Source organism: Poecilia mexicana, unplaced genomic scaffold, assembly GCF_051168715.1.
Source record: "Poecilia mexicana isolate PSO_F unplaced genomic scaffold, ASM5116871v1 scaffold_20, whole genome shotgun sequence".
In the NCBI taxonomy this organism is placed as follows: domain Eukaryota; kingdom Metazoa; phylum Chordata; class Actinopteri; order Cyprinodontiformes; family Poeciliidae; genus Poecilia; species Poecilia mexicana.
Window position 1 is genome coordinate 25265234 of NW_028263389.1, and position 121896 is coordinate 25387129.

Here is a 121896-nt window from a genome sequence, read left to right on the forward strand (position 1 = left end):
TCATGGTTCCTTTTTCCACATAATGTAACCAGTAGTGTTTATGATTAAAAAAATAATAATTATGTGATCGGAATCGGCAGGAAAAAACCTGATCGACACATCTCTAATAATCACACATAAACTACATTTAAACTTCATATGAAGCACTATGGTGAGGTCATTCTGAAGTGAATATTTGAAGTATACCATGAGCACACCTCAATATAAGCCACCAACTTTGAAAAGAAAAAAGTGTACACATATATTCCACACTTGTCTAGAAGTCACAGGTGTCCATGTTGTTAGAGGAGATATTTACAACTTTTAATGAAAGATGTGCTGATAATAGGAGCAAATTATATTGTCAAAAAATGACAGTAAAAGTCTGGCTTTTGTCAATTAGCCACACACATGACATTCATTTTAAATTGCATTCTTTATTTGTTGGGTTCTTTGAGTAGTTTTCTTGTTTTGTCGAGTCCATCTGGTTATGTTGAGTGTCTTTATATATAATTTAGATTTTTATTTGAGCTGATGTATTTGTTTTGGGCAGTTATTTGGTATATCTTAGTGAATTATTTTGTAATCTCATTTTTTTTCCTTTAGTTTTATTTTAATGGAGGTTTGTAACCTCCATTAAAAGTTTTTTCTTTTGTAGTTGCTGGTTTTGTTGCAGTCTTCCTCTTCTGTGGGCCGTGATTCTTGAGTTTGGGTTTCGCACTGCATGTCTGATGCCTTAAAAGTTTTTTTTTCCCTTTTTCCTGTGTTTCTGACCATTACCACCGACCCTTTTACCGGTAACCTCAGCTACTGTGTTTTTTTTTATTTTTATTTCTTTGTTCCATTTCTGTTTTTTTCTTTTTAGATTAGAATTTTTAAGCTTTTTTAATCTAGAATTTATTAAATTGCTTTGTAAATCCTGTCTCAGACATCATAAATATTGTTTTATATGCAAACATATGTGCCTTATTAAGGAGTAGTATTCTCTGGGTGAAATTCCCAGGGGGGTGTTACGAGCCACTCATTTTTGGGGTCCAAAAACTTAAGTAGCGTAATATTTATGAGCCCCTCTTAGTGCTGCCACATTTGTTTTAATGGTTTTAGTTAAACAACTACAGGAAGCACAGCTACATAGTCAATCAATCAATCAATCAATCAATCAATCAATCAATCAAATTTTATTTGTATAGCACATTTCAGCAGCAAGGCATTTCAAAGTGCTTTACATCATGAACACAAAAACACAAAGTCATGCAACATAGAATCAACAATCAAAACATAACATTAAGTGCCATCATTAAATTCTTAATTGATTATGTTTCAAATACAACTCTAAACAGGTGGGTTTTAGTCGAGATTTAAAGGAAGTCAGTGTTTCAGCTGTTTTACAGTTTTCTGGAAGTTTGTTCCAGATTTGTGGTGCATAGAAGCTGAATGCTGCTTCTCCTCGTTTGGTTCTGGTTCTGGGGATGCAGAGCAGAACCAGAACCTGAGGGGTCTGGAAGGTTGATATAACAACAGTAAATCTTTAATGTATTGTGGTGCTAAACCGTTCAGTGATTTATAAACCAACAACATTAGTGATGGGTAGATGAAGCGTCATGAAGCGTTTCAACCCAAAGCAAAACTGTATTGATATTGTGTCACTGAATACTGACACCTGCTGGACATTAAAAATCCCTACAGGCAACGTAGGGATGCAACGTTGATGACCTTGTCTATACAATAAAATTTAAGTCTTTGTATTTTATTGTATATTAAATATTGTATTATGTCATATCTTCAGTTAAATTTAAAATATATTTGATATTCTTAGATACAGTCAATAAATAATGTGAACATGTACCATAAAGTGAAAATTTAAGTGAACGTGTTTGGAATGAGGATGCTTGTGTATTGTTGATTTATTATTATTATTATTATTATTATTTTTATTTATTTATTTATTTATTTTAAATTTTCAATCAAAAAATCGTTTTTCCAACATTTTGAAATTTAGTCTGTTATGCTTTTTGACACTTCTCCTGCTGTAGAAAAAAGTGAAATAAACAATACATTTATATGAAATAATTTATAAAAAGCAACTGAGTAATTTGTAGAATGGCTGTCCGAGTTTATCCTAGGTTTATCTGAAACTTCAATCTCATGCCTGGCCTCATAATGCCTCAACATTGAGGAGGTGGATTTATTTAAGACAGTTCTGTCAAACATATGTGACTCTTAACCTGCAGAACATAATATGAAAGTAAACTAAGAGTCAGTTTCAGCTGGATTTGGATTCAGATAGATCAAGTAGAAACTGAAAAAAAACCCCTGATGAAGCAACAAAATGAAAACAAATACTTTATTTTCCGATGTCAGATCAAAATGGTCCCCACACTGTGAACACCTTTCGTTTGCCTTGAAGCTGCTCCATAGTTGACGCTATACCGTAAAAGATCAAGAATTCATTTGGCAAATGCATCCAGCTGACAGATTCGCTTCCTTATAAACACAGTTTGGTGCATTAATGTCATTTTGAAACAGTTCCTGTATCGGTCACGTGACTTGCTGAAAGCAATACGCTTAGCCAAATTCAGGGTCTGCATCCTTCGAACGACGGATTTGTAGGCCGATTACGTCATAGCGTTGCGACAAGGCCTGTCCGAATTCAAAGACTCCTTCAAATGCATCCTTCTTTTCCTCAGATTTGAAGGATGGGTCCGGTGTATCCTTCACGGCCCACGATATTCCATAATTCATTGCGGGCTCCAACTGGGCGTTCAGGCAGAGTGTCAATGGCGGTGAATAGCATCAAATTATTTAGCTTTATACCACTTTAAATGACACAACGTGATTTGGTACAACGTTTTTAGACGAGAATGTAAGTGTGTAAATCTCAAATATCTGCTCGGTTCATCAATACATCATCTAATTGCAATATTGCTCTGACATTTTCGGACCTGTCTGCTACGCTGCGTTAACAGCCAGCTCCCCTCCAGCTGTCAGCTGGCCAGGCGCTCCAGGTTCGGTATACCGAGACAAAACGCCTAACTCCTGGAACATTGTTAAAAAACTCCCGCTAGCTTTCCCCAATGAGTGGGAGTTAAACACCGATATTATTCAGACAGGTCTGGTTTAAAAATGTTTGTTTTATAAAGTATTTCAAAGCAGAGCACATCGGTTTGATTGATTAATTAAAGTTCAGCCTTCAAACATAATAGGCTTACTTAACCGTAATGTCCTATCTGCGATGTGGAGAGTATTATATTTGCAAATGAATAATTTGTATTCCTTGTAGAAAAGCGCAGTACACATTTGAACATTTTAGAATCAAACTAAGAGATTTCCTTTTTACTATGGAACATCCTTTACTATAAAAGGTGAAGAATAATATAGAAATCAGTAATACAAGACTGAAAAACAAACTTCGGCTGCATTGTTTTTTTGTTTTTTTCTTCTCCCCTCTCTGCTTCATGCTGTCATAGTTGCTTGGCAACATGAGTTACACTGAGGTGGGGGCGGGGACAGTTGGTGAAGCTAGACCTGTCCGAATCCACAGATATTTTTCTTCCGGTCTTAGTTAATTCCCGGCCTTCGAAGGACCCGTCCTACGCAGACCAGTCCTTCGAAGGATGCAGACCCTGAATTCGGACACAGCCTATGTCTCTCAACTGGCCTGGGAACGCCTTGGGGCTCCCCCGGAGGAGCTGGAAGAAGTGGCTGGGGAGAGGGAAGTCTGGGCCTCCCTTCTGAAGCTGCTGCCCCCCCGACCTGACCCCGGATAAGCGGAAGAAAATGGATGGATGGATGTTTTCAAAGCCTTGGGGGAAAACACCTGATGAGAGCGATGAGTTTACTATTTGGATCATATCATTAATGACAGGCAGGACTTTCTTAAAGAAATGTGTGGGTAGAACATCCAGACAGAAGGAACTGGAGCTTAATTGACTTATAATTTCTTCTAGGGTTTTATAATTAAGTAGCTGAAACTGAGTCATTTTTCCTGTATTTGTTTTATTTGGGCACAGCATTGGTACTGCTTTTAGAGTGGATGTGCAGATTAATCCTCTGATTTTTTTAAATTTTCTTTGAAAAGAAGCTGGAAAACTTGTTGCAGGCATTAGATTGGAGTTCAGGTGGTGACGTCATAGGAGGGTTGGTGAGCCTGTCAGCTGTTGCAAATAAAGCTCGAGCTTTAATGTTTTTTGTTTATGACGTCTGCAAAGAGTCTCCCTTGCATATTTTAGTGTTGAGTGATAGTTAGGTAATTTTTCTTTATAGATTTCATTAGAGATGTGCCGATCAGGTTTTTTCCTCCCGATACCGATACCGATTACCCATGAGGGCTGATCACCGATACCGATCACCGATACCGATCACATAATTTTTTTTATCATAAACACTACTGGTTACATTATGTGGAAAAAGGAACCATGAATTCACCTTAATTTAGACAAAAACTTGTTTTTAATAACTTTTTTCAAGAAGAAAACTAAACAAAACAGGCATTGTGCAAATTGTACTGCTATAGGTGATACTATCTTTAACAGACTGATAACATATGAAGGCTCTGAAGAGGCTAAATAATGCAAAGAGCCTAAATAAAACCTCTCAACATTGCCAAAAAATTCAAGTATAAAACTTAACATTCAAAGGCAAAAACAGGTTCCATTACAATAAACAATCCAGAGTTACTGAATGAAAACTTCCTGATAGCATGGCGGCTAGCTGATTACTGCTAGCTCTGATTGGCTGTTTCTGACTGAGTGGAGTAATTATGCAGATCAGGGAGGAGATCGATTATTTTTTTAGAGATTATCTGTCTCATGTTAGGACAGCGAAAGTTTTAATACGTATGTAAAATGTATTTTTTTTAAGTTAGATGCTGCAGCTTTAAGCAGGTTCGGTGTGAGAGTCACTACCAGGTGGAGCAGAAGCGAAGCTCCGTCTGTCAAATATTACTACCTGTAGCGTAGCAGCGGTTCAACAGCGAGAGCAGAACCAGCGTCTGACATCGCAGCTCGAAGACTTAAATAATTTTGCGGGTTATTTGTTTAGCTTTCTGACCGTCATGCTAATCCAGGTGAGTGTTTGTAGCTGTGCGCTGCTTTACCTGCTATCTGATCCTCCGTATGTCTTTTTTACTGCAGTGAGCCTCGATGTAGCCAAACTCCGTCAAGTATGTCATTGTTTTTATGTCGTATTAGCTTCGTTGTGTTGATGCATTTTGACCTGCTTCAATTTTCCGCCGCAACACGCAAACTTCCCCATTAACTCAGTGCGTTATAGTTATACATTGCTTAGGATTTGTTGCTGCGCGTTTGCGCAGTGTGAAGGAAAGAGGAGACCAGCTGCACAGGCAGGCTGGAAATGAGATGATCGGTATCGGCAACAAGAGCCAATGATCGCCGATCACCGATCATGCACTTTTTCACGAAAATCGGCCCGATTATGATCGGTGACCGATCGATCGGCACACCTCTAGATTTCATATTAAACATGAAGTTGAGTTTGATGCCATCTCCGTTCTGCCCAACGGCAGTTATGTAGCAGATTGAACTGTTTGTGCATTTCTCCATGGAGATTTCTTCCTACCAGACACAACCTGCACTTTAATGGGGGCAATGTAATCAATGATATCTGAAACTTTAGACTGAAAATCATCTACCAACTCATCTACATCACTACAGCTTAAGGACAAGGAAGAGTAGATTTGATGAAATGTTTCTGCTGTGTTTTCTGTGAAAGAAAGTTTTGTGACAGTAGCTGTTTGTCCAAGTGGGTTAACGGATAAAGAACTTTCAAAGATAACAGGAAGTGATCCGACAGGCGACATCAGTTACAGAAACATTGGAAATATTCACACCCTCACTGATAACCAGGTCCAGTGTGTGTCCATGAGTGTGTGTTGCTTGTTTGACATGTTGTGTTAAACCAAAACTCTCTAATATATTAAAGAGCTTTTTTGCCCCTCTGACTTGGCGGTTGTCAACATGAATGTTGAGTTTTCAAACCTTTACAATTATTAAACAATCGTAATCAATGCATATGAGAGATAGAAGCTCATTCAAGTCAGTAAAGAAATTTTCCACATATGTTGGAGTTTTGTATAAAGTTAGGGTCAAAGTTCGTTTGTGACCTTTAACCTCAATTCCCAGATACTCAAAAGAGGTGAAATGACCGAAAGAAGTTTTACTACAATTTATGATATTCTTAAATATTGAAGCCACGCCTCCTCCTTTTTTATGTTTTCTATTCTCACTTAAAAAATTGTAGTTAGGAGGCGCTGATGCAATTAGTACGATTGGTTCATTATTGTCATTCAACCATGTTTCTGTCAGAAACACAACATCAATATTATGCTCAGTGATGAAATCATTAATTAATAGAGCTTTAGCACAGAGAGATCTGGTATTTAAAAGAGCCAGTTTAAGTGACTTGGAGGCTGAAAGTTCTTCAGTCTGAGGTTTGAATTAAAGACTGCTGTATTTTGTATTTCTGTTTTTTGTAACTTTTCTTGTAGTGATCTGGACAGGTAATGTCCTGTTTTGCAGTGCCGGGGGGCCAGACACATTCTGGAGGAAGACAGGTGTAAAGATAATATCTGGACCCCGGTCTCAGACCTCAGAAACGCAGAGTGCTGGATCCTCTGGGAGGTCAGAGGCAGGTGGCTTAAATGAAGTGAGGTCTGCTACATGAACACTAAGGAGAGACGTGCCAAGGAGAATCTGTTGATCCATTCCATCTGTAAATTTGAGAAACTCTGGTCCAGAAGACATTTCTTCATAGGTATCTTGTGCATGCAGTGAATGAGTGGAGGAGGGGGGAAACCAGTCACTCTGTCCCCAGTCGATGTTTTATCAGCTTGTTTTGGAATAGTTTGCTCCTGATACACGGAGGGTTCCATCCTAGTCAGCAGTGTTGTGTTCAAGACCACCTAACCCGAGACCAAGACAAGACCAAGACTTTTAGGGTCCGAGACCAAGTCAAGACCAAGACCGAGGGAAGTCGAGACCGAGTCAAGACCAAGACCAGCGCCCCACGCTACATGATACTATAAAATGTGAAATATGATCAAAATTACTTCTCAAATTGATCTGAAAGATCCATATTCACATAAAAACACCTAGATATTAAATACTTAATAAAATTAATCAATATTAATTTTGCTTCCATCTCTGTGTTACAATCCGCGGTGGTCTCGTGCCATCCTTAAAAAGATAACGCCCTGGGTGTTTGTCCATGTTGCTCATGTCAGAAACCACCACTGTCTGCACCATTAAACATAGCAATTGAGGCAATGCCCTGACGGTAAATAACGCTCAACTATGAACACTGACCAACAAGCAAGAAGTAACCAATCACAAGACGCTCACCGTGACTGTTCTCACCCTCTCTCCCGCTACATGAAGCCAGGTAGTCTGACACCATGGCAGACTACCATTACAGCTGCCACTTTGACCGAAAACAATCAAAGAGCAATGTGCATGCTCTGTGTGCTCTTTCGTTCTTGTTTTATTTATTTGTTAATTAAAAAATATCAATGTACATAATTAAATAAAATAATGATAGCTGCTGCAGTGTACGCAGGGGATTACAATAACAAAGAAGAGTGTTCTGTCAGGTCAGCATATGCTGTCAGATCGTCATACGCTTAGCACAAACCCACGGCTATATCTGTCAGACACGTCTTTACTATATAATTTGATTTAATTAGCAACATAGAATCATGACGTAGATCATTATACACTTTATTAACAGTTGTATGGCATCTTGACTTAGCGGTTAAGTAGGTTAATGAGTTTTACACGGGCGTGTGTTGTAGCTGACTCCAGCTGCAGCCAGACCCTGCTTTAAATACAATTTGAAAAAACAATGCATGTATATCTACATAGTTATCATGGAAAACAATTTAATTACTTATTTTCATCATAACTTGTTGTGTATGGTGAACTGACAACTCCTCTGACTGTCTGACTTCTTAATGCGCAGGCATGGTACTCACTGCATGTATGCTATTCTGACAGCGTATGGTAATCTAATGGGCTCTTTGCACCTACGGCGTTGACATCACATCTCCAGGAGCTAATGCGGCTCACTTGTTTCCGCTTTGAGTTACCATGACTGGTAGAAAAGACTAAGTCGTATTTCAGATGCAAAAAACGCAATACTATGAACGTTGTTGTCTTCCTAATATAATGAGCTTTTAAGTTTTCATTAATTTCCAAGCAATCCTGAATTAAGAAGATGGTGGCTTGTAAATATTTGTCACTACCAGTTAAAGCTAACGCTGCACAACACAAAGTTTGCAGCCTTCACTTCACTCACCAGGGATACGGATGATAAATAAAGGAGCCTCCCTGAGTTATTTCCATGGAATCACTTCTATATTCAGCCTGAAAAAGCGAGTATATGGGAACGAGAGAGCAGACCAGAGCCAGACAGCCAAGCAACTGATCTGCCTGTACATACTGCTGTAAACACCGTCCTGAGCTCTTCACAAGAAACATGCAAAGGTAATAAAACGAAATAACACGGAGACATGAAGCAACACGGTCATATTTTTCTAAAAGCAGCAACTTTGAACTTGAACAGCTAAACCAGATCTCTGACACCAGAGCTGCGCTACTGTTAAGCTATGAGGCTTGTTGTGCTTCGTTGTGCTTCGGAAGTAAAAAGCCCGAACCGTAACCGAACCCCTTTAGTCTGACACTAACGACAATAAACACACAATATACTTGAAAATTAGGTAAAAACATTGTCCGTTAGAATGTTTAGATACTTAAATAGCACATTTTTACAAGAACAATGTCCGAGAATATTGCCTACTAGCATAAGCTAAGGTTAATGTTAGCCACAAAGTTTAAGTAAAACTCACCTTCGTATCACTAAATGTATAACGAGGCATACATCTTAAAACCTTTCTCCAGCTTACTTGTTGGGGCTTCGGGTCGATGTACAAACCTTGGCCAAGCCCTGAAAGCACCTATTGTAAAAGGCCATTTTCAATAGATCGGAAACAATCGAGCCGCTTTTCCCCAAACGCGGAAGCTGAGGTGCAAAGAGTCCATAGAACGACTCTCAGTGACACTCCAGTCCTATCTAATAACTAAAGAGACGAGCAGATGAATCGTACTGTTCCTGAATGTCACATCACTATATTGCAGACTTTTGGACACAGCGTTGTCCCATATATGCGACAAGTCAGTCAACACCTCCGCACAATAATTCAGCACAGTGAGTGACAACTTTTTTCATCACAAATGCTTATGTGTCTCTGTACAGCTAGCTTTGCTAACATCACGTCAACGGAGCTTACCTTTCTTTGAGCTACTTTTCTAAGTGACGAAAAAAGTAAGACGTTGTCCCCACCGTCTGTGAAAGCGAAGCGATGTTGAGTTAGCTGTGGCCATCGGATTTCTTATTATTTATGAAGTGCTATTACATTACTGACGATTAAACATCTTATGCCGCTGAGAGAAAACCACTGCGCCTGTCTCAGAGCGCCGTGTGCTAGTGAAAGGTGGGGAGGGGGAGGGGAGAGAAACAGAAACACGTATTTGGCAAGTCACGTTATTGCTTGGATTTTAATTGGTGCGTTTTGCATCCACTGAAAACAAAGATGTTAACAAATAAACTAGATAGTGTGCTGTATGTTTAGTGATATTTTAACAGTTGCGGTCTCGACTGGTCTTGAAATAAAATGCCGAGTCCTCAGCGTCCAAGACCGAGACGAGACCGAGACCATCAATAAATGGTCTCGAGACCGGTATCGAGACCAAGACCGATCTCGAGTACTACAACACTGCTAGTCAGACATCCTTGAGCCTGTTCTTCTGAAGCGATGATCACATTGTTGTCCTTGTTGATAAAATGTAAAATGTTTGCAGTGAGCAGTTTTATCCCATGTTTGTTAAGATTGTGTCCGCCTCTTCCAAGAGGTGAAAGCGCTGCCAGTAGATCCAGAGGTTATCGATGAAGGTCACTGAGCTGGTAGAGCTTTAATCAGCCATTTATCATGAGCAGCCTGGAGTGTTTTTCGTCTCCACATTGAGGTGATGGAATCGGACCACTGAGAAATAACTTCATTTTTAATTTTCCCATAGTGTTCAGAAGAATATTAAAGTCCTTTTTCAGAATCTCCGATTTTTGCTTTGCCAGATCGTTGGCTCCAACATGCACAACTAAAGTCTCAATATTTGGCTGATCAGTGGTTAGAGAGAGTAAATCAGATACAGTGTCACCAGGAAAAGAAATCACTCTCATTTTCTTGGGATTGCAAACGTGGCTGATTCCATTTACTGCCTCATCTTCACCAATAAGCACTTTTGGCATACCTTTCATTTTCCTGGTGGTTGCTTTGTCCTTTGGAGCTTTGGGGGTGGATGTGTTGGTCTAGCCTCATTGCTGATGTTTGAAGGTGAAGTTTCAGGTGAGGCTGATGATGTGCAGAAAATCTGTTTTTCAGTGGGATTCCCATTTGAGTCAGAATGTTTTGAGGCTTGGGCTGATGGCTTTGTCCTTGGTAGCGGGGTCAGTGGAGCCGTTTTGGTTCCAGCTGCTTGTTTATTTTTCTTTAGCAGAGCAGGTGTTGAAGTTGAAGGTGGGTTTCGGCTCAGAGCCGGCCACGCTGATTCGTCCAGGTGAGGGGTTCTCCCTGTTAGTCGTCTCATGGGATCCGCAGTGTGAGACTTTTGTTTCAGCTTGGCACCCTGAGTATTCCAGGGTGAGCTGCTTGGTGCGGGACGTACAACCTCTCTGTTGATTTGAAGAAGAGTTGTTTCATTTTCCACAGGTAGCGTTGATCTCAAAGTTCAGCTCCAGCCATTGAATCTTCATTTCTATAGACTGAAGTCGTTGTATAATACACGTTGTATAATTCTCACTTTCACTTCTGTCTTGAGGCAAATTTTCTCTTGACCTTGTTTTGTCCTCTTCATTAGACACCAGTCCATCTGGTTGGTAAAAAGCCATGTATTAGCCACACTGCAGTGTTCAAAAGTAACAGCTTGTAGTATGGAAATGATGGTTTACTAAAATGTGCACATGTGATGTGTTTGATGGCTGGGGTTGACCTTGTTGTAAGGTGTGATGCTGACTTCTAGGGGTTGTGATTGGTTCCTCTTCTTCTACTTCTTTTTAACAACGGTTGGCAAATAAGACAAGGGAATTTTCATAACAAATACATATTTATTTTATGAACGTCACCCTTCCCCACAATAAAGCTCATATCCAATTTACACTGTCTTAAAAATAGAATATGAACCGAAATCTTTTACTTCTCAACTCTTTCTGAGATAATATATATATATATATAGATCTAGACCAAATATACCAGTAAAGTTTTATCAAATAAAAAATATACCAATTATTGAATCTAGACTAGATTAAAAGTGTCATCAATTAATTTAATTTAGGAAATATGCTAAATTAAATTAATTGCCTCAGAGGATCAACATGTTTGACATCTTCAATATTGTGATTTGTCACAGCTTTTCACATGGTAGTTATTTTCTATTTCATACCAATTATTAATGTGTCATTGTGATTGCATGCTTGTATAAACTTTTTATGGGGTGAAACGATTGTAAGTGGGGAAGTAAAACATGCGAAAACCAATCAGCACAGGAGCAGAGCCTGCTGTTGATACAACTGTGTATTTTATTTAGTATATTTCTCCTTTCTCTCAGTCTTTCTACCATCTTTCCAGCTTAACCCTCCCACAGTCCTGGGCATGGGGCGTCAATGTGAACCCTTCGTATGCTGCTCTGGAGGGTTCAACCCCATCGCTTCCTTGTTGTCCTACAGTGATATGTTCCTCACTCTCCCTAAGCGTCCAGAAGGCTCTGCAGAAGGTCCTCCTCTCTATTCCTAACATTTTGTCATGTTGGTTTTCCTAAGGTCTAAAATGTTCGGTGTATAGTCTTAGCCTGGGCCGACTTGGCTTCAAAGCCGAGCGGTTTTGCATTAGCACTTCCAGCCCAGCGCTCTGGAGCCCAGAGAGCTGTGGTTCCAATTGGGCCGGCCAGAGGTTTGGAGTCCGCTGTTGATTGGTCCATTGGGTTTGGGGACAGGACAGAGATAAGTTGTCTTCCAGATCCTCTCTGTCAGAGGAGCATTTATTTAGCGTTTAGTGTTGTGACTTTTTTACACTTATGTTGTTCAGTATATTTGCATGATAAGTGACTGATTACAATTATATGTTAAGCATAATTTACATGATGATTATTATTATTATATTGAATATGATTGTATACAATTACAAAGGCGAAGTGAAATATATTTCAGTGTAAGACATGATTTATTTGAATAGAGGAAGTCTTTTATTTTGAAGAATGCTTAAGGATCTGTTACTGTTTAGTCACTATCTTGCTTTGTTGATTTTATTGCTTGGTCACGAGCAGTTGTTGCTGTTGTTCTGTTTTTATCGGCTGAAGCCCTTTTTTTCCTCTTCAATAAATACTGAACAAAAGGGTTCAGTAAAGGAAATACGAGCCTCCGTCTTGTTTGAGAAGAAGCTTTACTCCGCTACATTTTGGTGAAACCACCACAGCTGGCTCTTAATAAGGCTCCGAGCATGGTAACCCCGCGTAAGAAGGTCGGCAGGGTTCATTTTGCCAGCACAGTGGGACCAGAGTTCTGGATTTGTGAGCCCTTGTATTTCTGCCACTCTGTTGCTCACAAATGGTTTCCATCGACGTGATGAGCTGCGGATCCAGTGAAGCGTGATCATAGAGTCCGTCCACATGTTGAGCTGGTTTTTCTCCATGTTCAGTGGCTTAAGGAGGCTGTATCCTAATCTTGCTCCAATAAGTGCACCCATGAGCTCCAAGCGAGGTAATGTCATTTTCTTTAATGGTGCTACTCGTGACTTGGAGGCCACAAAACTGGTAATAGTCTCTTCTAGGTTGTTTTGTCCTTGAAGATATGCCACGGCACCGTAAGCCTTTTCACTTGCATCACAGTAGACATGCAACTTTACAGTGTGTGACTCTTTGTTAATCTCAGTGTGGTACCACCTGGGAATAGACACCAGGTGTAACAGTGGTAACTCCAGACACCATTGCTCCCACTTCTCTTCTAAGTCAGTAGGTAATGGTTCATCCCAACTCAGTCCCTTTTCCCACATCTCTTGGAACAGGCACTTTACTCGGACTGTAAAAGGAGTAAGAAATCCAATAGGGTCGAATATACGGGCTGATGTTCTTAGTACACTTCTTTTTGTATTTTCTCTGTCTTTCAAAATGTCCATTAACCCCTTTTGATCAAACACAAAATCATCGTGTTCCGGTCTCCAAACCAGTCCAAGTACTTTAAGCACATTTCCACTGGACTCTGTATCACCAGTGAGCTCTACTCCATTTTCTTTCCACATGGCTTTCAGATCAGGTGAGTTGGTAACCCATTTGCAGAGGTTCATGCTTGCCTGAGAGAGAATGTGCTTTGCTGCAGTTGTCATGTGAAGAGCATCCTGCACAGTAGGTGAGCTTGAAATAAAGTCATCTACATACATAGAGTCTCTGAGAGCCTGTACTGCCTTTGGCTGTTTTCTTTCAAATTGTTTGAGATGTTTTCTGATAGTGGCAGCAAGCAAGAATGGGCTGGGAGTTACTCCAAAAACAACTCTTTTCATCCTTAAGACACGCACCTCATTTTTCCAGTCCTTAGCTAAAGGTCTGTGCATCCACAAGAACCTGACAGCATCTCTGTCCTTTTCTGCTAGTGAGATTTGAAGAAAGGCCTTAGTTATATCAGCAGTAAATGCTATCTTGTGCAATCTGAACTTTATGAGCACATCTAGCAGGTTTGGGTTCAGGTTAGGTCCAGTGTACAGACAATCGTTGAGGGATGGACTGTTTGTCTCATGTGAGGATGCATCAAATACCACTCTAAGTTTGGTAGTGGCCTTTTCTTCTCTTATTACAGCATGATGAGGCATGTAATATTTCACAGTCTGTTGATTCATTTCTGGTGTAAGAGACACATTAACTCAAGTTAGAGAACAATATTGGATTTTGAGAGGCAGACAGCTTGTAAGAAACATTGTTTCAAAATGTTACATCTGCAAAAAACTAAAGGTTAAGGCAGCACAACAGATTACTGCTCCCTTACCTCGAGACAGAGTAACAGAATCACCTCCCTTTGAAGTTACTGGTGTAGATTTTGCTGGACCCTTATATGTTAAAACTAAGGACGGGTCTGTAAAATCATACATAGCACTGTTTACATGTGCAGTGACAAGAGCAGTACACTTAGAGTTGGTCTCAGATCAGACTACAGAGAATTTCTTATTGGCCTTAAAGAGATTCATTGCAAGACGAGGTCTTTGTAGGGTCATTTACTCTGACAATGCTAGAACATTCAAAAGGGCTGACAAGGATTTAAAGGAGTTATGGCAAAACATCTTAGGATCGACACTCACAGAGTTTTTCACTGACAAGGGAATCACGTGGAAGTTTATCGCTGAGCGAGCAGCTTGGTGGGGGGGATTCTGGGAAAGGCTTGTGAGATCTGTAAAAACATGCTTAAGAAAGGTACTGGGGAAAGCATCTTTGAGCTTTGAGGAGCTCACAACTGTTCTTACTGAAGTTGAGGCAGTGTTGAACTCCAAGCCTCTGTCCTATGTAACTAGTGATGCATTAGAACCCCAGCCACTTACCCCATCTCATTTCTTAGTTGGTAAACGCTTAACTTCCTTGCCACCAAAGATTATTCCATCACCTCACCTAAATCAGGTTCTCACTGCAAATCGCGAACAGCTAGGTAGAAGGTGGAAATACCAACAGAAACTTTTGATAGGCTTTTGCAAACGCTGGCGCAGAGATTATTTGATGGACTTAAAATCAGCCCACAGGGTGAACAGTCCTACTCCAACACTACTTAAAGTAGGAGATGTAGTTCTTTTGGGGGAGGACAATACACCCAGACAGACATGGAAAATGGGTAGAATTGTAGAGGTCTTCCCAGGCAGGGATGGTCTCATACGTTCATGCAATGTTCGTACTTCGACTGGTGGCTTGTTACGCAGGCCTATTCAGTTACTGTACCCTTTAGAAGTATCTTAAATGAAAGGTAAATCCTACACAGATGAACAGTTGTTCATCGGGTGGGAGGATGTTGTGACTTTTTTACACTTATGTTGTTCAGTATATTTGCATGATAAGTGACTGATTACATTTAGACTTTCTCATGTCTGTCATTTTAACATGCAGCGTCAAAAAAATTCAGTCATAATTTATTTTTATCTGTACGTTTTTTTTTTAATGACAATAATGACATGTTCAGTAGCATTTTATTTTCTTTTGGTTAAAATAATATTCAACAGAGAATCCATTTTGTGCCATTACACACCAAGCAGATAAATCTATGTAGTTGTTCCCACAGTGAAAACAAAAACATAGACTGACTGTGGTCCCACTAACTCCATATAAACAATACAATTTAATGATTGCACATAATTTGTGAGCTATTCCTTTGCGGTAGCGTCAATGTACTGTATAGTCTCACATGTCTCACTGGTCTGCATCGGTTGTATAATCAAATATCTCAGGGTTTTAAAGTTGATCTGGAAGATGAGTCTGAACTATGTGGTTCTTCAGCCAAAGATTTTAATGGTAAATGTAAATAACATTTCTCCAGTTGAATCGATCAGAAATCGGCAAGACTGAATGAGAAAATTTCCGCATCTTACTTTTCAATCCTGCAAGCTGCAGCAGCAGTTCAGCAGCACCAAACACGAGTCCAGCTCAGACAGGTGAGGTTTTTTTAAAGGTAATTTTTTTTCACAGCTTCCTTGCTGACAAGCGAATGTTGAAGGAGCACCTGGTTGCACAGGTGCATCTCAATGAACTAGAATAGCAGCGAAAAGCTAATTTATTTCAGCAGATGAATTCAGAATATTATTATTTTAATTTTAAAGATTAGGACAACCAAGAACTAAACTGTGTCTTGGTCTTTGGGGAGATGGCCTCAGTAGCTTCACCAGGAATTTGATTGACGTGATGGTCAAACATCGAGGCAACACTCTGGTCAATGCAAAGCAACCAGGGCTGCAGTACAATAAGGCGGGCCAGGCCTTCTGTGAACTGGTTCCTGCCTAAGAAAACTTATCTTTGAGGAGATTTTTTAAAATAAATTTAATTTTCTATAAAAGTGAATTTTTCAAAAATCAATTTTGTGGTATTATGCTGCTGCAAGTAAAGATGCATTTATTCTTCAGCTTTATTTTAACGTCAATACAGAACAATACATGGACTATGCTTTGGGAGACAGAGATTAGGCAAGAGGGTCAAAATGAGGAAATGAACTGATATAACACGAGGAGAACATGAAAAACGGATAGCAGCAGCACCAGCCACCTGACTCTGTTCCGGCTCAGCTTCCTCTTTGTTTCCTCATACTCACATATAAATCACAGACATGGCTGTGAGATTTTTTTCATGCATGATAGAGCCAAATTATTATGGCTAAACACACAAGAGTATGGGATGATTAAAGTGTCCAGGGCTTCTATGAGAAGATGGAGACATGATTTATCACCACAAACAGCAGCACAGTGAAATGGAGAAGGACTAAATGTTTGGTATTGTGCCTGGTGGCCCTGCAATGAAAACAATGTGACTACTGCTGCACTTTTTACGACATGTCATTCTACAGTTTAAACAATCTTCATGCTTTATTGTTTTTTCTAGTAACAGACGAGTCAAAAAGAAAAAGCATCCTCTGAGGAAAATGTATTTACTTTTTCATTTCAAGCTCTGCCAGAGTTATGAAAGGGGTGAAAAACATTCCTTCCTTACCTTTTCTTCAAATGCATGTCTTTAATCATAGATACTCACAGAAATTAAGTAATGATGTAAGCAAAAAGTTTGTGGGAATTCAGATTGCAAGGTTATTGTTATGGTCATAGACATAATATAAGGATAGACCCTCATGGACCGCTCTGTCTATTGTCACTGACGAGATTCAGGGCGGCCATCTTGGAGCGGTCCACCACTCCACTCAGCGTTACGTTTAGCAGCACAATGAAATATCAGCGCATTTAATCGATCATAACACACTTTATTGTTACTGTAAACCATATTCAAACATCTATCAAAGCAACATTTATAAACAATTGTATTTTTAAAGTATTTTTTAATTGTACTGATACATAGTTCAGCATATTTAAATATGCTTAGTGGCTATAACAATAGAATAGGACTAGAATATTCTGATACTGATGTATGAAGAGCATATTACAAAGCCCACAGCTGTTCATAATTTATTTAATAAATTATTTAGTAATATCAATACATATTTATATAACTATACAAACACAAATAAATAATGATTAATACAGAATAATATACAGCCTAATATATATTATCTGTCAGCTGTTTTCCAGCTTCAGTGATTCAGTAGCTGAGATTGAGTCCAAAATCCGATGTGAGATTCATCCGTGCTGCAGTGAATCCGTCTCTCTTTATAGATTTCTCCCTCTTCTTCCTCACATTGTGTCTTTAGGAAACCTTCAAAACAAAAAAGGAAGATTTAGGATGTATCTTACTTTGGACAGAGTGAAAGAATAGAAATAATAGTCTTTACCACCTGTGTAAACTTTGCTGATGAATGTTATAACACATAATATAAGTTTTATAATATATGTTACACCAGTGGTTTCCAATCTATTTCTGGGCCCCTCGTATGGCTTACAAATAGCTGTCTGGTTGAACGATGTGTGTGAGCGAAGGGGGTGGATTCTTAGAGACTCCCTGATATACTCAGCCCCGGCTCCAGACGAACAAGGGGGGAGAAATTAGAGCTGGACATAGACGACAACACCAGTAGCCTACAAGCTACTTGTTAAGCTTAAGGTGCTGTATTGATATTAGCTAACTAGTCATCTTTTAGCTAACTTTACCTGCATCCAACAGCTTTACTCAACAGTCTTATTTTGGGGGAAAAACTGTGAAAAGTTCTTTGCTATTTGCTGGTTTGCTGCCGTGATTCTAACACACCTGTAGCTCCGCCCAGCAGCAGCAGGTCTCCTTCACAGGTGTAATCCCAGCGCGAGCGTCGTAGCGCTCATGTTGCGTTTAAAGGCGGCTCGGAAAAACAGGTTACGATATGTTAACAACGGATTAAACAGTTTTAACTGCTGAAAAAAGTGACAGAGGACACAAATATGGGAAGTGTGGAAGCCTCTACTGTATCAAATTGACAGGAATAAAAGAGAGTTGGCCATTCTAAGGTAAAAACCCAGCGCATACAGTGTTCATGGTTTGTTTTTTTTTTTGTTTTTTTCATCCAGACGGCTTCCCGCGCCCCCCCTGCAATGGCACGGCGCCGCCCGTATGGGACGCGCCCCACAGTTTGGGAACCTCTGCGTTACACTGTCACATTTCTAATATACAGGTGCTGGTCATAAAATTAGAATATTGTGATAAAGTTCATTATTTTCCATAATGTCATGATAAAAATTAAATTGTCATATATTTTAGATTCATTGCACACCAACTGAAATATTTCAGGTCTTTTATTGTTTTAATTTTGATGATTTTGGCAAACAGCTCATGAAAACCCAAAATCCCTGTCTCAAAAAATTAGAATATTATGAAAAGGTTCTCTGAACGAGCAATAAAAATAATCATCTGAATCAACAAAGTAACTCTAAACACCTGAAAAAGATTCCTGAGGCCTTTAAAAACTCCCAGCCTGGTTCATTACTCAAAACCGCAATCATGGGTCAGACTGCTGACCTGACTGCTGTCCAGAAGGCCATCACTGACATCCTCAAGCAAGAGGGTGAGAAACAGAAAGAAATTTCTGAACGAATCGGCTGTTTGCAGAGTGTTATATCAAGGCACCTCAGTGGGAAGTCAGTAGGAAGGAAAAAGTGTGGCAGAAAACGCTGCACAACGAGAAGAGGTGACCGGACCCTGAGGAAGATTGTGGAGAAGGGCCGATTCCTAACCCTAACCCAAATGATGAAATATTGCTCTGTTTTTTGTTTGTTTGTTTCATTCTATTTTAAGTGTTGCCATGAGAAACACTGACTATCCTGCCCCCTGTGGTAAATTTGATCTAGAACCAGCCTCCAAACCTAACTCATTTGTATAAATATTTTAGTAATACTCTTTACAGTACCAGAATTTTCACATAACTTTTATACTTTTGGAGCCATGTTTGAGGACACATTCTGATTATTAAATCAGGTGTTATGATCAGTTACTCAGTACTTGAGCAGTTTACCAGATACTTTGTACACTTGCTTAATTAAACATATTTAAAGTATACTACTCTGATTGGAGTGTAATTTTTGGAGTACTCTATGTATAAATGATTGCTCTATGGATCACATTTTAAAAACAAAAAACACCTCCATAAAATATTGTCTATCGCTGCAGCGGCCGTCCCACCCTGTGAGAGTAGGACGACGTGTCATGGTGGGCGTCCCTTATTTTAATTTCTGAAAGGTGGCAACCCTACACTAGTTACAAGCAATGAGCTGATGAATGGGTGAAAAAGAAGCCAGATTAAAAGACCAACTTTTGAGGTTACCTCAGATGGCAAGTTAAATCTAAGTTTAAAATGTAATTGTCAAATGGTCGTAGTCTTAGGAGCCTATTGTCACCATGGATTGGTCCAATGAGATTTCAGTTAATCTGGCAACAGAGTCAGATAAGACAAGGAGGACATCCAATCAGCCTCCTTCCTGTGCCCACTGATTAAGGGTTGCTGCCTCATTAATCCTCAACAATTGCTTTGGCTCACGGTAATTAGCTGATCTATTTTAATCAAAACAGGATGTTGTTATTGTTTGGAAGGAGTGCTGCTGTTGACGATGGGAGAAATTATAGGTCTTTCATGTGAGACCTGTCTTGGATGCTGTGATTGAGATATTGGCGCCGCCTGAGTGAACCAGATGGAGATGACCATTACCACAAAGAGCAGGCCTACTGGCTTCTGTAGTAATACTTTTGTAAACTTAGGCAATTAGGTCTGAATAGTACTGCTTAGTCTCTCACATACCCTAATGCAAGTCTAAAGTCCCCACACACAGCACTGGAGGCTTTTCAGACTTTAATTTTCATATTGTAGGTTCATTCAATGAATTCACTTGGAAAGCTTTCAGTCTGACTAAGATCCAACAGAGGACAACACCAACTGAAGGCTGACATAAATCATATGGTATGGTATATGTGTGTGTGTGTGTGTGTGTGCGTGCATATAGGGCGTTGTGTTCCCTGAAAAAAAATCTTGCAGTTTAAACTTTTCACAGTTGGAGTGATACATTTTCCTCCCTTCTAAAGTCACCTTTATCTTCCTCTTAAAATTGCATTTAAACAGCACACTGGAAAAACTGAAGAAATTTTCTCTCAATATGCAAAACTGTGTTCACAAGGCCCTTTATGGCTGTCCTGTGATGTATTTTTGAGATATGCAAATATGACATTTCTTCTCTGTGATTGCACTTCAAGCCCAGCTCTCTCTCCTGCTCTTTTTTCTCTCCGTCATCATGAGGTGAGGCATCACCTGCTCAGTTGTGAAAACATTACAGCAGATTGCAGCATCTGTTTGGAGCAGCTGAAGAGAATTTTACTGTCACTGTCCCTTATTTTATTTGGCGAGGCTCCTCATTTCCCATTTTAAAAAAATTTTTACTCCTCACAAAAACATCCAGATTTGTGAGGTGCTCCATAAAATTGCACAATTTGAGTCTGGTGTATGTGAGGTTTTCCTCTTCTCTTCCACACTCTACTGAATACAACCCTGCAGACCTTACAGACCTACAGAGTGCACCGGAATGATCAGCTCATCTACTCCTAATCAAGAGAAGCTTAACAGGAAATCATTGTTGTAAGAATATCAAAAGTGTCACTTTTATTTAAACCATTGAATATTTGCTGGCACCAATAGACAAAATCATGATGATGTACTTATGGTGAGCAAATGCGAGCCACCATTTTTTGCATACAAAACAACTTGCTAGCGTCAATGCGTTTTAGGGACAGTAATGATAATGAGGTATAAAACAGCAGAATGCCAGTCAGTCATTGGATTTCAACTCCTGACCACAAACAACGTGATTCTTGGATCAGAAATATCCAGAGTTTGTCCTGCAGATCCATATGAATGGATTTGCAGTGCAGACTTTCTGAGTCGTGCTTCATCTGTGATATGCACACCATTATACTGGAGTTACTTTATAATGTGTCTCTGATTTTTAAGATTAAAATAGTTACTAATTATATATTGTTGGCTGTTTATATATTAAAACAAAGTTTAGGTTAATTATTTGAATATCAGTGTCTACTTTACCTTTTTAATTTAATTTAATTTATTAAAGTGACACACTTAGCAGAGATTTAACATTACTTGTGTCTGCTTTATCACATTTAATTTATTGTTGAATGTCTGTAAATAATATGTTGTCCTGCTAACTTACTGGTTATTCCCTTAACCTTCACCCCCCAAAAAGACATTGTAGAAATGGGACATGGACGTTTTGCTGCTTGTTAAGGGGTTTTGCAAAAGGTCAACAACAAACCTTGACAGGAAAATGAATGTCATTCATTTTGAAATGAGACACTTTTCAGAAGTAACCTTTTTGTGTGAAATCAATCTTGAACATACACAACATTTTTTACTAAACCACTTAACTCTGGTTTTCAGTAAATACTGACACAATCATATTGGAAGCACTTTGCAGGGTGACAGCTGGGTTCCTGGCATGATGCTGAGGGTCTTACATCAAAACGCTGCTCTGCCGTAAAGAGGACTTGGTCCGATCAGAATTACCTTCAGCTAAGTCGTGCGCCTGTTGAGAGGTTGACTGCAGGTATACCTGACAGGAGTGTTCATGAGCTCTGTCTGTGGTTGAACAGGATTGTCATCTTTGATTTTGCTGAGCAGTGGTGGGTACAGATCATTCTCTGAGTCCTTGTCTTATGAGGTTCTATCTGAGTCACTGTCAGGTTTTGCCCCAGCAGGGGGGCAGAAGTGTGTTAACTAACAATTGAACTATTACTTGGACTATTACATTAAATTACACACCATTATTGTTCTGATCATTATTATTAGATTAATTTGTGTTAGATGGAGAGTGTGATGCTTTTTGACTTGAAAGAACTTCTTGTTTTTTTTTACCAACTTATTTACTCCTGCTCTTCTCTGTAGAACAAGTTTTTCTGCTTCTTTTTGATAAATGATACTGTAATAATTTTAATAATATTAAACAATCATCAAATTTACATTCTATTATACAGAAATGACAACAACAATTAAAAAAAATATTACAATTAATGCATTACTCATTGTCCTTTTTTTCTGGCCAGTCCTACCATTATATGTAGACATGCACATTCTTACATAAACAGAAAAATCAATAAAAAAAATTATAAAATTCTCTCGACTGTAAATTGCTAACATAGCCTGCAGTTAAATAAATATGACTAAAACACTTTACTTGAACTATATATTATAATCAGACTTGACAAAATATACCTAATATTAGACTTACTTGCTATGCAGGTGCCGTGTTGACCCTGTCCACCATCACTCAGAGGGTCAGTGATTCTCTGGCTTGGCTTTAATAAAGCACACAGTGCTGGCAATCCTCATATTCTGCTACAATAAACCTTTCATATGTCCACATGCAAAATAACTCAAACCTTTAATAGACTTGTAGGCTTCCAGTAACTCTTTATCGAAGGGGAGAGGTGTTTGTTCTCTTCTCTGTACAGCTGGTCAAAATATGAGTCCATCATACACAAGCTCATTGTTGTACCGCTGCAAGTTCTCAGGTTTGAAGTGCTAACACATATAGAGAATATACACTCATATATACCGCATGTATGTTGTTTGCTGGTTGGCAACAGGAAGTTCTTTTGCCAACCAGCAAAGGACCAATGTAAACAAGAACACTGAACTTGTCTGTAGACTAAAATGTTTTCTCTACAAAATTTTGCAAGATTAGAGCAAAGAGAGTGAGCAAACTCTGGAAAAGCTAAAATAGTTTCTAAAGGATTCTGTGATGCTCAGCCTGTAGTTTTTCTATGGGATTAAGAACCCCAGAGAGTCCAGTGAATCATTTATGCTTTTATATACTTGTATAGCACTTTACTAAGTACAGAGAACCCCAAAATATATCACACCATATTCAGTCATTCACCCAGTCACACCCACATACATTCACGCACTGATGGTGGTGAGCTTTATTGTATAGAAGTCGCAGCTGCCCTGGGCAGTCTGGCAGAAGGGAGGCTGCCACTCACCGGGGCCACCGGGGCCTCTGAGCCAAACCACACAGTGTCAGACAAACACATGACAGGCTTCATAAAGACCTTTTAGAAGATGAGCAGCAGGGTCTCTCTGGATTAGGGTTTTCCTTTAAAATCTCTGTATAATAATGAGGGGTCTATGTGTTTTTCCCTCATGTCTATTATTACATCAGCTAGCCCCAGCTAACAAGTAAATGTTTATTGTTCAGGACTGAGTGTTGAACTTGAACATTCACTAGTTTAAAAAGAAGTTTTTGCTGTGACTTTATCTGATCAGTTTTTCCACTTTTGGTTGCAGCTTTATGGTGTGTTCACCTGGCGAGCATACAAGTCCTATAAATAGATTTTCATATTCTTTTGGTGTGACCTCACATTTCTCCACACTGCATAACCTTTTCAGCAGTTTTAATTTTGTGCATATTTCTCTTCCAAGTATGACTGGAGCATGCTCCCTTGTTATTTCAAAGTCAATCTTGTGTTTTTGACCCTTGTACTGTCATGCGAGTGATTTTTTGTCCACTGGCTCCATCTTGTGGCCTCAATAAGCCACTAACTTGCAGTGTGAGGTTTTAAGCTTTTTGTCAACTTCCAGTCTGCAATGCTTTGACAGAGATAACGTTACAGTCCGCGCCTGTGTCTATTGGAAACGTAGCTTTCTTCTTATTCATTACTTGTTCTTCAGACCATCACTCATTGTTACTTCTTGCTTTTCGAGCTGCACCAACTTCCTTTACATTCATAGTTCCAATAAACATGACTTCATCACTGTTTTACTTTGTTCAGCCACGTGTGTTTCTTTTTGCTGCATCTTTACAAAAATTATTTTTCTTTTTCACACTTGCTACATGATTGACCACTTTCAGCTCATGCTTATATCCACATCCATCACAGTCAATTTTCTTCTCACTGGACAATTTTGTGGATTTCCCCAAATGTTCCCTCCGACTATTTTAACAAATCAGGAATCGAGCATGACCTACAAATAGCGTAGTCTTCAAATGTTTTATGAAAGTACTCATTAAAAGACACATTTTTGCTGGAGTTTATATTTATGGCCAGAATCCAATCTGAAATTCAAACTTGTTCAGACCAAAATGATTTGTTTCATGGTCTGTTTGATGTGTGGTGGGATCTGGATGCTCAGTTGAATTTGTGGAATATTAATTTAACAGAATAAAAATTAAATGCAACTATGTCAAAATAATTTAAAAACTAATGGGTAAAAATAGAATACGACAAAATTTCTTTGATGGACAACAAAAGTATAATGGAAAAAGATTTCTGCACCAGACTCTGATGTATGGAAAAGTCCAAGGGGTATGAATGGTGTTGAATTTTTGCATTTTCCTATTTAAAAGCTCAGAAGTGAAGCTGGTGAGGCAGCAGGAAGCTGAGCCTCACCTTGGATTGCGCCACTCGATGAGAGCATGCTCCTCCTGTCTGTACTGTTGGGGACATAATTTTGATTATATTAAGTTCAGCAACAGTTAACCTCAGTGCATGTGAGATATTAGAGCATGAATATTTTGAGTAGATTTTAATTTAGGTAGATTAGGATAATGATTCAATTTAAATAACTGATTTTCTTAACTTACAAAAATCACAAACAGGGTTTGGAAAAAGGGCTTTCAGTAGAGAATTGCAGTGTAAATACTATTGTTGTACAATATAAAAAACATTAGGTAATTGAAAATGCGATCGTTAAAATAGCCACCTGGATTAAAATCTCCGTGCAAAACTTTCCCAAACTGGAAGCAGCCTGGACAGGAAAATGTGTCCAGATCCTGACATTCGTCTCTGCCAGGTTGAGCTTCTTCCAGTAAGGCTGATGTGTTACTTCCACTCACCTCTGCTTAACATGTAAATCTTGATTAACACAATGGCTTTGATCAAGTGCAGAATCTGATATGGTTAAGGTCATTACAGATTAAATATCCTGGAAGATGGGGTTTTCTTTTCAGCACTTGAAAAACTGGTTCCACCGAGCTAATCTGCTTATGTCAAAATTCAATCAGAGCCAATACTTTTGTAAATGAATAAAAAGGCCCCTGAAAGTAGCTGGCTCTTTCCTGTTGTTAAAAACATGGTGTCTACATCTACATGTCTTCATCACATTTACACAGAAGTTCTCACCTAAAACAAGCTGAACAGGTCAAGACAGCAGACAAACAGCCTGACTAACAAACCGACAGGCTGGCGACAGTACCATCAAGTTTGATTATCAGACTTGGTCCAGATGCCCTTCACTGCTGCCCTGTTTTCTTAAAGAAAATCCAGCAGCTGATCCCATTTATGAGCCGTCTGTGTGAGGATCCTGGCTGGAGAACACTGAAGCTGATCAATACCCTGCAGAGGAGGCAAACGGAGCCCCTCTCACAGCTTAACAGCAGAGAATTAAAACAGCAGCAGAAAGGTGTTTTTGGGTTAAAGGACCAGTATCATGTATTTTCCAGGCACAGTGTTGTTTTATAGCAAAAACCTTCAGTTATTAAAAAACTGAAGGTTTTACATCAAATACGAGTTAAAAGAAATTTAACTTTGTAATTTAACATCTTGAAATTGGGCCTCTGTCTCTTTAAAACACTCCTTGTACATGGATGTTCTGAAACAGACAGCAGATCAGAACCAGCTTTATTGATTTGACTGAACCAGTACAACAGACGATCAGTACAGAAACAGAGCACAGTGTCAACGAGTAAGAAAACTAAACAGTTCCTCACATCTAAACCAATCAAAGAAGATAAATAAAACTGAATGGTGAAGAACTAAGAGGATTTGAAACTGTTCCATATAATTTCACTTCATCACTCAGGATGTTCTGTAGGACATCAGGTTTTAGATATGATCATTTCCCCAGTCCTGTGCTTTAATCCTGACCTGCGGGACAAACACTCAACTAAGATTGGATGAACACACAGAGAGTTAATTTCATCAACTCCAGACTCCAGAAAGTCAGTGAGCAAACAGTCTTGTACATTACATCTGAAAATAATTAGTAATCTTACTTTTTCTCACTACATCATGTTCTTTTCAGGGCTCACAATTCTCTAGAAACATCCCTCAACAGTCCTTGCATGTTAAAATGTGACTAACATCCATGTGAATCTTAGGAGGTCCAACGCCACCAGGCCACCTTCATGCGATCCCACACAGCATCTAAAGAGTCAAAGGCAGGGCGCACATCTAGGATGGAGAATTGATAGTTTTCACGGTTCATTTCTCCATCATAGTAGTCGATGACGTAGCGGACCTCCTTCCCACAGCGGTCAATGATCCAGTCATGGCGGTCAAAAGGCAGTTCATAGCTATGAGAACACATTCAGTTAAAATCATGTAAATGCAGCAGACTGAAACATTTAGGATCAGAAGAATGAATTAAGGGGGATTATTAGCCATTATGGCATCATTTATCAAGATAGGTTTTCATCAAACGGTCATAAATAAGTTGTCATAAAATAAGCTACAGACACCCACTGATAATGTACTGAATGTAGGCAAACCTAAAAAAACAAACAAAAAAGAAGCTGAATCAGAGCAACGTAGCGCTTACCCCATCCAGTGGCGGACGCGGGCTCTGGGAGAGAACTCTTTGGCTTTCCCACCAAACCTCTTAAGTGTGGGCCCACATGGACACTCACTGTGAAAACACAAGACCAGAAACAAACCGCTCATCGTTTGAATCTCAAGATACAATTCAAACTCAATAATACTTTATTGATCCCAATGGGAAATTAAGTGAAACTCCTCCATCCATCCATCCATTTTCTTGCGCTTATCCGGGGTCGGGTCGCAGGGACTTCAGAAGGGAGGCCCAGACTTCCATCTCCCCAGCCACTTGTTCCAGTTCCTCCAAGGGGAATCCTAAGGCGTTCCCAGGCCAGCCGAGAGACATGGTCCCTTCAGCGTGTCCTGGGTCTTCCCCGGGGCCTCCTCCCGGTGGGACGTGCCTGGAACACCTCACCGGGGAGGCGTCCAGGAGGCATCCTGACCAGATGCTTGAGCCACCTCAACTGGCTCCTCTCAACGTGGAGGAGCAGCGGCTTTACTCTGAGTCCCTCCCGGATGACCGAGCTTCTCACCCTATCTCTAAGGGAGAGCCCAGCCACCCTGCGGAGGAAACCCATTTTGGCTGCTTATATCCGTGATCTCGTTCTTTCAGTAATGAAAGAACGAGATCTTTCTCGTTTTTTTTATATAGAACCTGAATTTTTTTTATAGAACCTGAATCTATCGAACCTGACTATAGATTCAGAGGTTCGACTTTAGATGAGGGTGGGAACGTAGATCGACCGGTAAATCAAGAGATTCGCTTCTTGGCTCAGCTCTCTCTTCACCACGATGGACCGGTCCAGCGCCCGTTTCACGGCAGACGCTGCTCCAATCCGCTTGTTGATCTGCTCCCTTCTTCCCTCATTCGTGGACAAGATTCCCAGATATTTAAACTCCTCCACTTGAGGCAGGGCGACCCCCCCGAACCCCCTCCGACCCGGAGAAGGCACTCTTCCCTTTTCCGGCTCAAGACCATGGCCTTGGATTTGGAGGCACTGATCCTCATCCCGGCCGCTTAACACTCGGCCGCGAACCGCTCCAGTGAGAGCTGCAGATCACGACCTGATGAAGCCAACAGGACCACATCATCTGCAAAAAACAGAGATGCGATCCTAAGGCCACCAAAACGGATCCCCTCAACACCTCGGCTGCACCTAGAAATTCCATCCATGAAAGTAATGAACAGAATCAGTGACAAAGGGCAGCCTTGGTGGAGTCCAACTCTCACAGGAAACGAGCCCGACTTACTGCCGGCAATGCAGACCAGGCTCTGACACTAGTCATACAGGGACCTGACAGCCCCCATCAAAGGGCCCTGTACCCCATACTCCCGGAGAAGCCCCCACAAGGCCCCCTAAGGGACACGGTCAAACGCCTTCTGCAAGTCCACAAAACACATGTAGACCAGTTAGGCAAACTCCCATGCACCCTCCAGGACCCTGCTGAGAGTGTAGAGCTGGTCCAGTGTTCCACGACCAGGACGAAAACCACACTGCTCTTCTTGAATCCGAGGTTCGACTATCCGACAGACCCTCCTCTCCTGGACCCCTGAATAGACCCTACCAGGGAGGCTTAAGAGTGTGAGCCCTCTGTAATTGGAGCACAACCCTGCAACATCCAGAGCCTTAAGGAACTTCAGGCGGATCTCATCCACCCCCGGGGCCCTGTCCTTGAGGAGTTTCTGAATCACCTCGGCAACCTCGTCCCCAGAGATTGGAGAGCCTGACCCAGAGTACCCAGGCTCAGCTTCCTCAATGGAAGGCATGTTGGTGGGATTGAGGAGGTCTTCGAAGTATTCCGCCCACCGGCCCACAACGTCCCGAGTTGAGGTCAGCAGCACCACCATCCCCACAATAAACAGTGTTGGTGCTGCACTGCTTCCCCCTTCTGAGACGCCGGATGGTGGACCAGAATCGTCTCGAAGCCGTGCGGAAGTCTTTCTCCATGGCCTCTCCAAACTCCTCCCACCTGGGCCGCATACCGCTTCGCTTGCCAATACCCATCAGTTGCTTCAGGGGTCCCACAGGCCAAAAAGGCCCGATAAGACTCCTCCTTCAGCTTGACACCATCCCTCACCAAAGATGTCCACCAGCGGGTTCGAGGGTTGCCGCCGTGACAGGCACCGGCAACCTTGTGGCCGCTGCTCCGATAAGCCGCCTTGACAATGGAGGCACGGAACATGGTCCACTCAGACTCAATGTCTCCCACTTCCCCCGGAACGTGTTCGAAGTTCTGCCGGAGATGGGAGTTAAAGCTCCATCTCACAGTGGACTCCGCCAGACATTCCCAGCAGACCCCCACTACATGTTTGGGTCTGCCAGGTCTGACCAGCTTCCTCCCCCCCCACCGGAGCCAACTCACCACCAGGTAGTGGTCAGTGGACAGCTCCGCCCCTCTCTTCACCCAAGTGTCCAGGACATACAGCCACAGACCCGATAAAACGACAACAAAATCGATCATCGAACTGTGGCCTAGGGTGTCCTGGTGCCAAGTGCACATATGGAGACCCTTATGCCTGAACATGGTGTTTGTGATGGACAATCTGTGACGAGCACAGAAGTCCAACAACAGAACAGCACTCGAGTTCAGATCGGGGGAGCCTTTCCTCCCAACCACGCCCCTCCAGGTCTCACTGTCATTGCCCATGTGAGCATTGAAGTCCCCCAGTAGAAGAAGGGAGTCCCCAGGAGGGGCACTCTCCAGTACCCCCTCTAAGGACTCCAAGAAGGGTGGGTAATCTGAACTGTTGTTCGGCCCATAAGCACAGACAACAGTCAGAACCTGTCCCCGCACCCATAGGTAGAGGGAGGCTACCCTCTCGTTCACCGGGGTAAACCCCAACGTACAGGCGCCAAGATGGGGGGCAACAAGTATGCCCACTCCTGCCCTCTCACAGTGGGCAACTCCAGAGTGGAATTATGTCCAGCCCCTCTCAAGGAGACTGGTTCCAGAACCAGAGCCATGCGTTGAGGTGAGACCGACTATTTCTAGGCAGAACCTCTCAGCCGTACACACGGATTTAGTATCCGGGCGAGGGAACACTAAATCCAATGTTGCTTCTCATCATAGGGGTCTTCAGGCTGCACTTAGTCTGGTTACTCACCCAGGACCTGTCTGCCTTGGGTGACCCTACCAGGGGCATAAAGCATAGCTCCTAGGATTATTGGGACGCTCAAACCCCTCCACCACGATAAGGTGGCAGCCCAAGGAGAGGCCCAAGCCTCATTAATTCAAAATTCTTAGAGTTATTGTAGATGGTAATTGCTGCTGGTAGGAAAGATTTCCTGTAGCAGTCTGTATTACAGCAAATTTACGGAAGCCTCTGACTAAAGACACTGTTTTTTAAGATGACCTCATGAAGAGGTTGAGTAGGGTTGTCCATCATTTTCTTGATTTTATTTAAAATCATCCCTTGGATCTTCATCTCCGGAGGTTCAACAGTCATCCCAAAAACACAACCAGAACAGAACCAGCCATCTACTTCAGAACTCTTCGGTACCGAATGACCGTCACTTACTGTGCATGCAGGGCTTCCCACTTAAGGATCTCCTGCCAGGCCTGCTCATTGTTCTGATTGTGGATTTTAATAATATTGGTCATGTCCTGGGGAGCGAGGTCATCATCCCGCCAGCGCCATCTACAAGGTAATATCAAATCAAAAGTCCGAAGTCATTAGGTTACCACCTACAACACAAACATTAAAACAAAAGACAGCAGCAGAAAATGAAATGCATTTTAATAAAAGTTAGTTGAAAAGTGAGAAAATAAGTGCTTATTCTAGAAAGCAAAAAAATTCATGCATGGTTTTTACCCAGGATTGAAAACCCAAATCCCAGAAATTGTGGAAGTTCTGCAATTGTAAATAAAAAAAAAATCCAAGAGATTTTTAAAGCAAAATCTGTTGTGTTAAATCTGAGAAGTCATACGTGTATTCATCATTAAATGAGAATTAAATGATCTCATTTAATGATGAATACACATATGACAATGTTGATGCATGTTACACGTCCCACCATGTGGAATCTCCTCCCTTTTTCAAAACAGTTTGAAGACAGCTGGACATTGGCTTTCCATTCTTGCTTTAAGTAGGCATCCAGCAACTTCATTTGAGGAAGTCATTACATTTCACTTTTAATGATGTTCTTGTTAGGAGGATATCCAAAGTAAAAGGAAATGAATGGACAAGCCAGGAACAAAAAAGTAGAGACTTGTGTTTAAAGGGAACTCTAAATTCTGGTTGAGAGAGGAGCAAAAAAGAAACTAATATCAAAAATTCTGAAACCTCCATGTTTCACACTGAACATCTTTTGTACCAACTAAGGCCCTGATCTACAAAGATTCCAAATAAGGACTGGTAAATTGTGCAAAGAAAAAAAAGTGCACAAAAATATGCACATGACTAATCAGTTGCGCAGTCAATCTTTGTAGAGGAGCAGCAATGGTACAGACTGGCCTATTTAAAGGAGGAGTTCGTGTGAACCACTAGCTCTCTACACGGAAAATGTTGGAGAGGAGAGCGGCCAGAAAAATGATTAGAAAAACATTATGCTGGTTTCATTAAAAATAGATGTTCCTCATACAATATACAGATATTGTTGAACTTTATGTGCAGTATTTAACACATAAACAAGATTCAGCCATTGTAACTTAAGATGCTGAAAAAGCGTTTGATAAAGTGAATTTGTCATTATTCAATATTAAAAATATTTAGATTTGGAGATTATTTTATTAACTGGATTAAGTTATTCTACACATCACCAAGAGCAACTGTTACTACCAACAATGCAACTTCAAAGGACTTCATCTTACAGAGGTACAGGACAGAGATGTCCACCCTCTCCATCCTCGTTTTCCATTTTTCTAACCCCTTGCAGCAGCAACTCGTCAAAACTCTTATAAAATGTATTCCAATTAATTCAACAGAAGATAACTTTTGTTTATATGCTGACAATGTCCTGTTACTACTACAGGATCCATATTCTTAATGACAATCAGAAGAATTTTCAAAATCTGCAGTTCTCCTTTTAAATCATTTAAAATGGGAGACAATCCAAACCATGCCCATCCCTCTGAGCTCAAGTCACATTACATATCCTGAGATTAAATAACCTCCTAGGTTGTCGGAACTGTTTAATCTTAATTTCATACCTCTTCAACAATCAATAAATGGAAATTCATTAATATTACCAATATATACACCACTTTGGAACAATCTCACAATAAATAAAAACTCCTTTTTTTTTAGCTTATGGGTCTCTAAAGGCATTACACATTTTGAACACATATTTTCATAATTAAACAATATAAACTTGATGATACTCAATTAGAATATCTTCACATAAAATCTCTTATACAAAGTAAATATGACCTGGAACAACTCATTATAGAACCTAATTCACAAATTACTGGACTACTTAAAATTGCATCTAGAAACAAAATTCAGTCGAGATGCAGAATGTTAAACAGGATTGATTCAACAATATTCATACCTACTTTAAAATGGCAAATGGATCTGAATATAAACCCAGATGATGACTTCTGAATTAAAATTTGCAATAATATCGCATATGACAAAAACCTCTAATCTTCAGCTCATTCAATATAAAGTACTTCACTGAATCCACTACACAACTCAGAGAATGCATAAAATGATTTTGGCTCAGTTTGAATTGTGCAGAAATTGTTCACAAAATCTCCCTGACACATATTTTCATCCTTTATGGAATTGCTTGAACAATCTTGGACACAAGTAACTCCATCTCTCTCCAGTAGGTTTGGCTGTCTCAGCCCATTATCACTATGTCTTTGTTTATTAGGAGACGTCACCAACATGGCTGCACAGTGGCCACAGTTGGTAGAGCTGTTGCCTTGCAGTAAGAAGGTCCTCGGTTCGAGGAGTTTGCATGTTCTCCCTGTGCATGGTGGGTTCTCTCCAGGTACTCTGGTTTCCTCCCACAGTCCAAAAACATGACTGTCAGGTTAATTGGTCTCTAAATTCTCCCTAGGTGTGAGTGTGTGTGTGTGTGTGTGTGTGTGCGCATGGTTGTTTGTCTCTGTGTTGCCTTTTGACAGACTGGCGACCTGTCCAGGGTGACCCCGCCTCTCACCTGGAACGTTAGCTGGAGGCACCAGCACCTCCCAACCCCACAAGGGACAAGGGTGTTAGAAAATGGATGGATGGATCACCCACATTATTTATGATGTTCCAAATACAAAACAACTACTTATAGCTTTAACCATTGCTAAGAAGACCGTTCTTATGAAATTGAAAAACAAGAAACGCCATCAGTCTTATACACTGGAAAAAATTACTCAATGAACACATTTTAATGGAAAAATAACATTTGTGTAATAGATTTTATAAGATCCTCACTTATACCATAACATAATGTTTTATGATTATTGTTTTTGCCCTTCTCTTCTTTTTTCTCCATTATCCTTCTCTTCCCATCCATGTAGTTCCTGTATGCAATATGACAAACTGCACTTAGTAGAAATAATTTTATTACCTCTATTAATTGATCCATCATATGCCTATTTTTATTTGCCTTTCATAATTTGTCTTATTATTATTGTCATTATTACTTGTTCTTTTTTCAATTGCTCCACATACTGATGTCATTCATATCACCATCATTGCTCATACACTCTCACGTGCACACTGTTAATATTCTTTTTAATCTTTATTTTTCTGTGTTTTTTATTAATGTAATAACATGCATTTTGTACTTTGGTGTAAAATAAATTTCTATAAAAAATAAAATAAAAAGTCATGCTGGGCATTACAACGTTGTATACTAATTTAAGTGAATTGTATTATTATTGGAACACTAGGTTTAGTCATGGTGTTTCTTGTTTTGTGATTATTTTATTAATAAACCTTTTCTGGGCTCCTGCAGAGCATCAAACTGCGAGGGTCCAGTGATGGTGCGTTGTCATTATTCTGTAGTCCTGCAGCTCAAAATCAGCAATGCAAGAAGAGATTTCTAGAACATTTTTGACAAGCTATGACATATGTCATTTACTGTAAATATACCCCCGACTCGCCGTAGTGACCACTGTGCTCCAGTTTACACCTACTTTTCAGGAGTGTCAAATATAAATGCAACAGGTCCAGCAAACTGGTTCAGGTTTACTACATTGTATTCAGGGAGGCAAGTCATTACATTTGCATGTCCTCTTCCCATGATTTATTACTTTCTGATGATCAGCAAATGTTTTCCATATTCATGAAGGCAGAGACGTTTTTGCGCCTGTGATTTTCATTTTGATATGCAATCCTTTTTGTATATTGTTTTAGATCAGGTTTGGACATGAAATCCAAGTTTTTAGTTGTTTTTATACACAAACTTTTAATAGATCAGGCCTGTAATGTTTTTCAGAAAATCATCTGACCAGAGCATCATCTTCAACATTTGCTGTGTCTCCCACAAGATTTCGATACCTTTATTTGAGCAATAGTTTATTTTCAGCAACAGTTTTCTGCTTAGTGCTCTTCTATTGAGGCCAGATTTGTGTAGTTCATAACTAAAAGGTGAAACTGATGATGTCAGATGAAGGAATAATTATCTTTGTATGCCGCCTGCAGTATATGAAATCAATGTTTGATCTTGAGAGAAAATGTCACTAAACGACTGCTCCCTGGGTCACATTTACTTCTGGCTCTGCAGCTACTTACACACAATCACGTCTGGTTTAACCATCCACTCTGCAAAAAAGCAGAGTAAAATCCTAATACAAAATAATATACTCATATTATTGATCATAGCCAGCTAATTAACTCCATTCCTAGATGAGTCTTTAGCAAAGTCAACTAAGAGCATCTGTAGATTTAAAACTATCTAGAAAACAGGTGTAGAGACCTGAATAAAAAGTGTCATGTACAGCTGGGACTAACCCCTTCCGCAGCATGGCGTTCCAGAACATCTGCTCTGATGGGTAGACCCAGTTCTTTTCTGCACCATGACGTGGAATGTTTGACTCCTCTCTGGAGACGGACAGATTAAAGGGCTGATCTGGAGCTGGCGTTTGGTTTGGAGGAGGCATCTGCACAGAGATGAAAAAGTTAAACCACTTCATAACTTCTTTACAGTCAAAACTCGATGGCCAACTGAAACACATTAAAACAGATTACTTGCAGAATAACCATAATCTGGATCTGAATAGTAACGTAATCAGAGACAGTTTAGAAGTTTACAATAATCAAAGCTGCAAGCAGCATCAAGCACCTGCTGGAGATCTGCTCTGCTCTGTGTTGTGACCAGAGATCGTTAGTGGGCCTGCCACACATTCCCCACATGTAGGCACTAGAAGGCAAGTCTTGAAAATTAAGCTTAGTCATGTTAAATTCAGCTCTGGTGTGAAGTCGCAACAATTTGGCTGAAATGACTTTCCTGATGGAAGTTACAGTTACAGTTTGATGGTTGACAAATTTATGCAATTTTGGTGCAATATTGAAATCACTCAAAAGGGATTTAGAGGCACCATCTGAAAATGGTGAGATTCTGAAACTCACCACACATGTAGGGTTGAACAAACATTGGACAGTTCACAGTGGGATTCAACATGATCATGCTCATATACAGCTTCAAATTTATGAGTGAGTAAAAGAAGATCCGATGTTTGTTTCAAAATGGCCAGCTTCCTCTGGGTTCTGGACTGTGTGTCCTACAGGCTTCATTGTAGGTCTTAAGTTACATTTATTATCATATTCAACAAAATTAAAATAGGCTGGTGAGGCTTCTTTGTCAGATTAAAATCATCTTTTAAAATAATCTTTAAGTGGGTATTGAACAGTTTTCATTGTGCTTATGCTTCTGTATTAAAAATATTTTATTGGCCTGATGTAATATTCTAATCTCAGCTGTCGGTTTTTATTTGCTGCAAGTCGAAAATCAAACAGAAATAAATGTTTGAAAACATCAGTCATGTTATTAATCTATAAAATGTGTTTGACTTAATTTACTAAAATAAATGGCCTTTTCAACAGTATTCCATCAATCCATTTTCTAACACCATTGTCCCTTAGTGGGGTTGGGAGCTGCTGGTGCCTCTCCAGCTAACATTCCGTGCGAGAGGCGGGGTCACCCTGGACAGGTCACCCTGGACAGGTCACCCTGGACAGGTCACCAGTCTGTCGCAGGGCAACAGAGAGACAGACAGGACACACAGCATGCACACACACATCTAAGGACAATTTAGAGAAACCAATTAACCTGACAGTCATGTTTTTGGATTGTGGGAGGAAGCCGGAGTACCTGGAGAGAACCCACCATGCACAGGGAGAACATGGAAACTCCATGCAGAAAGACCCCAGGTAGGGAATCGAATCGGAATCAGCCAGGACCTTCTTGCTGCAAGGCAATAGCTCTGCCAACTGCACCACTGTGCAGCCCAATAATATTCCCATGTACTGAATATCACTATAAGGTAATTTGTCAGTCCCTTCAAGTTTTTATTGAGTAGCTGTTAATAGATTATGATCATTTTAGTGCAGATCATTTGATAGACAGGGTGTCCCCATAATCACAATCACACCATAATCCCACTTGCAGTCAGACAAGTACTGTTGTCCTGGCAACCGCCAAACCCAGACTTGTACATCAGATTGGCAGATGGAGAAGCGTAAATCACTCCAGAGAATGAGCCTCCACTGCTCTAGAGTCCAGTGGCAGCAACCATAGAGGAATTGCCTCTATGGCCTCTGCTCGGACAGTCAGCACACCATCAGAGGACACACCCGATCCCATCTTGACCCATCACATGATGAAAAATACAAAGCATCCATTGAAAATACCATAAAGCAAGGGTCTACAACCCCTGCATGTAAGGCATACATCACTCAGTGATGTATGCCTTACATGCATCACCATGGATGCATCACCATGGAAACCCATTCCATGAAGCTCTCCATCTGCTGTTCTTGAGCTAATCTGAAGGCCACATGAGATTTGAAGGTCTGTAGTGATGGACTGCAGAAAGTTGGTGACCTCTTCACACTGTGCGCTTCAGCTGACCGTCAGTTTACTTGGCCTACCACTTTTTGGCTGAGTTGCTGTCGTTCCCAAACACTTCCATGTTGCTGAAGGTCGACTGTGGAATAATTAGGAGTGAGGAAATTTCACAACTGGATTTGTTGCACAGGTGGCATCCTATCACAGTTCCAAGGTGGAATTCACTGAGATCCTGAGAGCGAGCCATTCTTTTGACAATACAGTGTAGGTACCATCATTAACCAAGATGATTTTTATTAGTTAATTTTCATACAATTTCTATTTATCATAGCTTTTGTTTGTTTCAAATTATGTTAGTGATCATGATGAACTTTTGGTCAATAACATGAACAACAATTTTGTTCATGTATGTATATATGTGGACACGCGAGATTAAGAGCAACTCATTCATTCAAATCATTTCTACCCATTGTGCTTTGCTTAACTGAAGAGGATGTTCATCACAGTAATCATGTCAGAGTGGGCTTACCACACAGTGAAAAGTGCCAACAGGAATCCCAGTTTGAATCTTAAACCGATTTTTGTTCACTTATGTAAACATTCTCTTGATTCCCAGTTTAGTAAAGGAGCAAATTTAAATCAAAAGGCCAAAACTTTCACTTAGATTTTTTTCACAAAATACTTTTCAAACACATCCTGCTGCCTGTACACTGTTCATGTAGGTACCATATTCGCTGGGTCAATGTCACTATTCTTGGGTTCTGCAGCTCTCATGGGACACTCCACAAACTCATAGGCTCGGTCCTGATGGGCTGGACCTGCCTCTGCACCTTTTATCGGGACCTCTGAAAGAGAAGATGCTGTCAAAGATGAGAAAAGTTTGAAAGATAAGAACCATTACTCTCACATTTTAGCTAAATGTAGTTGCCAAAAAAACTAAAGCAGTGTGTTCTGACCTTCAAATTAAACTGGTTACCTTTGATAGGCTGAGCTTGGTGCATGGGACATCCTGAAGGTGGTGATGCTAAGAAAATAAAATTCAATTAACATTATAAACAAAATATCATTGATTACATATGGCAAGCTATATTAAAATATGTGGAATTTCATGATAATATCAACCTTTGGTAGACTGGGCTTGGTGCATAGGACAGCCTTGAGGAGGAATTGCCTCTATGGCCTCTGCTCGGACAGTCAGTGCACCATCAGAGGACACACCCGATCCCATCTTGACCTATCACATGATGAAAAATACAAAGCATCCATTGAAAAATACCATAAAGCAAGGGTCTACAACCTTATCTGAGCTACTCTACCCACTCTTCCATTTGTGTAGTGATGACTAATATTTGTTCTGTGGACAAATAACCCCACCTGAGCTGTGGATCTCTGCATCTGGTCCAGAGTCACCATGGGCCTGTTGGCTGCATCTCTGATCTGTCATTATTATTAATGCTTGTGGTTGTAATGTGACAAAATAGAAAAGTTCAAGGGGTATTTAAACCTTTTGCAATGCACTGTAGGTCGCAAGTTATAAGAAAATGTGACCTCACATTTTTGCTTGAATGTTGTATAAAACTCCTTCAAATACAAACCAAATGGACTTGTCACTACATTCCTTTAGATTATGTCAGAGTTCAGTACAACTGTCTGTTAAATTTCTGTTATTCTCTTCACAAGATAAACAGCATACATTCTCCATTAATGTCAAATCAAACACACTTTAATATTTTAATAACGGTTGTGAAATGTGATGCGATTAGTAATTTGCAAAATTTCCCCTTTTCAAAACCTTTAACCTGACAGTATCATGGGGAATGGAGCTTGAAATGACAGCATAGAGGCATTCAAGTCTGTCAAACAGTGTTCTGTGTCAAATACAAAAAATATGTACTCAACTTCTAAGAATTGCACTAGGGTTTATAATAATAACTTTAAGACTAACAATAAGAACATTTCTAAGTTTAAGGCTTAAAATTGTGATTTTCACATGTTACTTTTTAGACCCCATAGAAACACTGGTACAGGAAAAAGTTTTTATACACGTTTATCCCATGAACACAACCTATTTTCACAAGTGCCTGTTACAAAAGGTTCTCAAGGCATGTTCTGATTTCAGGGTTAAGTTTTACTCACTAAAGCTAATTGCTTTGTTTCAGAGTTTTTAAAAATAATTTAATTGTGAACTTTACTACACTTAGGCTTATGACTGATGAGGAGCCAGTCAACTGTAATCCATCACCCTAACCCTACAGACCAGCGTGCAGCATTAGCTTAGTTGTAAATACAGATTAGGGTCGCTGTGTGTTTGTACAGACTAAAGATAGATCTGCAGCTCAGCCTTCACAAACTGTAGACAAAAAGGATTAAAGACTTCACATCTAAAACATTTAATGTCTGTACATAAGAGGAATTAAAGCTAATTAGAGGATACTAGCCTAAATTTAAGTATGCACAGGCAGTCACACTTCTTCCAACCCATTACCTCTGATAGCTCAAGCCAGGGTGGCTTTAGTGGTCAATAATAAGCTTGTAAACTGTGTGAGGTGCAAATTATCAAGGTACTAAAGCTTTAAAGCTGGTTTAAAGACCAGACTGAGCAAGTATTAAGTAATTATCGGATGATAATTATTGGCCCAATATCAAGGCGTCATTCTGTCCGATATATCAAATAGCACCAATAACATTCAGTGGTGTGGGTATCAAGCACCACAACTACTGCATGGAGATCAAGTGGCATCAGAATAATTGTAGAAAACAACTGTGGGACTGGAAATAAATTATTTTAACATTTCCTCAAGTCAGAAAACAACTGTCATAATTTTAATAACACTACAAGTAAAAAAATAACATATCAAGTAAGCCAGGGTCTTATATGCAAACAATGGAAATATAAACATAAAAAGGTCAGAATGACCCCAACTGGGAACGTCCAACACTATATGAATGCAGCTCAGCTTGTCGGTCAACAGAGAACATGGCAACTGTAGGTTGGAACTTCTTTAAGGTTTCAGAGGAAGACAATACTCTGCTTAAAAAGTGTTGAAAGTTCTGCAAGTTGAAAAACAGCATGTCATCTAAAATGCAACCATTGCTTTGACAGAGTATAAAGATGGTAGCAACAAGTCAGCTTTCAAGAAACCATTGGGGCTCAAATCCATTGCAAAGCTTTTGATAAAACATGAATATTTGCTCACAAAACAAAAGGGCTGAAAAAAATCACATGAATGACGGCACTTGAAGACCAACACTCCACCCTAGTTGAAGACGGGGCTGTTTTCACCTCATTTGCCCCTTGGAGCTGCAGTTTACCATGATGAGCTGCAGCTACTTTTCTGATGTGCGTCTTCCAGATAAGTATCATGCGATCACCAAATGCATTCGTACTTTGATTGCACAGAAATATTATGTCTATGTTTGACAGAAGAGTTAATGAAATAAACTTCTTCTACTAATAATTTCTGCCAAGTTGTGGCTGGCTTAGAGTAATGCTACCCCTTACTGGTTTCATTCTAAGCCTCACCATGAATATAGCAGTTAATAGTAGCCATAACTACATTAGTAGTATAAATTAATGTGCTTTTACTCTAACTTGTGTAAGAGCATTTTCTATTTTGAACTTGAGAAATTAATATTTTAACTTTTTATTTATTTAAACTTCCTGATCAATTTTAGAGACATTGTTTTTGTAGTAATGCACTTTATTTAAATAAATGTTTATTTGAGATATGGTTTATTTTAGGAATTCTCTGGTCAGGTTTTTTACTGCAGATACCGATCACCCATGAAGGCTGATCACCGATACTGATCACATAATTATTATTTAATCATAAACCCTACCGGTTACATTACGTGGAAAAAGGAACCATGAATTCACCTTAATTTAGACAAAAACTTGTTTTTAATAACTTTTTCCAAGAAGAAAACTAAACAAAACAGGCATTGTGCAAATTGTACTGCTATTGATAATACTACCTTTAACAGACTGAAAACACATGAAGGCTCTGAAGAGGCTAAATAATGCAAAGAGCCAAAATAAAACCTCTCAACATTGCCAAGAAGTTCAAGTATAAAACTTAACATTCAAAGGCAAAAACAGGTTCCATTACAATAAACAATCCAGAGTTACTGAATGAAAACTTCCTGATAGCATGGCGGCTAGCTGATTACTGCTAGCTCTGATTGGCTGTTTCTGACTGAGCGGAGTAATTATGCAGATCAGGGAGGAGATTGATTATTTTTTTAGAGATTATCTGTCTCATGTTAGGACAGCGGAAGTTTTAATACGTATGTAAAATGTATTTTTTTTAAGTTAGATGCTGCAGCTTTAAGCAGGTTCGGTGTGAGAGTCACTACCAGGTGGAGCAGAACCAGCGTCTTACCTCGCTAATTTTCCAGGTTATTTGTTTAGCTTTCTGACCGTCATGCTAATCCGGGTGAGTGTTTGTAGCTGTGCGCTGCTTTACCTGCTATCTGATCCTCCGTATGTCTTTTTTACTGCAGTGAGCCTCGATGCAGCCAAACTCCGTCAAGTATCTCATTGTTTTTATGTCGTATTAGATTCGTTGTGTTGATGCATTTTGACCTGCTTCAATTTTCCGCCGCAACACGCAAACTTCCCCATTAACTCAGTGCGTTATAGTTATACATCGCTTTGGATTTGTTGTTGCGCGTTTGCGCAGAGTGAAGGAAAGAGGAGACCAGCTGCACAGGCAGGCTGGAAATGAGATGATCGGTATCGGCAACAAGAGCCAATGATCGCCGATCACCGATCATGCACTTTTTCACGGAAATCGGCCCGATTATGATCGGTGACCGATCGATCGGCACACCTCTAGCAGATACCAGTCACCAATACTGATCACCTGGATTGGCTGCAAATTTTTCACTTTAGATGCAAACATTATTATGTGATCTGGCAAAATGAAAAATAATCTGGTAATAAAATCACCTAGTTTAGACAAAAAACATGCAGGCACAATGCAGCAAGTATCCAGTCAAAAACAACTGAAAAACCTGCCATCAGTAATACGATAATTAACAGTAAGACTCTCACAGCCAAACAAAGTCAAATAAATCTCACAACACTGCATAAATAATGTCAAGTAAAGAGTGAAACATTCATTCCAAGTCAAATGCATGTTACAGTTACAAAATCAAAACTGCCTGATTGTTTTGTGTTGGTTCAGATAGGTTGGTTTTGACCAAGCTGAGTAATTCTGCAGAACACAGAGAGGAGGCAGAAGAGCTTGATTTTTTCCCCACAGATTATCTCATCGTAGAACAGCTAAAGTTTTAAAATTTATGTAAAACCCTTTTTTTTAAGCTACGTGCTGCAGCCTTAAGGAGTCGTTCGATGGGTGGAGCTCAAACAGTGCTAAGTCTGCAAAACATTACAATATTATACAGCATTCAGGAAGAGCAGAACGCAGCGCATTACACCACTAGCTTGATGACAAATTATTTTCTGGGTTATTTGCTTAGCTTTCTGACAATTGAGCTCATTTGGATGGATGTTGAAAATTATGCTCTGCTTTACTTTTTGTCTGACCGCTGTGGATTTCTTTTTCCTGCAGCGAGTCTCGATATAGCCATATATTGTTTTTTAAATGTCATATTAGATTCGTTAATGCATTTTGACGTGCTTCACCCCTGAGGTAATTTCTGTCTTAAAACGCAAAGTCCCATACGACGTCACTGAGGATTTATTGCTATCTATTGTTTTAACTTTAAATGAGTTGATTCTCCTGCTTGGCTCTGGAAATTTCGGAGGTTTTTCTGGCTTCAAAACGCCGAGTTTGATAACGTTTAATAACAATAATTAAAACTTCTCAATGTTTGACATTGTCTAGCAAAAAGTTTTTACGTCAGGCTACACAGCTGCTACATCGATGAACTGCTCTATGCTGTAGTTGGGGATTTGTTGTTTGCTGCTGAGCAGAATCATTTTGTGGCTAAAACAAACATTATTTTACATCAACTTCTAAGTTATGTGAAACTTCTGTTGAAATGTGAAGGCTCAGAATCAGTCCAGTACCGGTACCGGTCCACATTCTCAGAGGAGAAAGATTCACCTGGTATAAATTACATTTTTAGCTATTGGAGTAACGCTTAAGAGAAATTTATTTAATCAAAGAATGTCATGAATATGTGTGTAAGGCTGCACCGATTGCGGTTTTCTAGCCGATCCCGATCCTTAAAAAGCCTGACCGGCTGATTTTGATTTTGGCTGATTTGAATCTTCTAGTCTGAAATGTTGCTAAATATAGCAAGAAAGTCACTGAGTTGCAACAGTGTGGTGAATATTGTTAACTGTAAACGTTGAGACCTGACCTGGTCGGTCTGTCAGTCAAACCTCTCACTGCAGAGCAGAAGAGGACAGAGGCTGATTTATAAACCTTTGATGATGAAGAAAAGATCAGGGGATAAGATCAGCTTCACATGTAAGTATCGGCCAATCACGATCCCCCAAAATTAAGGAAATCGACGCCCAGGAATCAACTGGTCGATAAATCAGTTGGCCAATAAATGTATCCCATTATACATGTATATCATGTAAACAGCACTGCCAGAGATGCAGTAAGTTTATAGCAGGTGTGTGAATGATCTAATGATCGGACTGCTGATTGCAGCCAGTCCATATTGTTAGCAGAACTAGAGGGCCCCAAAACCACATTTCACTTAGGGCCCCATGGAGGCTTGGGCCGGCCCTGATGGCGGGTCACCAGGTTTATAATACACTGGGGGAAACCCTGCTATAGAACACTTGAAAATAATCGTTTATAATCGTTCAAGTAACGTGGCCCAATATTTATGTTTAGCCATGATGTTTTTCTTTTTGGTTTAATTGTGGAACTATTGCTGGTAGTTTGGCGGCATTCATCTATTCGAAGCAGGCATCTTTTCCCGCACAATTTGTGGGAAATGCAGCTGATATAATCTGCATCAAAATTTCTGGGCAAAATAGACACGCTCATGCAGAGCATGAAGACAGACAGTATGGACAGTATCACGCTTAACGCTGATTTTATATAATTTTAATATTATTTTTCCGGTCAAACCATATCAAATGTGTTGTCTACTTAGAGTTAATACTCGCGGCCGCATGGAGGTCTGAGAAACTCGTCCCATAAACTCAACCAACCAGAATATTTTCTGTGACGATTATTAAAAACTCAACAGACACGAAACACCTACTAAAGCCACATAGCAGCATTGAATTAATCTCCCGTTTGTTGCGCATCTCTCCGTAGTGCAGCATATTTAACTCATCATGCAGGGCTGGTCCAAAGCTGTACGAGGCCTTGAGCAGAATCTGACTTAGGGGCCCCTTTTGTTGCTAAAAATATCAGCAGCTCTAACGACTTCTGTGTTAGATTTAGTGAAATACGGGAGAAGGGAGTAGTTTAATTGGCCAGCCTAAAAAGCAATAAGTTATAATCGCAGTTTACTAATTTGTATTTGTAAATTCAAAGATTAAACTCACAGCATCAGATTGTTGCTATGGTAACAAAACAATTTAACTATGAATATTGTTCTTTGAAGTTTTACAAAGTAAACTTTCCAGCTCCTTAAAATCTTGTATTTAAATGTTAACAATTTAAAAACATTTAATTTATGTATGCCTAAACAATTGAATCAAATTTAACAGCATTGATCATCTCAATAAACAAGTGTTACATTTATGAATCTGTGGTCTGTTTTAAAATATTAGTGTTTATGGGGCCCCTGAAGCTCTTGGGGGCCTGATGGAGCCGCTGATTTAATTTGGATTAAACAGAAGTGCAAATTTGTTGTTTTTAGACTAGTTGTGGGTTTAAATAGCATTTCACTGGAGATCTCTTCCCGTAACATATAATTACACAGTAATACTTTTACATTTCCTGTCAACTTAACATCTTTTAATACAAAAACACGGTGAACCGCCTCGACGCCCCGACCACCGGGCTTAGCAAGTTTTCTGGAGGAAACTCTGAAGTATAATAGTGTTTGTTTCTTTGCAGCCTCTTCCAAATCCACATAATGACAACTACAATTGTAATGTTCTGGAATGTGTATTCTGGCTGTGCTCAATCCATTATCTGTAGGTGATTTGTTATGGCTTGCTGTGAGGAGCAGCCAATCAGACATCAGGGTCTGTGGACAAACAACATACAAGTCCCACTGAGTTTGACAGTTTAAATTATTTCATGACACCTGTTTACGATGGCCCTGAGGTGCAAACCACTTCAACAAATTCATAAACACAACATTAACACAGCACAACTACAAATTACAAAAATGCTACAACATTAACAAAATGGAAGAGGTATGTCCCAGTAAGAGACCTGAGGGTAACACTTTATTTGAAGGGGGTTGAATAAGACTGACATGACACTGTCATAAACATGAATAAGCCTTCATGAATATTTTATATTACTGACATAAATTTGTTATAAAAGTATTACTGATTGCACTTTAAAAATCAGGTAACTTTATGTTATTAAAGGTAAAGTTTAAACAGTGATGATTTCCTGGTTAATGTCAAGTTGTCATAATGAAGATATTTTGAATAATATCAACTTTGTATTAAAAGTGTCATAATTTACCGAATGACGCTTTATGACAACAGTCATAAATATTCATGAAGGCTTATTGATGTTCATGACAGGTGTTATGTCAGTCTTATTCAACCCCCTTCAAATAAAGTGTTACCGACCTGAGAAACCACTGATTGGACAATAAGCGTGAATACTATACTCCGAGTCCTACTTACCTTGGCGCCATCTTGAAAGTGGCAGTGGAGAGAAGACTGTGTTGCCAGTATAATACAAATAAATTTGTTGGAGCCTATTAAGAATTAGATTAATTTACTTTTGGCTAAATTATTAATGTTACAGATCTAAGGTTATGTGAATGGTAGATCTATTCTTGTTTATTTATTTATTCATTTGTGTTGCTTAGACCCTCCTCCAGTCAGTCAGCCTCCTGCAGTGATTAACAAGCAGAAGCAGCTGCTGTGGTTGATCTGATTGTTTGGTGAAGGAGTGAGGAGCGAAACAGTTTTTCTACCACAAATTAACCTTTAAATTTTTTGTATGAAGTCAACTAGGAGAATATTTCTGTTATTTTTATAAGTAAAGAAAATACTCTCTTTGAAACCAGAAAACCCGTTCAAGCAGTAACTTCTGGTTCAAAAGCACTGTCGTCCAATCAGCGATTTCTCAGGTCTCCAACTGGGACATACCCTTTCTGTTTTGTTAATATTGTGTTTTTAAATTTGTTGAAGTGGTTTGCACCTCAGGGCCACCGTACCTGTGCAAGCGTTGTCATAATATTATAACTGTCACAAATAAAAAGTAAAATTAAGTATATTACTTAATAGTATACAAATAATTTCAGAATTGTAGCCCACCATTTATATGCATTAGTCCCAAACGCCGCTACGCACTGCAGAATCTTTTAAAATTAAGACGCAGAAAATGTTTTGTAGCAGGTTGTTGAACATTGTAGACGGTCCTTAAGGACTGGTCTGCACATGGAGGCCATTCTTATTTGAAGGACGACAATGTGGCTTAATTAAAGTAATCACGCAGTCTACTGTTCAACTTGCCGCGGTTATAGAGATGTCCATTCTATGTTTAAACACCGGTTCGTTTGAGACATATTGAGAGAGGAAGGGCGAACTGACCGACTTTACTACATCTGGGTAAAATAGCATAGCACTACTTTCGAGCTCTAAATCTGTGGTTATTCTTTTTTACGCCTTTAATCAGAACGAACAGCAAAAACGTCAAGTCCCGAGACTCTTGTTTTCGCCGTCTAACGAGTTACAAAAGCATGACTACAAGCACGGCCATTTAACGCGAGCTAAGCTACTAGCAGCTATGTTAACGTTAGGCAGAGTGAAGAACAACTTACAAAAATAATAAACAGATCGCAGTGATAAAGTTTTCAGTAAAATCCCTTCCTGTGGTTTGTCTCTGACCAGATAATGTTGAGAGAGATTAATAAACTGTTAAAGCAAAGACTAACCTGTGCAAACGATGACTGCTTTCCTCCAATGTCACCGTGGGACAGTGGTCGACTTGTGCAACTACGAACGTAAGTTCTTTGCATCATCACGTCAAAGCTGACGAAGTGTGGCAGGATATGGCAGGCCGATTTAACATAAATTCGGTTTTGTCCAACTGTCCATATTACACTCCAGAGATATCTAAAATTAATTTTGACTTGACAAAACTACATTTTGACTACCCGCAATGGTAATTTAAGATGTCTGCTTTTACATTCTGACTAGTAAGAATAATAATTCAAGATATATCTAAATGCATTTAGACAAGCCTAAATTCCTTTCTATCTCTAATGACGTCTCCTGATCTGTCATTTGACGTAATACATAGAGGCAATCATAACCCTAATCCTCTTGAACCTAATTATGACTAGTCAAAATTTAATTTTTAGGTATTTGAATTAATTGCAAATTGCACCAAACAAAAGTATAAACATTGTTTTGCACTCATTTTAATGAACTCGATTTAAAACATCCATCCATCCATCCACCCATTTTCTGTACACCCTTGTCCCTCAGTGAGGTCGGGAGGTAGATCTAAAACATTTCAAAAATAATTTCTCTCAAATATCTGTGATAGGTAGCACTTATCCTCCATCCACCCATTTTCTGTACACCCTTTTCCCTTAGTGGGGTCGGGAGGGTTGCTGGTGCCTAGCACTTATCCTTTGCATGAATAATTAATCCCACCTCACAGGTGTGGCATATCAAGATGCTGATTAGACAGCCTGGTTATTGCACAGGTGTGCTGTAGGCTGGCTGGCCACATTAAGTCACTGAAATCTGAAATGTGCTGTTTGCTTTATTTGGGAGGGTCTTACAAAAAATATAAATGCAATACTTTTGTTTTTGCTCCCATTTTTATTAGCTCAACAATCTAAAACATTTTTCTATATAAATGAAATAATTTCTTTCAAATACTGTTAACAAATCTGTCTAAATCTGATCGTGAGCACTTCTTTAGATAATCCATCCCACCTCACAGGTCTGGCATATCCAGATACTAATTGGATAGCATAATTATAGCACAGGTAGGCTGACTACAATAAAAGCCACTGTGAAATGTGCTTTCAGAGTGGCCATTATCTGGTTTGGTGACAACTTGCCTCACGCAATGCAACATCCATTACGTAGAGTTGATCAGGTTGTTGATTGTGGAATGTAGGTCCACTCCTCTTACATGGCTCACATGTCCAGTGAGAAAGCTGGCCATGAAAGAACTGGGATGTTTTCAGCTTCTAGGAATTTTGTGCAGATTCTTACAAGATGGAGCAACATGCTGCAACATGAGGAGATAGTCGTGGATGAATGGCACAACAATGGGCCTCAGGATCTCTGTGCCTTCAAATGTCATCAATAAAAGTACTTGTTTGATGTCCCTGACATAGACCAGCCCATACCATAACCCCGCCACCACCATGAGCCACTTCATCCATGGGCCACTCAGTCCACAATGTTGACATCAGCAAACGCTTGATCCACCCCCTACCACACACACTGTCTGTTGTCTGTCCTGGGATGGTTTACACATGGTCTGCAATTGTGAGGCCAGGTCAAAATCTTTGAAACGCTTTAGGAGAAGGCTTATGGTAGTGATGTGTCTTCTGTGCCAAGGCTTCGGAGAATGTGTCTAGTACTCCCGGAGGATTTTTATGAAGTACGTATTGAGGCTTGTGTTGATGGAACAGGTTGTGACGTTTGAAGCCTCGCAAGCGGGCCGTAACCACGTAACTGATTTAGGAGCTGGATCTGTTTGCTTGCAGATCAAAAGAAATGTTTCACCTGCCACATTTTCTTGTTTTAGGATTTTATTGCGTGTGCGTTTGCAAGTCATTGCATGAACCTAATTTTTCCTTGTCTGGCAACATTTTGATTTCGCCAAATAGTTTCACACAGTAACAATAAACCATTCCCTATAAACATAAAAAAAACAACACTGTAGATCCTGTGTTCTAATTTCTAATGTTTTAAAAGCACACCTGTGCTGAGGTGTGCTTTTTATCTTTCTGCAGAAAGTAGCTTCCCTTCGCCTACGGGTGGGGGGACGGGTCCTGACTGTTGTTTGTGCTTATGGGCCGAACAGCAATCCAGATTACCCACCCTTATTGGAGTCCTTAGAGGGGGTACTGGAGAGTGCCCCTCCTGGGGACTCCCTTCTTCTACTGGGGAACTTCACCGCTCACGTGGGCAATGACAGTGAGACCTGGAGGGGCGTGGTTGGGAGGAACGGTCCCCCCCGAACTGAACTCGAGTGGTGTTCTGTTGTTGGACTTCTGTGCTCGTCACAGATTGTCCATAACGAACACCATGTTCAGGCATAAGGGTGTCCACATGTCCGTCGGATAGTTGAACCTCGGATTCAGGAAGAGCAGTGTGGTTTTTCAGACTGAAGAAGGAGTCCTATCGGGCCTTTTTGGCCTGTGGGACCCCTGAAGCAGCTGAGAGGTCTTGGCAGGCGAAGCAGCATGCGGCTCGGGTGGTTGCTGAAGCAAAAACTTGGGCATGGCAGGAGTTTGGAGAGGCCATGGAGAAAGACTTCCGTTCGGCTTCAAGGCGATTCTGGTCCACCATTCGGCGTCTCAGGAGGGAGAAGCAGTGCAGCACCAACACTGTTTATGGTGGGGATGGTGGTGCTGCTGACTTTGACTTGGGATGTTGTGGGCCGGTGGGCGGAATACTTCCAAGACCTCCTCAATCCCACCAACATGCCTTCCACTGAGGAAGCTGAGCCTGAGGACTCTGGGTCGGGCTCTCCAATCTCTGGGGATGAGGTCGCCAAGGTGGTTAGAAAGCTCCTCGGTGGCAGGGCCACGGGGATGGATGAGATCCGCCTGGAGTTCCTTAAGGCTCTGGATGCTGTAGGGTTGTGTTGGTTGACGCGGCTCTGCAACATTGCATGGAAATCGGGGGCAGTTCCCCTGGATTGGCAGACTGGGGTGGTGGTCCCCCTGTTTAAAATGGGGGACCGGAGGGTGTGCTCAAATTACAGAGGGGTCACACTCTTAAGCCTCCGTGGTAAGGTCTATTCAGGGGTCCTGGAGAGGAGGGTCCATCGGATAGTTGAACCTCGGATTCAGGAAGAGCAGTGTGGTTTTCATCCTGGTCGTGGAACACTGGACCAGCTCTACACCCTCAGCAGGGTCCTGGAGGGTGCATGGGAGTTCACCCAACCAGTCTACATATGTTTTATGGACTTGGAGAAGGCGTTCGACCGTGTCCCTCGGAGGGAAGAAGGGAGCAGGAGATCAACAGGCGGAATGGTCCAGCATCTATCGTGAAACGGGTGCTGTACCGGTCCATCGTGGCGAAGAGAGAGCTGAGTCAAACAGCGAAGCTCTCAATTTACTGGTCAATCTACGTTCCCACCCTCATCTATGGTCATGAGCTTTGGGTCATGACCAAAAGAACGAGGTCACGGATACAAGCGGCCAAAATGGGTTTCCTCCGCAGGGTGTCTGGGCTCTCCCTTAGAGATAGGGTGAGAAGCTCGGTCATCCGGGAGGGACTCAGAGTAGAGCCGCTGCTCCTCCACGTCAAGAGGATCCAGTTGAGGTGGCTCGGGCATCTGGTCAGGATGCCTCCTAGACGCCTCCCTGGTGAGGTGTTCCGGGCACGTCCCACCGGGAGGAGGCCCCGAGGAAGACCCAGGACACGCTGGAGGGACAATGTCTCTCGGCTGGCCTGGGAACGCATTGGGATTCCCCCGGAGGAGCTGGAAGAAGTGGCTGAGGAGAGGGAAGTCTGGGCCTCCCTTCTGAAGCTGCTGCCCCTGCGACCCGACCCAGGGTGAGGTGGAAGAAAATGGATGGATGGATAAACCTGCTGATGCTTTTGTTGCTTCATCCACGCTCTGTGAGGATGGGTATTTTCTGTAGCAGATGGAATCATCTCAAAACAGAAAACCCACCTAAACTCGGGCAGTTAAAGTTTCTATTTTTAAGTCATAAACAATGTCATTTTGTCAATAGTGAATGGAGTAACAAGCCAATCACAACTCTCTCCCCTAGCTCTGGTCAACATCCCAGCAGTCAATGCACGCTCTTTCAAAAGTTATGACTGTGATAAAACAGCACATTTCATGGTGGCTTTTACTATAACCAGCCTACATGGGCAATAATCATGATGTAGAATCAGCATCTGGACATGCCACACCTGTGAGGTGGGATGGATTATTTATGCAAAGGAGATGTGCTATCAGACTTAGATTTGTGAACAATATTTTAAATAAATTATGTTTTGTATATAGAAAATGTTTTCAATCATTGAGTTCAGCTAATAGAAATAGGAGCAAAAACAAAAGTGTTGCATTTATATTTTTGTTCAGTGTATTAACTCAGCAACCAAAGGATAGACAGCTTAACTTGTAGAACTGACCTGACCCAAAGACATCTGAGGCTAACTTGCATAGCAATTTGGTCAAACCATTTACACACAGTAGGAAAACAAAACTAATCATTATCTAAAATGGAATAATCTAAATTATTAGATTAAATATCACCTTACTGTCTAGGAAATGATTGGTCCTGTTGAGCTGGAATTGCAATCCCAACATTATAATCCATTGATCAGACATAAAAATAATCCCCGGCAAATGCTCAACCTCTGGAAATTTCCACTATTATTTGTACTTTGATCAGGAAAGATGCTTCAGTTTCACACAACAGAGACAGACTTAAAGCTGTTGGAAGACAAAAATTAAAAAATCTAGACAAATATAAAGGATAAGAGCCAACTTGAAATCTGAGAAGAAGAGATTTTAGAAGAATTTTTCAGGAAGCAAATCAAAACATAAAGAATGCTGTCTCTCCCAAAATGCACTGCACTCCCAGGACACTAAAACAATTGTCTTTATGGTTGAATCTTTATGACATAAAAACACCACAGCTGGCAGTCAACATAAACAGGATGAGTTTGGGTACAAATCATTTCAATAACAAAAAAAAGCTTACAATTAAATAGGATTTAACTGTGAATAATGGGTTTGACAAAAACTTTGTGACAATATTGCAAATAGTAATTTTTTGAAGTATGAGTTATTTGAGTGAAGCTGTCCCAGTTTCATCAGCAGGTATCAATAGAGTAATGAATGAAGCATGGAGTAAACCTTTGGTCAAAGGGCTGGAAAGGTTCATTGCCATCACAAGTGAAGGGTGTCGATGACTGTCTCCTTTAAAGTCAGCAGTCTGTCATGATTGGTAGGCGACTGAGGCAGAAGGAGAAAATTCAAAGGCTCAGGAAACCTTTGCAGGTGTTCTGAGTTAATTAGTTGATTAGGGTGTGACACCATGAGTTTCAATTACCGTAATGTGATTTTTCACAATATTAAAATTTTCTGAGATGCTGAATGAGTTTAGCTTTCTGAGATGAAATGAAATGAAATGAGATGATTGGCAATAATTATTGCATTTTTACACAATATCCTTATTTTGGTCTTCCTATATGAATATCGTCTTTTGTCTTTATTTTAGCTACATTAATGTCTGAGCATGTGAAAACATCAAATTCATTGTGCAAACAAACTTAACCAATAAAACCGATTCTCAGAGGGCTAATTCTCAATAGAAACATTAAAACATTAGAAAAACATTTCTAATCGTTTTACTTAAAGAAATCAGAATGAAGGAAGAAGAATACATATGCAGATTTCACAGATGTTAAATTGCTATGCAAATATGACACAAAATATGACACAGGCATTAAAGCACTGTGTGCATACAAAACAATACACTGATGTTTTTGGTTGACAATTACAAAATATGGAACAAATTCAGGAAAAACATACTTTTATAAGGATTTGTACATAAAAGAGAAAACATGTGAAAGTAAAACAGCCAACTTGGAAAGCAGATTTTAAGACACACTGACATAACAGCCACATATCCACTACTGCTTTATGTAGTTGAATAAACTACAATGCAGCAGCATCTACCCATATCAGGTAAGATTAACCTGACCCTATAGTTATTTAACTTTAGCATGAAATGAAAAGGTTAATGATTCATTATAAATAGGAAAGGGTAGCAAAGAAAATATAGCTAAGTTTTGCTGTCTTGCAATGCAGAAAATATTTATGGTATAACAATGTGATGGCATAGCATGACAATTTCAGTGTCTTCTGCTCATCTGGATTGAGAGATTTTCTTTGCTTGCATCAGTTAAAAATACATTTGTATTGCAAACAGAATGATAAAAAGCTGTGTGACAACAGTATATACGAATAAAATAAGTAGGAGTTTTGTTAATAGTACTTTGCTGATGCCATAAAATTGCGTGCGCTCTGTAAATAAATTCTACTTCATGATGTTTGATCAACATTTATAACCATAACTCTTCATCCACAGTGACAGAATTAAGAACACTGATACTCATTTCCCAAGACTGAGAACTGCTTTTCTCCTTCAGAATGTCCAAAATGCTCAGATGACATCAGTTGTAGAAGTCTGGCCACAACCAAAACATTGAGACTGTTTCCCAGAACTCTGTACTGCTGGATGATTGAGATATCCTCTGGAAAAGCTGCAGAGAAATTAAAGAATAATTTTGTCAAACAATATAACAGGTAAACAATAGAAAACAAACATATTAGCTTGATAAAGAAAGCATTGCAATTTTAAGCAGTTACAAAGTTCACTTTACACAACTAAAATATAAATAATTTTTTACTTCGCAAGCTCACATTTAGCCTCTGACTGGTGTTCAGACTTAGTTTTAAATTGATGGCACAGTGATCGGAAATATGTGCTACTTCTATTTTTCATATAACTACTCTGTATGGATCCCATCATATCATCCTTGTTTTACAGCATTATTGTGGCTGTGTGGGGCAAAGTCAGACATCACGGCATAGCCACGCGTGACACTCTGGAGGCAGTTTGCAGCATAGTGTGAAGCAGCCAGGATAAGGATCGGTGCCTCTAAATCAGAGGCCACAATTCTGAGCATAAAAAGGAGTGTCTTCTCTGGGTTGGGGAAAGAGGTACTTTTTTTGGGATCTTGTTCACAAATGCGAGGAAAAATGTAGAGGGATATCGATAAGCAGTCTCTGCAGTGAAGAGGGGGTTGTACCGGTCTGTCATGGTGAAGAGAGAACTGAGTGAAAAGGTAAAGTTCTCAATAAACGAGTCGATCAAGCAGCCAAAAATAGTTTTCTCTGTAGCGTGTCTGGGCTCTCTCTTAGAGATAGGGTGAGAAGCTTGGTCATCTGGGAGTCGCTGCTCCTTCACGTTGAGAGGAGCCAGTTGATGCATATATGAATCCAACACTCAAGCTTTGAGGTGTACACACAGCAAATACAAATACAGATTGAAACTTTAGCAACTGTTTATGTAGGAGGCTTTTCAGGGTTATCATGATGATGCCTGAGGCATAAAGTTGCCACACTATTTCTATATGAAAATAATGGGCTAGAAATAATTTAAAACTGAGTGAACTGAAATGTGCGGAGATGTGTGAAATGGAAAATATAAAAATTTTAACACAGGCAGATCATGTGGAAAACAAAATCCTGACATTTTTGACTTACAGAAACTCTGAGGGAAGCCCATCAGGTTGGCTACTTCTCTCGGAGTAAAATAACGTAGATTTAATTTTAACATTTTCTGGAGCTTCTCCTCTTCAGTCAACTGGTCCAGATTGGTAAACACACTACTAATCTGCAAAGCACACAAAGAGAAATTTCACTTTGATGACATACAGGTGTATACGTTGTGTGATTGTCCAAGTGATAGCTCCAATTACATTAGAACTCAGCTCAATTAACTGGAACTAATCCAGAAGGCAAATGTTAGAAGCCAAGGATACAGAATAATGACACTTGTCGAGAATCAGTGACGTTCAGGTCAGATGAATGCGACCTGGACGTCAGGAGAAAACATGCGGTCATCGGGCCGTGTCGATGAATGACACCTCTGTATATCGGTCATGCGATTTACCCTTACACCATCACCGAACCCAAGAATAAAGAAGTCTAAGGAGGTAATAGTGGAATGAGTTTCTAGAAAAGCTACTTTAACAAACACCATGAGCTTTAAGACTTATCTATACCAAAAACATTTACACTGTGGCTGAAAGTAAAAACTACATACCTCATTTTCCATGCAGCACTGTAGAACTGATCCAGTTCCTTCCACATACCTTCCATAACTACGCAAAAAATATCACAAAATAATTCATCTTGCATGTAAAAAATTCTATACATATTAATAGCTGTTTTTATGAGCAAGTAAAAATAAAAGCCAAATCAAACACAGAAATTTAGCTAAATGAAAACTTGGTTTGTTACCACATCTTTATGAAAGAGGAGCAACAAATTATTTGTTTTGCCTTCATGAATTTGACAGTCTTTAATTTCTTTTTAATTGCACATCTGAGTTTGCGTATATGCTAAATTGTCAAAAGTATTGGGACTCCTCTTCAAATCATCGGTCACTGCCATGAATTCCACTGAGTACACGCTGCTGAGCCCAGTCATAAAATTTCCTTCATGAGATGATTTCTACAAAACTATGACTATTAAACAAAAATATTAACGTGAAATAAGCAATTGCATAAATACAGGAAGAAAGTATTTGGTCTGTTTGAGAACAAAATTGAGCTTTTTGACCATCAGAGAAAACACTATTAGATGGATCTGAAACACTGCATATCACCATAAACATACCATCCCCACTGTAGCACATTTGTAAAAATATAATATGCTGCAATAAAGGGCGTAGGAACAAGTTTATCATTGGGGGGGACACAGATCGGAAACCTGACAGATCCGTAAATCGCTTGAGCAGAAATATCAAACAATGGTGTCATCAACACGTTACTCTAATCTGACCCCTTGTAATGAGTAATCTATTGTGTTACTATTTACAATCCAATAATCACATTAAAGTTACGTATACAAATCACGTATTTGTAATTTTTCTTTAGAAAACACATACTGTTGCTTTCCTCTTTTTCCTTGGGAGATACATTTCATGTGTAACACCAGCGAGACAAACATAAACGATGGAGGGAAAAGAGATGCACATTTTCTAGCTCAGTGTTTCCCAACCCTGGTCCTCAGGGCTCACTGACCTGCATGTTTTAGATGTTCCCCTGCTTCAGCACACATGATTTCAATTGTTGGCTGATTAACAGGGTTTTGCTTAATTGCAATCATCTGCATGGGGTGGGTTGAAGCAGGGGAACATCTAAAACATGCAGGTCAGTGAGCCCTGAGGACCAGGGTTGGGAAACACTGATCTAGCTGATGGATTTTTCATAGAGTAATCAAATTACTCTTCAAAGTAACTATGCCATCCATGGTAATAAATTAACTATACTATATATTATATGTACGTAGGCCTGTCACAATAACAAATTTTGATTTTTGATAAAACAATGTTATTGTTGTTTTGAGACCATTTTTAAGTAATAAAATGTTAATGGCAAAATAATAATGCAAGAACACAATCTGAAAGATCAGTAAACTTTGAATTATAATGAACATTTAACACAGCAACTGGAAGACATATCGTCATAGTCTGACGTCATCTAAGCCCCGCCCCCTCAGAACAGGAAGTGGCTTTTTTTTCTTTGGAAAGATCCATCTCTGGCTCTTTTGACCTAATCAAGATGATTCTGTGTTGGATGACAGATAAGTTGGTCTCACTTGGTTTAAAGTGCCAAGAGTTTTCAACAGAGGGCGTGGCAAAGTGACCTGTAACGTCATTGCATACGTTTGGCTCTAATTCTACATTTTCCAGCCAAGCTGCATCAAACTCACTAGGATGCATCCTTATCCATCCCCAAACAGGAATCCATTACAATTGGGCGTGCCCTAATTCCTCCACAGCGCCCCCTAGAATATTTTAAATGATCAGCCCCAAGCCATGCTTTAACCTAGAAATATGAAACTAGGTACACATGTGTATCATGTCAGGACCTACAAAAAAGTCTCTTGGAGCCATGGTGCAAACCCAACAGGAAGTCGGCCATTTTGGATCAAAACCCGCCATTTCCTGTTTTTCATAGACGTCACATCTGATCAAACTCCTCCTACAACTTTTGAGATACAGACTTCAAACTCACTCAGCACACTCTTGAGACATTGAAGGTCAAAAGTTATCACAGGATTTTTTTTGTACATCAAAGCATGTGGGCGTGTTTAAGTGCCAAACTTTGACTGTTCGCCATAAAACATCAAGATGCGATAACTTCCTCATAGAAGGTCACAGCTGCATAACACTTCCTATGTCTGACTACAGACCGCAGTGGCAGGCAGGCAGCGGTGCTGGAACCCCTGCGGTGGCTATAGGCTGGAGTGGCACTTTGCTGCGAGGGCCGCTCGAGGCTTCTTGCAGCTTTAATTTATTATTATTATTATTGTTATTATTTATCTCTTTCTCTTTCTTAATGTTTATTCAATGTAACATGATTCTGTGTTTCTGTTTTTAATTACCGTATTTTCCGCACTATAAGGCGCACCGGATTATAAGGCGCACCTTCAATGAATGGCCTATTTTAGGACTTTTTTCATACATTAGGCGCACCGCATTATAAGGCGCATAGAATAGACGCTTCATACTCTATTATTACACATCCACATTAATAAAGAAATGGTCCCCGAGTACTTTATATAGTAGGCTGGCCCAGTCGTTGTTTCACTCACGGTGTTGGTGTTGCGATATTATGCCCAACTGCTTTCTGGGTAACACAGACCAACCGACAAGCTGCCGCTGCAGTCTCTGTCTCTCTTCCCCTGCCCCTCCCCCCCTTTAAATGTATTATCAAACTTTATTAACAAACCAGTGTTCTGACAACTATCCCAGCATGCACCGCGCACTACTTCTTCTACGGGGGAAAAAGAAGTTGGCGGCTGCTTACCGTAGTGGACCAACTACGTAAGCAGCCTACTGCATGTCTGTGTAAACATGACGTCTTTCATTTCGATCTGAGTTAATTAGCGTAGCATTTCTGCCGGATTTTCACAACATATCAGCCACGGCAATGGACAGGGGAACCAACAAGTTCATGTCATCTTTTTTGGACAACATCAAGGTGTTTGAGCCACTGGATGCCTCCGCGTCACAGCTAAAAGCTACCGATAGATGAGGAAAACAGCAGATCCTCACACCCTCAGCATAAATATAGCTGTGGACAAGATCACTGATGCCTATTGTTCTTGCAAGGCTGGGTAAGTCGGCATTCATGGTTTTGATGGTCCACAATGTACATTAGCATATGTTTACTACTGTAGCTTGTGTTTGTGAGACGGTCACGCACGTGGTAGCTGCACTGTGACCTAAAATGGGCATTAGCCAATGAAACGCGGCCCCTGTGGTAAGGTCCGTTGCTGGACCTGTTGTGGCTCAATATTGGTCCATATATAAGGCGCACCGGATTATAAGGCGCACTGTCGGCTTTTGAGGAAATTGAAGGTTTTTAGGTGCGCCTTATAGTGCGGAAAATACGGTATGTAAAGCACTTTGAAATGCCTTCCTGCTGAAATGTGCAATACAAATAAAATTTGATTTGATTTTGATTTGAGTAAAGTTGATCCCAGTCACGTAGCATAACATTTTATTCAATATTTTACACCGACAATGTCACTAAAATCAGTTGGTTTTGTAAAGCTTTAAGCAACCATGAGTCAACAATGACTGGGGCAGCCTACTATATAATTAACTGGGGCAGATTTCTTTACAGTTCTATGTACACTAAACTTAGGAGAGGGCTCACCTTTAAGGTATGCGAATGGAAAATTTCAAAATCGAACGTTTTTCGCAACTGAGGTGGGGGACAAATACGCAACATTAGAACTATTGTGAGATTTGATGGATAAAAGGGGATAGAGAGTGGAAAGCCCAGAGAATGAAAGTTAAAATTTACACCTGGATTACACCACTGTGAAGCATGGTGGTGGCAGCATGATGTTGTGAGGATGCTTTCACAGCAGGTAAAGCAGTAAAACTTTGGGAGATCCTGGAGGACAATCAGTTCCCTTAGTTGCTGTACTGGAAGGAAGCTTACATTACCTGCTTTCTGCTAAAAAAAAAAAAAAAAACAACCCTAAAAGAAAATGGATATTTTCTTGCGTTTGAATTGGTAGGGGTACAGCAGGAGGAGGGGCTTACCCAGTGGAATATTTCTGCAAGAAGCACAACTGCTTTCATGTTTATATTTCAAGCTTGCAAAGTTAGGCATAGTGAGTGGGATCAGTCTGATTACTTTTTTTTAATCATTTGACAGCAGTAGTATTTATGCAATCACTCATTTAGTTAAATATTTTTATTCAATTACCATTTTGTAGATAGCAGTGTCACTAACATTAAAACTGCAGTATGCAAGTTTGACAAAACTTTTTTTTTTTTACATATTTGTTGTCACCATGTCGAACAAATGGCAGTACGAGACAGATCATCTGTGAAAAAGCTGAGCTCCTCCCAGTTGTCCCAGTGCTAACTAGAAACAACCAGTCAGAGCCAGGACTCGGGTCAGTTACAGTGGCACCACTCATCCTCCTGCTCTGTGCTGCGCTGCAGAGAGCAGAGCCTGTTGTGAATGATCTGTCTAGCCCAGTGTTTCTCAACCCTGGTCCTCCCCCCCTCCTCCCTGTCCTGCATGTTTTAGGTGTTTCCCTTCTGCTACACGCCTGAATTGTATCTCTGGGTGATTAACAGACTTCTGCAGTACTTGATGGTCATGCAGTCATTTGAATAAGCTGTTCTGGAATAGAGGCTCATCTAAAACATGCAGAGCAGGGGGGCGGAGAGGACCAGGGTTAAGAAACACTGCTCTAGTTAGCATGTACACCAACGACAGCAAATAAACGGGTTTCCTGTAATGGAAAATTGTTTCTGCACCATTTAGCAGTGACTACATGAGTGTAATTGACAGTACTAAGACTCTGCTCCTGGTTCTGATTGGTTGTTTTTGAACGGAACCGGTCCATTCTTCTACCAAGACTATGTTTTTAACATGTTTTATATATCAATATATAATAACTTTCGCAATTTGTAAGCAGGTTTTTATTGGAAAAAGATACGGACGAAGAAATAAATAGTGATTGAAACTTTAAAATGTTGAAATGTATCAAACTATGTTTAGACAGTTATTAAACTTACCCTTTAGTGAAGCAGACAGACCTCCGGCTGTGGGGCTGAACAATATCCAAAATTGAGCCATACCGCAACAGGGCTTTAGGTTTAAGGAGATAAAGTTCCATGTCTATATTCATCTGAGGTTCCAAGTAGTCTTGTATTTGTTGAACAGACAGGTCTTTGTTCTGATTAGTCTTCTTTTGAGAATCCATTTGAGTCTCACGTTTATACAGGACATGAACATTGGGGTTGTCTTCTGGTGGCTGGTCAATATTCTGACATTTATATCTCAAGACAGAGGACCGTTCATGAAACCCACTGTCTGTCACATGGGAAAAGGAACAACCCTAGAATGAGAAATTTTGTTAAATATTCCATGCATGCATCCATAAAATTACAAAACAAATGGATTTTACGAAGAAAATATTACACCTTTTCAAACAAAAAGTTTAAATACTGTGAAACATGACATCACTATAGTCAACACAAATAAACATGAAGCCAAATTCTAAGTAACAGCTTAAATATGTTTCCAAAATTGGGAACATGAAATTGTCCAAAAATGTTTTGGTATGGTGAAACATTAAAAAGTTTCTTTCAATTGGGTGAAAGGCTGAGCCTTCCCTCCACCAAACTTCATTCAACACAGTGCAGTCCGGTAGGTGCTGCTCTCCTAGCAAGTCCCAAAGCCAGACTCATTCACTGGATTGTCAGACAGAGAGGCAGGGTTTGTTAGCCAAGTTGCTGTTGTTCCCACTTGGTGTAATACCACAAAACTTTTAATACCAGGAAGCCTAAAACTGCAGATTTAGGCTTCCTGGGATTAAAAGCAACAGACTCTTTTGTACCCACAGCAATCAGGTCTCTAAATTTGTGAGTTATAATTCTGTTTTATATAATAATGAATTTATTATTTATTATATTTTGATCTTCACTTTTGCAGATCAAACGTTATCAAAAGCTCATGACTGCATCAAAATCTGACCAGTTGTCATAAAACATAGGATAAAATAACTTCCACACACAAGTTTCCAGCTGCATCACACTCTGTGCATCAATTGGTGATACCGCCTTAGCCCTGTTTGCATACAACTGGCTCTAAATCACATCGTCCAATTTACATTGTACTCGATATAAGTGACTTTTGATGATCTCTAAACAGGTCAGTAGACCAATGTTGGAATTTGACTCCAATGCGCTCTCTACATTATTCCGACAGCTATAGCTCCCTGATACATCATCCAATCTGCACCACATTTGTTGTGCATCAATAGGGAGCATTGTTACACACATTGGTGTGGTAGTTTGATGACATCATCTCACTTGGAGAAGAAACTGAGGACCACTGGGTGACTCCTCCAGCTTCTCCCTGTGTATGATATAGAAGACTGAAACCGTATCTGCAAACGCTCGATAATCACACATGACATATTAAAAAGCCTAGAGGAAATCCTTGCCAATCATTCGTCATCAAACAGGAAGCTGACATTACAACCCTTTATCTGTTTTAAAACACCAACAAATATTACCTTATCACTTGTCTGGATACTTGAATTTTCTGCAGACATTTTAGCAACCAGGAAATAACGCAGTCGTGAATTTGGAACCCCCACCTACAAAAGGAATACAATAACAACAATAAAGATTTGTTGGAATGACTTTGTTGCAAGTCATTCCATCAACAAAGTTGGTAGTAATCAGATCCACCAACCGCAAAACACGTTTAAAGACATTCAATTTATTTATATTGGATCGATTCACAAGTGTCATCTCATGGCACTTTATAAAAAAATAATTTTAATTCAATCATACATACATAACTTGATAACTTGCATCAATTCAAATTGATCCAACTCATCAAGCAATATAGTACGCTCAATTAATTATTCAAAGTACCTTAAGAAGTTTCTATCTAAAGAAACCCAGCAGACTGCATCGTGTCATTGACTTCCAGCATTCGCTCCTCCTGCATGAGCATGTAGTGACAATCAATGGCGTTGTGCATTGACTTTACAGCAATCCCTCATACCGAACATGCATGTAGTGTATAGTGACAGTGGAGAGGAAAAACTCCTCTTTAGCAGGAAGAAACCTCCAATAGAACCAGAACCTGGCTCAGTACAAGAGGACATCTGCCATGACCAACTGGAAGAGTGAGACTATCAGACTATTCAGTTCACTCTGTTCGTGGACTACGGACTTCTTGACCACCATTTCGTAACATTTTATCTGGACTTTTTCTCATTCTAGCAATTGCTGACACCATATTATGACTTTGAAATGCTTCTGGACTAAACTACACAAAACAATGTCAAACTCTAAACACAAAACCATGAAGCTGAACCAACAGGTCAGTGCTTCAGTAACAGGCTTTGCTCAACACAGTGAACAAAATGACAATAACAGCAGTAGCTTGTCTGAACTTGAGCTGGAACCAGAACTTGCTAAAGCTCTGGAGGTAATGACAGGGTCATGATGAAAGTCAGTGAGAAGCTGGAACCCCTGGCAAAGACGGTCACATCGCATACAACCGGTCTTAAGAGGAAGCTGAAAGCAGGGTGCTACAGCTAGAAGAGGTTAATAAGCCCCTCAATGCTAAAGTACGAGCCCTGGAAGAGAAAGTCAAGACCCTCGCAGACCACAGTCACAATTTGGAAAACAGGGGAAGAATGTGTGTATATTCAATATCCCAGAAGACGCAGTAAGGCAAAAATGCTTTGAAATGTTTGAACATTGGATGCCAGCTTTTCTCAACGTGAGATGTCAAGCCCAGATTTCATTAGATGTTAAAGGCTAATTACACATCCTTATTAGATGCAATAAAGAAAGATTTACAGAGACGGTGCAGTCTTCCCTTAACAATACAATTGTTGATAATACTGTTAAAGCTTGGTCTGCAGTGTGAAAGCTACAGGGTAGATCCTCACTGACTCCCCAGCACAAGGAAACGTTTAATTTGAACCAGGTATGACAGATACAGGCTATAATATTTGGACATGCCACGATGAAGTACTTATTTGTGGGATCCTCCTTCATCTGAGTTCATCCAGATTAAATATGACCTCCCCAGTAGCCACCGTTTTACATACCTCTAAGATCAAGATTTTATATCTTTAAAAAAAACTACATTTCCTTCTGATGCCACCTTATCTCCAAAAGAGAAGTTACTGTTTAAGTGTCCAGGTAAGAAGGTGATTAGATGCTTTTATAATGTGCAGACTTGTGTTACAGTGACAGCTCAAATATGGCAACTAAATTGGGTGTGGTTATTGAGGAGGACATGCCATCTGGAATCATGCCAGGCTTTTACAGTCCAAAGTCATTCACAGACTGCAAATTCCTCCTAGGAGGAGACATAAAATGAACCCTCAAACCTCTAACTGTCTTGAATGCAAGTCAGTGCTGGGTACATGAATTCATTGTGTTTGGTTCTGCCCTAAAATTCAGATGTATTGGTTAGATGTCTTGAAAGATTCTAAGTTTGTCTAAAAAGTTAACATATTTGCTGAAATATGTTAACTTTAATAGGTATGGTTTAGAAACAAATGAAAAAACAAAATTTTGTTGGGTGTGATATCATAAAATTTGAATACTCCAAAAGAAATTAATAAAAAAGGATATTTTCTACAGAAATGTGAGGCATCTTAGAGGTACACTAATTTCAGTTCACGCAATACTTGTTTGAAGCTTCTTTTGCATGAATGCGGCAATTTGAGGGTCTGGTGTCTCGCATCTTTCTCTTATGAATACTTGATTATTATATTGTAATTTTTACATAAAATAGTCATCTGTAGTTCTTACATTTGTCGGGGAGATCATGCATTCCTGGTAAGTGTAGCCACAGCCACTCAGGGTTTTTATCAAATAGTCCCTAAAGAACAGAATCACAGAGTTAAAACACATTCAATGCACACACAGTGTTTAAGAATTGACTTTTGTTTCATTGCTCACTGCAACAGAGATAAAAGGTCAAACTAAAAGAACTCATCTTTCATGTAGTGACTCAGTCCTAGCAAACATCAAGTCTTAGTGTTTTTCCATTGAAACAGTCTCCAGTTCTTAACTGGTTACTTAGCTGGAGTTCATACAACTCAGCCAGCACTCTTATAATTCTAGAGTTGGAAACATGATTCAATAGCTGGGATGCATTTCTATTCTGATGACCTGAACTGCTGGTTTAAGAAGATATTCACAGACTCAACATAAACATACTGTGGTTTTATGATATAATTATTGCCCTTTGTCACCGATTCTGTTCATCATTTTTATGGACAGAATTTCTGTGCACAGCAATGGTGTTGAGGGGATCCGTTAGGATCGTGTCTCTACTCCTTGCAGATGATGTGGTCCCACTGAAGTCATCAGGTCGTGATCTACAGCTTTCGGTCGAGTGGTTCGCAGCCAAGTGTGAAGTAACCAGGATGAGGATCAGCGCCTCAAAATCCAAGGCCATGTGGTCTGAAGCCAGAAAAAGCTGGAGTGCCTTCTCTGGGTCGGGGAAGATGTCCTGCTCCAAGTGGACATCTTCCTCCACTCACTACTAAAGCTGCCCCCCTGTCACCAGTGGACATCTTAAGTATCTCAGAGTCTTGTTCACAAATGAGGGAAACATGGAACAGAAGACTGCTAGCTGGACACATTCATAAATGAAAGTTCAGAATTATATAAAGTAAATTAAACACCTTCATAATTCCAAATATTCTGAAAAATATTTAGTTCATCCATTTTTAAATATTTATATTCTAACATCACTCTTGCTCTAACCATACTCTTAAAAAGCTTTACACAATCAGTATTCTGTTCATTATTAATTTTAAAATTTCTCCTCCGATAAATTGCAAGCTTTGCTTAACCAAGAAAAAAATTAAACAACCGTCCAATTTTCTTCTTTTATTATTTAAAAAAACGAAAATAAAAGACTGTTCTGTGAAACTTTCTCCAAATGATTTATAAATATCTCTTAGTAATGTAAATAAATCCATTATTCTGAAACATTGTTCAAAGCAATGAAAGATAGTTTCTCTTAATGAACAAAAGGGACATTTATCGAAAACAACAGGATTCAAGGAAACTGCAGTAATACCATGCAAAATTCTCCACTGTAAATCACCAACATTTTTAGTCAATGGTGGCTTATAAAGTAACCCCCATCCAGGTTTCACCCCAAAACCAACTTTTAAAAAATCTCTCCAAGGAGTATCTTTTTTATATTTTAATTTTAATTTGTTCAAAGCCTTAACACATTTCATATATATTATCTTTCCATTCACAGGATCCAAAAGTGTCCATTCATGTTTCTCCTTCTCTAAAAAAGTCCAGGACATTCAAAGTCTTTCAATCATTGCTTAAAACACAGCTTAAAGAAAAGATGTGTTTTATCAGGTGATAGAAGTCCATCAAACCTTCCCTTCATGAGTCTCTTGTCATCTTCTGATAACCTGACATTTCACAAATCTCCATCGATCCAAAAAAAGAAAATTTTTTTAAACCAACCATTATTCAACAAAACAGTATTGAAGTGCAAATATACACTTTTGGGTCGTAATGTATTTATAAACACATTTCCTATGATCATACAATGATCAGAAAAGCCCACTGGACACAAAGTACATGATCTAAATATTTGTAAGTGATGCCCAAAACAATAAAACCTATCTAATCTTCCTAACAAAATATAATTCTTTTTACAATGAACGTAGGAATATTGCCTTATCTTTCCATTTATAGAAGGCCACACATCAACTAAATCATAATTTTCAATAATATGTTTCAATCTTCTCCTCAACTGGAAATGTGGCTCCAAATGATTCCTATCTAAATCATCTATTGGACAATTAAAATCACCTCCTAAAATTACGTAATCTGTTGACACACAATTTATTAGTGTATTTACTAAGTTTTCTAAAATAAAAACAAGCTCACTTGAATTCACAGGAGCATATGCATTCAGTAAAAATTACCTTCATATTTTCATACTTAACAATAGCCTTTAACAATCTTCCAGATACAACATCTTCAGTTTCAATAGAGACTGGAAGAAAATGTCTTGAGAAAAGAAAAGCTACTCCAGGACTCGGAACAAGATTTCCATCCCATTTTTTCTTCCAATCAGCCTCATTATCAACATCGCTATGAGTTTCTTGAGCAAAAGCTATATCAATGCATTTAGATTTTAAAAGTTCAAAGTACACAGCCCTTTTTTTCACAGCCCTTGAACCGTTAAGGTTTAAAGATGAGATTTTAAAACTATTCATAATCACACAAAAAAGATCGATAGAAAAAAGAAAATACAGCATCTTATCAGCTGTCTCTTAACTTTCATGTAGCTCACTTTGCTGATTGGCTGCGATGGGAGGGTTTTCATAGCCGACACGATCTGACCGTGACGTGACAATTCCTTCATCAACACATCTTTGCTGATGAAAGGATGATCTTTTTTGCAGGGTTCATTAAGGGGAAAGCAGTAGATTGTGTACTTCTCATAACAATTCCCCTCTCAACTACGCTGTTCACCTTGTCAATCGAGTCCAAAAACATAACCACCACATTATTCATCCTGGACGCTGGCTTCACATTTTCACACCTGACAAGCTCCCCAACAGCCAAACCTCACTCCTGAACTGAAAAATCCACGCCAACTGGTATTTTATTATCATGTGGATGTGAAAGGCTCTTAAAGCTGCAGCACCGTCACTTTTTCCACATGCACCAGACACTTACACATAATCACACAATAGAAAGAGAGAGAGAGAATGAGTGAGAGAAGGAAGAAGAGAGGAATGGATAGACGGATATTCTTCATCATTACCTGGCTGAGGAGCTCTCAAAACCTTTGACATTCTCCAGCAGGATATATGTTGGCAGCTTGCAAAGCCTGAAATCATATTGGCAAAAGAAAACTGAAAGAATTCTGCTAATTGGACAAGTCCTGCTTGCAACGTCCTGGATAATCATGTGGGAACAGTGTTTGAATGTTCACATCATCTCTGTCTGTCTCTCTTTCTCTCTTGATGAAACATTGTCTAGACTTCATTGCTTATAACTTTAATAGGTATGGTTTAGAAACAAATGACAAAACAAAATTTTGTTGGATCTGGTCTCATAAAATTTGAATATTCCAAAAGAAATTAATAAAAAGGATATTTTCAACAGAAATGTGAGGGATCTTAAAGGTACACTAATTTCAGTTCACACAATACTTGTTTGAAGCTTCTTTTGCATGAATGAAGCAATTTGTTGGGTCTTATGGATACTCCATATATTATCTATGGGGTTAAAGGTCAGGTCAGTTTGACTGCCAATCAAACACAGGAACACCATGGTTTTTGGACCGGCTTTTGGTACCTTTGGCAGTGAGGGCAGGAAACGAATGGATAAGAAAATCAGGTCCTTCAAATCCCTCTATGTGGAATGAATCTGATTAACATCATACAAGTTTCACTTTCTGAAATGAGTGATAGGAAATACTGAACTTTTTAATAATATTAAATTATTTGGAACCCTACTTATGTTTATATAGGGAGATATTAGCTTTAAGTTCAGAATGCAGCTTCTAAAGCTGTTTTATGTACCTTTGATTTGATAAAAATGTTCTTTACATATTTGTTAAAACTGTCACTATGTTGTGACAGTTTGGTACCTTGGTACCTCATACCTTGGTATGACACAGATGTAAAAAATAAGCTCCTCCACCTTCTCCCAATGATACTACTGCCATCTGCAGAAATGCACTGCTCCCAGTCAGAAACAACCAGTCAGTCAGGAAAAAAGTCTTAGTTGGTGGCTAATCTTTGTAGCCTGGGCCTTCATGGCAGGTTCTACTGTCGCTAAAACTCTGTGGTGCAGCAGAGAGCAAGAGGCAGAGTGTGAGGAACACGAACCACAGGAAGGAGGCAGAGGAATTTAAGTTTTCCACAGATTATCTGTCTCATGTTATACTTTCACATACTGCAGCTTTAAGTAAAAATTACTTTTTAATTCAGTCAGGCTGACTCGAGACTAAATCCTGCGTATTTGACATCCTCATACCTTGGAAGGAGTTCAAGGATGAAGAGGAAGCTCTTACATCTGGGGTCTGCAACGTCACCCTGAAGTCCTAACCTAGAATGGAACGAAACAAAGGACAATACCAGTTAAGTTGACAAAATGTCCTTCTTATCTTCATCAGTAAAACATAAGAGGGAGACAAATGTAAATGTAACATAGAATAAGGATCAGATTAAAGGCGCTTCTCCACTGGCAAGACTCACTAACCAGTTGATGGGTGGGTTAGTTCGACTCCGTCTGCAGACCATTATGTTCCAAAGACTCTGTCTTGCACTTTATTTTTTAAGATATGTAACCCTTTTTGAAATGAAGTCAAAAGGTGCAAACCAATTTCACGCTAAACATATATTTTTTTTAAATTCCAAAGAAAAAAATAAAATGCACATCACGCCAGGCTAATATTATCTAGTTTGGCGTTTCACACACAGGGGGCAAAAATGTGGCTCTGTCAGGAAGCTGATCAGAGCTTCACCATTTCTCTCTTCTTTATTGCTGTCCATTCTTCAGAGAGATGAGTTGCTAGCAACCCTGCTAATTCACCATCAGTCCTCTGCTAAAGTTACTGCATGTGTTCCTGCCGCTGCTCCTGATTAAACTCATAATGATCCTCCAGACTGAGCAGCTCTCTGATACCAGACAGAATGTCCGTCAGTCCATTTCTCAACTGCTATGAGAAATGCTTGGAGTTTTCAGTGACGTAAATCACAGGCCAACCAACAAATGCAATCAGCTGTCAACCAAAATTGCTTCTGTGCAGTACAAGGCTTGGTGCGGCTGATACAACCCCTGAAGTAGGTACAGAAAACAGAGAAGAGTCATGCAGCCCTGAGCTGGATCTGCTAATGGAGGTGAATCTGGCTGGAGCAGACAAAGGCACAACCGTTGAGAGGTGCTCAGGTGGACAAGCGCCTCAAATCTACTGCCCATTATCTCTTGTTGAGCTTTTATAACTTTGTTTGCAAAAATATTAAAGAAAATATCATACCTTGTAAATGGCTGGCAAGGAGGGCTCATCATTATCATGTCAAAAGATAATTTATTGAAGTCATCAAGTGGTATACCCTTAAAACAAACATGCAAAGTATTTCAACTGAGCTCAATCATAACATAATATGCACAATTTAAACCAAAGATCTATTGACACGTATCAACCTAAATATGTTTGGTCAGGTTAAAAAACAAATCAGACTGCATTGATATAATAAGCCTGCCCCATATATCAATCAAGTTTGAGTCACTCTACATCCAACCAACTGTGACATAAAGTGTTTGACAGAGGCAAGTCTTGACATAAAACCACAACAAACACACACATAATTTACCTAACAAATTAAATAAGTTAGGCAAAATAAAGAAATAAAGTAGATAGATAAAACAATCAGGGGAAGAGCACCTCAGCTACACCGGCTTTAGAATTTGATTCTTGCAGGCAAAAGTTACAATACTTTGGCTACAGGAACATTTTATCATCTTGTTGTTGACATTAGTTAGTGCCAAAACAAAAAGGTAAGCAGTCTACAGGGTAATGACGGAGCAGACTGTTCTTCTTGAGGAAGCTAAGGTTCTTCAAGCTTTGAAGCAAGATGATGCAGATCTTCTATAAGCTTCATCTTTTCTGCCGTCATCTGTTGGGGCAGCAGCATCAGAGCCAGGGACCTAAAAAGGTTCAACAACCTGATAAATAAGGCTGGTTCTGTTCTGGTTCTGTTCTGGTTCTGTTCTGGGGACTGTGGAATATCTGGAGATGATGAGGCAAAGAAGGATTTTACATAAAATCAAGAAAAGTAGGGACAAATAAAAAAAAAAAAAAAAGAGTGTCTTCAGTCAGAGGCTTCTTCAAATTCTCTGTAATACAGACTGCTACAGGAGCTCTTTCCTACTCACAACCACGACCATCTACAAAAGAATTCTCAAACTTTCCTCCATCCATCTTCTTACACTTATCTGGGGTCGGGTCACAGGAGTAGCAGCTTCAGAAGGGAGGCCCAGACTTCCCCCGTTTTCCTCAGGGCCTCCTCCCGGTGGGACGTGCCCAGAGCGCCTCACCAGGAGGCATTCAGGAGGCATCCTGACCAGAAGCCCGACGCACCTCAACTCTGCTCTACTCTCAGTATAATGGTGAAATGAAGATTGAGGCTGTTTGCTCTTTTTTGAAAGTACCTTCTTTGCTCATCCAATGACATAAATTCACTGATCTATCAATGAATGCAGCCTGCTGAATATTTTATCACCCGTCAGGTGGTTCCAAAAAACTGGAAGGGAAGTGCGCATGATCTGCAAATGGAAAAGAGTCTGGCCAGGGAAGACTGAGGAAGAACAGAGTAAAGCAGTGTTTCTCAATTCCAGTCCTCACCCCTCCCCCCCTGCCCTGCATGTTTAGGTTGCAGTAATTTGCAGTAGTTGTGCTTATCCAACATTTTCAATATTAAGTTTGATCTTGAGTTTTGGTGAGATTTCTTCAGTTACTAAAATCACTACACCAATTTTAAAAGAACTTGAAAACTGCTAATGATGGTATTTATTAGTTTTTTAGACTAAAGTAAAATTTTCTAATAGAAATGAGAAACAAAGATGCACTCACTGAAAGGGAAAACAAAACACAAACAAACAAAAATTACTGCACCACTCCATTAGATCAGAAATGAGAAACGACGTTACAGTGGACAAGCTCAGTTCTCAATTAATACTTACCTCAATGGTCTTGTTCCAGAGGGGGGTGTCTGGAAAATTGTGCCTGTAGATTTTATTGGCCGTGGTGTTGATGTCAACAGCAGCCACCACCTGAGCAGATATTCCACTTTCTGATAAAGAAAACACAAACAAACAGAAAAAAACAGATCATGTAAACATCCAGATTGTTCTATTCTGCATCCATATAATTTAGTTTCAAATATCACTGTCCCTTCAACTAATTTAGTAATGTTACACTTAAAAAACATAAAAGCAGCAGTTGAATGAAATATATAAAACTGCAGCCAATGGCGTGATAATACCTAAGTATGACTGCACTTTTTCAGAAATAAAAGACAAGTTTAAAATTTTCATAAACGTCATCATCTTAATTACAGTTGTGGGAGCCAATTATTACATGACAAAATATTTAGAACATAGTTTTGATTGCTTAGGGGAACACATTTTCTTTTGTGAAAAAAAAAAAATTCAAATATTTTCCAAGGAAGTTCTTAAAAGTGTTTCAGGTTTTAGTCAAACATGATTTTAAATAACAGGACTTGCACTATAACAACACTAAACTCCAATATCAAACATTTAAACAAGTACTAAAAAACTGGAACAAAGCAATAAAAAAAACTGGATTAAAAAGGGAAGAAAGCATTAATTGTGTCTGCAAATGTTCCCAGATTTGTACTGCAGTCTTGCAGAGTTCCATCACGTCAATGGAATGGAATTCTGGAATGGAACGGAACTTCTTTGTCCAGTTCTAGACTTCTTCCATATTCAGTTAAACCCAAAGTTCTTTTTTTTTTTTTCGTTTTTTTTCCCCCCCAAATCTACAGTCAACTCCTTTATTTTGTTCAGATTCAAGATGAGATGATTGTTCCACACCAAAGTGGAAGCTCTCAGTACTCAGCTTCTTGTCCATCTCTGATACACCCAACAACTGCAGAGTCATCTGAGTATTACTGGAGATGACAGAAGTCAGACTTGTGCTGGAAGTCTGAAGTGGAGAGTGAAAAGTCCTGTGGTGCTTCTGTGCTGCTGAGCACCGGGCCAGACACACAGTCCTTCAGTCTCACTGTTTGTCAGGTAGTCATAGTTCCAGGTGGTTGTTGAGGCCTCCACCTGTGTCTTCTGGAGTTTCTCTCAGAGCAGATCAGGGTTAATTGTTAAATGCACTAGAGAAATCAAAGAACATGATCCTCACAGTGTTGTCATCTTTGATAGTATGATAATGGCCAAACTGCACGGGGTCCTGATGTATCCCTGTCTGCTTGTTCAGTTGTGCCAAGTTGAGCTTCCCATCTCATGATGTGGGATGTTAGGGCAACAGGTCTATAGTTACTGATGATCGATTAGTGAGTTTTCTTTGGTAGCAGAAAAGGGCAGGATGCCTTCCACCACACTCAAACACTCTTGTGGGTTGAAGACAAATTTGTAGACACAGAAAAGTTCATGACTGAAGTGGAAGACAAACATCTGAGATGTGAGAGAAAAGCTATGGGTAAAGGGAGGTTGGGTTATAGGAAGGTTTCAGCAGCAGTTTGTGAAATGTTATAAACTGGGAAAGTGTCTCCCAGCTTGTAACCGTAAGACACGACTACATTAATGCTACAGTAAAGATTAATGTAACACTGTGCTGCATTCATCTTTGTAGCAAATGCCTTTAGCAAATACACACATACACACTATTAATTGTTGCTGAATGGTGTCTGTACTACATCAGTGATATAATGCTATGCTGGGACTATTTGTTTTGTACAAATGGACACAGATTTTCTAGACTTACAGAAATTTAACATCAGCACCGAAGCCAGAGTCTACTCTGAAGAGGAAACATGGAGAGAAAAGATCCCGCATATATCAGGTGCACTGTACAGACGTGGATGACAGCTTCCCACAGAGAGAAGTCCCTTCTCCGTGTTTACCACATGTTATGTGCGAGAAAGCAGACAGGGAAATGAAAACAGGCTCTGCCTTTTATCCCATCTACTGTCTTTTTACGGGTGATTGAACAAAATATTTTCAATCCCAGCTCTGCCATGTTTGATGAACATCTCAAATAATTTGCATTTACCCTTTAACGCGTAGTGCATGCCACCGATTCCACTGTAAAGCTCCAACACGCGCAGACTTTCCATGGCTTCTTTTCGAGATGGGTCTTCTTCTGTTGATGTATCGTGGCGGTTAGCAACCAGAATAAAGGCGCATTACCGCCATCTACTGGGCACGAGTTTCGGCTAGTTTATGGACAGATTCATTTCCGTATATCTATGTTCTTTAAAGATTAATGAAAAAAGGAACCAAGGAAAGCTGTCAGTGATCCGGTTTTACCAGTGACGTGCGGTCAGGGGAGGCATAATGGAAAAATATAATGATAAAATAATTTATATTGCTATTTTCACCCTGTGGTTTGTACTGTAAAGTTTTTTTTTTATTTAGCTTAACCAATTTTGATTTTTTTTTTTATCGCTGAATTTTCGCATTTTCCTATTTAAATGCTCGGAAGCGAAGCTGGTGAGGCAGCAGGAAGCTGAGCCTCACCTTGGATTGCGCCACTCGATGAGAGCATGCTCCTCCTGTCTGTACCTCACCAATGAAATGGTTAAGAAACACATTCTTTGTTGGTATGAAATTTGTGCAAGGCATGTAACTGCAGTGACGTGCGGTGAGGTGCAAAGCTGGTGAGGCACTGACTTAATCATAATCAGATATACAAATATAGATCACCTGCATGTTATTGTTTACATAAGGAAATTTTGCGCGTGCGGACAACGCTGGAGGGCAAAAAGACAATTATTGTACATGTAACAGCTCTATCTTTACCCGTCCGTCCTGTTATGCACACTCGGAGGCCGGTTGGTTGGTTTTTAGATGATTTATAGCAATCTGTAATCAGTGGTTGATAAAACACATATGGCGCAGTAAACCTCTCTACTGGTCAACCTATGGCTCTGTGCAATGCAACAAAGATTCCAGTCACCCTCCTGAACAAACCTCCAACACCATTTAGAAGAGAACCGGATTTGTTGACTTACCACAACAGAGCGCTGAACCGACTGTGTGGAATTTTTGGTTTCTCATCCAATTTATAGGTAACCAGTAGGGGGCGCCAAAAACACCAATTACAGGATAACTGTGAAACATATTTTAGAAGGAATTTCATCTGTATATCTAATACCCGTTACATACATGCCATCTATAGCCGCGCTGCCGCCGTAGAATAATTCCGTTAACTCAATGAAACTTGGAAATGTAGATAGTTTCGTGCTATGCTCCACAGCAAAGGCAAAAACCGTTCAAGTTTTTGCCTTTGCTGTGGCTGTGCCTCTTACTTTGCAGTTGAGTCAGAACTCTGCAGAGTAAGAGACAATAACAGCGAGCTAGCCAAATGGAGCTAGCCCAGTGGTTCTAAACCTGGGTTCGATGAGTCGGTCTCAGGGGTTCGGCAGAGCCTCTGCCGCGGAGGTAAAGACACACTTGGTTGGTTTTTAGATGATTTATTGCAATCTGTAATCAGTGGTTGATAAAACACATAAGTCGTGATGACGCCCCGCTTTGCCATCACTTGCTGCAGAGGATCACGTTACATTGCTGAGCCAATCAGAGCTGCGGAGGAGCCCTGATTGGAGGAGCTCCACTCAGCGTGGATTTGAACTTGTGTCTTTAATTACTTCAACAAAGCTCACCGTAACTTTCGGTGTACTTCTAAATCTGCTCCTTAGTCGCATCTTTTCGGGGTTGCTACTGCCTCTAGTGCCGTGGGTTGGTAACACAACTAATATAATTACATTACTAAATCAGAATACCGCAGTCTTTATCATTTATTATTAATTTTTCATTCTCTTAAGAATGTAGAGCTAATTAAATGATCTAAACAAGACCTTAAAGTGGTTCCAGTTTCTCTTGATGGCCAACCTGTTGAAACTGTGGCAAATTTTAAATACCTTGGGTCGTTCCTGGACAGTCGGCTCAACTTTGCTGAAAACACTGACTATATTTTAAAGAACTGTTCTCAGAGACTCTACCTTTTAAGAAGACTTAGTGGGTCACCCCTATGTCTTGAATTTGGGGCGGAAAAAATCATATTTTATTTATCACTACAGAAGGGTTCATTGAATGCACATATGAAACTGGTGGGTTCGGTACCTCAAAAAAGGTTAAGAACCACTGAGCTTACCATATGGAACCAGCCATACAGTCAAGTGCAGCGATATATTTATAGTTTTCTCCTCATACCACAGCAATCACTTAGTAATAGCAAAATAAACATTAAGCCTAAAACCATACCTCTGCAACAGACTGAATGTTCTGCTCTTTGTGTGGGAAATATTTGAATTTTGTTTTTAGGGGCGTTGTTGTCAGTTGCAATGGCAACGAGTGTGCGTACCCTGGCCAATGCAGAGAGCGAGAAAGATGTGGTTTTGAGTTGTACTTGAACGGTTTTTGCTTAGATGTGGAAATGGAGAGAAACAAAGTTGTAGACAAAAAAACAACAAAAAAAAAAACAGTCAATGTAATCTAAAAAATAGAACTCCAGATTCCATCGAATAAGGATGAATGTGAATGTTAATTAATAATAAAAATATTCCCAATATTGCATAGAGGAAGATATTTAAATAGCAATCAACATTTTGTAGGACAGAAACAGGGAAAAGCAGGAAACATTCCATAGTGAAGTTTGGTTCAGTATCTTGCCTAACCAACATTCATAGTGGAAAGTTAATGCATCAACAAGACTTTTTAGATCAAATAAATCACTGGAGATACACCATTAACAAAAAATAAATGTTTAATTGATGTGAGTTCTAGCATATATGGCAGTAATTGTGGATGTGCCAGCCAAAGAATTAGTCCAGACAAATTAAATTAAATTTAAGGTCCCATTAAATGAAACCTAGGTTGAAGTAATTATTTAAGATATCAATAAAATACGGAAGGATGGAGTACAGAGAAGAAAAGACGACTGCAAATTTAAACTACAAAGGGAGGTAACTTAAAGTTAAAAAGTTATCATTTTATGGAAAAGGGTCTAAAAGGGTTGATTGTTTTTGGGAATAGTTTTTATGAGAAGTTACCTTGTAAAAATTACCTGAAGCAAATTATGGACAACAGTAACAAGGTATGAACGGTTTAGCAGTGTTGACATGGGATGCTAACTTTGAGTCTACTGAAAATGGTAACACTTTATTTGAAGGGGTGTGTGTAGCATATCTGTGTAACCAGTATACTATATTTCTAGATAATTAAAAATAGATCATGACCAACAAAGTCAATGGGCTAGTTCTTAGAAGTCTAGATACGGCTCAGGAAGGAGTAGACAGATTAGAAGTTGCAGATGCGAGTGCCTTGTATTCACAGTGATTAATTATTTACATTACAATACAATAAGAAAGAAAAAAAAACATTTAAATGGCCATATTAAAATAAAAGGAAATAATACACAGAGAAAACAAATTAAATTAACAAAATAAAAAAAACAAATCAGTTCCACAGTTCCAGTAACAAGCCACACCATTCAGTTCATAAAACCCCCCTGAACTGAGGCGGTTCAACAGGGTCAGGTGAGTTTAGAGCGCCTGTTACAGTTCATATGCTGACAAAAGTCAGATCAGAGTGGGAACGATTTTGTTCATGGGCTGCAGGAAGCCTCCCACCAGCCTGGTGGGGAAACCAAATCTCAACACCACAGGTGAAGTCCTTTAGGCTCTTAGACCTGATTCTTCAGCTCGCCATCGAACCTGGCCTGTACAAGAAAGCAGGACCAGTCTCAAATATATATATAATCAAACATTCCAGTGTGCACACAAAAAAATATGATCGGCACTCATTGCACTAATAATCCTAATCAATGCATTTCCAAGTACAAATTTTCTAAATAAATCTTATTCATAAAAAGTCAGTAAATATGCTCCATACAAACAACAATGCAAAAATCATCAAGATAAGCAAATACTTTTAATATTTAAGGCATCTCGTTGTTCTCCAGTTTATTTGTTCAGAGTCGCAATAGAGCATCCGAATTGATATCAATTAACACCAAGTCTTTATAAAATGACTCACCAATTCCGCAGTTCATAAGGCATACAAGCGGTTTTGTGTTTCTTTATCCCTCAGCTTACGATCGGAGACTCCTAAAGTTAGTACAATCTTATCAGCATCATACAAGGTTAAAGAAAAACAGAATGTTGCGCTTAACCGACCTGCAGCTCTGCTCTCCCAAACTTGTTCTAACCCTCCATGCTTTTTGCTCCAGCTAATATACCCAACAAATGAGCTGACGGTGGTACATGTGACTCAAACGCTCAACAATGATTGGCTGCTTAGTAAATCTCGCGAGAATTGCAGTTATATAATCAAACTACCGCGAGATTTTGGAGGGCAATAGTAGCGAACCAGAAAATGGAACTCAACATTTCACTTGGGTTACATGTGCATAAGACTGACATTACACTGTCATAAACATGACATAACACCAGTTATGAACATGAAGGAGTCTTCATGAATATTTATGACTGTTGTCATGAAGTGTCATTTGATAAATAATTACATTTTTATTGCAAAATTGCCCTAAAAGTTGCTTTTTAAAGTCCATTAAAAGTGCCAACTTTGCATTATTTTGTATATAATAATACTTGGTAACACTTTATTTGAAGGGGGGGTGAATAAGACTGTCATGACACTGTCATAAACATGACATAACACCTGTCATGAACATGAATAAGCCTTCATGAATATTTATGACTGTTGTCATAAAGCGTCATTTGGTAAATTATGACACTTTTAATACAAAGTTGACATTATTCAAAATGTCTTTGTTATGACAACTTGACATTAACCAGGAAATCATTACTGATATAAATTTGTTATAAAAGTATTACTGATTAAACTTTAAAAATTAGGTAACTTTATGTTATTAAAAATAAAGTTTATAGATTATGAGTGAGCGGTACATGGCTCACAGGATAAAACTTGGTAAAGTAAATAAATAAATAAAAATAAAATGTTATTCAAACTCAACTGTTAAGTATTAGTTGAGGGACTAATGTGGAGTTGGTAAAATAGCTCCATTATGTTTTACAAGTAGAATCATAAGAAATGCATGTAGAAGACAACAGTTAATTGGTAATTACTGCATAAATTTCAAGCAGTATATTAAAACCTTCCAGTTAAGAAAATGTTAGAAATTGTTGGGAAAGAAGAAATTAACTAAAAAAATGTTTTCACTGGATTGGGGATAACAGTGAGAACATTGAAGTACATAACAAAAATTGTAATCAGACAGTAATGTAGCTCTTAAGACCAGCATGGACAGGAAAATACATTTGTGCAGATAGATCTATCAAATATTAAGAAACAAAGAAATGCAACAAATATTACAGATGGATCAAAAGATTAAAAAAATAAACAACTAGTGTAGCAATAGTGAATTCTGGATTAATTACTAGGATTTCAAAAAGAACAAATGTTTTGAGTATACAGTATTGTGTGTTATTATTGACTTTGGAGTGCTTGGAGGATAGTAGAATAATACAACTAATCATTTGAAATGATTCATAATCAGCATTATTAAACATTGAAAATGAAACTACAAGCAACCACCAAAACATACTGCATGTGACTTTTTGTTCGAACATTTGCTCACACAGTCTATAAGACAAAACAAAAATCTAGTAATAATGATGACTCCTGCTCATGTAGATATTCTGGGTAATGAAATAGCAGATAGATTGGCTAAGGAAACTGTTACAAATATATTGATATGCAATAGGTTTCTTTCCAAACGTATTGTTTGGAAAGAAAGTAAGAAATTGAGGAGGAATATAAAAAGGAGACATTACAAAATACAGTTTAGGTTACAAGACATAAAAGGATAAGAAGGAGATCATAATAAGTAGAATAAGAACTGGTCATGGTTTTTTGAATGGCACTAGTTTATGTGTTTGATGTATTACTATAGAAATGATAGAATGTGCTTTTATTAGAAGCAGGAAATATGTGAGTCCAACTTCCAAGACAAATATCGATTTTTGAAATGGGTAATAATAGGAAACTGAATTTTGAACATGTGGTTGCTCAGTTGATGAATGATGAAAGGAACGATATTTCGTTGTTTCCTTTTTTAATCTTTGTAAAATACAATAGATGGCAGTAATGCCAAATTGTTGCATGTAAGCTGCGGTTATAAACTGAAGACGAAGAAAAAAATATACCTCTTCAATATGGCGGACCTCATTGACGTACGCGACGTCTAGCACGTCCGGAGTTCTGCTAGACGTAACGTATGCACTTGGACCCCTCTCCGTTTGGTCTGGCGCAGTGAGGAAGAGACATTTCCTAATAAGGAAAGGGTGTGCTTTCGGATACACTTCCGGGTAGGTGGAGAGTTTGATGAAAAGTCTTGCTTTGGAAATACTTCTAAACATTTTTTAAACGGTGAGCCTCATTGCTCCTGTTATTTACCACAGATTTTCCTGGCTTCTTCTCCTGCTTTCATCCTGTGCGGTAATGTCTGTATGCGTTTCGCCTCCATCTTTTCAGAACGATGTCAAAATCTTTGAAGAAGATCGTGGAGGAAAGTCGGGACAGGAGCCTTCCTGAGGTAGAAATGTGCGACAGAGGGATCTCGAACATGCTGGACATCCCAGGCCTGTGTAAGCTAAAAACTCTTCTTCATTTGTAAAACTGGAGCAAGAAGGCTGAAAAGTTGAGATCCGTGTTTGTGGAACTGGGGGGTGGGGAGAGGGGAATTGTTCCCTGCTCTGCTCTGGTGCAGGACCCCAGATTTCTTCCTGTAAAACTCATGCTGTCATAAATGTTGAACTCTGTGGTGTGTAAAGTAGTCTGTAAAAATGTTGAACCTTCTTTTTCAGCTTTTGTTTTTAGGCAAGATTTGATCACAACATCCCAGAGTCTTCCAGAATAGTTCCCATAGGATACCATCTGAGTAAAAGACGGGATTGAACTCTGTCATGCTGTGGCAAGAATTGTGTGCTTTCAAACTGTCACTGATGCAGGCAAGAAAAACAAACAAACAAACAAACAAACAAAAAAAATAGCATCAGTTGAATGCAGAGCAGGGCAACTTTATGACCCTCAGTTTCTTTTCAAGGTCACAAATAGTCAACAAATCTGAGAGACTGTCTCTTGGGAGTGTTTTGAACTTGAAAATGTGGCACTGGACAATTGGACAGAAAAAAGAATTAAAATGGGACAATGCTTTCTGTGCTCTTTATTACACTTACGATAAGCATTTTAGGAAAATCATGCATAATGCACATGATCCAAAACCTGTCACATGCAGGAGCCCATCTAATTAGCTCAAGTGGAGTCATGATAATGGTTGACACAAAATATATTTTTAAGCAGTTTACATTGCTATTAAGGACTCTGAATTATCTGCTATAGCGTTTCCAGAAAGATCAATCTAATTGACTGATGTTTTTCTCTGCTCTCTTAAAGCTGTCTTTTTCTAAGCTGCATTCTTAGAAAAGAAATTCTTGATATGTTTGAAGTTTAGCTTTGTGTTCTCTGTTTTGCATTGATAAACTATCTCATGGTAGCAGCAAGTTGGAATAACTCTGTTATGTCACTACCATTTTTTTTATAACTTTCCAAATTAAGTTGGACGTTCACAACAAATGTCTTAAGGCACTCAAGAAAAAAAAATAATTTTAGTTCAGTCTTGCATACTGAAAATAGTTTAAAAAGTTTCTATCTAACAAGAGCCAACAGACTGCACTTAGCCATTGACTTGCAGCATTCACTCCTCCTGGATGAGGACATGGCAACAATTGCTTGTGTTGTGTCCTTGACTTACAGCAATCCTTCTTACCAAGCATTCAGAGTAAGAGGGATTACTTCCTCAGATTAGAGCTGCTGCTCCTTCACGTCAAGAGGAGCCAGTAGAGGTGGCTCAAGTATCTAGTCAGGTTGCCTCCCTCTTGAGGTGTTCCAGGCACGTCCCACCAGGAGGAGACCCAAAGAAAGACACAGGAAATGCTGGAGGGACTATGTTTCCTGTCTGGCCTGGGAATGCCATGGGATTCCCCTGGAGGAGCTGGAACAAATGGCTGGGGAGAGGGAAGTCTAGGCCTCCTTACTTTGGCTGCTACCCCTGTGACCCGACTCTGGATAAGGGAAGAAAATGGACAGATGGATAAAGAGAATTGGTCCAATAACGGAGCCCTGTGATACTCCACATGAAAAACACCATGAAATACACCACACCCTAGAGTGTGAAATTATGTTCCCATAAGCAAACTGGAATCTGTTGGACAGATGGGATTTAAACCAGCCTAGTGCTTTTCTCTTGATACCTACATGTTCAAACAGTTCTAAGAAAATATTGTGGTCAACTGTGTTAAAATCAGCACAGAGGTCTAGTAAAACCAGAACAGACACAAGTCCATTATTTGAGAATACTCTTTGTAAGTTTGAGCAGCACTGAATCAGAGTTCATAAGTTTTATGAATTCTAAAACTATTCTATAAAACTATTTGTGCATTTTTGACTTTTTTTCTTGTCTGTCATTTCAGTCACTCTGTCTCACATCACTCAGTTGGTCCTCAGTCACAACAAGCTCACAGGTAAGATGGTCCCTTCACCTTACAATTGATACATTAAACTGCAGTATTTAAATAAGCAGTTGTTGCTAGAATGAAGAAAACATAGAAACAGCTTTAAAGAATTGCTGCCATTAAACAGTAACAAAGTAAAGATGTGCTGCTTACTTTGTGCACATTTTTGGTATAATTCTTAGATCGGTTAACATCTAAAATTATTACACACTGTTACAATTCTTGCTTATCACATAATAAATCCATCAACTTCACTAAAAAATACCCAGTAATTACATTTTTCTCACACATTCACTAACAGAAGAGTCAGAACAACTAGTGAAACACAGCCAGCTCTACACCCGTATAGACACACTGTGGCTAAAACAATAGCTTTGATACCACAGAGCTCTGTATCTTGTTTACATATCCTAAATAGAAAGATGTTTAGAATTTTTGGATCATATCACATTAGGCATTTCCTGTTTTAGGTCAGTTTGGATTACCAGAAATATTGGTTTTTGCTAAATGTCATAATGAGAAGGAATGTTTAAGAGATTTCTTTTGTTTTCTTTAGTAATGCTTAAAATTTAGAAGTTTACATAGATTCAGCTATGCCTGTCAACTTTCAGGAAGGTATGGGTTTGCACTGATAAACTGCAAACCCAGTATATCAGTTTAAATTTTCTCCCAAAATTTTCTTCATTTTGGGAGATTGGTAATTGGATGATAAATACATAAAAACAATCCCATCCACCAATCTTATCCAACTCTGCAAATGTCTGAAAATCAGCCACTGTTTCTTTTTGCTTGCCCTGAGAGAGGACTGACTGACTCGCCCATCAGTTCACATGTGCAGTTAACTGTAGTCCCTCTGCTAATGCCAAGTAAGTGACTTTGTTGCTACATTTGGCATCAATTCAAACAAAATATTGGTATTGGCCAGATTGCCTAGAAAGTTGAAACTGTTGTTGCCCTTTTCTGGGTGATGATGATTCACAATATTTGGATTAGATACTGGTGGCACACAGTTTTTGTGTGAAGCACTAACTTTTCACTAAGTAAGGTACAAATATTCATGCACATCCTGACATTTGTGACCAAAACTATTGGGGAATTTTAATGCCATAATTCAAGAGCCCACATCTTTAGTCTCACCACAGGACTTCATGTCTTTGTTATCAAAACTTGTGAAAATGTGTGCTCTCAACTTATGGCAGTAAAATTCCCCCATACAAAACATACTTCAGATTTTCAGAGCTTGATTACAACAATTAAGTAATTACTGGCCTAGTTTTTGCAAGTGCAAAATGCCCCTGATACAACTATGCAAAGAAGGATACATAGATACAATGACAGAAAATATGGCTGGTTAAATATTTGGAATATAAAAGAATGATGATATTAATAATGGTAGATGAGATGATAAATATCCTTCAGCAATATAAATTTTGAGCAACAGGACTACCTAATAAACCCATCACATCATCACATTATGGCACGGCACCGTTATTTCTGGATACCCTAGATCTATAGCTGGACAATAAATCATTAATGTATATCGCAATAGACATTTGAGCAATATAAACAGATAACACGTCTCATTTGCGCTCGTGACTTTTGGCATAATAATGCCGCCATACGTGGGATCGGTCAAGCTGTTCTCCGCTCCAACTGAAGCCAAATGAGTAACTTCAGACTAGCTGAAATGACTACGGTGTGGAATTTACCAGAACACTGATGAATAGGGTTGTGATCCTCCCTGCCAAATTGTGAGGAAGGATTCACAGTTACTTAACTAACTTCTTCATCGTTTGTATACATACATTTCCCTCAGTTTTCAGATCCTACATTTTGAAACTTTGAAACATGCACAAAATGTTATGAGTGGCCAATTTTAATCCAAGCAGTTGCGGGAGCTACTCTTGTTGTTTTGGGGGGTTACCTACCTAATGTTTTGTTATGAGGTTTTTATTTAAAAGATTCTGAGTTGAGCCAAGTGTTATTTTTACACCTATGTTCATTGTTTTACCACAGTTAAAATCAGTGAAAGAGCACAACCATGAGTTCTTGGAATTGAAATATTCCATATTCTTCCCCAAACTATCTATTTTTATTGAAAACTAAAACATAAACTCGTACAATAAACATTCTTCAGTGAAATCATGTCCCTAGTGTAATGCATAAAGCCTGCACTTCAGTGGGCAGCATCAATTCCCATCAAGGACAACAGCATCCGATGGTTAAATCTAGACAAGAAACATCTTAAGAAAAAAAAGATGTAAATTAACTGCCAGAAATTTGAGAAGAATCAAACATGAAGCTACCAGGAACCCGTTATCTTCTGGTACTGTCATATTCCAGAACTGCAACCTACCTAGAGTTCCAGAAGTACAAGATGCTCAGAGCTCAAAGGCATGATCAAGGTAAGGAAGGCTGAAACTCGACCACGACTGAACAAGACACATTGCTGAAACGTCAAAACTGGACCAAGACAGATCTGAAGACAGATTTTTCAAAGCTTTATGGACTGATGAGATGAGAGTGACTCTTGATTGACCAAATGGATGGACCCGTGGCTGGATAATGGGCACAGAGCTACACTTTGCATCAGACGCCAGCAAGGTGAAGGCGGGGTACCGATATGGGCTGGTATTATTAAAGATGAACTCCCAAACCTACTGCCAGTTTTTAGAAGACACTTTCTTCAAGCAGTGATACAAGAAAAAGTCTGCATCTTTCAAGAAGATCATGATTTTTATGCAGGACAATGCTCCATCACATGCATCACAGTACTCCACTATGTGTCTGGCCAGTAAAGGTCTTAAAGGTGAAGGAACAATGAAGTGGCCCCCTTCCTCACCAGACCTAAACCCCATTGAGAACTTGTGGGCCTTTCTTAAACAGTTCACATCTCTGAACAGTGTCTGGGAGGCTGTGGTTGCTGATGCACAAAAAGTTGATCAAGAAACTGACAGACTCCATGAGTCTGTCAGTTTATATAACTGTTATTGAAAAGAATGTAAAGGTAATTTTATTTACATAGCACATTTTCAGCAACAAGGCAATACAAAGTGCTTTACATGAATTAAAAGGAAATACAAACAAAATAACAAACCAAAGAAAAGAGAAAAATAATCTAATGTTGATCTAAAGTATGTAAACTAGATTCTCATGTTCAGGGTAGCTAGATAATATACGTACGTATCCTCTGGTCTAATTCCTTTACTGGTTTGGAGGAATGGGAGTCTAAAAAGTAGTTGCTAAGGTAGTGATAAAAGGGTGGCTATATTGGTCACTGATAAAATTTTTAAATGTCAGAAATGGTTTTTTTTTTGTCAATTTTGAGTTGTATATTTATTATTTTCACTTTAACAGATGACAAACAAGTGAGATGGGAAAAGTTTTAATTTGAATTCAGTTATATATTAATCCTGCACGCATTGATATTGTGGTGCTAAGTAAGGCCTTTGGATGCTTTTCTAAGGTTTTGTTGCAAACCAAGCATGATGAGTAGCTTACACAGGCTGTCTCTAAGTATTTGTTTACTGAATCCATTAACTTTTTCTAATTTAGTCCTACAATACTAATAGTTGGTCATAATAAACGTCTCTAAAATTTGTTTTGCTCCTGGTTTCCAGGTGCTGCTGATCAGAGATCAGCTGACCAGGAAAGTTAATCGTTCACAAGCGCCATTAGTTATTTCAAACAGTGTTTAAAAAACTAAGGTGGTGTTGTTAGATCATCTGTCTTCAGAAATACTGGGCTAAATAATATTTCTGTGGTTAAATTGATCATCTTCACAAAAACTGTCAGCATAAAACTAAAGCAGAATCAAACAATAACTGGATAAAACATTTAGAATCACATTCCGGTTCTTTCCTGAGCCAGTTGAGAACTGGGTCTAGCAGCAGTCCTGCCTGGAGCCTCTTTGGTGGAAAACCTCTATTGAAATTCTTTAGGTTGGCACTCATAAGATTACCTCTAGATGTGTGTTATTGTACACAAATGTTTTTAAAGCATATTAATTTCACAGATCCACATCTGTACTGCTGCAGCGATATAAAGTTCTGAAAGTACTTTAATTGGGGTCTATAAAATTTCTCTTCCAGCTGTGCCTCCTAACATCTCAGAACTGAAGAATCTGGAAGTTCTGAACTTGTTCAACAACCAGATTGAAGAGCTCCCGACTCAGATCAGCAGTCTTCAGAAGCTGAAACACCTCAATCTTGGGTATGTGACATTTTAGGTTTTTCATGTTTGAGGTCTTTCATCAGGATTGCATTTTCCTTAATGATGCAATTTGTGGTTAAAACTAGGACAATTTCATGTGTAGTAATATGTAAAACATGTGCTTCATAAAAAACCAGCAACCTGGATTTTTATGGTGTGGTAGGTTAGTACAAATGTGAGCATTAAAAAAAACCCTATTTAGTTGTCAAATTTAAACAAACATTGATATGTCGACAATCTGTCAATGCTTCCCCCCTCCTAAAATAAAACAGTCTTTATCTCGTATAATATAACGTCTCATTCCACATAACAAAATATTTCTTACTGATGGCATTACAAATACTAATGACAGCATAAGGAGAATATTAAAATACAATTATCAAAGACAGTAATACTATTGCTGCTGTAAAATCTCAAGAGTTATTGTGGCAGAGACCAGGAGTAGGATTTGATAGAGAATTCAAGTTTTATTGTCTCTACTACAGTTTTTTACTTTTCCCGCCCACAATAAAAGAAAGGTGGGTGATTTTATTTGATTGAACAAAATATCAACAACTACTGTATTTTCACTTCAAAGCAGTAAAGAATATTTAATGAAATATCCTTTTGTTAAATTGTCTTTGCCTTGCATCCAAGCACCTGGACCTGCTGACCGGTACGGTGTCCATCAGTCCACGGTCAGCTGGATCATCACAGCATGGACTAACTTTTTATTTACAGTACTTGGCTAAATTAGGATCTGGAAACCAGAAGACCAAATATACAAAAATCTACCTGCAGATTTTAATGGCTTCCCTGACACTGCAGTCATCCTGAACTGGTCTTCCTTTCCTCCAGAGTTACGAGTTTTCATCACCAGTAAAGGCAAAGAAGTCTGATGTCTGAGTACACTGCTAGGAAGTGTTTTAATAATCACTGTTCATTTTGTTATACTGTTTGTACTTACAATAAAATTGAATCTCTTTAATAATAATCTGCATTTTACAAACCTGTTCTCCCTTATGTCAGTGTTTACGTTACATGAAGTATTTGCATATGGTCCTGGCCTTCAAGTGAGATACTAAAATACAACACTTTCAAGTAATTCCAGTAAAGAAATATGAATATTAAGTAATATGCAGTTAGTCATAAAATTCAATATACTGAATGTATACTTAGTTGACAGCTCCTGTTCTCAAACCGAAAACCCTGAGTAGGTGTTCTCAGAGTGACTGTCTTCTACTCCGAATTTGTCTATCTCACTTTCTGAAACGGGACTTTATAGTTTATGATTTTGAATTTCACAATATGCTAGTTTTCTGACATGTTAATGAATGAATCAGTGAATGTTTTGCTTTAAATTGAAATTCTAGACAAGTGGGAAACTGGCTCTGTTTCTGTGAATACAGGATGAATCGTCTCAGTGGTTTGCCCAGAGGATTTGGATCTCTTCCTGCTCTCGAGGTGTTGGACTTAACCTACAACAACCTGAACCAGAACTCTGGTTCTCTGTCTGGAAACTTCTTCTATCTAAGTGAGCATTTGGCAAACAACACTGAACACACCATGTTTATTTGTGAGTAAGGTGCCTGCAGGTTACAGGCTGCAGAGGGACATGCCATTGTTTCAGTAAAGACATGGCTCACATGTACACACTCACATGAACGTGAAACCGGTATTTTGTTTTCAAAATTGATTGTTTCTGGTCGCCCAAAATGCCAGATCTGTGTGGACACACAGCCTAGACAAAAAACCTTTTTGGATGCACCTAATGTCATGGATGTGTGGACTGGGTCTTAGGCTATGTTCACACAGGAGGCAAACGCCACCCAGATCTGTTTTTTTATTGACTTACTTTTTGCCTATATGCAACCTTTCTTATGGCAGTTTGAATGAGCAAATTCTGATCTTTTCAGGCATCCAGCCTTAATTAATTGCGTTAACAGTTTGTTGCTGTTTGACGTCTACATTTTTCAAGCAGGTTGGTTTGGGGTCATAAATCATTTGCAAAGATGTCTGAAGTATGAACAACTACAAAACAAATGCAAAAAACAATCAGATTTCAGCAAAAAATCGGAATGAAGCATCAAGAGCTGCTTTGTGAACATAGCCTTTGTCTGCTTCGACATGACTGAGTGATGTCTGTACCATAGAGGTTCAGTCAGAGTATACGTAAATACTTCTCTGATATAAAGCATATGATCCAGTAAGACATAATTGGTCTAAATAAATACTTCATTGTTGCACTTCTTTATCAGTTTAGATTGTCTGGGTTAGGCAATTGTAAGCGAAGTAATTATGGTGGCGACATCCCAGGAAGGGAACGTAAAACATGGACACAAAATGCACTTTAATGTGGTTCTGTTTTGAAATGCAACCAATCAGCATCATTCTGTCGGCTGAACAGCATCAACTTCTCAGCCAAAAATGACTGATGTGAGGTGATGAAAGAAAAGTGCAAGGCATGATGGGAAAACACATTATGCCGTTAAGCACAGCTGATGGTGAGTTCCTTTGTGAGTATCTGTCTTCATGGAGCCAAGTTTTAACATTCTTCAGCAGACGGCTAAGTCTGCAGACCTCTTCACAGACAGTACTTCTGTATGAACATCTGCTACGTTTGTCACAAATTTGATTCTTTTAATCTTTTATCTTCCTATTTAGCAACTTAAGACATTCCATCGATGGATCCATCCATACATTATCTTAGCTCTAGAAGGGTTGTGAGGGTTGTTTGGTCCTATCTCCAGCTGTTATCAATTAATCACTAGTCGATCGATAAGAGCAATCAACTTTAGATTAATTCATTTATCAATCATTTCCAGCCCTACTTTGGATCTAAATTACCAAGTCTGGGCAGCCCCTGATTATCAGGAATATAATACATAGATAAAAAGCTCAGACTCTGTTAATGTTTATATATACCTGCCTGATGAGGGTTGATTTTAAAATAATGCATGAAGGCATCAGTCTAGCACTTAAAGACATCACAGGTCAGTACGAATTGTAAATGTTGAGAAACCAGGGTTCCTTATAAGAGCAGTATTTTATGTTTTCCATTCGATAACACTATCAAGTAACTATTACCTTCAGTTGTTATAAAAATGCTATAAGTTTATCAGAATCAGAATCACGTTTATTGCCATTGCCAGTAAACAAGTTCACAAGCTATGTTATGTTATGAAATATGGTGTTTTCTGTTTTGTTTTCACTGCATGGATATTCTCAGCTGCGCTGATCTGTCCCACGCAGACATCTTTGTCCACACGATATGTGGAACATGCAGCAGTCAAAATAATCTGGGAACTTTTTCTGGGCGTTAGTCCCAGAGCATCCAGATGTAACAGTGATGCCATGATGATCCACTTATTATTAGTTTTTCTTTCTGCTCAAAATTGACATTGCTGGACGATATTTGTCAATTATTTTACCATTATCATGATTATTATATTTTTAATCTTTCAAATATTTGACCAACCATGTTTTCTGTCATTGTATCTATGCTTCCTTCTTCTAGTTGTGTCAGATGCATTTTGCACATGGAAAAACGGCTCTAATAGGAGAACCCCGGCCTTCACAGTGCAGAGACCAGTGAACAGTGATATGATGACAATAATTCAGTATTTCGTCGTATCTAGTTGTAGTGTTGTTTTATATACAGTAGATGGCAGCATATGATATATAATTCATTTATACTATTTCTTCACATGAAAATGCATGTAATTTGTTGCTGTTATTTAAAAAACTGGCTAACGGGGGTTTTTCATTCAGAAAGTTTATTTTAAACTATTGAGAAAATACTCAACATTTCATTTAAAATTACAAGGAGCATTCCAGATTTTGTTGGAATGAGGCATCATGTTCATTTGGAATAAGTGTGAAAATTATATAATTATATACATAAGATATACAACCATCATATTTCTGTTTTCTAGCCACTCTTAGAGCGCTGTATTTGAGCGACAACGACTTTGAATTACTTCCTCCTGACATTGGGAAGCTGACAAAGCTGCAAATCGTAAGTTCACCCCAGTAGCACCAACACAACTTGGACTGATGAGGTTTTCTACTGTCGGGAACAAAATGAATGTAAATACACAAGTGTGTGGAATAATCATTCATTAATCATTCACAGAAAGTGTTTTATATTTGTGAAGATTGTGAGGCTAATCCAGATGCCAGGTTGTTTTGGTGGCAGATCTTTATCTGAACATTACAGTGACACACCTTGCATTGCTTGGGGAACTTCTCATAATCTTAAGGATTCCTTTTATTCAATTCAGTTTATTTTTATTGTGCCATTTTACAACAAATTTAGATTGAGGCACTTTGCAAAAAAATCATTTCAATTCAACCATACATACATTCCAGGTGATCCTAATTAGTCAAGCAGTACAGTTTGATCAGTTCGTTATAATTAGCCTAAAATGTTTCTAAGGAAACATTTTAGGCTAATGTTTCCTTAGCCTAAAAGGAAACATTAGCCTTTTAGGCTAATGTTGACTCAATACTCAATGTATTGAGTCATTGACTTGCAGCATCGCTCCTCCTGACGGAGCGCGTCACCACAGCAGGACATTGATTGAATTCAGTGAATTTCCAACTGATACACCTACAAACAAGCAGAGAGGAAGCCGGTTTGGCAGAGACTGTATTGCTGTGACATCTCACTGCTGAAATGCCTACAACCTGGATTAGCTTTTTAAAATAGACTTTCATAACATGATAAACATCAACAAGCAAACATTTGTAATGTAAATATTAATTTTAAATGTTACTTATTTTTGTTCTTTTGGCTTTAAGCACTTTGTGGGTTGAATCACAGTGGTTTACTTAGTATAATTTTTGAGGTTTTCTTAGTATTATGTTTTTGCTGTTGGAGTAAAATTAATTATGTAAACTTAAATAAGTGAAATGCCTTGACACACTGATGGATAAAGATAACTGCTTGGTCCTTTGAGTGGAATATAGCTGCTAAACAATCTGTGTAGATGTTTCAATCCTTTTTCAAGTTGGTAAACTGCACAAATTAAAGGACAACTTGACAGTAACAAAGCAGACAACTGAGGGGAAAAGTGCTTGAATCTTCATATTCACACCTTCCTGTTCACCTTGTCTGTGACTTTGCTGAATCACATAAAGAACAGCTGCACCACCAGCCAAGATTTCAGTAAAATTGACTAATTGAAAATTGAAAAAATGCTTACTGGGGACAGTCTGATTTTTACAAGTTCCTCCCTAATTCAGTTCAATTTAGTTTATTTAGTGAGGAGGCAAGGTGCAATGAATATCATTGAGGAGGGTGGGGCACTTACCCAATTTAACAACGGGGACACACTGACTTTATAGGGTTGATTTTTAAAAAGGTAATTTGTACAAATAAATCTGTTCATTACGTTGAGCCTGAAGTTGAGAAATATGTGACTGTCCGTCTGTGAATGTCTGATTTAAATTTATAGGAGCTAAAACATTTGAGAAATTGTGTGATGCTAATATATTTTTATCCTTATCTTTTCTTTGTGTGCCCAGCTGAGTCTCCGAGATAATGATCTGGTCTCGTTACCGAGGGAGATTGGTGACTTGGCTCAACTCAAAGAGCTTCACATCCAGGGCAACAGACTGACTGTTCTGCCTCCTGAACTTGGTACTCAAAAACATTTAGCCACATCCACATCAATACCCCACCCTAGTGTTAGCAACACTACATAAAAAAGTATTTTAGCAACTGGGGATTTTCTTTGGTGATTTTTCAATTTATCATCATAACATGGCAAACTATGCAAACTATTACTCCACTTCTCTGCATAATTTACTGTTATCCAAATTTCTTAGCATTTTTGCTGTTAAGTGCCAAAATCTTTTAAAGACACACTGGTTTCTAGTAAATATTGCAATGTGTTTGTTGTACTGGACGCATGCATTGATCACTCTCTGTCAAGATATTTCATTGTTTCCTGCATACCTTCATGCTTACATGGTTTGAACAGAAGAAACCTTTTTTCTTTTTTTTTTTTCTGTTACACCAACAAATTCAAGCTAACTACACTCTCTATACTAGATTTCTTATCATAAAAGAACTGTGCTAGTAGAGCGTTGCATTTAAAGTGCTCTAGACTACAGCCAGAGGCTCAAAAAGTGGGTATGCAGCCTATGCAACGCAAAGGGGCGCAGCACCAGAGGGGGCGCCAAAACCCCGTCTGGAGGGGGCGACGCGCCGATTATGACATTGGGCTCCTTCACCTTTCGCACATAACGAGGTACATGTAGCGAGTTTTACACTTCATGTAACGTCGCCTCCGGGGAGGGGGGGGAGGGGGAGCGTCACTCCTTCACCCTGACGTTCCTTCCCTTGGAGGGGGCGCCGATTTATGTTTTTGCATCCACCTGAATAATGTGTAGTTGCGCCACTGACTACAGCCACATTCACCCAGACACACAGAATTACAACAAATTCCATCAAATTCCAACAAAACCATCTAAAATGGAAGGAAAAACGATCCCCTTCCTGAAATATCTAAACAGAGTAAGAGCAGAGTCAGTCCTAGATTAACAAAAACATCTCAGACTGCAATAGATCTTCTGTTCTCAAGTAAGACTGAAATAATTGCCAAGGCATTTAATTTTTTTGACTGGTTTGTCAAATCATAATAGCATTCTATTTTCAAGAAAGCTAATAGAACAGAGGTACACAAAGCTATACAGGGACTTTACTTTGTATGGTGTCAAACCAAACTTTATGTCTAAGAGCCACAGTAAAGTCCTGAAAATAGCAGACTGGGACAAAATGCTAACCTCCACAAATGTAGACGTCAATTGTGAGTTATCAATAAACTTAGAGGTGATGTCCTCCTTTGCCCATAGGGGGAGACATTGACCTATAAAGAGGAACAAACCACCATGGTTAGATGAAAACTGAATAAACTTGTTAAAATCTCAAGACTCGTTCAAGTAATACTTAAAATCTAGCCTATCTATTGATTAAGATTTACTCAAGAATAAAATGGGGTTACACAGACCATAAGAAAAGCCAAAGCAAACTTTTTTTTAATCTCTATTATAGAGAATGTGAATGACAATGGGGAAAGAGTGGACCACTGGATGAAGGATGCAAAGATCTGTCAGCCCAGATCGCAAAATATGAGTGAATCAATGTTGAAACAATGTCAGGCTTCAACATGGATTCAGTGTTTCTGCCTGACAGTGAAACGATATTGAAAGTGGTCGGTGACGTTGAATCAACATTAGGGTTTCAACATAACTGGCACTATATCAATGTTGATTCAACCATCATCTGAATGTGGATCTACACATTTGTGTTGATTTTATATTGAATCAAAGTTAAGGAATAAATATTGATTCATGTACATGTTTTGGTCTGATAGTTCTACATCATAACATACCATTACAAGTTTCTTCACTGGTGTTAAACATGCAATTTTGTTGGTAGGCTATTATGTCGTTCAAAATTATCTTACATTGCCGTATTTCCAAAAGTGTGTCTACACACAAACAAAATGGAATTAATATTACATTTTATTTATGAAAACAGGCATAGATCTCTAAACATATTTCACTCCTTTTTGACTGTCTGTTTTCCATGGAAGAACAGTGTCCATGAGGTTAAGCCTTGTACTGTATGAACTTGTGAACTGAATCCTGAGGAGCTTCTGTCGTTGTGTGGTGGAGAGCGTTCTCTCCACCTGCATCACCGTGTGGCACAGCAGCTGCACTGCCACTGAGAGGACGGCTCTGCAGTGGGTGGTTGAAGCTCCACAGAGGATTGTGGGGAGCAGCCTTTCCTCCACCTCGGACCTCTACACATCACGATGCAGGAGGAGGATGCTCCAAATCGTGAAGGACTCCACCCATCCTGCACACTTGCTGCTCCAGCTCCTTCCTTCAGGCAGAAGGCTGAGGAGCATCCAGAACAAGACCACCGGGCTGAGAAACGGTTTCTTCCCTTCAGCCATCAGATTCCTGAACTCAAGCTGCACTTAATTCAGCTTCATGTTACTTTTTGAATTTTAATATTTACACACTTGAGTCCAAATTTTGTACCACAAACAAGCAAAGGTGAGCTGGAATGCCAATAAAAAAAATCCTTGAAATATCTTCAGACCATCAGTTGCATCCACCAAATATTTTCTGTCTTTGGTTTTTTAAAAAGGTGATGGAAAAATCTGACAGCCATCCATCATTTTGACATTGTGCACACCTGAGCATTGGTGCAAACGTGCAGACAGTTTCAACCTTAATTGCATTCTGACTTGTATAATATCTGATAAAATAGGAAAAATTGCAGATAAAAAGTTCAGTGTATTCAGTTTGAAAATGCCACGATGTGGATTATCTGTTCAACTGAAACGGAATGAAAATGAATTGCAATTAAATGTAGATATCATTTTAAAAATCCATGAGTAAAAACAGATTGACAGGATTTTTTTGGGCACTGTTAGTCAAAATGACAGACAATGGAAAAGGTGTAGGCTGATCTCTTCTCCAAACTATGGACATTTTTGCCATGTAACTTCTCCCTACCACTTCAGGGTTGAAATTCTTTGGGAAATCGCCAAAAAAAAACAAGAGTTCTGATGAGGTATGTAAACTCATAAGCACAATTGTATGTCCTCATATGCCACACCCAAAAAATATCAGAATGGATAAATTTGAATCTTGACTAGAGGAATATTGGTGATGTTCAATTGGTGCAGATCAGATGTATGTCAGAATTTGTTTCTAACAAAAGCCAATCAGTTGATTTGGTAATTAGCTGGGATACTATAGTCTCCAGTGTAAACCTGAAGTTCGCAGAACTATTTTACACCAACCTGTTTTACATTTTCTGCTACAGCTTAAAGTTGATTGGGTTCAGATGTTATGAGGTACATGCACTTGTAAAAAAATGAAACAAAAACACAACTTTCAGGCACAACAATCCATAAAGATAAGGAGCAGTACAATCAGAGTGTTATTGTATTGTTATGTTTGTGTCTTTATGTCTTCAGGTAACCTGGATTTAACTGGGCCTAAGCAGGTCTTCAAAGCAGAGAACAATCCATGGGTCACTCCCATCGCAGACCAGTTCCAACTTGGTGTTTCCCATGTTTTTGAATATGTTCGTTCAGAGACCTATAAGTAGTAAGTACAAAAATACACATATATTTGTTTTTTGGTTTCTTGCTCTCGCCTGAACTATTTCTAGATTCTTATTGTCCTAACTTGGTCTTGACACACTGTCTGGGCTTTAGGCTAGAAACTATAAATGCCTCTGCAGAGTTTTTTAATTTACATTAAATTCTACAGATAAACAGCAATAAGTTAATAATAAAAAACAGATAACAGGGTTGCTAGATCCTTGTTAACACATCTCTTTGTAAATATACTGAAGGCCATATGGTTTAAGTTTCCAGGTGTGAATATTTTATTCTAGACATGCAAGTGTTGAAAGGCAGAGCAGCTCAGAAGGAAGCTATTAATTCCTTGTTCCAAGCAGCACAAAAAGCTACAGAAGATTTCAAATTGTTGCCCAGAGGCATTGTGTGGAACTGATCCCTTCATTGTGTGACTGTGGAAGACCAGTCCTTGTTTCAGCTGTGTTTGCTGCCACTTTATGCTTGCATATTTTTCTGAACCTTTCTCCCTTTACATCATGAACAGCATGCAGCAATACTATATTTCATTTAAAGTAGGTCATATGACAGTAGCATAGCAATCATAACTTGGATTGTAATATTCCTTATCAGAGACATGAGTTATTTTATTTTCTTTCTAACACATCTATGCAATTCAAGCCACGTGTCAAGGCTATTGTGCTTTATAAAACTCGATATCTTTATCAATTCAAAACTACATCTAAGAAGGCTGGCCACATTGCTTGAATTAGGATCTGTGTCTGTAAGACCTTCAAACATTTGGATTGTGTATGGATGGGTGGATGTGTGTGGATTTATTACCTGGAGGTGTAAAGTTATTGATGGTGAGAATGGTAGAAAACCTGCCACGTTTGCTCTTGGACTGTTTCTAGAAGCAGGAAAAATCCAAATGGAAGGACAGAAACATGCAAAAAGTGAATTCAATATAATACTGGACCTTTAAATGTATGGACCACATCCAACTCGCAACTCAGCATATTTGAAAGATCAGCAAATAGTGATTAGACTGATAGATTTTTTTTTCCATTCATAGCTGCCTCCTTTCCTGTTTAATGATTCATGACATATTTACTATGTGATTCTGGCTTCAAACTTTCCTGCAGAGAGAGAGAGAACATAGCATTAAAAGGATAATTTAATATTGTGCTCAAGTAATGTTTTTTATCACAATTAAGTAACCGTTACCTTCGGTTATAAAAATGCTGTAAATATAACTTGAAAGAAATTTAAAAACACACCTTACATGGCAACTGGATCTACTGGTAGATTTTAGATTCCACCTTCTGCTCAATTTTTTAAATCTCACTATCAATTCACATAAACTCACACGAGATAATAAATACCTTTTTCTGTAATGTTATCTTTCATTAGTAAATAATTGTCCAACTAAATTAGATAAGACCAATTTGATAAATTTGAAACAGAATGTCAGAAACCTACATCATACCTGTCAACATCTGCTGAAGGTAATGATGAAGGACCTGTGGAGTCCAGGAACATGACCACCAGAAAAAACTAAATTAACTCAAAACAAGGATGTATTTTAAGTGCAGCTTGAATGTAATTCATTCTCTGTTTCAGCTGTTTCTCCATGGGACCAATAACTTTTCTCTCAAACATAATCTCTGAAAGCAGCTCCTCTCTCTCACCTCTGTGACTCTCACAGCACAGGAAGAACGCTGAAATGATTTTACTGTTCACAAAACAATGTAGCAAAGCATCATTTTACATGATGCAGCATTAAACTGCTATAAACAAATAAAAAACAAAAGCATCAAAGACATGAGAAATCATCCCATGCCTGTTCCATCCTATTTGAATTTTAACCGACAGCCATGATTAAAACATTTACAACTCATTAAGTCAGTTAATTTTTTAACAATTAAACATGTTTATCATTTTACTGCCCTAGCCCAAGAAATGGAAAATAAAATGTACCGTATCTGTCAGTTGTCCTCTAAAACACTTTGCAGCTACTTATATGCATGTTCAGTGCAGTAAGTTTCCCTCAGTTGCTGTTGAGTACTGGGAGACTACATGACCTGCTTTCTGCTGCAAAAGAGTTGGATCATTTCTTGCATCTTAATTGGTTGTTGGCAGGAGGGGCTTCCACAAGGCAATATTCCTGCAAGAACCACAACAGCCTGCATATTTATATTTCAAGTTTACAAAGTTAAGCTCAGTGATGAATAAAGTGCTAGATCAGTGTTTCTCAACCTTTTTCGGGCCGCCGACCCCCTAGCCTTTATCCAGGTCCCTCACCACCAGGGGCACGGTAAAGGGGGAAAAAGTGATGACAATTCTAGGGGCCCTGACCAGCAGGGGGCCCTCCACAATTTAATTATTTGTATTTTGTTCATAGTAATAAAATAAAAAAAATCAGGATCCTGTCAAATACAAAATTAATCATATTGTATTTTCAAAGATTGTTTTTAACAGTAAAAATTTTATGTTACCCCCTCCCAGACCAAAAAACACACATCCGTTTTTGCCCTGGATCTGCATGAAATGGTTCGTTCCTGCTTGGAGCGCTTCACGGTGACGTATGCAGTTACAGTCAGTAGAAGCTGCAGCTGAATACAGCGGCGACTGTGGCAGTTACTATGCTGCTAAGAAAAGTTATAAAATCAGGTTTTCAAAAACAAAATAGAGAGAAAGAGAGAGAGAAAAAGACAAGAGTGTTAATTTATAACCGAGTTTTTCTCCAAGAGAGGTGAGATTATCAACCATTTAGCATAGTTAGCTTAGCTACAGACTACTGTTTGCCTCCATTTCACTAGCATTTAATGAATTAAGGAAAGAAATTACCAACATATTCATATATTTAACTTGTCCCTTGTTCCTTTTACCACTTAACAACAGATGAGTCAGTCAGCAGAAGCTCTAACCCACGTCCCCCCTGACCCATCCTCTCCTGAGTGAAATTAAAGCTGCAACTTTTTATAAATTTTTTTTTTTTCACATATTTGTTAAAACTGTCATTATGTTGTGACAGTATGGTATGAGAGATAATCTGTGAAAAATCTATTTCCTCTGCTTTCTCCCAGTGCTAGAAACAACCAGTCAGTGGCAGGAGGGTTTTAGTGCTGTCAGTCACAATCTCATGTGGTGCTGCTCATCCTTCCTCCTCCTCGATTTGTGCCCTGCCGCAACTAGCATAGCACAGAGCTGTGCAGATTCAAACTGTGAATGCTCAGTCTAGTTAGCATAGCTACCAATGACGGCAGATAAATGGTTTCTTGTAATGTTAAGTTGTTTCTCCCTCATTAGCACATTTAGCAGTGAGTGGATGAGGCTAATTGACAGCGCTAAGAGCATCCTGCTAGTTCTGATTGGTTGTTTTGGTCAGAATGGTGCATTACTTTAACGAGTAATAGTAATTCAGGAAGGAGATGGAGGAGATTGATCGTTTTCACAGATTATCTGTCTCATAACAAACTGCTACAACATTGTGACAGCTTTAACAAATATGGAGAAAACATATTTTTTTAATTAAAGTTATGTACTGCAGCTTGAATAAAATGCAACTGCAGAGAATTTTTGAGAAGTCTGGATTGCTTTATGTGTAGTTCCACGTTGCTTTTGACTGTTGCTCATGGGGAGATATTTCAGTATCTAAAACTAAGAAAAAAATTTAAGCAACCTACCTGCATACTGGATGTGGACTGTTGGATGTAAAATTCATGAGCAGTAAATATTGTGCTAATTATCAGTATTGAACCACAGAAAGCAAGGCAGATGCAAGCCTTTAAAATTGTGACGCTTTTTATGAATCAAATAGACTCAAAAAACTGTAACAGCAGCTGCGTGGGGGGGCCAAAACTAATTTTTTGTCAGGGGGCTCAAGATTTCTGGCGGCGCCCCTGATCACCACCCCCCACTTTTGTTTTTCAGTGGAAAAACAAAAGTTCCAGATCCTTTTAATGCCATACAAGTATGAGCCAGAAACATGGGTCTTTATATAGACCTGCCTATTGATCTATAGATTACCGTATTTTCCGCACTATAAGGCGCACCGGATTATAAAGCGCACTGTCGGCTTTTAAGAAAATTGAAGGTTTTTAGGTGCGCCTTATAGTGCGGAAAATACGGTAATAGTTTTACTGGACAGAAATTACAAAGAACAAATCTGGTTCTTGATCAAATCCTAATGAGTCAAATTGAAAGTGTCATGGAGTCATCAGCCTCATGACACTGACATGAAAAATAATATTGAAGAAATAAATATATCAAATCTTATTAAAAACATAAATAAGTGATAAGTTATTTACTGTTATGGTCTGTAAGATATATTTATTCTCAGGATTAGATACTTCAACAACATTATTTTACCTTTTATCTGGACATAGTGTCTGTTTATTCTTGCCATACAGTCTCTGTATTAATTATTGCTCTAAAGGTCTTGCCATACCAGTTTATTCCTCTGTATAGTTTCTTAGTTTATTCTTGCATTTTGTTCTTCATTCATTTCCATTTAGTTTTCTTTCATTAATATTATCCTCTCTTGGTTTATTGCTATGTCCACGTTAGTTTCTTTCCTGTTGCTAGATTTATTTTATCTTTTATTGACGCTCACCATCAGTAATCTTCACTGTGGGCCCACCCTACATGGTGGTGGCCCCACATGGGTTTGCCCATGTAGGGCCCACGTAGGCTGTGGCCCTTCATGGGCAAACCCATGTGGGGCCACCATGGAACCCGCGGACAGACCCATATGGGACCCATATGTCAGCCCTCCTTTTCCCCATATGGGGCCCACCTAGGCATGCAGTCAGGGAATTCACATCTAGTTCGTCGCTCTGTTTTATGTCCCGCTTCTCCTGTTTCAGAGTTTTGCGCAATTTGCGCGTCGTTTTTTTTCTTTTTTTTTTCTTTTTTCTTTTTTTAACCCCCTAATGTGCAGGCCGGTCGGGAAGCGTATCTCTGGGAAAAAGGCAGACTGACATAAACCTTTTAAAACAACGGAAACAATTTCTGCAGTCTGATTATTGAAATTTAAAAGTGCTGTGTTGTTCTATCACCCCGTTTCATACCAGACCTTACAGCACCGATGTTAACGCTATAAAATGAACGCTCTCTGTCGTGGTGTCACCATGGAGGGATTTCTTTATTTAAACGGGTTCATTTTTCAGAGGGATACAAAGTGAGGGTTTTAATAATTACATGTTTATAAGATAAATTTTCTGTTGTCCTTCCATGGAAGTGGGCAGCTTTCAAACGGAAATAAAACACTTTTTAATATAAGTTGCTGCTTTGACATGATCACAGAACTGCCGAAACATAAGTACAAAAATACCAGACAAAGTGAATCACAGCAACGTCATCAGCCGGTATAACGCTGAACTGATGCGGTGAAGCTACTAGTGGCAGGAGAGGAGCTGCGCCAAGAAGCTACAAACACTGAAGAGGAGGAGAAGAAGAAGAGCTGCCATCGATACCGTTGCAGCCAGGCATGATTTAATGTTACACAATACAGTTTTAACAAGTTGCTCAAAGTCTAAACTGGTGTTGTTGTGCATTTAAGGTGTAAAGTTGACCTTCTTCGACCGAACGCCCCCCAAAGGAATCCCAGCGCCCCACTTTTGTAAAAATTTCCGCCAGCGCCCCCTGCTGTCCTCTGAACGCCCCCCGGGGGGCGGTACCGCCCATGTTGAGAACCACTATGCTAGAGTGTGATTACTCTGGTTACATTTTTTTATTGATTGAAGCACTAATATCCGTCTTGTCCTGTCTGTAATTTACATTATAAATATTCTCCAAGATGCAGTGGGGAACCGCTACTAACTGCAGTGTTTAGACAGTTTTAACTTTTGCCTCTGAGGTTTAGTAGGCAAACACACTCAGGTTGTTTGTTACCTGGAGGTTAGCCACCCGTCACCAGGACCCCTATCTGATGACAGAAGAGAACTCATTAACTCACAAGCTGACCCAGCGCAGGCATGGCAGCCTCTGTGTTTACCCGTCTGCTTTGCAGTGCATTCATACTGAGTGAGGCACACGTGGCAGGACACTTGATGTGTGTGTGACTGTGTGTGTGTGTGTTTGGAATGGGGCGGTGGAGGAGTTTTGTCAGGCAAAATTACAAAAATGTGTGGCACTGCCAATACAGGCTTTTAAATCCAGACATATGCTACTTTGGGCTGCACTCTACACTGTTGTAAACCTTGGTTGAAATAAGGTGAAAAGGGAACAAAAAGTGTAGAGTAGTTTTTATATTGTAAAAATTCTTGAGAATATTGGTGGTATATCAGGATCTGAATCAGTGTTTCTCAACCCTGGTCCCCCCCCCTCCCCCCTGTCCTGCATGTTTTAGGTGTTTCCCTTCTGCTACACACCTGAATTGTATCTCTGGGTGATTAACAGACTTCTGCAGTACTTGATGGTCATGCAGTCATTTGAATAAGCTGTTCTGGAATAGAGGCACATCTAAAACATGCAGTGGGGGCGGAGAGGACCAGGGTGGAGAAACACTGGTCTAAATATTTTCAAGAATAATTTTCTACTCGCAGAAAATCTTTTTTAAGATGTTTTTTGCTGTGATTTTCCTTATTTTTACGACTCTTCCTTTGTAATCTTTCTGTCTCTATGAGTCTAGGAGGTATACTGTTAAATCACTTGGCACTATTGTTGAAGATACAGTAAATCAGCTTCAAAGAGAGGCCATCAAGTCAATGGCCTTTGGCCTCGTCCACTTCACTCACAAACACATTCACACATACTTAGTTTTTAACTTCTTAAAAAGACACACACCAGAGTAATAGAAAATAGAAAACCAAATGTTTCTTCTCCTTGCTGACACAAACGCAGCTGTGTGAAAAAAGAACTGACTGGGCTTAATTAAGCCAACATGGAATAGGAGAACTCCATAAAATCAGCCAGAGGAATCGGAATCTATTCCCCTCTTTTCCTCTGCTGCTAATTGGTTCTTGCAAGTCACCATTTGAGTAGAAAAATAGGCATGGACACATACACACACACAGACACACACACACACACAAATGCAAATACAAAAGTGGTAAATTATCCTATGTAACTCAGCTTTTTGATGTTTACAGAATTGAATATTTGTAGTGTAGGTCACTATCTCTCCAGGTTCTTCAGCACACAGATTAGTGAGTGAGCACTAAGGTTAGTTATGTGACACATGCAACAACCAATAGATATGTAATACTACTTTTAACATTAGTGAAAAAATTAGATTATACAACAAAACAATAAAAACTAAGAAAATATATATTTTTAAGATTAACTTCTAAATATAATAAAGGAAATTTATTCCCGCTTATATCAAGGGTAATTTTTAGAATATCACTTAGATGACCTTCAGCCATTTTGCAGCAAGTTAATTCAGTTGTCAATTCTTTATTGAACACCAATTCATGATTCATCTCAAGGCACTTTACAAACAAAAGTAAATTCATTCAGACATATTCCAAGTCAATTACATGCATCCCAAATTTGAACTTGGTTATTAAACAATATAATCAAGTTGAGTTTATGGTAAAACGTTTTCTTTCTAAGCAAACCCAGCAGAATGATTTGCAACATTTACTGCTGATGTAGAGCCAGTTGATAGTCACTTACATTGTGCCTTTGACTTTGCAGCAATCCCTCACCCCGAGCATGCATAGCTGAGATACTTTCTATGTATAGAAAAAAGTTAAATGTTGATGTACCATTTTTTATTAGTACTAATTTTCGACCGCTAATTTAATTTTCATAAAAATAAAATATGTCAAAAATATGTGGACTATAATGAAATTTGGTAGCTTCATTGACAAACATTCACACATCCATGTCAGTGAGGAAAATACATATTTGAACACCCTGGGACTTTGCAAGTTCTTCCACTTAGAAATCATGGAGGGTCTGAAAGACATAATTTAGAAAAAATCCAGAAATCACAATGAATGATTTTTTAAAAAAAATATTTATATGTGTTACTGATCCTAATAAGTATTTGAACATCTGCCAATCAGCAAAAATTCTGGCCCTCAAAGACCTGTTGGGCCTCCTCTCAGAGGTTCACCTCCACTCCACTTCTTCTTCATTAACTGCATAAAGACTCCTGTCCACCTGCACAATCAGTAGGACTCCAATTACCAAAGAGCTGTCCAAAGACACCAGAGACAAAACTCAAGAGCTCCTCAAGGCTGGAAAGGTCTGTCACCAAGCAGCTTGGTGAAAAAAGATCAAGTGTTGGAGCAATTATTGGAAAATGTACAAAAATGCACAAATTGAACTAAATTTAATTGCAAGGCTCCAATAATAAATAAATGAATAAGTAATAAAAGTATCAATGTAAATATATATAATTAAAAAGTTTAACTAATGGGAGTTTAGCATCCTTATGAAATCTGGTTGTTCTGTTTTTGAAGCTGCTGAACCTTTTCCCAGAGGGCAGCAGGGAGAACAGATCATGATGAGGGCAGAAGGCGTCTTTTGTGATTGGCTGAGCCCAAGGGGAGCTAGTTTGCTCACCAGGTAATTGTGTTGAATGCTGAGCTGAAGTCCAGAAACGGCATTCGCACACGAGTATTCTTCTCCTCCAGGTGTTTTAGCCTCAAGTGCAGTGTGGAGGAAACGGCGTCCTCTGTGCAGCAGTTGGCAAACTGCAGATTAAGAGGAAGGAAGTTTTGAGATGATGTGATCCTTCACCAGTCTCTCGAAACACTTCATCATTATGGGATTGAGTGTAACAGGGCAGTAGTCATTCAGTGATGAAATTGTGGGTCTTTTGGTTACTAGAAAGATGATGACTGTCTTGAAGCAGGATGGAATGATAGCACAGCTCAGTGAGGTGTTAAATATGTCAGTGAGGACGTGAGCCATTTGTTGAGAATCAGACCTCATATGTTATCAGGACCTGCTGCTTTATGCATGTTGAGTCGTCTCAAAGTCGTTTGAACATCAGCTGTCTACAGTCTGAGTATCTGTTCATCTGGATGAGAACTGGATTTTCTCACAGGAGTGCTGTTGAGGGCTTTAAAACAACCAAAGTAGTTAAGTGCATTCAGAAAGTCTGTTCTGTCCTCGCAGGACAAAGGAGCAGCCTTGTAATCTGTGATCAGGGGCGCCGCCAGAAATCTTGAGCCCCCTGACAAAAAATTAGTTTTGGCCCCCCCACGCAGCTGCTGTTACAGTTTTTTGAGTCTATTTGATTCATAAAAAGCGTCACAATTTTAAAGGCTTGCATCTGCCTTGCTTTCTGTGGTTCAATACTGATAATTAGCACAATATTTACTGCTCATGAATTTTACATCCATCAGTCCACATCCAGTATGCAGGTAGGTTGCTTAAATTTTTTTCTTAGTTTTAGATACTGAAATGTCTCCCCATGAGCAACAGTCAAAAGCAACATGGAACTACACATAAAGAAATCCAGACTTCTCAAAAATTCTCTGTAGTTGCAATTTATTCAAACTGCAGTACATAATTTTAATAAAAAATATGTTTTCTCCATATTTGTTAAAGCTGTCACACTGTTGTAGCAGTTTGTTATGAGACAGATAATCTATGAAAACGATCAATCTCCTCCATCTCCTTCCTGAATTATTATTACTGGTTAAAGTAATGCACCGTTCTGACCAAAACAACCAATAATATTTTTAAGTCCATCTGAACCATAACCTTGAGGTTCTCCATGGCTGAGTGTCACTGCAAACATCAGCGGAGAATTGATCAATTGCTGTGCTAAAGGCCCTCCCACAATAGTGAGGAATAGAGCGGGTAATGGAAAAACTCACTACCAGGGGTAAAACCGAACTACGCACTAACTGGTTAGTGCGTGACTTGCCAGTAGAAAAGCACCTTAAGTTACCTTAGATACTGAAGTCTGTTTTCTGAGGTGAGATAGTATCTGGTAGCGGCTCTGGCTTTTAAAATGAAACCTTTGGTTCCTGCAGGTGTCTTAGTATCCTTATTCACACACACACACTGGATTATTTCCAAATGGATTGAAGATACTCAGATGGTGAACATTCTAATTTACTGTTAATAGCTATGTGTCATCTGAAAAAAATACAAAATATCAACACTATTTCCAGGTCTGTAACTGTAAACCAGCACTAAACTTTGCTCCAGATAAGTAGAAATTGAAAGTACAGAGTAAGACTATTCAGCTAAATCGTGTAGCCACCACAGGGTATGAACAGCATGCAAACAAAGGCAGTTCAATGCTGCAGCATGTACATTTTAGGAAAAAAAAAATCTTTTATATATTTGCTGAAACTGTCACCATGTTGTCACAGTATGGTGAGACCAGTTAACTTCCTCTCTGGTACAGCTGGGTTAAAAGAAATGTGGTAGTAAATGAATAGCAGACAAACAAAGGCCATTCAATGCTGCTGTTCACCTGAATCTAAATGGTTACATCTTACTGAATTTATTTTTTAACAAACTCATTTGTGGGCCTGATTGACATCAACATCCTCAGCAAGCATAATGTAGATGGTACCGATATGCCTAAGGTTATCATCTGTTGGCAGAAATGTAATATAATAATCTGAATTATGCTGTCAATAGTTGGCTAAGAATCTGAAAATAATCTTTTTTTATATATATTTTTGCCTCAGAATTAGTCATTTAATGAGGGTGGTCTCCTCTCTCGTTCTGCTATGTCTCTATGTGGCCATCCTGGGCTACTGTTGTACTAACCCTAACCCCAGGATGGAAAAACTCACAAAATCTGATAAATAGGCCAATACAGCATCCTAAAGTCTATGTAAGTGTACATTTCTACTATTATTGATTAATTATTTTATAACTAACAAACTAGACACGAGTGACACTCTAAACTAAACCCCCCCAACACACACACCAAAGAACCCGTTAAGGTTATAGCCCAAGTCTGTAACTTCAAATTACAGCTCATATGTTTACAGACAGAGGTCTTGTGTAAGCAAAGCCTCAAATAAAAATGTATTATATCAGTATTTTTTATTGCATTTTCAGTATGACTTTTAAATCCATATTGATTTGTTTTTAATTTTCTTAACAGGAAGTAAGATTCTGTGCTTATGATGACCTGTAATGTCATGTAATGATACCTCAGATGATCATAATTACTCCAGTCCTTAATTTCTCTTTTTTCTTCATTTTTCTCAAACTGTAGTTACTGCTCTTTACTGCACTACAGTTTTTCCTGTTTAGTTGGGCTTTGTAAAAAACAAACTCTTTGATTGACTTACAGATATGAAATAAAAATGAAATGATTTGGTTTTTAAAAACTGAGTCAAAGCCTAGAAAGAGAGAGAGCTGAAGTAGGTTTGTTAAAGACCCCATCTGAGCTTGATGTACAGTAAGAAGTGGACTAACAAGGCTGTAGGGAGGAGTAAGAGGGTCTGGGCTTTTCCACCTCACTGAGCCTCTAGCCTTGTGTATGCCAGACACCCAAGGGGAAGAAAGTGTGACAGACAGCAGTGGCATAGAAGGATGTTGGCCTGTAAGTGTGGAACTGGCACTAAGTGAATCACATTAAACATTTGCAACCACTGAGAAAAACTCCACACCTAAGTATTTTTATGGCTTCTAATAAAATTTTTTCCTAACGTTACTTTCTTTATCAGATACTACCTGCTGAGGATGATCACACCTCTGTGTGCCAGTCCACAATATTTCAGTTTGTTTTTTTTAATGCTGCTTATACACATTTGTGGGCATTATTCTCTGGACTAAGAGATTTGACTTATCATTTTATTTGCCAAATTGATGAACAAATTCTTACAACTTTTACAGAATCAAAACATTTTTTCTCAGATCACAAGCATGAGGATTTTAAATCCGTCTGCTCATAATTCTTCTTGCTTTGTTCCCAGTCTCTATGGTAGACACATGCAGGCGAACCCAGAGCCTCCGAAGAAGAGCAGTGACAAGAGCAGGAAGATCAGCCGCAAACCACTTGCTGCCAAGAACAAATGAAGAGGAAATTGAGCATGGAGATGAGCCTTCACCCTTCAGCCAAACTGTCTGCCTCTCATGTTCCTGTTACGTAACAAGTTGGGATGTTTTTGAATGTCCTATTTTCAATCTTCAGTGGTCTTTGTGCATTTTTGTTTCCTTTTGCTTTATGTGCTAATGAAGTAAGCTTACATACATAAAGGGAATTTTACATTGTTAACACTTTGTGGAAAAAGTATCTTGCTTATTAAGAGCTCTATGCCAAATGAAAAAGACACGTTGCTTAAAAATACTTGTGGAAGACGGCTGCTAAATGACTTTACACACTATTATTACTTCTGCACTTTCCCATAAATGAAAATGAAGACTCTACAGTATTAAAATCGGAAAGATCCCGGTTAACAGCTGTGTATTCTCACTGATCTTAGCTCCTTATTTTAATCTGTGTTTTCTGTCTTGGCTGGTTTTTCCAGTTCATTACAATCCTGTTACTTCTTTTTAGCAGCCAGAGTGAAACACCGAGGAAATCTGAGGTTTAAAATTTAAATTAGTGATGAGAGATGATGCTTCCCCTGGTTCCTTTGTCCAGTTTAAACAGGTGTGGTATAACATCTGCTTTGCTTGGTTTTCTTAAGCACATGCTTCACAATATGCTGCATGAACTTTTAAAGTAAAGGCTGAAAGTCTTTACTTTAAAAGCTTCTAGACATCTAACATGTAAGAGAAAAGACTGAAAAGTGTTTAAAATATTTACCTGTTATTTCGCTCTTAGTTTTTATTTGCTTCTCAAATTTGAAATTTCTTTTACTTTTTACTTTTATTACAAATATTATGTTGCCTGCTGGTAATATATCCTGAGAAAATAATCACCAGCCTTGTTTGCATATTTGTGTGTCTGGCAACCAGTAATGGCAGAGTTTGTAGAGAAACCACAGATAACATAAAATATGAAGAAAACACAAATATTAACCAACTGGTTTTTTTATATACATATATAAACACATGAATCCATAATAATACCCTAAAGGTTTATGTAATGATCTTAGTACATATAATTTTTTCACATTTTGTCCTAAATGAGATGTGGGGCCCCAGTTCACGTTTGCAGCTGGGTTTTTTCATTGAGCTTTGATTTTCTGAAGAGTTTCAGACATTTCACGACTGGAAACAAATGAAGCTGATGAACTCACTGCATCCATTCCTCTGTCCTCACAGAATCCCTTTGATTCTTCTCATTTTTATCTCTGTGCCTTCAGATATATGTCATTTTATATTTAATGCATAATCAGTTGTTGGAACATTTTTCTTTTGCCACAAGTAAGTTGATAAAAATCCATATTTTGCTTTTGTCAATAAACTTTTTGAGAAATGAACCACTGTTCATTGTTTTGATTTAAGTTGTAACTTATTTTCTGTAATTTTATATTCAGGTCAGTTCATTTAACCGGTCGTATCATGTCATAAAAGAACTTTACATATAGAGCCAATTATTTTTTATAATGTTTACTGTTTCATTTCTTAATTTAGAGCACACTACATGAACATTATCCTAGTGATTAGTTGTGCTGCTGTTCCTCTGGACAGAAGCAGGAGACTGATCATTTAATGTCTTATTTTTATGTTTATTTTTGTCACCATAAGTGATATGATCTACAATTAGTGAAATCTTTAGTTTTGCCTCATATCTTTGAGATACCTCAGATAAAGCATGGCTTACAGAAGTAATCCTCAAACGGTGAGCCCTGGGCGATCTCTCTTCCACTCATTCCATAACCGGAGAGTTAAAGTCTTAGAAAAACATCACAATCCAATTAGCTGAATCACTTCAGCAAGTCTAAGGTTAGCTCAGAACTCCTGAGGCCTTCATTTGTCACAGGTCAGACAGACATATTTTCTACAATGTTTTCCAATAGATACTATGGAAGCATTTGACAGGCAGAGCTAGGAAATGAACAGAGAAACATCAAAGAATGAGAATGTTTCTTATGAGGTTTATATCTCATTAAAACCAAAACAGGTTGTCGTTTGGAGGCAACAGTAAAACAGCAACATCTTGCATTGAGTGTCCTTTAGAAGAAACTGTGAAAAGATCAGTTTCTTCTTACTCCTGTTTATTTTGTTTGTTATATTATTAGATTTAAAAACAGTGTTCTTAAAATGATTTTCTAGTTCTGCCAGCTGAATGCTTCCATAAGATACAATATGACATTTGTTTTGTAGAAATGATTTACAGTTATACGTGGACTTTCAGATGCTAACAGTTTAAAAGTTGCTGTGTTGGTGCCTAACGTTGGTACATACTGGAAAGTTGTGCACATGCTTTTAACAGGGCTTTCAATTCAATTCAAATAACTTTATTTGTCACTGAGGGGCAGGTTCACAAGTGCAGAACAAATAGACTCAAAAGTGATAATTCAAACAAAAGAATTTGTAAAATTGATGCTGCTAAATATAAGCATGTAGTAAAATGTGCAGTGTGATTTGTGACTGCAGTGTGCAGTAATTATGTAGCCAAAGTTCATAGATGTATTGGGACAGGGGCGCCATATAGGGGGGAAAGTTATGACAATTCTAAAGGCGTCTGACCAACAGGGGGCCCTCCACAATTTCTTTTTTTTTCTTTTTTTTCTTTTTCTGTTCATAGAAATAAAAATAAATGGGGCCCTGTCAATTACAAAATTAATTATATTGTGTTTTCTAAAATTGTTTTTAGCAGTAAAAATTAAATGTTTCCACTCCCAGACCAAAAAGCACATATTTGCCCTGAACCCCCCTGGATCTGCATGAAATGTTTGTTCCTGCTTAGTGCTCGACGGTGACGCTGTTCAGCAGCAGACAGTAGAAGACAAGAACCACTCTAGCAGTTACTATGCTACTAAGAAAAATGATAAAATCAGGTTTTCAAAAAAAAAAAAAAATAGAGGGAGAGAGAAAAAGGTAAGAGTGTGAATTTGTAACCCAGTTTTTCTCCAAGAGAGGTGAGGAGACTGTGTGAGATTATCAACCACTCAGCATAGTTAGCTTAGCTACAGACTACTGTTTGCCTCCATTTCACTAGCATTTAATGAATTAAGGAAAGAAATTACCAACATATTCATATATTCAACTTGTCCCTGTATCTTTTACCATTTAACAACAGATAGAGCTGCTCTCAGTCAGCAGCAGCTCTAAACCCACATCCCTCCTGACCCGTCCTCTCCTGAGTAAAATTAAAGCTGCAGTATGTAACTTTTATTAAAAATTATATATATTTTTTTACATATTTGTTAAAACTGGACCCTGATCAGTGATGGCGCTGTGTTGAGAAGAGCCATCACTCAACAAATTATGTTGACGGTCATTATATTGTGACAGTATGGCATGAGAGATAATCTGTGAAAAATGTATTTCCTCTGCCTTCTCCCAGTGCTAGAAACAACTAATCAGTGGCAGGAGCACATTTAGCAGAGAATGAATGAGGTTGATTGACAGCACTAATAGCGTCCACTTGGTTCTGATTGGTTGTTTTTGGTCAGAACGTTGCATTACTTTAGATAGTAATAGTTCAGGGAGGAGATTGATTGTTTTCACAGATTATCTGTCTCATAACAAACTGGCACAACATGGTGACAGCTTTAACAAATATGGAGAATTTTTTTTTTTAATTAAAATTATCTACTGCAGCTTGAATAAAATGCAACTACATAACATTGTTTGAGAAGTCTGGATTGCTTCATGTATATTTTGCATGTTGTCTGTAACTGTTGCTCATGGAGAGACATTTCAGTAATCTAAAACTGATAAATAAAATTTAAGCAACTTATTTGCATACTGTTTGCAAGTATACATACAATATGCATTTTACTGTTGCATGTAAAATTCACTAGCAGTAAATATTGTGCTATTATCAGTATTGGACCAAAGAAAGCAAGGCAGATGCAAGCCTTTAAAACTGCGACGCTTTTGATGAATCAAATAGAATCAAAAAATTGTGACAGCAGGTACATGGGGGGGACCAATCTAATTTTTTGTCATGGGGCCAAAGATTCCTGGTGGCACCCCTGTGTTGGGAGGGTCAGCTGGACCCTGATCAGTGATGGCTCTGTGTTGGGAAGAGCCATCACTCAACACATTATGTTGACGGTTGCTTTTGACCCTGGGGACAAAAGCAACATGTTCCTCTGGGTCTTGTAGTTTCGGTAGCACTGGAGCCTATGTCCAGGAGAGAGCCGGCTGGCTCAGGGTCCAGACGGTCATCAGGGTCCAGAAAGATATGGACAGCTTTTCTTAATATTTGTTGCTCACAAATTGTTGCGAGGAGAACAGGGGTTTTTTTCTACAAAAAATCTTAACAATGCTCTGTAGACTTCTATTTTGCACAGAGACGGAACGAAAACAGCTAATGATGGAGAATGTTAAAATGCTGCTTATAAGTGAGCTGTAGAATGTGGACATAATTTACTTACTGACATTGAAATGGTTCAACATTTGCAGACTATACTGTTACAGTTACCACACTTTTTAACAATCTTCGTGGTACGGGGTACAACATTCAGTGGGTTGTCAAACACTCTACCCAGACTCTCCACAGGATCACCATGTCTAGTTGTGGTAATGGACTTAGCCAAAGCTGAACTGGTGACATCCAATCATTTAAATCAGGCTTTTAACTTAATGAGCTTTTTAGGATGATTCAAGATAAGCTGAAAAATAATTTCACAAACTTTCTTATTCAGGTCTAAACTATCTATTGTCATTGGTCAATACTTTTGGTTTCTCCTCATTTCATTGAGTTTATAGAGTTCTCGTTTTCTTCTGAATTCATCTCATACTGTTCCAAGGACACAATGAGTCCCAGGCTAAATAAATCCCATTGATTTTCACATGGTGATTTATAGGTGGACAGTGTTAGTACAGCCCCAACTGTCGAAGGAAGACTTGAAAGTTTAGCCTTTAATGAACACTGTGATGCAGGTTTGAGAAGAAAGTGTCCTTCTCGTGTTTATTTACCTTGAAACTATTGTTATACTGGATCAGTTGCCAGTAATACATAGAAATACATATTGTATAACTATCCCAAATTAAATTTTTGGTTCACAAATTCTTCTCTCTCTCTTTCTCTCTTTTCCTCTCTCTCCCTCTCTCTCTCTCCCCCTCTTTCTCTCTCTCTCTTCCTCTTTCTCTCTTTTCCTCTCTCCCTCTCTCTCTTTCTCTCTCCCTCTCTCTTTCTCTCTCGACCTCACTCTTACACCTTGCTGCCTCCATTTGTTTTGTTTCTTTGTTTTCCCCTGATCTACTTTTAGATCTATCTTCAGATCCACTGCTGGAATTAAGATTATAAACTCGTTTCGGAGATTTTCCAGCAAAGCAGGAGAACAAAGACTGAAGAGTTTCTTTGAAAGAGTCACTCATCATAAAAGGAGCATATTTTGTCTTTTGAGGTTTACCTCTCTAGCCAGCCAAAATTTCCCCCAAACGCAGACAGCAGGACCGTCCTGCGCTTTCGCGGCTCGCTGGCAGGAAGGGACTGGTGGCAGCGGGGGTCCTGGGCATCATGATGGTTCTGGTTTTGGTTGTCCTTATCCCAGTTCTGGTGAGCTCAGCTGGAACATTTACGCACTACGAGATGCTCGGCGCTTGTAGGATGGTGTGTGACCCATACAGCACAACTACTCCAAGCAGCACCGGCGCTCCAGACGCGGTCCGGGACAACAGCCTCCTGCAGTCATTGCCCACTTTTATCCAGGGACCCAGAGGAGAACCGGGTCGTCCGGGTAAGGTGGGACCAAGGGGAGCTGCAGGTGAACCGGGACACCCCGGTCCAGCTGGGCCACCAGGAAATAGAGGTGAACCGGGAAAACCTGGTTTACCAGGACCCCCGGGACCCAGCGCAGTTGCTGGCGCAATCAGCGCCGCCACCTACAGCACTGTGCCAAAGATCGCCTTTTACGCAGGACTGAAAAAGCAGCACGAAGGATACGAAGTGCTCAAATTTGACGACGTAGTGACCAATTTGGGAAATCATTACGACCCAACTTCTGGAAAGTTCACCTGTTCCATCCCTGGGATTTATTTCTTCACTTATCACGTTCTGATGCGTGGAGGAGATGGGACCAGTATGTGGGCGGATCTTTGCAAAAACAATCAGGTAAAACTTTGAACTTGGGGGGAACAAAGGACAATGAAAGTATATTTTCTTTTCTTTTTTCTTTCCTCTTCCGTTCTTTTCTTTTCTGCAATACATGCCTACAAGCAGTTATGTTAGTCATAATTACAAGTCATAACGTTTTCAGTTCACATAATACAGTAAGCAACATTTACATAATACATACGGTTTTAGCATCAATAGCCCACCTGTCCAGAACATTCTGAGATAATTGACCAACACACACGCTGCCAAAATGATTACATCTATCTTAATATTTCAATACAACTAATAAAAAAAGTCCAAGATTGCATTTTCTCATTGTATTGTAGGATATAGTTCAGTTGCATCCAAACTGTAGTGCTGATCCTCTAAAAATGACTATTAATAAATAATTATAGTGATAACTAATCATGAAACCAAATCCAAACAATAACAGAATATGGAGGATAGATTAAAACAAGTAAATTCAAAAATGGACAAATTCTTGTGTTAAATTGAAGCATATAATTACAAACTCAAGCTTTAAGAGTCAGCACTCAGGTTCAGCAGCTCTAAGTAGTAATAGTCTAAATTAGCGGTTCTCAACGAGGGCGGTACCGCCCCCCAGGGGGCGTTCAGAGGACGGCAGGGGGCGCTGGTGGTCATTTTTACAAAAGGGGGGCGCTGGCCCAAAAAAGGTTGAGAAACACTGGTCTAAATGGACAAGTGCAAGTAATGTGAGCGTGGTCAGTATCTTTGATAACAGCTTTGGTAAGTTTTTAGCCAAGAGACACAGTAAACTTCATGCACCACAGTTTGCATTAGCGATGCTGTGCAATAAAATGTGGTCAATTTGTTTTTGCAAGGTGTTGCCTTTTTCCTGACTTATGAATGTTGTTTTATGAGGGCAGACTCCCTGACATTAATGATGTGCAGTAAAGCAGGAGTGTGGGATGGCACATCAAATAAGGGCTGAGAGTGTTGATAATGTTGACCACTTAATATCTTTAAAGTATAGTCACCTGCAAAAATTAAGCTTAAACAATATTTAATTGTTTGCACTGCCTCTCAGTATTCTTGACTGATATGAATGGTTCATCACAGGACAGTTCCTGAAAAAATGTATCCCAGTCAAGCAGGTAACACAAGTGCAGCAGGATCAGCTGCAGCTGTCTTATTTTTTAGGGGGGAAATGTGGAAATACATTGAGTATTCAAATCAACTACATGCATAGAAGAGTTTCTTAAGATCTTCTTGGAACATTAGTCCTTTAATCCTCAAATTTGGATTGTTAGGGTTGTCAAGACGGCATTTATTAAAATTAACGTGGCGTAAAAATTTACTTAGATACAAACATGTCTGCTTTGAAAATAAGCTTTTTTGTGGACAATAACAAACTACAACTTGCCTAAATATACTGAAAACTGACTTCATGAACGCATCACTAGCAGGCAAGGTGGGTGAGGCAAACACTGAGGATGGGCAGACCAGGAAGCAAACCGACCTCCACCATCACCACCCTTAATAACATGCCATCTATAAACTCCATACAAGACATGGAAGATGTCTTTTGTCCTACAAATATTTATTTTATGTTAAGTTTTAGCTGTATATCTGAAAAATATTGAGTAAATATTTAAAGTTATTGTTGATTTCAATAAATGTACATTTGTAGTAAAATAGTCTATGATTCCGTTATATTTTTTACACTTGTTTTAGAGAATTTCCAGTAACACTAGCTTATGGTGTTATATTGACTCCAAAAGAGTGAATTTCCTTCAACATTTGACAAGTTACATTGTAAGAAGTAAAAAAACGTACTGAATTTTTACACCATTTTTGCACCATATGCACAACATGATACATTTTAAGCAGGGTATAAACCCCAAGTCAGTGAAATTCAATCCGAGACCGACGACTATAAGCTTCGCACATGTGGTTCTCACTCATGGTCCAAAATAAAAGAACATGAAGAAAGTTGGTAATAGTTAATTTCTAAAAAAAAATTCAATTGTCATACTAAAGATTGTGCAGTTGGCGAGAAGTTGATCAGTCCAGGTGAGGCTCAGTTCACTGCTGCCTCACTTCTGAGTTTCCCATTCAAATGCTTCTGAGCATTTGAATGGGAAAATGGGAAAATCCAGAGATTTTGAAGAAAAAGTAATCAGAATTGGATAAGCTAAGTAAAAAATAGATACTAGTGTCATAATTTACCGAATGACACTTTATGACAACAGTCATAAATATTCATGAAGACTTATTCATGTTCATGACAGTCTTATTCAACCCCCTTCAAATAAAGTGTTACCAGAATTATTATATCCCATTTAATTCTATGGTTGTGCATATGCTCAGGATAGGCCAATTATGATGATGAATACAAAACTCTAAGTTGTGTTTGTCTATTTTCATATTCCTGCAGGTACGTGCCAGTGCCATAGCCCAGGATGCTGACCAAAATTATGACTATGCCAGTAACAGCGCCGTATTGCATCTGGAGCCAGGAGACGAGATCTACATCAAACTAGATGGAGGCAAAGCTCATGGAGGCAACAACAACAAGTACAGCACCTTCTCTGGATTTATCATTTATGTTGATTAGATGCTGGCTTTACACACAACAGTTGTCATAACGTTACTTTGCTGGTGAAACAGAAAATATAATTCTCTCTCTGTAAACTAAATCTTCTGAATTTTGAAGATAAATTGTTAAAACTCTTCATTTTAGTTGCTTTTGTGTTTTAAAAGATAGTTGTGTTGATGTAGAAAAAAATCTGAAACATGCAGGGCAGAGGACACTGAAGTCCAGTACTGGAAAACACTGAGATAACATTACTGTCAGTCCTATGATTTGACATGCTTTTTAGCAAATATGTAAAAGAAATGAGTTGTAAACAATAATTCAAATTTAAATCAATTATTAAGATACAAAGTAAAATATATCACTGTCCTCTAAACAAGGTGTGTTACCAAAAAAAAACAATGTACATATTGTTTCAGCTGCTAGAATGTTTGTACAAAGTACAAGTTGAAAGAAATGCTGGTAGAACTTCACAATAATTTGACATGACATATCAATTAATGAGGAACTAATCATCAACTGTCTGGTGTTTCTCAAATCAGATCTATTTTGTTGTTTTTTTCTTTATGCAAACTAAAAGAAATTTCTCTGTGATCTCTAAGTATAAACATATAAGTATGGGGAAAACATACAAATAATTAAAACAGTTAAGATGTCTAAGTGCAACAAGTGAGATAGATAATCTTAGCATTAAGTTCAGCTATTTAGAAAGATGTCTGGCGGTCTGATGAGGGCTTTGAGGAATATGATGAAACTCACAACGTTGTTCCTGCAGCCACTCTCAAACAGAGAGGAGGGACACGCCTTAGCTCCCCTCACTGTCCTCTGCAGGACAGAGGAATGTCTGTGGTACTGCAGCTGCTGGATGACTTTGATGTTCAGTTTCTGTCAGGCTCTGCTGGCTGCATTTAATCCCAGCATTGGTTTTTTTTTTGTTTTAAATCAGAACAGGTAATCAAAGGTCTTCACTCTGCTGAACTTTCTGCTAACACTCAATGACTCGATGCAGTTTACTGGGTTTCCATAGATAGATAGATGGATGGATGGATGGATGGATGGATGGATGGATGGATGGATGGATGGATGGATGGATGGATGGATGGATGGATGGATGGATGGATGGATGGATGGATGGATGGATGGATGGATGGATGGATGGATGGATGGATGGATGGATAGATAGATAGATAGATAGATAGATAGATAGATAGATAGATAGATAGATAGATAGATAGATAGATAGATGGATGTACTTGACTTGAAATCTGTCAATAATTGCATTAACTTAACATTTTTTGTAAAGTGTCTTGAGACAATTGTTCTGTCACTGCATAAATGAACTAAATTGGAATTAAATGAATTAACAACTCTATACTGAGGGTCGTGTGCTGAGGTCAAGACCTCCTGAAGTTTATGGTCATCTCCTATGCTGTCCAATGATTGACTTCCTTTTTGTCCATCATCATGTCTGAAATGATTCCTCCGACTGGAATATCATCAGCAAATTTTGTTATCAGGCTTTTCCCATATGTGATTGACAGGACTGTGTGGTCAGCAGTGGATCGAGTCCACACTCTTGAATGAATCTGATGCTAAGTGAGGTGGAGTTGGTGACACTCTAATCAATGTGTAGTATCTGTGGAGTCTCATTCATAAAGTTCAGAATCCACAGGCATGTGCCAGTGTTCAGAAAGAGTAGGAGAACTCTCACAGAGTATTGTATTAAATGCTGAGATGAAATGACTATTCCAGATTCTGTAGTAGCTGTCTTTATTCTCCTAACAAGTTTGTACTTTGTATTAGGAGGCTGGGTGCTTCCTGCTTAGAGTTGTTTGGTTGGTACAGATGTATTAATGTAGAAAGACATAAGTTTTGCCTTTAGTTGGTAGAATGGCCAACTTTTCATAATAAGAAATTTTACCATCGGAGAGCAGTGTTTAATTTCATCAGCAAAGACATCTGCAGCTCTGTTCACCTGGAACAATGTTGTTGACTTCCACTGTATAGTTGCATTAAAGGGGCAGTATTATGTAAAATCGACTTTTTTGATGTTTGCATGATGTTATAATGTTATTCCCTCATCAAAAACATACCAGGAATTTTACCTTGATTTTTCCATGCATGCTTGAGAAATTCTTGAACCATTCAGCTCTGTAAAACGCTTGGTGCCCCGAGGCGCAGCTCCTCCTCTTTTCACGGTGTTGAGGAGTTTCCAAGCTTCCGAGTTTCTGCCTCACAGAGAATCTGTGCCTCCTACACTCAACACCTGGTGGAACTGCACATCTGTTGATCTCATTGCAGGAACTACTTCTCAGTTCAACACTGGTGAAAACATTGTTAAAGGGTTAATAGAGGAGCCATGCAGTGATGACTTTCTGAAGGTGAAGTTTCAGAAAAAGCAGGGGTTTTTAAAGCAACAGAGGCCCAATTTCAAGGCTTTAATTATAAAATCAAATTTCTTTAAGTCATATTTCATAGATATCACAGTTTTTTTAACAACTTAATTAACATAATTAGTTGATTGTGCTATAAAAGGCCACTGTATGCCTTGAAAATATATAATACTGCCCCTTTAAGGATTATGCCATGTAGCCTTGTTTAGAGAGGACTTTTGCAGAACTGTCTGTATTTTCCTCTCAGCAGATGAAGTTCCAGTTTGTTGCTGAGGAAGCAGAAGTCTATCATAGCCTTTAGCTTGGCTCCTGTTTGAACCCTCCTTTTGCATTGGTTTTACTTTTGTGTTTTTTAATTGTTTTCTTAGACTATGTTCACACAGGCAAAAATCTGAAATTTGTTTTGTCCACATTTGAGAATTTCAGACTTTTTCATGAACCCATGAACCCAGATACACACTTTTCAGTGTGTCTGGTGTTCATTTGGGTTGTTTAATCATGGTTTATGTCGGGATATGAGCAGGACTGACAAGGATAGACATAAAGTGAAAGTAAAATGCAGAAAACTAGATGGCAGAGAGGAAGAACACTCAGATGAATTTCTGTTGGCTGAGGAATGGTCAGGAGAACTGAGGTGGGGCTTTAACTTGTCCACAGTTCATGCAGCCCAATCAGCCAGATCAAGATTTTACTGTTCCTACCCAAATGTACTTTTTCAACCTGTACAGTAGCAGAAGTGTAATAAATAATACAGAGGTATCAGGATTACACAGGTCTAAAATAACTGGAATTACTCCACCACCACCTAAATGGAGACAGCATCTGATGCAGATCTGTTGATACACTTGAAGATATCATTTAATTCAGATTCAGCACTTTATTTGAAATGTGTACTTTCACACAAGGTTCAGTTGAATAGGAATTCTTATGTAGATTTTGACCGTCAGACAAATATATATTTAATGTAAAAAATATTTAAGACATCTACGCTAAGCTGCTAAAGACTTGAAAATACATAATACACTGTGTGTGCTAAAAATACAGAAATAATTCATTGCACTTGAGTTTGAAAAACAATGATTACTGCACTAGAAACCATAAACATCCATTGAAGGCAAAAATGTGAGTATTCATGTTATTTACATTATATAGACTTTAAGGCTAATACTAAGTTAATGTTAAGCCATTTTCTTGTTCATTGGTTAGTTATTAGCAAACACAATCCTGATGATAAATGTCTAATGACTTTTGTTAAGGACTGCTCAATAGATAATAATCAGGCAGCTGAAAGACTAAGTCCAGGTCATATTAACTTGCTGTTGAACCTTTACTTACTGATGAAATCCTGACTACAATTTGGATAAAAACTAGTTAAGAGTGATGACTCTTTTTTATAAGAGAACAAAAAGTATAAAAGTATACTGTATTTCTAAATCAGTTATAATTGGTTGCCTACTTTCTAATTGTAATGATCTCATTCATGTTACTTTAGGTTTTAAAATATTTGAAAGTTGAAAAATACTGTAGCAAAATATTTAGCTACTCCAAATGTTTAAATAAGATTTTAGAGTTTTTGAGCCTGAAGTACTGCAAGTTGCACACAGTAATAATCAATCACTTATCATTTGGTAGATTAATGTCGCTTTCCATTATATGTTTCTTCCTACAAGCTCTTTGCTTCCTGATGTATGTCCTACAGTTGATACAACCAAAACACATGCAGTGCTGTTTGGATGTAGTCAGATCACATGACCTCAGAGCATTTTCTACGATTTTAAATAATGCTTGGACAGGAAAGAGTGCAGCAGGTCATCTGTGAGGTAACCTTCATAAGGCTTACTTCGTTGCTTACAAGCTTGCTGCAGTTGACTCATGCCTCATTTCCACTGGGCAAGCAGTATAGGATGGTTGGTGCAGTTTGGTAAGCCATTTTATCGGTTTGCAATGTTAACGCAGCTGAAAAAACAACCTGTGCCGCTCCATTCCCGGGCCTCCTTCATGACAATGGCATGGTTAAGGTGGACTTTCTGGCATCACGCAACACACTACATGGACCTTACCAAGCTCCGCCCAGAAACGCCCCTCGACAGTCCCACATGGCTGCATGTCTCACAAACAAAGCCCTGCGGAGCTTAGTTTCTATGTGTAGTAAACATGGCGTCTTTCATTTCGTCTGACTCTCTACAAAGTATTTCTGAGTCGATTAGTGTAGCATTTCTGCCGGATTTTCAAAAAATATCAGCCACGACAATGGACAGGGGAACCAACAAGTTCATGTCATCTTTTATGGACGACATCCAAAAAAGATGTTTTAGCCACACGATGCCTCCAACATTGTGCGCGTTGCAGCAAAATGCAGTAAAATAAAATCTTTAATGTATGTCAGATACGGTACACATTGCATACAGTGATTCTTGAGAATAGGGACAAAATGGGTTTTAATTTTCCCATAATTTTTTTTTGTTATTTCTCAACTTTATGTATGCAGATATGACAAATAATGTTTAGGAAATGTAAAGATGCTAAGGTGCAGGCTCCCAGTTGCAACATTTTTTTAAAAAAAATTATATTTTTAATCGACCTGACCTAGAAAGTTTTCATCACCATCTGACAAAAATAAATAAAAAAATCATTTTTAATGACCCTATTAGTGATATTTTTACTCATTTTACAGACAAATGCTTCTCAAGAAACAAAAGAAATATTATTTAAAACCAAAAACAAGAAAAAGTCCATCTGACGGAGTTGACAGAACTGAAGGTGGTGACAAACTAGTGAGTAAAATGAAAAACTTGGTACATGTGAAGTAATGCAATTTATGTAAAATACATTAAAATGAATTAGTTGCACATTTAAGTGAGATTTGACAACAATTTCACTGAAAGAGTCAGAAAAACTCTGATGGAGTTGACAAAAAGCCAAACTACCTCAATTTATATGATGTTATTCTGAAGGAGGCCATATTGTAGCTCATCAGGTCCATGAAATCTTTACATTATACCAAAATTAAGCTTTTATTTCACAAAATTTTATCAAAGTTTTGTAAATTATCAGTTATGGAGTTGACACATCATGGTTGTGACAAACAACTTAGGAATAAAACAGAAGAAAAAACTAAAGAATAACTTAAGCTAACCAGAGCTAACTAGCCCTCCTAGCAAAGGAAGAGAAAAGACAACGTCATGGGGTCCTCAGAAGTTCTGGTGCCCCCCAATAATGCCTGATTTTTTTTACATTCTTTTCATTTCTGACGGTGTTGACAAAAACTAAGGACAAATTTCAACGGAGTTGGAAAATATCTAAAAATAATTTTTAATTCAATTTATTGATACTTTTATAATTATTTATATGACTACTTATACTTAATTGTCACAATATATAATTTTAGTATTTCTTTAATTATTTTAAACTATTATAATGTATTGAGTTCTGCTCCTGGACAAGGGCTTTTACAGGCATCATCCACCGACTACAATGTTTAAAATAAAAAAATATTCAGCAAATACCAGGAAAATATACATTGTTGTGCTCACATGACTCAGGTTAGTTGAGTCAGATATTTGAAAAAATTATATTTTGTGTATATTTTATTCAAATTTTGTGCTTTATCCATAGGACCTGTTTTGTCCCTATTCTCAAGAATATTGATCTGTTCAGCTAACGTAAGACTGTGTAACAGACAGGCTTCAAGGTGTAGATGTTGTATCGGTACTGCCATTATGCTGTACTTAGCTAAAAGGTTTTCATAATGAATGTGTTAATTATTGACTTTTTTCAGACTTGGGGGTCATTGTTCACACATTATAGGCCTCCTTAAGACCTTACAATATTTCAAGCTTCAAAATTCAAAAGGGATCGGGAGGTGCTGGTGCCTATCTCTTGCTAACGTTCCGGGCGAGAGGCGGGGTCACCCTGGACAGGTCGCCAGTCTGTCGCAGGGCCACTCAAAATATCCCCATTCACTAAACACAAAGAAAGCAAAGTAATAATACTTAGACCAGCACACTCCTTTGTTCTTATTGATCTTACGATGGTTGAGCTGCAAATGCGGTCGTGCACAAGCTTTGAGCCAAGCTAGGCATTCCGTATCAGATTTGGGAAATCTGTGAATTTTATTTCCACAAATACGATCAGGATACCTGACATCGCCTGTAGATACCCCACTGACAGAGGAGAACCGTTCTTATTTGAGTTCTGTTGCAAAAACTTTGATTGTGTAGATTGTGGTCTGCTAGTCCACAATCTACATTAGCATGTGTTTACTACTTTAGCTTTTGTTTGTGAGATGGTCACGCACGTGGTAGCTGCGCAGTGAGTCAAATGGGCATTAGCCAATGAAACGCGAACCCTGTGGTAAGGTCCATTGATTGGGTAACAGAAAAATGTGACTGCTTGCGTCAAGTACAAGATACACTAGTGTGT

The 121896-nt window shown here is 38.9% G+C and overlaps 4 protein-coding genes across 11 annotated transcripts; 2 read left to right on the plus strand and 2 right to left on the minus strand.

Moving 5' to 3' along the window:
* Nucleotides 1–25839: 25839 nt before the first annotated feature.
* hccsb (holocytochrome c synthase b) lies at nt 25840–46849 on the minus strand. 2 transcript variants are annotated; one of them, XM_014969436.2, is made up of 8 exons: nt 46742–46849; nt 37850–37961; nt 37704–37751; nt 37454–37572; nt 34672–34820; nt 30292–30411; nt 26776–26862; nt 25840–26530 (listed from the first exon to the last, which is right to left on the minus strand). In XM_014969436.2, exons 1-8 carry the CDS (start codon nt 46826–46828, stop codon nt 26332–26334), a joined length of 921 nt encoding a protein of 306 aa, XP_014824922.2. In that variant the 5' UTR covers nt 46829–46849; the 3' UTR covers nt 25840–26331. The 2 variants fall into 2 exon arrangements, with proteins under 2 accessions (XP_014824922.2, XP_014824921.2); XM_014969435.2 differs by having other exon boundaries at nt 37454–37587.
* A 4771-nt stretch (nt 46850–51620) lies between these two features.
* Nucleotides 51621–76980, minus strand: trdmt1 (tRNA aspartic acid methyltransferase 1). 5 transcript variants are annotated; one of them, XM_088001196.1, is made up of 13 exons: nt 76777–76980; nt 76637–76707; nt 70589–70698; nt 68883–68959; nt 67880–67951; nt 66660–66725; nt 63653–63722; nt 61381–61464; nt 61143–61220; nt 59876–60198; nt 54863–54920; nt 54301–54430; nt 51621–53294 (listed from the first exon to the last, which is right to left on the minus strand). In XM_088001196.1, the coding sequence occupies exons 2-13, from the start codon at nt 76650–76652 to the stop codon at nt 53128–53130; spliced, it is 1251 nt and encodes a 416-aa protein (XP_087857322.1). In that variant the 5' UTR covers nt 76653–76707; nt 76777–76980; the 3' UTR covers nt 51621–53127. The 5 variants fall into 5 exon arrangements, with proteins under 5 accessions (XP_087857322.1, XP_087857323.1, XP_087857321.1 ...); XM_088001197.1 differs by having other exon boundaries at nt 76637–76980; XM_088001195.1 differs by lacking the exons at nt 76637–76707; nt 76777–76980 and adding an exon at nt 73612–73676.
* Nucleotides 76981–78870: 1890 nt separating this feature from the next.
* On the plus strand, nt 78871–107767 carry rsu1 (Ras suppressor protein 1). Of its 2 annotated transcripts, none has more exons than XM_088001154.1 (9): nt 78871–78948; nt 79115–79227; nt 81112–81162; nt 85245–85365; nt 86754–86878; nt 89280–89362; nt 90874–90988; nt 94350–94482; nt 106313–107767. In XM_088001154.1, the coding sequence occupies exons 2-9, from the start codon at nt 79119–79121 to the stop codon at nt 106413–106415; spliced, it is 840 nt and encodes a 279-aa protein (XP_087857280.1). In that variant the 5' UTR covers nt 78871–78948; nt 79115–79118; the 3' UTR covers nt 106416–107767. The 2 variants fall into 2 exon arrangements, with proteins under 2 accessions (XP_087857280.1, XP_087857279.1); XM_088001153.1 differs by having other exon boundaries at nt 78883–79009.
* Nucleotides 107768–111839: 4072 nt separating this feature from the next.
* Nucleotides 111840–115110, plus strand: c1ql3a (complement C1q like 3a). Of its 2 annotated transcripts, XM_088001306.1 has the most exons (3): nt 111853–112071; nt 112120–112521; nt 114923–115110. In XM_088001306.1, exons 1-3 carry the CDS (start codon nt 111928–111930, stop codon nt 115100–115102), a joined length of 726 nt encoding a protein of 241 aa, XP_087857432.1. In that variant the 5' UTR covers nt 111853–111927; the 3' UTR covers nt 115103–115110. The 2 variants fall into 2 exon arrangements, with proteins under 2 accessions (XP_014832256.1, XP_087857432.1); XM_014976770.2 differs by having other exon boundaries at nt 111840–112521.
* The last annotated feature ends 6786 nt before the right edge of the window (nt 115111–121896 follow it).

Excerpts from the sequence above, each read along its gene's own strand:
- rsu1 (XM_088001154.1), top strand. The coding sequence starts at position 79,119 with ATGTCAAAATCTTTGAAGAAGATCGTGGAGGAAAGTCGGGACAGGAGC. Across the intron at positions 89,363-90,873 it reads AGCTGACAAAGCTGCAAATC|CTGAGTCTCCGAGATAATGA; the intron begins GTAAGTTCACCC and ends TTGTGTGCCCAG. Across the intron at positions 94,483-106,312 it reads CGTTCAGAGACCTATAAGTA|TCTCTATGGTAGACACATGC; the intron begins GTAAGTACAAAA and ends CTTTGTTCCCAG.
- trdmt1 (XM_088001193.1), bottom strand. The coding sequence starts at position 72,714 with ATGGAAAGTCTGCGCGTGTTGGAGCTTTACAGTGGAATCGGTGGCATG. Across the intron at positions 66,726-67,879 it reads ATCCTTGAACTCCTTCCAAG|GCTTTGCAAGCTGCCAACAT; the intron begins GTATGAGGATGT and ends ATATGATTTCAG. Across the intron at positions 53,295-54,300 it reads GGGCTTCCCTCAGAGTTTCT|CTTTTCCAGAGGATATCTCA; the intron begins GTAAGTCAAAAA and ends ATTTCTCTGCAG.
- hccsb (XM_014969435.2), bottom strand. The coding sequence starts at position 46,828 with ATGATGCAAAGAACTTACGTTCGTAGTTGCACAAGTCGACCACTGTCC. Across the intron at positions 37,588-37,703 it reads CCAAGCTCAGCCTATCAAAG|CATCTTCTCTTTCAGAGGTC; the intron begins GTAACCAGTTTA and ends CATCTTTGACAG. Across the intron at positions 26,863-30,291 it reads TGGGAAGCCCTGCATGCACA|TGAGTGTCCATGTGGGCCCA; the intron begins GTAAGTGACGGT and ends GTGTTTTCACAG.
- c1ql3a (XM_014976770.2), top strand. The coding sequence starts at position 111,928 with ATGATGGTTCTGGTTTTGGTTGTCCTTATCCCAGTTCTGGTGAGCTCA. Across the intron at positions 112,522-114,922 it reads ATCTTTGCAAAAACAATCAG|GTACGTGCCAGTGCCATAGC; the intron begins GTAAAACTTTGA and ends ATATTCCTGCAG.